General features: G+C 41.9%; 6 protein-coding genes and 1 non-coding gene across 8 annotated transcripts; 3 read left to right on the top strand and 4 right to left on the bottom strand.

The window, feature by feature from the left end:
* The first annotated feature begins 18251 nt into the window (after positions 1-18251).
* Positions 18252-27111, top strand: tbx18 (T-box transcription factor 18). The gene is made up of 8 exons (XM_041063668.1): positions 18252-18696; positions 20203-20365; positions 20772-20873; positions 22003-22174; positions 22646-22813; positions 23797-23861; positions 25223-25317; positions 25847-27111. Exons 1-8 carry the CDS (start codon positions 18462-18464, stop codon positions 26386-26388), a joined length of 1542 nt encoding a protein of 513 aa, XP_040919602.1. The 5' UTR covers positions 18252-18461; the 3' UTR covers positions 26389-27111.
* Positions 27112-39458: 12347 nt separating this feature from the next.
* trnay-gua lies at positions 39459-39548 on the bottom strand. The gene is given in 2 exon segments: positions 39459-39494; positions 39512-39548. It is a non-coding gene; the product is annotated as a tRNA-Tyr (tRNA).
* A 42320-nt stretch (positions 39549-81868) lies between these two features.
* irak1bp1 (interleukin-1 receptor-associated kinase 1 binding protein 1) lies at positions 81869-83599 on the top strand. The gene is made up of 4 exons (XM_041063720.1): positions 81869-82143; positions 82689-82770; positions 82848-82978; positions 83115-83599. The coding sequence occupies exons 1-4, from the start codon at positions 81869-81871 to the stop codon at positions 83374-83376; spliced, it is 750 nt and encodes a 249-aa protein (XP_040919654.1). The 3' UTR covers positions 83377-83599.
* Positions 83600-83612: 13 nt separating this feature from the next.
* On the bottom strand, positions 83613-86292 carry si:dkey-261l7.2. Its single transcript, XM_041063721.1, has 7 exons — positions 85997-86292; positions 85553-85694; positions 85189-85278; positions 84925-85019; positions 84332-84492; positions 84088-84204; positions 83613-83999 (listed from the first exon to the last, which is right to left on the bottom strand). Exons 2-7 carry the CDS (start codon positions 85675-85677, stop codon positions 83889-83891), a joined length of 699 nt encoding a protein of 232 aa, XP_040919655.1. The 5' UTR covers positions 85678-85694; positions 85997-86292; the 3' UTR covers positions 83613-83888.
* A 2664-nt stretch (positions 86293-88956) lies between these two features.
* Positions 88957-119485, bottom strand: LOC121199413 (pleckstrin homology domain interacting protein). The gene is made up of 40 exons (XM_041064063.1): positions 119366-119485; positions 119194-119252; positions 119079-119108; positions 118868-118927; positions 115683-115833; positions 115346-115444; positions 114847-115007; positions 111388-111609; positions 110305-110405; positions 109833-109903; positions 109345-109445; positions 108739-108779; positions 108066-108164; positions 106854-107010; positions 106053-106187; positions 104189-104317; positions 103771-103996; positions 102844-102990; positions 101562-101745; positions 101332-101434; positions 100938-101078; positions 100614-100711; positions 100313-100520; positions 99794-99904; positions 99367-99474; positions 98078-98202; positions 97573-97655; positions 97312-97423; positions 95893-95984; positions 95643-95798; positions 94681-94801; positions 94442-94567; positions 94141-94216; positions 93421-93480; positions 93065-93217; positions 92335-92487; positions 91961-92172; positions 91627-91868; positions 91343-91489; positions 88957-91204 (listed from the first exon to the last, which is right to left on the bottom strand). Exons 1-40 carry the CDS (start codon positions 119403-119405, stop codon positions 90495-90497), a joined length of 5550 nt encoding a protein of 1849 aa, XP_040919997.1. The 5' UTR covers positions 119406-119485; the 3' UTR covers positions 88957-90494.
* A 4094-nt stretch (positions 119486-123579) lies between these two features.
* On the bottom strand, positions 123580-131285 carry hmgn3 (high mobility group nucleosomal binding domain 3). 2 transcript variants are annotated; one of them, XM_041063774.1, is made up of 6 exons: positions 131127-131285; positions 129280-129330; positions 128940-128969; positions 127215-127265; positions 126565-126663; positions 123580-124451 (listed from the first exon to the last, which is right to left on the bottom strand). In XM_041063774.1, the coding sequence occupies exons 1-6, from the start codon at positions 131139-131141 to the stop codon at positions 124410-124412; spliced, it is 288 nt and encodes a 95-aa protein (XP_040919708.1). In that variant the 5' UTR covers positions 131142-131285; the 3' UTR covers positions 123580-124409. The 2 variants fall into 2 exon arrangements, with proteins under 2 accessions (XP_040919708.1, XP_040919709.1); XM_041063775.1 differs by lacking the exon at positions 128940-128969.
* Positions 131286-135255: 3970 nt separating this feature from the next.
* enpp5 (ectonucleotide pyrophosphatase/phosphodiesterase 5) lies at positions 135256-142044 on the top strand. The gene is made up of 4 exons (XM_041064772.1): positions 135256-135524; positions 136615-137517; positions 138234-138410; positions 139736-142044. Exons 2-4 carry the CDS (start codon positions 136638-136640, stop codon positions 140137-140139), a joined length of 1461 nt encoding a protein of 486 aa, XP_040920706.1. The 5' UTR covers positions 135256-135524; positions 136615-136637; the 3' UTR covers positions 140140-142044.
* The last annotated feature ends 2135 nt before the right edge of the window (positions 142045-144179 follow it).

Here is a 144179-nt window from a genome sequence, read left to right as displayed (position 1 = left end):
GGTAGTAATGGGAGTTCTGCTAGTGCTGGTGGAGCAGTGAGGGGTCCTGGGATTGAAACGGAAACCAGATGGATGCTTGGATGGCACCGAGTTCCTTCACCTCGGCCAACAGGAAATGGAATTGTGGGCGATTATTCACAGTGCTTCAAATCTCAGTTTATATGTCTATGATATCTTTGTTTTGACTTGTGACTTGTGTACATGTGTTTCTGTGTGTGTCTGTGTGAATGTGATTAGGTATGTGGGGTGTTGGCTGTTAAAGAGAGCTAATAAAGTCTGTTCCCTTTCATTAGTGTGTGTTAAAATTGCCTGGCAATGTGAGTTTGTGTGTGTTTAGGTGTAGGTGAGTTTGACTGTGTCTGTGTTAACTAGGTAATAGTTTGTGCGTTGAGACAGCATACACTTGAGTGCCTGTGTGTGTTTGTGTGTATTCATTAAGCATGTGTTATGTTGTTAACAGCACACCTCGTTGGCCAGGCAAAATTGGGTCGTTAAACTGGTGTACAACTGTGCTTGTGTACTCTGACTTAACAAAGACAGGCCTATATTTGTGAGTGTTGGGGTAGTGAGTGTGTTTGTGTGCGAGTATTGCTTCACGTCCTCACAGCTGTGTTAGCATGTGAAAAGACAGTATGATAAGCTGACAGCTCTTTGAAAGTGATGTTAAACCAGACCAACCAGTCCATCCCAATGATTATAGTAACCATGGTTACAGATTCTGGTCATTGCAGCGAAGACTTGGTGGTTGATCTTTATTATGGGCTAGTTTCAAATGAATCCACAGGTAAAGAATGTATTTTCATGACTATTGATATTCTACATAGTTGGAAACTAATCTGCTTTCAATAAAAAAAAAAAACCTGCTATAACTTTTTTTTTTTTTTGCCTGTTGGGGGCAGCGCAGCACGCTGTAAACACAACAAACACTGGCATGCTATCTCCTAATAAAGCTGATAAAAAAAAATCACCTTTTTACAAATCCAGCAGACGCAGATCAGCATTAGCATAGTATGTTTCACTCTCTTTTTAGCTCTGTTTTAGTTTAATATTTGGTTCTTTAGCTGATAAATTCTGCCCGATGGTTACTGGTAGTTTCTGCTGTTGCTGGTGATGGTAGGTAGCTTTCAGTGAACTAATAGAGCTCTGCGGACAGAACAGCTGCTTTCTGCATCTGGAAAAGACACTGAGAGCAGTGAGAGTGAACCAAAACATTAAAGTTGGGGGGCTGTAAAAACCAAAACACTCTGCTGAAAGATGCTAAAATGCTCTGAAGAACTGAGCATAGCAGAGTTAGGTGATAATTCTGTCACTACAACCAACACCTTTCACATTACACACTGTCATCTGATTCACTGTCAATATTAAAGTTTTGATTAGAACAGCTATAACTGATATGGGGCCTGCAGTAGCAGGTATGTCAAGGGTGGGACTGGTTTCTCCAATGCTGCCCCATCACCAGAAGCACAGATGACGATGTGTTCACACAGCTGCAATCTCAGATGTGGCTGTTTTAGCAGCTCCTAACTCCACACCTCGCTACAGGATACATTTTATTACAACACGCACACATGCATGTGCACATACAGCACCCCTCCCAGCCATGCCTGGGAACTTTGTAGTTTCTTACAGCTCAGGTTTTAAATCATAAAACCTGAAGCCAGAGAAAAATCTAACCTGGACACCTGTGACATGCTTCAATCCCTCTCCACCCTCTGAACTGAGAAAGAATTAATAAGACCTAAACATGGAAACAGCAACAGTAGAATGAGTGCACACAAACACAGAACGGTGCTACTTTAAGACCAACACAAGTCTAAGATCAGCATGACAGTTTGAGAGAGAGAAGTTCGAGATGAGAGATCAGTGTTTCAAAAGTCTGTACTTTTCTGTCTTCAGTTCATCTTCACATTACTGAGTTTTGTGTCATCCAGGAGGTTCATTACAAACTGTTTAACTTGAAATTATTTGTAGTGTTTACTGAACTCACAGTACCTTCAAAAAATCCTGGAAACTAAGGTCATACTGTTAAAAACTATATTGAAGAACATACAACTAATAAAGGCTGTATTAGATGAGGCTTGCAAGGCATCTTCAGTAGTTTCCTCCACGGGCACACCTTTGTATGCATCTCATTCAACTGACAGCACAGCAGCTGACATAAACGTGAATGAACTTTTCACATTCTCTGTGGAATTACAGCTGAAATCACGGCCCAGATGATGTCTTTCACTTATGTGTGTAGTGATTTTGTCAGATGACACAGCAAACTGAAACCAGCTGACACTACGCAGAACCCAAATACAACGCGATGATGTCATTAGTGTGCTTATTAGCATATTGTGTCTCCAAGCAACGTGTGGCGGCTCTTTGAGCAGGATGTAGCTGCTTCCCACTGAAAATAGTTGTTTACAGTGGTTCCACAAAAGTTTTCAACTACGTCCTCAATTTCACATATCGACCATACAAAGTCCAGTCATATACAACATTTTGACCCTTCGAATATTATCGTCTTCTAATATTAATGTGTACCACCAAACCCAGTGTACCTTGTTTATACTGGGGTGCTGGCTGAAGTCTCAGTGGTGGATATCTCAAAACTTTGCCAGATCTAAACAAAACCAGCAAGATAGTGGTAAAATTGTTTCTTCCACAATGCATTTGCCAACGCAAACTAGTTGTACAAACAGTTTGGTAACTGTGCAACAGTTGCCAAGTCAAAGAATACATTTCCAAAAATTGAGTAGACTAACCTCATCTTACTCCATTAAAACAAAGACGATCTTTTTAGATGTGTGCTGCATTAAGATTCTTGTGTACGAAGTATAAAAGCTGCAATCATGAGTCAAACTTTTACCATCTGTTAACAAAGGCGGATGGAGTTTGCCTTTAATTTAGTGCAACTTTTATGTTTGCCTTTAATGAGTCGTACACCATGTGCGCCAATGTCATATGTTAGCCTGGGTCTTTCCCGTGGTGCCTGCCTGCCCGTCTTCCAGTGCTAATGTGCTAATCTGCTGTTTAGTCCAACCAGATGCGTTTCTCCCCCCACACTGGGGGGCGATGGGGGAGAGGAGAGAGGGGGGAGGAGAGGAAGTTACCTGCAGAGATCTCCCCTCATTAAAAATCCCTCTGCCTAAATTACACACCCCAAACTCAGACCCTCCCTTCCTTTTCTCTACTTCTTCCATCCCCCCTTCCCAGGATCCCCAGGATAACAGAGCCGACTTTTATTAAGCAATGACAGGCTCAGACACCCAAGCTATCCTCGAGTTTCGCTCCCTTCCACACTCTCTCCGAGCAGCGTTTTACTTCTTTTCACTTATTCGCTTAAATCTGTCTAGAGCTAACGTCTGACAGCTAGGCTGAACAGAGTCGTCATACTTTGGCTTCCACATCACAGGCCTGTTGGCATATGAACTGACTTCACATAAAACTAACACATTCCTTGCTGTAGATGGGAATAAAGAGAGCTAGAGATGAAAGTGAGTAAGATCTGAGAGCTAGATTTATATATAAATACAGTATATATATGAGTGCAGAAACACAATATGTTAAAGAAAGAGGTGAAAAACACACATGAAACCCAATCAAGGGAGACCACACATACTCTGTCCATCATTCACACACATGCATACATGCACATGCTAACAGCTCTCTTGCCGATGCCCTCTGAACGTCTATCAAGTTCAGGCCATCATGCATGAGCGCACTCAACAAGCAAAGGGAGGTGTAGAGCCGAGGGCAGGAGGAAAGAGGAATGGAGGGGAGAAGGGGAGAGGGGGGAAAGATGGAGGGTGGCGTTAAAACCTTCCTTGGAGGGCAAATAAGAGAAGACTGTTTAAAAGCCTGATTAAAATTCTTATCCTTTATTACTCTGCTCTTTAAGTGGGCTGTTGACATAAAAAAAGACAAAAAAAAAGGGGGGAGAGGAAGAAGGCAAAGAAGTGCAAAGCTATGAGCCATGAGGCTGATTCTGAACAGACTGTTTAACAACGGAAACTCTGCTTAAAGAAAACTCCACCACGTTTGTTGAGAAATCCCCTCATATCACGACAGAAAAAGACGAAGGGAGAAAAGAACTGCTGAAAACCTTCATGTCAAATTTAAACCCACGGACGAGCACGTGACCAAGGTTAACAGTGGCCATCTCGTGCGCATACAAGCAGGCTCCATCTTTCATCGCAAGACAATGATCTCTTTTCCTGGACTGTCCACACACTCACACAGGCAAAACCCAAACCGCTGGACTAAAAATGGGTCCCTGTCATAGTCTATTAGGAGTAAATTTGCTGTGTCCACAGAGTTGTTTCTCTCTCTCCCATTTCAGCCCGTTTCAGCCGTGTTTTGATTGCGCGCTGGATTTCATCCTCTCACCGCCTCATAGTATTTAGGAGGATTCAGCTGCTGCCATCGGCCACATGGCAGTCTGACCAGCAGATAACACCAGACCTGTTTTCCAAAGGAGCAAGTGAGTGTACTCCAACAATGCATCTTCTCTTGTCTGTCAGGATATGTACACCTATATTTCTCATGTATGGGGTATGGTTAAGGTGAGGCAACGAAAACACTTGGTTAAGGTATTTCTTGATATTTTGTTAAATATGAATTATTGGTATTCCATCAAAAATAAAAACGAACGATTTTCTCCCTCATCAGTTCAACAGTGGTTGTGTTGCAGACTGACCCATAGAAGAAAATATTCTGACTGGTCTCTGTTGCTAAGTTTTGGAGTCGAGTGTTTCATAAAGTCAAGGTTTCCAAAACATTTTCAAATCAGGACCCATATAAAGAAAAAAAAAAGTGTTTCGTGCCGCTCAGCCAAGGCTGATGAAAACACATTAAAACTCACCAGAAAAGAAGCACAACCCATTTAAGGTTGTAAACTACAGATTAGAATCCAAGCTGTAAATCATAGGTCTCTGGCTATGGCCCCAGCTTCAAAAGAAAGTTCAATATAATGTATTACATCAACACAAAAAAATGATGTATGAGCTCTGCCTATCTGTCTGTCTATCTATGCACTGATCTGTTCAAACAGGCTGGTTTTTTGACCCAAAGGCCTGTGGACAGCCACAGAAGACTACCGCTCTGCAGAAGTTACAGGACTCCTCTTAACACTCGATTTATTAAATAATTACAGTATCGGTTTCTCCGCTGCACATTTTTCCACACAGTTTGAAACATAGACAACAACCTGTTAAGAGACCAAAGATAAAAAAATGAAGCTGACCCTGGAGAAAAGTAAGCAATGAAATAGATACACATACATGGAGGTAAATGAGTACAGACAGAGAGACAGACAGTATAATGACTAAGGACAGAATATCATTAGGGTGTAAGCGGTTGTGCCTGGCGTGTTTGTCACTAATATTCCAGATATTTTGAGGCTCCGACTCTCAAATTTGTGCTTTTTCCCAGGCTGGTAAACACACATTCATCGCTGCACAGCCCGAGAGGCTGCCTGTTGTAATTATGTGCTCTCCTCAGAGCCCATTATGAAAGGGAAACAAACTGTCACATACACCATTAACTGTTCCTATGACCCCCAGTAATACAGGGGTGTTTTTAATAAACCTATAAATGTTGTTTACATAGCCACAGAGTCAAAGGACGTGGACACTGATACTCCCTGACAGTAATGCCTGCTGCTAATCTGTGCATGTCTAACCAAAGGACTTTTTCTTGGCTCAGTGGCTCTATAGGAACCTCTGAAACTGGGCTTTCAGCACCACACAGTCAGGACAGATTAGAGCGAAGAGCGTGTGGTTCTCAGCCTTAATGCTGTGGCTTTATGTAATGATTCATTTGTAAAAGAAGCAGTGTGTGTGTGTGTGTACGTGTTTGTACTTGTCACACTGGTACTGATCCTTAATCGATTTGTGTATAATAATATACGGATGGTACAGAAGACCAGGACAGACTGGAGCTATCACGCATCCAGGATCATTAAGACCTATGTCGACTGGACTGGAATTCCATAGTATTTACAGGATATAATATACTGCCATAGTGTAGAATACATTTCATATCTATTTGGTATGTATTTTGGAATTTACTGCAAAATTGCAATTCATTGTTAAGCATACAAATGCTAACATATGAGTAAACACTTGCTTATTTACATGTACAGCTGGTATAGAGCAACATTAAGACTCGTTTAAAGTTGTGCTTCTGGCCACCTGACAAATGTATGTCCAACATTCGTTCTCCATTTAGCTCACTGTTGGTGTCAGTAAGATATCTGGCTCACCAGCTTGTCGCTAACTTTGTCTGCCTGCTGGTGCTGGTTTATCAGAGCTCAGTTGCTTAAAACAAAAAACATACGGCAGCTGGAAATGGGGCTGATGAGATTGCTGGCAGGAAAACCAAAACAATGACACTGAAAGACTCCACAGAGCTGAAGAGAACTGTGTGAAGAGTTGGATGATTATTCTCTCTGAGTACATTTTTACTTGTGACCTCAAGTTTATATAAAAATGAAAGAGGTCACCGTCATTTGTCCCTTTGTCTATATAAAAATATTGATTTGTGTAGCTTTAAGCTACTTTATGCTTATGTTTTCATAAATATACATTTCTCTATTTTTGACATGACTTTTGACGTTTGATTCATGATTTTTGTGTTTCTGTAATAAGTATTTTTCATCTAAATGATCACTACACATAGGCTCTCATTTTATTTGCCTTTTTCCACAGAGAGGTCAAAGGTCAAATCAGGTCAGTGCTCTCAGAGCTGGAAGGGGTTAAGAGTATTCAGGGAGGGGTTCTCAGACTCAACAATGATCTCCTTATTAACTAGCCACACTGCTGCCATGTGGTAAATATAATCTTCCCAACTGTTATCTCATTTCTACTAAATTAGACAACATGTAAACAAACAAGCATCACCTTGGTGTGGAGGCGTGATGTCAGCAGGTGGGGTCAGTGCTGTCCAGCTGCATCCTCCTCCGTGGGGTGTGAGCAACATCCCCGCTGCCTCATTAACAAATCATAAAATCCTCACATGGACATGTGTTGTGTGTGTGTGTGTGTGTGTGTGTGTATAACTGTACTCACCATCAGCTGGCCAAGTCTTCCAGGCTTTCATCTCTCACATGAACTGACCATCTGAACATTGTCTCACACCCACCCACACACACACACAAACACACACACACACCCACACACACTCTAACAACTTAACTGAGTCAGAATGTGTATTTTCTTGAGTAATTAGAGGGTTTGAGTGAAGGGTTGCCAGTGTCTCAGCTGGTGTGCCGTTAGAATAAAGTCAACAACTCTTAATTTTCTAAAATATATGAATGATGAATGGATGATGGATGCACAGATGGGCTTGTAAATAGTTGAATGATGAAGGGGTGGATCGATAAATGATGGAGGGATGGATGGAAAAAAGCCAAAACTAGTGCTTAGTCCTTTACTCTGCTCAATTGTATAATACTGCACTAGTATAGAACAGACTATAAATTTAATAATAATATTCCACTCTATAAACATCAGTCCAAGCCATTTTCCTAGTAAATTCTTCAGCTTTAATATCATTTTTCTGTCCATATATGTGAACTATTTATTTGCCGCCTTCTCCATCCAGAATCCGTTAGAGGCAGTCAACATCTTTGGAGTTTATTTGGAGCCACAATGACACGTGGCAGTTTTGTAGGGATGAAAAATATCCCCCAGCCCATAATATAGGGTGAAACCCTATAGTTGTGAATTCAGAAACTGTATAAAATGTATATACACACTTACTTGTGTGCGACGAGGCTATAATATGTTTGGACAGAGCAGGATGCCAGGCAGTGCCCGTTAAAGGCTCTAATGTGGCAGTGGTTGCATGGTGGTTGGCACAGATCAGCAGGAAGAGGGCAAAGAGAGGGATATAAAAAAAAAAAAAGCGGGAGTGATGGGGAAAGAGGGAGGGAGGGAGGTCTGGAAGAGGGAGGGAAAGAGCAAGAGCAAGCTAAAGAAAGAGGGCTATAGTTACAGAGGTACACCACAGGCATCAAACAGTGGTAGATATATGAATTCTCTCTCTCTCTCTCTCTCTCTCTCTCTGTGTCCTCACTTCATCCCTCTCTTTTTCCACCCGTCTCTCTCTCTGGGTGAACGGCCCATTCACAGTATGGTCCTGGTGTGATCAGAGTGGACCCTGCCCTCTCTCGCTGCACTTTCATTCTCTCCCGGTCTTTCATCCAGTCTTTACTTTTTTTTTTTTTTTGCAGTGGAGAGTGGGGGGGAATCAAAACAGTCATACTTCCCCTAAACTCATCTTTTATTAATCAGACCTCAGCGGTGTGTCAGGGGGAAGAGTGACGCACACGGCTTTGTGAGTTTAAAATGTGCCTAGTGAACCCACACACACACGACTAAAGAGCAAGAACATGCAACTGACCGCTGACAAATGCCTTAGGGTGTTTCATATTTCCTACGCTGCAAAACAGGCCATCGCAAAAAACACCAGTGTTCGGTTTGTGTCTGAGTATGTGTCAAAGAGAAAGAGAGAGAGACAGAGAAAAAGAAATTAGTGAGACAGATGACTTGACTGCACCACACGACCTCCTTCACTCTGTCATTCATAAAGCCTCTCTCACTCTCTCCTCTTTCTTCTATCTCCCTTACACACTTGCACACACACACACTTGCACACACACACACACACAAGCTCCCAGGCAGAGCGGAGCGGATATTCTGGGTGGTGTTATTCCAGGTGTGGAGTCGTTGAGGTCTCCATGCTGTGACCCTGTTATCCTGGGAAGAAGGAGAGTATTAGAGGCATGCCGGGAGAGGAAGAGACTCTATATCAAAAACACATTTTGTCCCGAGGCAGTATCACTGCAGCTATATGGCTACAAACACAGGCATGTGCGCGCGCACACACACACACACACCCCTATAGATATATACACAAGCACACACAGACGTTTGCACTTAGGTGCAGACATGCACTTGTGCATAAATATGAATGCTATTGTGTGTGTGTCTGTGTGTATACAAAGACTTCATCAGTCATTATCAGGGAAACGCTGACCGTATGATTTAAAAACTCTTTTGTTGTTGTCAAGTGCAGAACAGTTTATAAAAAACACTGAGGTAAAAGATAAAAGTGAAATTTACTTGCAAACTTAAGGTAATAAGCCATTAAACAAATGACTTGTAACTTTAAAAAGCTATTAAATTTGAAATAGCTCTCTTTTGTTTGTTAGAGTAGATCCTAGATGACTACAGTACAGAATCAGAGGTGAAATTAAAACCACATCACTTGTCATGATGATTAACATTATCTGAATCTGATGTAGGATTCAGAATAAGGTCTCTCTTGTTTACTGTTTGCATTAACTGGATGTTACAATCACTCTTCTTCTTATGTGCATTTTTCAGCAGAGCAAACAACAAGAACAAAACTGGCAATGATGCTTTTTGCAATCACTTTCCATGCATCTATAGTGTACAGTCTGAACTGTCTTAACTTGTACTAACAAATTCTCCTTTTTATATGTTTTCTCTGATTATCCTTGACTAACAACATTCCATAACTAACGATATTCCATTTTGGTTTTCTTTGTGTTTCTATTTCAGTCAATTTCAATTTATACATGTGTCAGATGTAAGTGAAAATAGTTTTACCTTGACTGTCCTGACTCAGAGGCTACTGCATTAACATCTTATTGTCATGTTGGGGCATTTTTGCTTATATACAGATATGGGTAACAGTGCTCAGCAAACCTTTTTCACCTAACACAGGTAACTCACAGAAATAGTTGCAAACTTACATCGGACCACTGACTGATGGCCTAAGGTGTTTCATATTGTGCATATATGGCTGTGAGAGACATTTCTGAGTGTGTGTTATTGCGAATCAATGTGCATAACACTTCCTAAGAGCTTTGATGTCCTGAGTCTCATTCAGAGTTTGTTCTTTCTCTCCATAGTTGAAACTGTGTCATTACAACCAATTGGATTCTCAGAAAGGCTTAAAAATAGCAACTGGCACTGGAGAGAAAACACAGAACTGAACTGAAACACTTTTTTTTGTAACAAGGTAATAAAATTTCATATATACATATATATGTTTTGTGCATGCTTTAACGCAGACATTCCTTTAAATACAGTAATAAAACAGCATTCCTTAAATCTGCGCTAAATGCTAGTTAGCGCTGGGCTGGACGTTGAATGCAGGCAGGGAGGAGAGACAGGCTTACCGGACGCCTTCACCGCCAAATTCTAACGACTTAGTTCTTTGATTAAAAAACGCCTAAACGGTTCCAGTTGAGCCAGAGAAAGAGAAAAGAAATAAAACTCCAACATCTAAGAGATGAAAATAACCGTTGTTCTCCAGTTTTAAGAGGCACGTGTGCTGGGGTTGGCCTGAGACTTCAGTTACGAGCTGCAGATGTTTGTATGGTTTTTTATGATTGTTGTTATTTTCAAATTGCGGCGTTTCCGTGATGAGCTTTGCACTCGTTAGGAGAGTGTGTGTGTTTGCATGTGTGTACGTGTGTGTGCGTGTGTGTGTGTTTACACGTGCGTGTTGGTCAATGAGAGAGAAACATCCGAAGAAAAAGTCCGGGGTACTTCGAGCTTAATTAACCATAGTTCTAATCTGTGTGATTTTTAGCAGCTCATCACGCAGTCTAATCACAGGAAACTATAGAGGTTATTACATGCAATGATAGAAAACCCACACATGCACACGCAGACACATGAATGTATGCACACACCTATGAAATGAAAAATTCCCTGGCAGTGAACAATAGGGGGTAATCAAAACCTCTGCGTGTACACAATCCTCTGTTCTAATGACCTCATGCACACACGTACAAACACACACACACCGCTCAGATCAACTCTTCATGTGGTTTCCAAGGGTTATGAGAGGAGAAAATGTTTTCACCTCCTCTTTGCTAGATGGAGAAAGCCATAAAAACAGCACCTGCTTGCTCATTCTCTCCCTATCACAGCTGCCCCTCCTCCCTGTCAGTCTTTGAAGGGAGAAAAAAGAGGCAGTGAGGTAATGAGATTAGTTGTTTTGTTGCTGTGAAACAGCACAAAACACATTGCACTCGCGTTTTAGCCAGTTCTCATCCGAACCGTGTTAAAATGATTGGACAGGTAGGGGTTTGGCGCCTTGCTCAAGGGCACGGGCTGGGGATCAATCCTGCCAAGCTCGAGCAGCTTCAACCAGTAGGCCACCCTGCCACTAACCACTCCACATGCACAAATCATCCAGGTGTAGACTATGAGGTGATGAAATAAGCAGGTTATCTTGGCAGCGATGTAGACTGAGAGCAGAAAATCTTTTGGACACACAGGACCTGCTTTACACCGTGTTCAGTGCCAGCAAATTAATAGTTTACTTCCGCAAATTATGACTCAGCTTTGTAATTAAAAGAGCTTAGATCAGCCTGAGAATTAGCTATAAGTGTGTCTCCTGCTGTCTGGGGTAAATATGACTGGAGCCAGTCCTGCCGAGTGTTTGACCTGTGTTGACCTGATTTAAGTTCAAAGTCAGTTATTTACAGCTCTGCTAAATAAAGCATTCTACAGATTGTCAGGGTTTCTTGCAGCGTTATACGCCTTCTTTTACATATACAACAGCCAAATTTTTGAAACCATGACATCCCCAGTTATTTTCCATTCACAAATCTTGCTGCACCCATGGGGAGTCATTTTGGAAAGCCCCACCCCACATCAATATTCATAAATGCTATACATTGATTAGCAGGACTGGGTGTCACAGTCCCTGACATTTCTACACTGCAACTGACTTGAGTGTGGTTGATCTTGGAGACGATCACTAAATGACGTTGCTCCTGTTATGACACTACCTCCACGTCATTGGGTGTTTTGAGCTTTTATTACAACACACTCTCAGGTGAGGCGGGCTCTCTTTTTTTCAGAGTTGGACCAGAGGACCAGATCCTGTCGGAGGCTGGTTGTTTCAAGTTTCAGATGGGAACCAAAATAATCCCTATTGGTAAATAACATACAAGCAGTTTCTGGCTACACTTATTCAGCCCAGCCCTGAAAATATATTTCTCACTGTCTTAATAACTCCACAGCAAATCAGACCAGAAAATGTAAAATATAGAAGCTTTAAAATTACGTGTAATGAACTGACAAACAAGCTTTTCAGCTGGACCTCCTGATTAGCCTGTCCTCAGACACTACTGTACAGAAATGTTCTCATTTCAACTGCAGAGAACAACTGCCAGCTAAAAAGAAAGAACTGATCGCGTTAAAAACGCATCAGTACTTCTGAGGATCTTCAATATGCCAGTGTTTCCAGACTTCAAACACGTCATGATGAAATATTTTGGCTAATACTATCGCTCCTTATTAACACTCAGTCAAATTCGAACGCTTGAGCTCCAGACCGTGTCAGTGCAGCAGGTTATCAGATAAAAAGTCAGGATGTGTGAAAGGCTCCGACTGCCGCCCAAAACATATGTGCCTCTCACCAAAGTTTAATTTCGTGTTATGGTAATGACTCACCTCCTCTTTTTCACTTAAATTTCATCACTTCTCAGTACCTCTCACTGTCTCCTACACACTCTATTACCCTTCATGTTGTCTCTGCCATTCAGAAAGCTCCTCATGCATACTGTATCACTAACCACACAGCAAACAGCGATTACACCCTCCTGCTTCTCCCTTCTCAACCCTTAACTCTCATGTCTCCTCTAAATAAATTACTCTTAACATCAGTTAATAATGAGAATAAATACTGGGCTCACAACATATATCAAGTGGAAAGAGGAACAAGAATTTCATTCTCTTGTGTTTGTTTTTCTCCAAAATGAAAAACAATATGTTGCACAGGCTGTTACAGTGGCTGCTGTATAAAGAGATCCCTTTAGCACATACATATCTGATTTCAAAGGGTTAATGCACTGCGCATTTTCATATAAATGACTTAAGTAATTCATTAGTTTCTTTTACAGCCACCAATCGTTCCTGTTTTGACTTCCAGCTCCCTCTTCCACCTAGAACTTCTAAACATTCATTTTTGATTAAGGGATAAGACGTTTTGTTAAAACCATACCTTTAGCATGATAGGACTTATTTATAGGCAGTGAAATATGAGCATAAACATATTTCAGTTTGATCTCATCAAAATAATAATGTGATAGGCCATGTAGTGACAGACAACAAATGGCTTATCTCAGCATTTTTGGTCTATGAATAAGAGGATGAATCCAGTGCCAGTCCAGCAGTTTCAAGCTGTAACTCAGAGCTTGAGTCATCTGTGTCTCTCTCTTTCTGTCTGTGTGTCTGTGTGCTGTGTGTGTGTCTGCGTGCGCTTGTGTGTATGAGACAAGCTGTTGCAGCCAGAGCAGGAGTTCAACTTGAATAACATCCGAGACACACAGAGGCCTGAATAAACGGCGTCAAGACCAGAACCGGCTCGTAAAAAAATTCAATAAATGTCATAGATCCATCAATTTCTATCAAGCGCGTCAGTAAATACCACGTTTTCAATGGAAGGTTAACTTTATGAAAGGGAGCAGGGGTCACTTCACTTGGATGATGAGTGACTCTCGGCCAGCATAAGCAGGATATGCTTGCAGGGGCCCCCGGTCGTTCGCTTCGCAGCGCTGGCACAACTGCAGATAGGCATGGAGTTCAAGTTATGGCTTTCCCAGTGGAGCTGTACGGGGGTGGGAGGGGGGGGGGCTCCGGCAGTTCTCATCTGAGATTCTGCCTCCCAGGACGGGTCGCAGGGGTGACGAGGGACACCTGAACCTGCAGGGAGGCAGAGGGCTGAAGCTGGATACTGCTTGTCCCTCTGTATATATCCCTGTGTCTGTCTTCAGTTTGACTACACATTTTTGTCAGGTCAGCTGTAGCACTAAACCAGCCTGTCCTCAGGAAAGATCAAAATGACACATTACAAAACTGTGGAAAGGTGTCACTCCTGAAACCTTTAACAAGCACTATATAACCACTGTATTCTATGTAGGTCTCTCTCTTTTCTTTTTCACTCTCTCTCTCACACACTTACACAGAGGGAGAGAGAAACACACACACAGAAACCCACACACCTTTATGCCACTTCCGCCATAAAAGCCCTGGCAGTGATCCACGTGCCCATTAGCACGCGCTAAATAACTGTTAACAATGTATTACCCAGACTCCCCTGCTCCGCCACTTCTACCCTACCCCGGGTCCCCTTCAAAGCTCACAGGTAATTATGTCAAAGGTTTTTAATAAACAGCCTATTCAGTGCGCAGTGGGTAACGCCTACCTTCAGAGCTCCAAAATGGGTTTTTGAAACGACACTTGTATAAATGGGCTGGCCTCTGATTGGCTGACTGACGCCCAAAGCCGTGAAAAATCACCAGGTGAACGCGCACGTGCACGTGGCTGCATTATTTAGGTTCATTTCGCCACGTATTGCTCGTCAACTTTTTTAAAATGGTGCCCTTGCAGGATAACCTATAAAATGTTGTTTATAAGCCTATCATTATTATTATTTACCTCAATAAATATCATTTAAAAGTCTATTTGTTACGTTTAAATTAAAATAAATTCGTTAATTGTCCATACTTAATTGTTCAATATTGCACAAAATGGTGGTTTAAGTCTAAGCTACACGTTAACATAATAAATCAACGCAGCAGCCCGAGCCAATTACAGTGGTGCAGCAGCACAGGTTCAGTTTCATGAATGGAAAAGGAAGCTGAAGGCGGGCAAACTATTTACACGTTTAAAAAGAAAAATAGCCTCTCTTAAATTTTCCATACACGGATAAATGCTGTAGGCTAATGCTCAGTTTATATAAGGTTTTTAAAAGTTTTTCAAATAGTTTATCCAGTCAACTTCAGGTGCTGACGAATTGAGCCACTACACAGAAATGACACTGCAGTATAACCTATGGAAGAAGGTCTTACTCACACAATCTGAAAGAAATATTAGAGAAATTAAAGAACTAAAACACATTAATAGCCCAAGATTTTTTTTTTCCAGTTACAAATGTGAAAAACGCAGCTACGTTCATTACAAAAGACATGAAGAGCTGCCAGAGCAGCAAAGCCATATTGGACAGAATAGAAAGGGCCGGCGACACAGAGCTTCCCACTATTTTTAGAGCCAGTGCATCTGCAGAGGAAGACTGTGAATCATGGCCTGGCCACAAAGAAAGAAAATTGGCCTCTGTATTTTAAAGATAAGCTTATTCCACAGTCCCGTTCCTTAAAACGCTCTGCGGTCATCTTGGTCATGAGCCCATTCAAGTTTCTTTGTTTCAAGATGTTAAACCACCTATGAGGATGTCGAAAATTACACGTGGTGTCCAATGTGGTAAACAAGAGAGGTTTTCAAAGTTTTTAGCAAGTCGATTTTTTTCTTTATTCTCTGACAGTTATACTGCGCCGTGTTACATTTTAATCATTCTAAAATCAAGGTAAATTATTATAAAGACACTAAAGAGTCGTGCACCAACAGCAGATGGCACAGTGATCTCTAAGATGTTCGGACCAGTGCACCTGTTAACGAAAAACTACAGAATTAAAAACAATTTTTAAAAACACGTATTTTACAAAGATAATGTGATTTTATTAGAAATTCTTATTTGCAACTGTAAAGTTATACCAGTCGCAAGGAAAATGTTTTTCTAGGTGAAGACTGATTGAAGCCATCGGCTCGTATTATTATAATGAGACCGCGCCAATTAACAGCTATGTGACTGAAGTGGTATTGGTCTAATAATTAGACTCTAATTACACCCAGAGTCCTGAGTATTCTGCTTTATCCAAACCATTTAAAGGCAACAACAGCTTAATGTTTATGAAATATTAAATAATTACTGCATTCCATCTAATAGTAATAATCAACGCTGGGATATCAGTAGAATTATTATTATTATTATTATTGTCGTTATTATTAATATTATTATTATTATTATTATTATTAGAGAAGATCTTCGCCCCATCTAAAAGTACCACCAAGTTGGATATGATTTTGATATGACTTGATATGAAAAATGTTATTCATTCTACCTTTATTTTAACGATGGTCAATATATTAAACGCCTGTTCTGAAACTAAAAATTAACGGAACACCAGTTTAAAATTCTGCTCAACTTTTGTCGCCTTTCATTAAATGTTAAAATAAATAAAAGCTAATTGACAAAAACATTATTAAAAGTATGTTAAGTTCTTTTGGTTTATGCATACGCTGAAATTCTATAAAGGCCAGACATAGATCGTTAACATTGTGCGATAACCGAATCTGTCTTTTGATTATCTACATTTTTAATTGTCTCCATAGGCCTGCACATCAAAGAGCAAACATTTTAGTTCTAAAAGTTTAAAGTCTATTTCTGCCATGATTAGTCGTGTGAATATAAGCTCATAATGAGTCGAAAACAAACTCTATTTCAAACAAAGCGTAAACTCTTTTATTCTCGCGGAGTTATAAGGGAATGTGGCGTTTTTAAATGCCGAGGCGAAGTGAAACACAAGGCTTTTGATCTGATAACCCGCACGGATATGGGCACGGACCTTCCGCTTGACGTCCAATCATACACACTGAATTTATGCCAATAACCGATGGCGACGTGTTGTTTATTTAACCAGCAAACCACGAGAGGCCTTGGGCTTCACACAGTGATTTTAGCAGAGGAAACATCACTGAAGCACCAAGGAACCTTAAAAAAAAAAAAAAAATTAAAAGGTTAAAAAAAAGTGAAATTCTGATGTGAACAACAGAGGTTGCTAAGTGACAAATCAGCAGGTTAACCAAGGCACTGATTGTTCCATTAAAGGTGCAAAGTGCTGCATTTTCATGTTGCACGCACACACACACACACACGGCCACGCTGACTTGTTTATTTATAGCCAGCCCCCCACCCCCAATATGTTACAGCCACCACACCGACACGCATTCCCCGCGTGACCACACGGTCATTTACGCGGCCTTGAAAGTGCGGAAGATTATTTCCAAACGTGCACGGAGAGAGAATCCAACTCGTCTCTCAGTTCACTTCAGCTGGTTGTATTTTAAATCACTTCCATGTCTTAATCATGACTAACGCCCATAGTTTATTTTATTGACTCAAGCAGAAATTGGAATATGGTTGATATACTTACACACACAGTCTATATCACTTATATTTGCACACCAAAATAATACACAAAAGCAATGTAGGCCTATGATAATAATTTATTGTCATTAAATTGACATATAATGTATTTACATAGACTGCGTTTATATTTATTAGGCTATTTAAACATTTGCTTCATCCTATATGCGGTTATAATTAACAACTGTAAGTTCCCTTAGCCTACAGATTTATTTTAGTGAAAATGCAACTTCTCATGGTACTTTATCTTTTTTTTTTTGCAGTATATTTGTGTTCCAGTGAAAGGACTGGATTTTTATTTTTATTTTTTTTATTATTTTTTTTTTTTTTTTGAGCACTTAAGTCAAAGTTGTCGTTACCAATACTGTCGCTACACTGATGTCAAACTACACAATGTTTTCTTTTCTTTTTTTCTTGGTTTTATTTTTAATTATTATGTTGACATTATAACAGCTTGTCATAATGTCATGAAGCAGAGCTTTTGTTGCGTGCGAATGCCTCTGCTGTTTGAAACAGTAGGGTTGCTCAGTGACACGGGAATGGGAGATGTTGGATGACAGCGTTTGCAGAATGAATAATACATATTGCCTTTCAAAGACTTATTTGAAATATTAGATTTCTTTTAGGATCTGTTGAGTACACAAAAAGAAAAAAAAATACACAAAAAAACTGAACATATATTTCCTTTGTGTACGGCTCGATGAGCATAGGTGTACCAGCAGAATACCCATATTTATTTTGCCCACACACAGTTGTAAAATGATTTACCTATCACGTGCACAAATACATTTTACGGCAATTCTCATGTGAAGCACGAGCATGTTGTATGAAACGCTTATGGTCTAGAGGAGGGCCATAAGTGGCCACCATGCAGGAGGTACTAATGGCCAGATATGCAAAGCATGTCGGGCCGGTGTGTGAAAATGCGCGCAATGCCACAGAGAGATGCTCCTCGCGCTCCTTCGCCTGAAGACATGATTCATTCGCCAGCTCTACTTTTACCACATAAGGCGGCACGAGCGGCCCCCTTAGCAGGCGGGACCAGGGAAAAGTTCCGGGGGGTTGTGACTACTCGTGATTGGCTGCTCTGTGCTGTGACTGACAGGTCCCGTTCTCCGGCTCTCCTCTAAGCTCCGGTTGTTGACACTCTGCAAAAGTCCGCACGGCTCTCACGGATAGCGGAGACCTTATCACAGCTCCTCCAGGTTCCCTCTGCAGCCCGGCGGGAGGACGGAGAAACCGTCCCACTGTGAAAGCGCTGCACTGTCACCGCGGATTCTCTTATTTTGACACTGCCTGTGTTTTGAACTTTTCTTGCTCCCTGCAAGCTCGTGACGCCGTCTCCTTCCTCTCGTTCCTCTGTCCCGAGACCGAGAGAAATGGCAGAGAAGCGGCGGTCCCCGTGCGCCCTGAGCGTCAAGGCTCATGCATTCTCGGTGGAAGCGCTGATAGGAGCGGAGAAAAGACGCAGGACAGCCGGGGAAGATGCTGTGTCCCCCGGCTACGAGGACGGAATTGATGTCTCTGATATAACCGGGAGCCCGGGGCCGCGACCAGACAGAGCGTGCACCAGCGACCGAGGCAGCGAGGCAGAATGTGCGAGTGACGGATCCCGTAAGTAAATGACAATCATAAATAAAGACAATAATAATAACAACAACAATAATATTAATGATAACAATAATGACTAAATTACCTGCCTAAAATAGCTCCTTGAAATATCGTTACCAAATTAGTAGTACCCACTAAAAAGGTTAAATAAATCTTAAATAATACCAATGTTAGATTAAACCATATACTCTCTCACTGAAGGCTTTATTTTTTTCAAAGCTTTATACTGCATAATGCGAATTATTTAATCTTTCAACCATAGGCCTTGCACATTTATTATCCTATTACTATATTTTAAGGGGAAGGAATAAACATGCTCCTAGCCACTGACTGACATTTCTTTCACAACAAGAAGCAGCACACTTCTTTGCATCAGAATTAGTTTTGCTTTCCTCTGTTTATTACCAAGGAAACTTAAGTAATCAGGCGCAAAAGATGTAGATTATGAAGCAAAACAATGATAGGCCACTGTCAGAGCTACACAGTGGAAATGTGATATCATATCACGGCTCTGGTCTTGTAAATATGAGTGGTGTGAGTGTGACTAATGTGAGACGCTTTATGAGTTGTGTTGCAATCATAAACACGCCAATTAGCAGCGTATAAAGGCAGGGAAACTGCCACGGTAAGGATGCTAAGAGGTCTGCAGAAAGCATAAACCGGCTGGCCCTGACAAATTACGATTTAAATCTGCTGCAAGTTTAAAATGCCCTTGGCTGAGGATTTGTCTTTGTGTTCAGTTTGGCTTGTTAGGCCCATGTCTAATGTGCATAAATTTCCACCACTTGGCGAGGCCTGTGTTGAATAGCACAAATAACAACAGCGGTGAGACACATAAACACTACTAGGGTGTCCTCAAAACGTAATCTCTATATCAAAACACATTTAAACCCAAGCACTCCATAATGAAAATCACTATACTGTTTCTACTGCGACTTTAAATTGTGTTCAGTAATTAGTTTGTAGTAAAGCTACTATTTCCAATGCAGGATCATAATATACGACGGAGAGTAATACATGCAGAGTGACCTTAGTTTAAAGACTCATATATTACTATAATATTACTATAATATTCCTACAGATTCCGAGCTTTCAGTGCAGCAGTATTCACTCTGAACATAATCACAGGGCTACTTAAAAGCATTTTACCTTCTTGAAATAATAGCTATAAAATAGCTTGTGTAGTGTGGAGTAAAACTGGGGACATTTTTGTAGGCTGCTGAAAATTGTCAAAGAACGGCTGCAGTAATGCACTTAATAATGAGTCGTATTCATGTAAGCTATATGTGAAATGATGGTGTGTAAAACTAGTTTTACACTGTATAGCCTTTGTCAGCGTCATGCCAGGACGTTATTCCTGCCATAATGCTTATGTTCCTCTGTATTCAAAATGGGTTTTCTTTCCCCATGAGTCACCGGACAAATTGTCTTGCATAGTAACACCTTGTAAATGAATGGATGGGTATGTTATTTTGTCAAACGTGTGAATCTCGGCTCTTTCCGGTGCAGCGGAGAGCGAGGAGGCGCTGCTGGAGAGCCCGCAGCCCGCAGCTCTGTTCACGGCGCCGGTAACCGGCACCGGAGAGGAGGCCCGCGTGGACCTGCAGGGATCAGACCTGTGGAAACGGTTCCACGAGATTGGAACGGAAATGATTATCACCAAGGCTGGACGGTAAGGCCGAGTTCATATTGGGATGGGTAGCCTGATGTTCGGGTTACTGAAGCTCAGACATAAACTTTGCGAAAGAAATAATTATATTACAGCCTACATCATACTGGAATATGGAAAATGAAAACATGTCTACAATAAAAACAGGCATATAATATTACATTTAAAAGATTAAACAATAAGATAAGAGTCATATATAAGGCAAAGATATAACATCTCTGACTAAGATAACAGCCTAAACAGCATTTTCTTTTATATTTTTTCGAAAACTATTATTATTAAAAGAATAATTATCATTATTATTATCACTATTAAAGTGTAAAATAAAAATGCCTGTGTGTTGTAAAACTGCAGACCGTAGTTTAGTTCAAATCTCCAATACTGATGATTTATTTGGTTTCCCTGTCAGGCGGATGTTCCCCGCTATGCGTGTGAAGATCACGGGCTTGGACCCACACCAGCAGTATTACATTGCCATGGATATAATCCCCGTGGACAACAAACGATATAGGTAAGACGCACAAAGTGCGCACGCGCGCACACACGCACGCACACTCACACCGCGCACTGCATGCCAATGCTAAAAAGAGGCGACAGAAACAAAGCGATCCTTTAAGGAATTTGAAATTGACATTAGACCAAATAAACTAAAAAAAACTCGTGATGGGAATATCGAAGGGACACCGGAGCTGCATGTAAATATCCTCAAACGCTTTTCTATCAGCGGCCTATAGCCTCACACGCATGTCCTATAGAAACGGGAATGTTGCAGTAATTTTCGTCTTAATTTAGACTCCATATACACTGTTCCTGAGACGACCCAAGATTTTTCAATTGTGCAACCCCAGCTCTTTCTCCACAAATGGCGCCTGGCACCGGTGTTTTGTCACGGCGGTTTTGCCGTCCCTTTTGGAAGAGGCCTTTTGGATGCCTAACCTCTCCACCCTGGAAGGTCAAACCAACAAATGTCGTTATAATGCAGAACAAAACAGCGTGTTATTGCAACGGCGTCAGCGCAGCCAAGTCTTTGCATGCTACACAGTGCAGGTCTATCATTTCAGACTTTCAAAAACCCGTTTATATGTGAACACGTTTTTAGCGGCGCGGTGGGGGGATGAGTGATATCGTAGAGAACACGTTATTCTGTCACTCAGACAAGGTATTGCATGTGATGTGCACGACAGCGCGGCATGCAGGAAGCAGAGTCTGCAGGTTTTTATCCAAACCAAACGTTTACCAGCAGGTGATGAACACACCTTCAGCCAGATGAGGAACTAATTAGATTTTGCGTTTGTAGTTGAAGGTCATTAAACCTGCAGCCTGCGCTGTAGCCTGCGTTTTTAAATTATGACATATTTAATTGCACAATCTGAGTTATTAATCACAACTTTGATTAATTATTTAAAGCAGATTCCCGTGACTGATGCTCAGTTCAGCCTGTCTCCGGTTTTTTTTAAAGCCCCCATGTCGATTAATTGTGATTACTGCTGATCTTTAAAGACAAAATCACCAAAGCTATTTTTTCCTGCCATGTCTCGTCTTTGTGAAAGGTGAAATGAGCCTGTATGGGCCTATAGTAGAAACTAAATACAAACTCGGCCTGTTGCTCATTTACCTCTCCGTGTGTGTGATCTATGAAGGTACGTGTACCACAGCTCCAAGTGGATGGTAGCGGGGAATGCTGACTCCCCTGTGCCGCCCAGAGTGTACATCCACCCGGACTCCCCGGCCTCAGGAGAGACGTGGATGCGTCAGGTCGTCAGCTTCGACAAACTTAAACTGACCAACAACGAGCTTGATGACCAGGGACACGTAAGTGCCACAACGAAAACCGTACAGATCATTTCTATATTATTATATGTTTGTAATACTCATAGGTATATTTGCCTTATTGTAGCCTCTTTATTGTTCTTTCATCTCCATTATAATAATTTCATATTTATATTTTTTTGGTGTGATAATTCTGTTAACATTGTTGTAAACATTATCATTAAAAATCAAAATTTTCGAGACAATAAAAGCCTGTAACTGTATTTTTGTGCTGAATTTTCTTAGTAACTACAAAAGTATAATATTTAAATAAATAAATAAAAGTCTAAAGTCTCTGATATAACTCATGGTTCATGCTGTTTTATTTGTGTGTGCAGGTGCATGTATCTATACACCTCTGCACACCCATGTGTGTATGTTCATTATCCAACAGTCATGTTGTATAACTGCGAATAACCTGAAATTGCTGTCACTGTAATTTAAAACTAGAGTCATGTTTCCCTCCCTGTTCAGATTATTCTGCACTCCATGCACAAGTACCAGCCACGGGTCCATGTAATTCGTAAAGAGTGTGGAGAGGAGCTGTCCCCAGTGAGAGCCATCCCAGCTGGGGAAGGCACTCGCACTTTCTCCTTCCCTGAAACTGTGTTCACCACCGTCACAGCGTATCAGAATCAACAGGTAGAACAGCTGACCTCCATACAACTGCATTTCCCCTTAAAACCAACACCACTGGGTCAACCAAATACATCGACTGCCCTGGCCTGTTTGTGGTTACTCACTAGCGATGACTGATAAAGGTTTAAAATACACTTCTGCGGGTCACACTGGTGTGTTTTCTTCATCTATTAATTTCTGCCAGATCGAGACTATAAGATACAAGAAAAAAAAAGTAGATTTGGAAACAATTTTAATTTCTGCATGATTTATGGCTTTCACCTTGGCCTGGTCTGCATTTTAAGAACAGATTCTTCTTTGAGCGTGGGTCCATGTGCTTGTCTATGAGTGTGTGTGTTGCAAAACACAGAGAGAAAGAGAGAGAGAGAAAGGTCCTGCAGTTTTCCTAGAGAGTATTCAACCAGTTCTCCAGATTGTTATGATGGTGCTATGCATTTAGGTAGATTTTTTTTAAAAAGTATTTTAAATTGCCACATTGCTTGAGTGTCTCATATTTTCTGGATTTTCCCCACCAAGTTTCAAAGCCAGTGTCTTCAGCGAGGGGAAGCTGCCCGTTTTTATGGATTTTTGCACTGGACCAGTCAGTGTGAGCTTTGAAGTAGGATGTTAGCTGGGATTGGCTGGCCCACAGTGCATGATGGCTGAAGTCAGAACATGGTGGCAATGTCTATAAAAGTCCCTTTTTGGATGTGGGTCACAGAGCTGGGTCTTAAACACCACCCACAGCCCGGGCAGCCCCAGAGACATTAACCAACATGTATACACACACACACTTGCACCAATTCACTCGGGCACATGCAAACTACTGGTACAACTGATAGCTAACTATGCACATGAATGTATTTATTTATAGAGCTGACTAAAAGATTACAGAGAAAGAATATTACTTTGGCTGGAAAAAAAATCTTCCCTTATGCATATGTTATCGTGGACTTTGTACTAACTAAATTTTTTGGAAATAATTAGAGTCTTATTTTGACTTTCAGATTACAAGACTGAAAATTGACAGGAACCCATTTGCCAAAGGCTTCAGAGACTCTGGCAGAAACCGGTGAGTTCATTTCAACCACAGAGATTTTCACATTATCTAGTGCATTAGGGGTAATGTGGGATGCATGACTGCATTATATTCTGGCTTGGTTGTGGTTTTTGTCACGGCTATTTCAGTGTGATTTTATGGGGAGCAAAGCTATGTATTTATTTATTTAATATCTAATGGAAAATGTGCAACAGCCTCCCATTAAATCTGTCCTAAATGGCAGAAAAGAAATTGACTAAACTGAACAGACGTGGCACATATTATTACAGTTCCATCATATTAATCGGTGATGCATTTTCATTTAAATGTGCTAACTTTAAAGGCACATTAATTCCTACAGTCGCACAGTTACAGGCACAGGCTCTGAGAGGGAAAAATCTAACCTCAGCTGCAAACCTAAATGGAGCGTCAAGATTCCAGCCAGCTTCGGGAACATAAACATCAACAGCAAAATAATAAAAGTCAAGAGTGTCCTGAAGAAAATCTGTATAAACACATTTCTAAACATATATAAACACAGCATTAAAACAACACAGCAGTAAAACTCCGACAGTCTCCAAACAGCCACTCCCCTGAGGCCTCATAGAAATCATTAGAGAGGAGGGGAGAGAGCAGGAGAAATGCGAGGAGAGGGAACGTGTGAGACAGAAAATGTGAGAGGGAGGAAGGTAAAGAACGGCAAACTGGATAACCGAGGGACCCTGACAGCTGACCCAATAAAAGTTAAACTCAGGAAGGCCAAAAAAAAAAGCCTCCCCTTAAATATTACAGGAAGAGTTAAGCAGTTTGCTAAATAAACTTCTGCTCTGATAGGCTGCTTTGGTGCACACAGAGCCGCTCCGGGCAGCTTGTCTAAATTATCACAGTGGCTACAACCCTGCGGGGGGGAGGACTTTTATCCTCACGCTAACGAGGGGTAACAGAGCACTTGCATTACCCCGCCACAGCCACCCTCTGCCCCACCTAGAGGAGGAGGGAGACGCAGATCTGGGGGGGAAGGGGAGTCCCACCTCATAAATCCTTGCTGCGGCTTCCTGCTCCTTCGTCCTGATTCGCCCGTAAAAGCCGTGTGAAAGCAATTACCTCAGAGCACCCGGCTGGCAGCAGCCAATCGCAACACAGCGTTTATGTCCCTCATTACCTGCAATCTCTATGGAGACGGCGAGTGAGGCCCCACGGGCGACTAAGATGGCCGCCAGGTGGTTAGCGTAATGTACGATCCAGTGAGGCATGCTGGGAGAGAGCGGCTGCAGCTGCATCAATGACTACAGAAAGTGCGAGACTAGGAAGTTCTGCTCCAAATGATTTTGTGGTGATTTGTCCGTCGCATTGATGTATGTGTGTTAACTTGTGCGTTTGTGTGTCTTCTACAGGATGGGTCTGGAGGCTTTGGTTGAGTCTTATGCATTCTGGCGTCCATCTCTGCGCACGCTCACGTTTGAAGACATCCCTGGCATGGCCAAGCAAGGTAGAGTTAACTAAGAAGTTCTGGATACTGAGAATAACTCAGGTCCTCCAACCTAACCTGCTGAACTGGCAATCCCGATTTACACAGTGACACTGCTTGTCAGTGCCTTCCAAAACATACATGGCAATTCCAAAAAAATGTTTTTTAAAATTATCATAAAAATGATTTATTGTTTGTCACTATGGTTCAGGTGTGGTTAGGTTTAGGCACACAAAGTGCTTGGTAAAGGGAAAGATCACGGTTATGGTTACAAGAAACAAAGGATGACTGTTGGCAGCAAGTGTTATGCAAAAGGTGGTTTCCCTTAGGAAAAAATTACTTACTTAAATTTGTACGCCCAGCTGTCTAACCCTAACCTTCTACCAAAGAAGTTTTGCTAAACTGTCAAAATACTTCCTTTACTTAGCTCTTGAGAGACAACATGTCATTTTCCCAGTCACAAGAGGTCCTTACTGGAGTATTTGAACCAATGACCAACACTGACATTTAAGTGTTTTCTGTTTCGGTTTCTCTGTCTCTGTCTCTGTAGGAGTCCCAGGAGCTCATGGAGGGGTCGGCTCATCATCTCACCTGCTCTCCACATCCCCATGCTCCTCACCTTTCCAAGTATGCCCTCTCAGCCCGCCTGATTACACCTGCAGTCGACCTACGCACCCCCTCCATCGTTACAGCAACGCCCCAGAGCCCTTCCCCCCTCCCAGGGGTCCAGCAGCGTATGAAGGCGAAGGATTCTGTTCTCTGCCTCTCCCTGCTTCTCAACTTGGCTATCTATCCAACCCCACCTCGCAGGCATACGCCGGTCTTCGCCTCCACACACCACCCTACAGCCTGTACGGTTACACATTCCCTCCCTCACCACGCCTCGCTGCCAGCCCTGATAAAATGGCCGCCGCTGCCACTGCCAATCATCAGAGTCCCTTCCTTGGCTCGTCTCCTAGTGGGACTCTAACGGACAGTCTGGGTGTGCTCAGTGGAGGACAGCAGGGCTTCTTGTTTGACTCTCGGACTTTAGGACTGGCGGGTACCCCTTCGGGAGGTGGGGCCTCACAGGTCACTGCCCACATGGGCTGAATTTGATTCTGGACATCTAGGGCTGTCACGAAAACAAAATGACACCCTGGAATGGGTGTAAGTTGCTTTTGGTTCAGTGAGTTCTACAAATTAATCATCCATGTGCTGAACAAGCACTGAGCTGAACTGTGGACAGACAGAGAAGAGTGACAGGCCAAGCCACTGCTTCTGTGAGCTTGTCAAATCTCCTTTAACTGAAGGGAATATTTCTAATCTTTCAAGCGTGTTTTCTATGACATGCATGTGCAGCTGCAGTGGTCACTAAAGGAAAAAAAAAAAAAAAGAAAGTCCTGCGGCTTTGATTAAGGAGTTCGAGCGATGCAACCCAGTGACTGAACTGGAACTGAACACGGATTGGGCAGACACAGGGCTGGCCCAGGCACTCAAAGCAAGCACTTCAACCCCTGGCAGGAGGCCCTGATGCAGTAACTATTATACTCACACAGCATTCTGCATGGCCTCTGTGATCTTGCCAACTTCGAATGGAGTTACTGAACACTACTTTTAAACTTTCTTTTTAAGGGATATATTGACTAAATTCCTTTTGTCAATTAAACTGTTTCTCATTACGTGCCTGCCGGTGTTCTCGATCAAGTCTTTGGATTAGCAAACATGCAGCTAATGTCCACCTAGTAATATGCACTACAGGCAGGGCCTTGTCACCACTCAGACTGAAAAAAACAGACCAAAAAAAAAAAAAGGAAAAAAGAAAAACATTTACACCAGGAGCCTGTCGCATATTAACATGATAACATCATGGCCATAAGAAACCAAGGGAGATATCCCGCTGACATTTATGGACTTGACGAGGTTAAAGCTGTGGGAAGGTGACGAATGACAGACTGATCTACACATTCTACGTCTGGTTTGACAGATGTTTACTTGATGCAGCTGTTTGGATGTCAGGCTGACGAACGTCTTTCCTTGTGTGACACAGATGTAACTGCACATGATGGCTCTGTATATAGCAGGGGATGAGGGAGGGGGGAGGCAGGCGGGAGGAGAGATGTGTATATAAAGGGCTGTGTGACCCTTCGCACTTAAAAACCCCAACGCACCTGCTTCTGCTCTTTAGACTGGGTCAGGTACGCAACAGCCAACCCTGAACTTGACCGAAAAGCTTTTCTTTGCGAACATGCGCTATATCAGCACGCCCTTTGGCCGAGGACATTAACATGTTCTTTGACCTTTTTGAGCCAAAAAATATATCTATTCACAACACAATGTTTATATGTAGCCTAATCAATATCTTACTAATTTAACTGATTTCAGATGGTGTAGCAATGAAATTATGAGTGTGTGTGAGTTTTCTTTACATGCTTTTTTACTAAAGGAATCACATTATATTTCCTTGTGAAAAGAAAAAAAATGTATGCTTATGTATTTGCAGTCATGTATATGTCTTACTGTGAATGTTGCATTTGTGTGTGTGTGTGTGTGTGTGTGTGTGTGTGTGTGTGTGTGTGTGTGATAAAGCACTCAAAGAGGCTTTAGATGCCAGAGAAATGAAAAATACCACAAGAGACAGGGAGAAAGAAAAACTCTCAGGCACACATGCACACACACACACACGCACGCATGCACGCACAAACAAAAAACACATTTCATCATCTTCACTGTGTAATGTCCATGCAAATGAATCTAATACCTACACGTCTGCTGAATTAACTAGTCACATGAGACAGGGTGTGTGGAGAATGTGGATGTGAGTGTGAGGGTGCGGATATATGTGTGAGTGTGCACCTGTGTATGTGTGTGTGTGTTGCAACAGGTGGTTGAGTTGTCAGCGAGTGTGCGACCTCACAGTCTCAAAGTTCATGTAGATCCCTGAGAATTGACCCCCCACCCCTTCCCCAAAGTCATACTACTCTGCTGAAAGCATAAGCCAAGATTTTTCATAAAGCTGTTTGCTGTCACTCAAGCTTTGTAATCTTAACCTATTTTACCACCTGAACAAGCACACAAACCAAAGTCTCCGAGAAACCCAGGCAAAACACAGAGAAACCTCTGGATTAGTCAGACCCATTTCTTCTGTATCTTGTACCCAAATTGAATTTGGAAAACGACACAACACACTACAGCTCTTATAACACTTGGTAGCTAAAGGGGCTTTGTCAGTTGTAAAGCTACAAAAACAAGAATGAAATACAGCAGAAGACAACTGAAACTTTAGCAGCTGCACGAAAATATGAAACTTGGATCCCGCTCCACGCTTCCTTATACCATGACTGTGCAGTAAAATACTTTTCACAAATACAACTGGAACAGACTCCAAACACAGAAAGGAAAGTACAAACAGTTAATCACTTTCCTTGTTCACACTGACTGCACTCTCACGTAGGCCATTTTATATTTAAACACTGAGTAGTAAACTATCTTAAAGACTGATATGTACTGTGTGTATCAACCTACTAGGGCCAATAATTCATTTCAAAAGAGCTCTGAACAAATCACGAAAGCAGTCTTGGGTCCAAGAATCACAGCAGTTAGTTCCCTTAGTTAGTTTAGTACTATCATTACAGAAATAGGCCAGATTCTGGTAGCTAGCTGTCATGATCCAAATATCTGAGGGTACCTAAAAGTATGAAACTGAACCTCCTGAGATGCAAGTCATTTTTTTCTGTGGGCAACGCGTAATTAAAATTCTCACAGTTGCATGACATGAATCACTACAACATGGTAGAGCTGCACTTGCTCTTAAATTTCCCCTCCACTGGAAAGTAGATCTGCTGATCTCGTTCTGCAGCTTCTAACTGATTACTCGCAACCTGATTTTTCACCTTCCCCAAATATTCATCTCAAAGTTTGCTGACTCGCTCCTGCTGTCACCCATTTCCTCCTCAGCTCCTCTGCCCCCCCCCCACCCACCGTCCCACACCCCCTCAGTTGTCTCCTGTCACTCTGAAGGTGAGAGGTGCTAAGGAGAGGAACACATGTGAGGAGGGGAAAGAGGGCGGAAGGAGGGAGGAGGGGGGCGGAGGGAGAGCTTATTTTAGAACCCAGGAATGATTGGCTTGTTATTTCTGAGTGACAGGGGACGGGACCCCTGCCTGGTGCATCCGTACCACACACACAGAAACACACACACACGGCAAATGCGGACAGACACATGCACATTTATACACAACGCTAGCTCAGTCCCTCTCTCCCTGTTGCTTCCTTTAAAAACTTAGCTTTGCTATAGGAGTTCTGACTTGGGCAGGAAAGATAAAATGAGTTTAAAGCTGCAGAACATCTCTGGCACACACACTGATATATTCACACAGACACACTCCTGCATGGTGCCAGTGATCCAGTGATTCTCGGCTGAGGTGGGGATATTAACACTTGTGTACGACCAGGTGCCGACGTGACAGAACTGTCACGCTATCCGCCTGGACGGGGAGGACAGAAGGGGAGGACAGGAGGGGAGGATTGGTGGGGGGGGGGCAGGAGGAGGGAAGGGCAGGCAGCAGAGAGCAGCAGCAGCGTGTGTGCAAGTTTGTTCTCTTTATCAGTGGCTCAGGACATTTCCAGGAAATTCAAATATGAAGAAACTTTAATCAGAAATAAAACATGCACATCTACATAATCTTCCATTAAGGATAACGTCAGGGTTTTTGAACCTGGACCTTATTTTCCCATGTTTCTGGGTGTATATGATTGATAGGGACAAAAATGTTAGGAATCAGTGACGTATTGAGCAAGAACGGTAAACCCAGCAACCAAGTAAACAAACTAACCAATCGAAGCAGCAGTTAACCCGCAACGCCTGTGTTCTGCAAGGTAAAATTACTGATTTTGTCAATGGAGTCTGGTAGTAAACGGCTGTTTTCTGTTTAAACAAAAAGGATCTTTAACTAAAAGCTCCATCTCTGTAGGAGTCCTATCTATAATATTGTCAGACACTTATAATAACAATCTGAGCCTGTCAGTTGGCAAAGACAAGCACTTTGGTGGACATACTTTGATGCGGACAGCTGCCCCATTGTTTAAGTTGCAGCAGCTGTGACACCCAAAATCAGTGGAAAATAAGGCCCAGGTTCAAAATTTCAAAAAATATCCTGAAAGATTAACTTCTAATCCAAACTGGCAATAACAAATGTATTTCAGTTCTATGGGTGATATTTTAAGGAATTCCATCGCAATCTGCTCAATAGATTTGAAATTTATTTACACATAGAAACTCTGGCGTGAAGGTGGTGAAAGAGAAAAGGTCAGTAGGCCACCAGTCAGTTCACCCTCTGGGGACAGGGAAGATTCTCAACACATTTCATGCCAACTCTACAATGACAAGTATATCTCTTGTTTTCAAAATAGTCGATTTTGCCCGAAGGTGACATTAGCAGGAAATCAATACATTAAAGGAGAGATAAAAAAACCCAAAATCAATAATCATCCTCTGGTGAACATGAATATGCCAGTGTACCATTCATGGTCTAGCTTGGGACCAAAGTGGTGGACAGACATCCACACCTACTACCAACACTCTAACGCACCAAAAAACAAAAAAAACCCCACAAAAAACTGACACACATCTGACACATCAGGTGCCATCAGTGCCATGTTCATTTACTACTTTTCAGCAAAAGAAAAAAAAATGGCTGAAATGCACAGTAATACAAAACACTGTTTACTGTATCATCTTTACTTATTACAACTATTATTATCTAAAGTCGACTACTCTGATTTACTGTTAACATTAGCTGCAAATAAATACACACTTAGCGATGCTGCCAAAGCATCTCATCATGACACTGAATATTCCCAAAACTCTGAGGCATCAAATCAAAGCTGACAGATATCAGGCATAATCTTACTATGGCAGCTCAGGAATAGTAATATAGACTGACACTATAAGAGTGACACACAAAAGAGAGAGAGTAAGCAAAAGAGAATATTGTGGTTCTACCGGCTCTTTCAACTTCTAGATTAGAACTGTACAACACTCGCAACTGCACACATATGCACACACACACGTGCATTGCCTGCATGCATTGCTAAAACATGAAGTCTTCCATTTTTCCACTCGTTGCTTGGTGCTGAATATTACAAGCAGAAGCACTTTTGACCTTTCCAGCCGCAGTGTTTACGCAAACAGTTACAGTATGGAACGTGAACTCAACTAACCAACATCAGCTCCAGTGTCCGTGCTCTTTAGCATGATAATAATGCACAAAGGAGACTTTTTGAGTCAGTGGGGATTAAAAAGTAGTGCAGTCATCAGGAATATCTTTTAAGAAATTGGATTAAACAAATGTGTGCTCCATTAAATATGAGCTCTAAGGAACGAAAACATGAGGAATAATGCTGCTAAGTTGGGAAAACTGCTAATTTGCATTGCCTTAAAATGTTTCCTATGTACAGTATGATCGGTCTGTGACATTCTCAAACAGTGAGTCTTGGTGAAAGTGGAATAAGCCTATTTAACATATCTTTCCTCTACACCCGCTCAGGGTTTGCCAGTTCCCTCGGGGAACTGGCAAACCCTGAGCACTCAGCACAGAAGTTAGCATTTGCATAGAGGCCAGTTATGTGGTTTTAGCGTCCTGTGTGATTGAAGTGAGCATTAACATACGGGCCGACGACGTGACCACGTGGTTGAGTGTGCTCAGACGGGAGTTATGGCCCGCTGTACGTGACCAGGCATAAAAACTGGGGAGTACACAGGTGAGGTCATGCTGGGCAGTGAGAAAGTTCCTTGAAGCACTGAATAAGGTTTGGCAAAGAAACCTGCAACCACCAGTAACAAAAAACTGATCAGCAGCATATTAGAATTACAAATGGCGGTTTAGACAAAACGATCTTGAAATAAGGGAAAAGTCTTAAATTTTTTAAAGAAAAAAGGGACTTCCAAAGGTTTCCCAAACAGAAATTTTATAATGAACTTAAGAAGCCTAATTTTTACTGGGGAAAGAGAAGAGGACTAAGTCTTGGGGCAAAGAGGCTCTTCTGCCCCTGCTACTGTTCCAGGAAGTGCACCTGTGCTCTGAGGGGGCTTCTGCTGGTGGGTGTGCTGATGATGTTGCAGGCTCAGCTCAGCTACGCCTGCGTGACCTGTTAATGGCCTAGCGGGTATTTGATGACAGTTGCAAGAATCTGAGGCTCAGGGTGTCCTTTACAGCCGCTAAATCTTTGTCATCAAATCTGCCCGCACTAAGCTGATTTATGGTCTGCTCCACAGGGCGTGTTTCTCAGTACCCCCCTATTAGACACCCCGTGAACTCTGATCTATGGGGAGGTGGGGGGGGGGAGGGGTGTTGAGAAATAATTATGACACAATATTTTCCTGTAATCTTTCCATGTCAACAAAGAGGACATGAGCACCTCCAGTGACTCTCTCTCCAGTTCTGCAGTTCACAGTCATGTGAATACACATGCAGGCTTCACAGTCAGTATGTAACACTGTGTGCTTATGTCAGATACTGAGAAGGTCTGACAGACCGAGTGTCGAGCCAAAAAGAAAGGAGAGGCTCTACGGTGTCTTGTAAATGTCCATCAGTTCTTTAACCGTGTCCTCTGTGGCTTTGTCCCTTATGAGCCCTCTGGCCAACACATAACCAAACGCAGGACAGTTATTCACAGCTGCCTTAGTCGGACAGTTTTAAGGGCTGAGGACTTTTTGGAAACTTAAACAGCTGACCTAAGCACCTGCTAAGCAGTGGTACCAAAGAAAACATGAAAAAACCACCAAACCAGAATGCACCAATAATATAATACTTTTACAATGCTGTAAAGTTCAGCTTTAGTTTGTGCAATTTAACCACTGTGACCTTAAACTGAACATCAGAGGAACATATTGTCATCAAGAGAAATCCTGAGGCTGCTACTCAACATCTTTGACAAGCAGTTATTACAGCACCAATGGTGATTTTACTGGGAAGAGTACATTTTTATAGGTATATGGAGGTATACGGAGGTGTGGGTGATAGATGGCCATTGATCATTGATGGCCATCTGACTTTCATGCAGGAGGTTCATGCAGATTTTGTGTCCCATCACAGATCTGCATTAAACATTCACCTTTTATATTTACGGTTACAACAATCTTTCCTTTTTTTCCTTTTAGAAAGCAATCATTTAAATAAATGTTGGCATTAGATATTAAAATTCATCATCACTGATAGTATTACAAATCAGAATTCATGTCTAGTGATAGAGTTGGCCCAAGACCTTTGCAGGTGAAATGTCTCCTGTTTACATAAGTCATGACTGAATATAGAAAAAAAGGGACAACCACAAGGTTTAGACCTTTTTTTGGACAGCAGGGATCACAACTAAATAGTTGGAGAGATGATATTTTATGGAAGAAATCAAAAGTTACGATGAGGTATTCCAGTCATGGTGCCTTGAACTTCATAGAAGCATTAGTTTTTTTTGAATGCTAAGAAATTAATTCTTTAACTTTGTTAAAATCATGAGGAGTTCCACAAAAATGTTTGGCTAGAAACAAAGTCCAGCCTTTGGCTCATTATTCCGAACTGGAACTGAAGTTGGTTCAAATAAAATTCATTTGAGTGTAATATTTCAAACAAACAATCTATAAGCCCACAGAGCCTGTCACTAATTCAGTGGACCATCTGTGTAGAAGTGTCACATGACGGTCATCAATTCAAGTCTTGATTTTTTTTTTTTATGGATTTTCTCTTTAAAGCACATTACAAACCTAATGCATACTTTTTAGGACTAAATTCTTTTGCACACATTAAAAAAAAAAAGTTTTTCTTGTTTGTTTAAAATATAAAACAGCAGATATTCTCTACAATTTAAGCTTTAAGCTTTTATTGCTAAAATTTTGTCTTTGATTTCAGTAGAAGATATAAGACATTAGAAGTACTGGTCAGCAGTTTGCCTGATTACTGATCCACAGCAGACGCTGCTGGTGGTGACTGACGGGGTCACGCCTGCGTGTGTGTGGGTGTTTGTATGTGTATATTTTCTGTGTGTGTATGCTTCCATGTAACAAAAATAGTGCCCCTTCCTGGGCCCCAGCTCCCACATTCTGCTGCTAATAGGAAAGGTGCATGTGAGTGTCCGCATGTATATGTGTGTGTGTGTGTGTGTGTGTTTGGGTAGATGTAGCCCTTGCCTGACCGTGGCCCTGTCCAAGTCTTAGCATGCTCATTTATAGCCAAGCAGCCCATCAATCTTAATAGAGGAGAGAAGTGCAAAGAGCCGATGAAACGCCAGACATGATCACTATTCACTCAGTGGGGGCGCGGAGAGAGGGAGGAGCAAAGAGGAGGGAGTCGCAGGGTAAGATGAGAGGAGGGGAGATGGAGGAGGCAGGGTGAAGGAGCACAGAGGGAGTGAAAGTGAGGAGGGAGGGAGTGGGGAAGAAGGATGGGGTGAGAAGAAGAGAGGCAGCAAGTTGTTTATCCCCGTAGGCGATAATAATGATCTGATCCTCTCGCTCTTCTGTCTGTGTCTCGCTGTCTGAGTGACGGCTGGGAGAGCCACATGGAAACTGCTGAACAGGCAGAGGTGAAGGGCACTTTGCGTGTCTCTCTCACACACACAGACACACTTTCATACACACGACAAATCTTTGTTTTATTGTTTGCAATTTTTCTTATAAATGTGGTCCTTACACTTTGGAGCAGTTTGAAAGGTTGTTTGACACACAAGCACACTAGCACATGCTGTATGATTGGTAGTGCTGGATGGGTCACATGTCAGGTGTCGGATCATACTGGGCTCTGTGTACGTGGTGTGGCCATGCTGAAGCCTGGGCTGGAATGGGGTGGCGTGTGTGTGTGTGTGTGTGTGTAAGTGGGGGTAGGAGGTCTGCTGAGAGGTGGGGAATGGCGAGAGGATATTTGGCAATGTGCTGCGAGACTGTGCTGACACAGTAGACTGTGTCTTCATACAACATCAGAGCTGTCACACTCCCGGGCACGAGGTGCAAGAGGGATTCAGTGAGTCAGTGTTTACAGATTGACACTGGCCGTGTTTACCTGCTAACATTATAACACAATTAGGGAAAGAATGCCAGAGAGGTAGAGCTCATAAATACAACAACTGTAGATAGATAGATTAGATAAATAGGCAGAGTTTAGAGACTCCGTGAGGGACACTGTCATGTTACAGCAGACTGGGGATGACAATAGGATTAAAAATAAAAACCACAACAGCATAACAGCAGGCCTGCCGAGGCCCACTGGCCCTGTTCATACCTAGCATTAACATGCAGTGTTGTTTTAAACCCATGAGAGGCAGTAATGCACTTCCTGTGCCTAGCCTGCCTGCAATTAAATGAAGAAGAAGAAGAAATCAAAACAACACAGGATGGGTCTACTCCTTGGTGTGTTCCAGGCAAACCAAATCACTCCAGTTCTTTGACGTACCCATAATCTATACATGATTCTCAAATGTTATGGACAAAGACAGTTTATGCTATTTGAGAACGTGAACATATACATGCTGTCACGTACGGAGAGCACATTAGTTGAGAAGACGGTCCTTCAGTGTGGCCCAGGACACATTTGCGTTCACACTCCTAAAAGAATGTGTCCTTATGCAGCCCAGACCCTCTGAATATGGTCTGAATAATTGGATCTCAAATGCGTCCTCTATGTGTCTTGGGTGCATTCACACCTGTACATAGAGCTGTCTGCTTGTGATCAGATCACCTGAGATCTGTGTTAATGCCAGGTCTGAACAGGGCAAAACACCATGAGGTTGTGAGGTAGAGGCTTCAGAAAGACACTGCTCCCAGCCATGAAATAGTTCCACATTTAACTTCATATAACAGAGCAACAACTGAGAAACTGGCCTGTTTCCAGTCTTTGTGCTAAGCTTATATAAGTGGTTGTAGGTGGTAGATTCATACTGAGCGTACAGACGGATATGAGCGGTATCAGTGCTCTCATCTAACTCTAAACCAATGTCAGACCATTCCTTTAAATGTGAAAATGATTAAATCACTGAATAAAAAAGAACCAAAGGTGTTGATTAAAATCAGAAGCATTAGCGCAGAGAGAGGTACTTAATCTCATTTCAGCCACCTTTATGAAACTGCATTTTATCTAGACAAAGTAATTAAAGACCTATACATTTGTAAACAGCAGAATCATTGGGAGAGAGTATAAATAAACAACTCAGCTGGACTTTTGCCAATCTCACTGTACTGACAAGTACTGCAATACTAAGCATACTACACATGTGCAGAACAATACTGTGATGAAAAGAGATGAAGATAAGCTTTAATTTCGAATTATAAAAGGTTTCGTGAACCCAGCAGACGCCTCACCTGATTTAGCTTATTTTTGCATGAGATGTGTTCACTTGTTGGACTAATCGGTAAGATAAATCAAGCACACATCAAAGCAGTTCAAATATTTGAAACCCTATTCATGTTTTGTATATTTTGCTTGCAGGTCTGAAAGCCAGGACCACAGAGGGCAGTGTGGTGAGGTGAACCTGGGAAGGCCTGCAACAGCTGTGAGAAACCATCAGATCTGCCATTCCTCACACTTCAACAGCCAACAAGAGAGCGATTTATGACGGCCAAAGAGGGAGAGAAAGAGACGGAGAGAAAGAAGGACAGAGAGAGAAAAAAAAAAGGCAGGCAGGGGAGAAGGAGACATAAACAGAGTGAAAAAGGGAGAAAGAATGAAATAAACAGAGAAAGGAATAGACAGAGAAGTTGAAAGGAGATGTGATAAAGCAAGCAAAATGACAGGAAAGAAAGATAAACAGACGAAAGAAAGAAACAGGAGAAAGAGTGATGGAACAAGAGACAGGAAGATGACTGATCTGGAAAGCGAAATAAAGAAGAGAGGTGACAGGAGCTAGAAGACAGGACTACAATTTCAGTGATTTAAAAATGAAAATATGAGAATAATACATATTATACAGGCACACATGCTGGTCTACTACACACCCTGAGGGAGAGCCCACTGAAACAACATGGCGTTCATGAGGGGCGCACACACACAGACTGACACTAAAACATTCATCAGCTCCAAGGTCAGACCTTTAACAGAGAGTGATCGGACAATCAGCTGAGCATAGCTGAGGGAAAAGCAGCCAAAAGGCATGGCAGGCAGCCTAATGACAGACTTAGATCCTTTCATATGTCAGTATCTTTTAATATGCTTTGATTACAAAAAATTAAGTGAATAAGTGAATTACTGTCATATGACAGGGTCAAAGGTCAGGTAAACTAACAAGATGATGCTCTTGGAGTAGGTTAGGATTTAATGTTTCGGGCAAAGGCCCTTCAGCAGCACAGGTGGCGTTGGCCTCATGTCCTCCAGGTGAGGAAAAGTCTCCCTGCCTACTAAACCAACCTGCTGCCCCGAGAAATGAAAGATATATCCTTCTACAGCTCCCCAGTCCCCCCACCTCCACACAGACACACATTTCCTCCTGTCGCGTTCTCGTTTTCTGTCTGCTTGTCTTGTCTGCGGTGGGTTGGTGGTGCGGAAAGCTTCGTTTATTTGGTCTTTTAATACAAGCTGACCCCTGTCCCCTGGTGTGTGTGTGTGTGCCTGCGTGCGTGTGTTTCATGTGTGTGTGTGCGTGCGTGTAGGTCCAGTGAGCACTCTCCCATGACAACCACGTCAACGACCCAGAGACGGTGTCGAAAGAAGACCACACCACACGGGGAGAACACACACATTAACTCAACACACGATCACACACACATGCATACGCACATGCACACAAATAAACTTTAACACATATACACGCATACATCCAACAAAGCAGTACGGCACATAGAAGAATATATGTGTGGGTGTTTATGTGTGTTTTGGTCTTCAGGAAATCTTCAGCATGTGTTCGATGAATCCCCGGGGCTCTCACTCAGCTCTGATTGGCTAGTCAGCTTGTTGTGTTTGTTTCCACAGCGACAGAGCTGTCACTGCCTCCTACCACCCAGATAGAGCTGTCAATCACACTGGCTCTCAGCCAACCACACGCAGGGCTCGGCTGCAACCAATCACAACGCAGACCCTGTACTTAAGGAATTACAGCTCAACCAATAATAGTAGTCTTGATAATAAATCGTAAAGAACAAAGTTAGAATGTAAAGGAAAACTTTTTTAGAGCATCTGCTTTACAATGGTTAAAGACTGTATTTAGGGGGAAAAAAATGAAGGATCATTTTGAAAGACTAAATGTTTCAGTTCTTAAAATTCAGAACAGTTATGGCTCAGTCAGAACTTGGCCTTTGTCTAAAGAACATCTGCCATTTCCAGTTCTTTAATCCCAACCCTCAATTTGATGTTGTTTTATAATACCTTATTGCACTTTTTAATTTATGACAAACACTCGAGGATGTGCTTCCAGACAATCATCATCCATCTTCAAAGGTTGATTTCAGTTCAGTTCCTATGCCTCAATTAGTCTTCACATTTTATCAGCATACTCTTCAAACACTACTCTATGTGACAGTGAAGAACATCATAATTAACAGACCGATATCCGAGAAAGTATTGTTCTGTGAAAGCAAAGTTTCTAACCTATAAACGTCAGTAATATAAACATCAGAATCTTATACTGTTACCATATCTTGATGTGAGACTGAACGGCTTGTTAATAGGAAGCCACACTAACAACCTACGTCTTTATTACTGTGGGTATCTTTTTCTGACAAACACGGGAGCAATTAATGAGAATAATTATGGCTGCATTCAATGAGGTATGACAGAGCAAGGACTCATCTTAGTCCCCTTCACACCGCAGATTTCAAACAAAGGCAATCCTGTCTGAGATGAGAAGGGTCATAAAAACTAAAAATAGCTGAGGTGTTTCCGTAGGTGACGAAAAGTAGATGTAACACAATATATAAGTCAGGGTCTCGGAGCGCAATGTCACAGAAGCAGGACTGTCACATGTTCACAAAAATAGACGAGCATGCACAAGACATTCAGAGAAGCGGGAAGCAGAGCCACAGCCAGTCAGACAGATTCTACTATTACAGCAGCCTTTCCAGGTCTCAAGAACAGTGTTTGTATTTGTTATATTGATATATGTAGAGGTGTATGTGGTGTTGGGCTGTGTTTGTGCAGTGTGGCAGTTATGACCTGAGATTAAATTGCTTGATTTTTGGGAAATCCTCCCTGCTGTTAAAAACAATCACATCCTTCGAGCCGGAGTCGAACCAGCGACCTAAGGATTTCTGTGTATGTTCCCTCTACAGTCCTCCGCTCTACCAGCTGAGCTATCGAAGGTGTTCTGCTGTGGCCCCACTGGCCAGAACAGGGGGGCACTGAGAGAGCAGAGTCCGTCCTACTCCTAACCAGATGTTTGTTGCAATACATTATTATTGTAATAATGTTTTATTTGCTGATCCAAATTTTCCTACTGTTTTGGCATTTCAGTGTGGATGGAGATCTCACCTGAATACACTAGTGCGAACGCACACCACTTCCACACACAAACAGCAGTTTCAAAATCAGCCACAGTCTCAGAACCCTCATCAGTCCATTGCCGAAAGTTCCATGTGTCTGTTTTCTGAGCAGTGAATACCAGTGCAATCTTTGTGAATGCGTTTGCTGGTCTGTGTGTGCTTCTAAATGTTAATCCCTGTCCTTGCTCAACAGTCACACACACTGCTGTACATACACAAAGCAGTTTGTCCCCTGTGGGCTACAGTAGCTCCTTCAGTGTGTTTGTGCCTCGGCTCAGTTGAATACAGTAAAGCCTTTTCACTGTAATCACTGATCAATAATAGTGATCAGAGGCCAGTCATCAATACCGCTCCATCTGCTACCATTTGGCCTTAGCAAATAACACACACTGAGTCTTCACAGCAGAAACTTACAGCTGCTGTGTGTTGTGTTTTAACAGCTCTAAATGACTAAAAGCAGATTAACTGCAGAATGAATGTAAAGGAAAGCCTTTAAAATACAGTCATGTATACTAACACGACAGACACGATCTTCTCCCTCCAAACCACACACACGGGTCTACAGTATGAACCCATCATTAATGCATTGAGCCGGATGTTGCTGTGACCTTTCTCTTTTTAGGCCTGACCCCAGCAGATGACCCTGGAGAGGGATTAGTCCCTGATACGCCTAATTAACCCCACAGCACACTGCTCGGACTGGACCAGCAGCTACTCACCCACACTACAACACCCGGTCCCTGCTATATTTATATTTTCTTGCCATCCTTCTTTCATTTGGTTGGAGTTCAGCAGTGGAAGCTTCCTTCGGTTTTCATTTTCCTTCTAAAATAGAAAAGGAGAACAAGATTTTCTGAGCTACAAGGTTTTGGTGCCAAACCTACAAAACCCATCTTCGTATCTAAACCTTAAAATCTGCCTAAATCTTGCTTTTAAACTCTTTTTCCAAAAAGTTTTGCAGACACCCTTCCACCTTGACCCATCCACCAATACTCCCCTGGACCTAGCTAACCCCTGTGTAATCCCCTCGAAGCCTAAACAAGAGTATTTTGACTGTGGGGTTTGCAGAAAGGAAGCAGAGGTTGGATTTCCACAGGAGTTGGAAACCGACAAAAACAACACTGAAATCTGCGGAAATTAGTCCATTAACATAGCACACATGCACATGCAGACACAATACGCTTCCACTGTATACACATGGTTAAACAAATACCCAATAATTTTGTTCTCAAAATGAATCAAATAAGATGTGAATTAAATATTTAATGAGTCACTTAAAGTTCCTAAATAGGGACATCCAAGCTGATAATGATCCATTAAAATAGACTTGATTATGCCTCAACACAGATCCTACACATCACATCTCCCATACTTAACTTGTAGTTTACAACATAAATTATATGGTGTCTGGGAATACCTGCAAATTAAACCCAAGAATCACTTGACCAAACAGCTGACAGCATCTAGGTTAACAAATCACAGCCAACTTTTTGCAGCCACAACATCTTGGCCGTGTGTGTTTGCTGGCACACGCTGTTAGTTTTTGTCGTCTAATTTGGTTCAGAAAGATTCACTGAGCCTGCTAACGTGCTGAGTAAAGTTTCAGATGTCCTCATTTGAAATTGTTTGTCAGACTAACACACACACACACACCCATATGTAAAGATACACACAGCTGTTTATAATCACAGCCGCACGCACACACATATAGTACAGTATGTAAAGTATCCTGGAGCTGGGTTCGGACAACGCAACACGACACCCAACTACGAAACAGTTGCACAGAACCAGACACTTTATTTAGGAGCTTTCCAAGCAACGTCACTCCACGCTTTGATTTTTAATAGGCTGTAGTAAATAGCACCAATATTCTGACTTTTTATTTAGTTGGCTTAAGTTACCGCGTTTATCTATAGATTTATGTGACATATTCAAACTCCCATCCGGTTCACACCTTTTTTGCTTGTGTGTGTGTGTGTGTGTGTGTGTGTATGTGTTTTATTGGTGTTTGCATAAGCACAACTTGTATCTTTTATCAGTGCTGATCAGGTTTTAGGTGCAGCTGAATTAGGAATAGTGTAATATATAATGCAACATAAAGAGCAGTTATCCACCAAAGAGCACACACACACACACATGTATACACAAACGTACATGCACACACATGCACACACTAAAGCCGACTTTTGAAGGACAAGGTTGGTTTCCTGTGTGTTGCTGTGGAGGGTTGCTCGCTTTGAAATGTTGCAAGTTTGTGAGTGTGTGTGAGTGTGTGTGTGTGTATGTTCTTTATCTCCTCACAGAGACTCTGGGGTACCTCCCTACAGCTGCAACCTTTCCCAGCTGTATCGTTTTGATAACTGCGTGGCTGCGAATGCGTGTCTTTGTCTCCAGTAAAGTATGGAGAGCATATGTAGTGTGTATCTATGTGTTTGTGAAAAGCATCTACTGAGGCCAGTGTCTGCCATGCAGGTGTGAAGGTGTGAAGGAAATGAAATGAACCACCTCCTTGTGTGCATGTGAAAGTGTGTGTGAAAAATCATAATGTATAATGTCTATGTAATATTAGCTACACCCATTATAGTTTGATGTCGCAGTGTTTCACACATTAAGGTCACTTCTTCGAAAATTTCTGCTGATGAGGTTTGAGTTTCTGTGGGTGGACTACTCTTCTTTGGTGATGTGAGGACAGGGGAGAGGGTCTGATGTGGGGGAGGGCAGAGGGGGGTGGTAACTAGTTATTACAAGCATCCAGAGAGCAGGACAGATGGTTAGACACTAGTCAGGGTTATACAGCAAAAGGCTGTAAAACAGATATGGGAAAACCATGTGTGGGTCACGTAGGAACGCACAGATGCACACATACAGTATCTACACATTTACACTAACACATTCCAGCACACATTTGCCTTGTGTGGTGAGAGAAAAGAGTTTGAAGCACAAGGAGGAAAAGACATTCAGAGAAAGGAAGGGGCAGTTTGGCGATTGTTTACACAGGACTATTTCATATCAGCATATTAGCCTATTCCAGACACTGTGATATTTCAGTTAAACCTGTAAACCCGTCATGTTAATGCCTTTCTTCATTGTCTGTGACGTCAAATCATCACATTTTCACACACTCAAAAAAACAGTGGGCATCCTGATCACAGTTCAGATACAAAGTTTGTCAGTTGAAGAGTCAATCACACTGGATGATAAGACGGTTGCATGCTGTTTAAAAAAATGGTTTAGCTGATTTTGCTAACATTCAGCAGCAGAGCTGAGAACATCAGGTCAGAGCAGGGAACAGAAACAAGTTGTGCAGCTCTGAGTCCTCTATTTCCATCGCTCGCTGTCTCTGTCACAGCAAGTCATTTGGAGAGAAGACAAGGTTTGAAGTGTTATCATAACCATCAGAAACCATGGCAAGAGTCACACAAACAAAATGCAACTCATGTTGTAATAAACCATACCCTTACATTAAATGTTACCTCTAAGCTTTGAGTCTGATTTTCAAGTTCCTCATTTAAGTTGCATCACACTTTGTGAAATGGCATCGTGAGTGGGAGATATTCACATTAAAGGTCCTGTTTAATGATTTATACACAATTTTTCCCATAATTCAGTATGAATACATTTTTTATCTTTGGGTGGTACGTTGCCAAGCCAAAACTTGTCTGAGATGTTATGATGTAACAAAAAACTCAAATCAATTAACACTGACAATATCCACTCTAAGTTTAAAACTATAAACTAGCTACTTAAAGAAGACTATGGCTACACTTTGTCTATCTATTCCTGTGAGGACAAAACACAGACAAAGCTTCCCAGATCATAAAAAGAGCAAAATAACTCCAAGTAGCATCAACAACTTCTTTTCCCCAGCTTTGCTGTCAGCACCCTCAGGATGTGGGTGACACATCAGTTCTCTGGAACCACAGACAGGCGCCAAGGGCAAGTCTAATCTGCCCACACATCTCTCTCTCTTTCTCTGCTCTGGTCGGTTCAGCTCTATGGGTCTCTCTCTCTCTCTCTCTCAGCCTCCCTCTGGCTTCTCCTCAGTCACACCCGAGCTTACACTTACACCTGCAGTGAGGCGAGACTATCCCAGTCGGGATCTTCACGGAGGCAGGGGGGACAGATGAGACCGGCAGGGAGAGGAAGGTTCATCTGTTTCATCTGTAACCACTGGTCACTGTTGGTTTCTGGTTGGGCTCTGCTCAGACACGTATGCGGCCTCTGTTTGTGTTTGTTTACAGTTGTGGCTGTTTGTGTGATGCCAGTTGTGTTACCATCAGGGAATATTAAACTGCTGCTGACAAACACTTACCTCTGTGATATTATACGGGTGGTATGTGCAATCTGGGTAGCAAAGGTAACTGTCAGGTCAGGATAACAGCTTTACACAATTATACTATGTGAAATGTATATTTTAGTAAGCTAAAACTGAGACTGAAATATGCACTATACTGAGATAAGACTGGACTTGACTAAAAGTTGAGGAATTTAAAAACAACCTACATCCGTCTGTTGGTTTACAAAACAGTAACACTTTGGTGGACTGAATCCTTAACTTAGTGGCTTCTGGTAATGATTTCGTTTTTATCAATAATATAATACAAATTGATTCAAACTCAAGGTTTTGCAGAATCCACCAATATCGTTCTTGTCTGGTGATAAGACTGATGTTAAGATCAATTCATAGGTGATAAAAAAAACAGCTCATAATTCTTTTCTCTTTCAACTGGCAATGAAGAGGACAACATGAGATGGGACAAAAGGAGAGAAAAGAAATAAAGAATGGAGTCAAGAGCGCCTCGACAGGCACCACTGAATTAAGTCTCCTGTCAACGCCTGCCTGTCGGCTTCCTCGTATGAACATGCTCCGTTCCCACGACCAACCCACTACGGGAGACGCTGCTGGGAAGGACACGGCATTCGGACGCTAATGTACCATGAGCTCCTCTCCCAGTAAGACCATACTACTGATGGTTGCACATGCATGTGTGTGTGTGTATACTCCTGATATCGTCTCCCAGTGCTGCTGTTACCCACACCTTGCCATCCGGTTTAGACCCATGACCAAATAAACACCATTCACACTCCATCTCAGTCCACACACAGACACACATATATGTGCAGAGATACTAGGGCTTCGAGTCTGTAATTGAAATAAAATGGAGTGTGAGCAGAGGTTATGACCTGGTGGTTCTGGTGATGCGTTATTAACCCTGCTCACCCAAAAGAGTTACAGTCTCTCTAACTCTCTCTTTCTCTCTCACATTCCCACCAACGTTCATACATATTTTCATGCATGACTTCACATCTCGGACTTGCCTTCAGTGTATATTTAACATCTAACAAAAATATGTATCTTTCTGTGTTCGAGCTGTTGCTGGATTTCTAATGAACCCTAAAATTCACTCCTTTGCACTTGCAGCATTGGTGGGTGAAAATAACAGAAATGTAAAAAGAAAGGCTTTCATCAGTCTGGCTGGTGCACAGATTTATTTTACTTGTTATGATTTTAGTTGATGACTTTTTCAAACATGAACATGATTTTTGATTTTAAACTATTTTTTGCTTCAAAGATGCAAAAAGACACCTGTACTTTTAAGGCCCTCATGGGCAAAGCAGCTTAAAAGAAAATAACAAAAGACTTTCACCACTTGCAAGGCTGGTATTACAGCTAAGTTCAGCACATACAGCAATTTCCGTACAGTCATGCCAGAGGTCTCACAATCCAAACAGACATATGGAAAACATACTCAAACTTTACATGCAGAAATTAGATTTACAAAAAATAAATAGTAGACCAGAGCTGAGAGAGTCCTGAGTACAGTCAGACCCTAACACAGGGCACACATACACTGGCAGAACCATGATGCACCACCAATTAACAAGCAGTAACAAGCAGTTTAAACTCTCCATCTAACCTCAACACATTTTTTCAGATGGATCCAAGACAACACAGGTCCCTGTCAGACCTGATTATACAGAATATAACTTGGACCCAAGCAGATTCAAGTCTCAGATTGGGTCTCGGATGCTAGGTGGCTTCAGAGCGGAGACAGACTTAACACAGTAGAATCTGCTGTTCATTCCACTGCCTTCACCGCTCATAACCTGAAATACTATCTCAATAAACACAAACTGTCCACTTCTCAGTGACCAGGAACTGAGGGTGAAGCGGCTTGTTGAAGGGCTCGTAGACGGTAGTCTCTACAGAGCTGATATTTCTTAGGTCACCTTACACTCCCCCATCCCTCCTCCCTCCTTCTCCTCTCATTTGTTTTCTCTCAGCGCTAATCTAAATTCCTCGTGAACACCTTCCATCACACGCCTGATGATCCGTGCAGAGCGCCCTCCCTGACGAGACTGTTTCATCACTCCTCCAATACACACAGATACTCACACACAATACACACTGTATTGTGGTCCCAGCCTTGACCTCTGACCTAATATCCCATAACTCCACTGTGTTTGGATCCCACACACACTGGCCTCGGAGTGCTAACAGATAAATTCAGTGGACTTTCACCAACACAAACATGAGAAGTACACACATACACACACAAACTGTTTGTGTCCATGTGAATGAGCGTACTTATGTCTTTCTGCTCGGCTATCCATCCCTCACTGCATACGTGTGTGTGTGTGTTTGCCTACAGTATATTCTCTTTACAGCACATGTGTATGTCTTGATGATAGAAGCGTTGTTAGTGCGCTGTCAGCGTGTGTGTGGCCATGAGTGTTCTCCACTCTGAGAGTTGTATTTAATTTAGGAGCACGGCTACGACTCCCCTGACTGCCGTAGACGTCACGCTCTGTAACGCCACAGGGGCCCACAGAGCAAGGAGAGGAAAGGAGAGTGAGAAGAAGCTGGTATTGCTTGAAGATGGTAACTTAGGAAATGTTATAGGAAACACAGCAGCAGCGGTGGCAGCCATAGCTTTCAGGTGAGCGGTGTGGACTGTGCCAGGTGAGTGTGGCAGCAAACCCAAGTTGGGCTGCCTGTATTAGTTTGCAGGCTTCGCTTCAATTACTCACATCATTACTCACGTCAATTACTGGTGATTCAGATTCAGTGAAATGCTATACTTACACTTCCTGTCTAATCCCTTTTGTCTTCTCCTTAAGTGAACTGAGGGAGGAGAGGGAACAAGCCGAATAAACTACTTTTCAAACTGATGATACAGCAACTTGTAAAGATCCAATTATGCTCCTCGTACTGCGGCAACACACATTATTCAGTGTTGTGGAGAATGATGGTCTTTAAGTTATATGGTCAGAAATCTAAAATTACGCTCCAATTTATTCTGAAATGTCAGCGTCCAGCCACAGATACGCTTATGTCTGTGTTAACTTCCTCATATTGCAGTCTGAGGACATGTACTGTCTTACCTCAAATCCAATTACAACAACAGAGAGGGGCAGTTAGTGTATGTTGCGTGCATGTGGGCTGCATGCATGGATACATACAGTACAAAAAAGTGTGTATATCGGTGTATGTGTTTGCATCTGTTGTCTCTCTGCCTATATGAGCACAGCATGTCTAAACGAGGCCGTGTTTCAGCCTTGTAAACACTAAACATAGTGGGCTGTGACCAGCATGCTGCCATGCTGCTTGTGATTAGCAGGTTACAGCAGAGTGATCAGAGAGAGCCAGGCGAGCGGAAACCAGAGAATGTGTTTTATGTGGACCTTATTTTAGCATATATTTCCCAGAATTAGCTCCACCGTGGCAGGGCTAATTTCAGACATAGGGATGTAAACGCTAAATATAACATAGCAAACATCCAACAGATGCAAAGACAGAAACTAATAAAATGCAAATGCTTCTTTGCCAAGTTAGCACATAAGCATGCATTGCTGTGCCACACGTACATATCCACCCAAAAGGCACACGCGCACACACACACACACGGAGCAGATGTGGGCAACATAGCTGTGCTATATGCGCTGCCTGTAAACTCTTCCTTGAAAAGAAACTTCTAAAAAGATTAACATCATAAACAGAAACAAGCTCCTTGAAATGCAAGCACATGTAGAAAATACAGACACATCTATTTGTGTCTGTGTAACGGCGAGGGCTAAAATTACATTTTGACCAGAGGTCTAAGGTGTCTCATTATCAAGTTCAGAGAACAGATCTCTTTGTGCACAACACTTCCTAATTGAGGTGGCATGGGGGGATCAAAAGAGGTCTAGTCCAAGCAGCCCATTACCGCACACTCACACACACATGAGATTTCAAGTCCCCCAGGCCAGCCCTCTTTGTGTTCTTATTGCCCTGTTGTCCATGTCTGTCAGCAACTTCCACCACTCGCTCACACTCACACACACACACACAGCACCACTGGCACAGGGGCACATAAGCAGTCAAAATAAATTTATCTAGAGGTAAACATCCCCACAAGTAGCGTTATCGCAAAGGCAGAGAGTGAGGGAGGAGGGGGATGAAAGAGAGGGAAAAGACGGAGTGAGGCAGTGGGAAGTGTTATCTGTGGTCATCAGCAGGAGAGAGAAGGTGTTGAAAGGAGAAAGCCCCAAATCCTAGACAATCTGCACCTGAAACAGCAGGAAATGCACATTGACACAACTGAAAGCCAACACCCTCTAACCTACACACCACCATCAAGCACATTAGGGCTCGAAACTCCCCAGTCAATCACAAGTTGGGGCAGATGCAGTCTGTGTGTGTGTGTGTGTGTGTTGGGGCAGCAGCCAGTGAGGCCCAGAGGTGACGCTGTCCAATCTGGATCACTGATCTAAACACACAAACACATAAGCACACTGTCATGCGCTTTCAAGACAATCAGATATAACAGACTTCTTACTAGGGAATATGAGTGTGCATGTGAGTGTGTGTGTGTGTGAGTCAGACAAGGCTGCAACTGTTTTGTATAAAGCTATCAGAGGTTGTGGCAGGAAAGGCCAAATCACTTACTTATTTTAAAAGACAGCAAGGGAAAGAAGAAAAAAGAGGAAATGAGTGGAAGGGTCTAACAAGAGCTGTGCGTCGGTCCTTTAGTGTGCTGGTGGGAGGGGGGGGGGGGGGGTGACAGCATGTTGGCAACACCTCCAGAATTAACACCTTATTATTCACACATACATCATTGTCTGTGTGTGTGTTTGTGTGTCTATGAACGTGTGCATATGTGTCTGCTTCACAGACAGGGTTATGAGGCCGACAGAGCAGCGAGTGTGGATGTATCTGAGGCATTCTGGGTAAAACATGGGTCATTAGCAAATCTAAAAACATTCTTTTCACCCATCACAACTTTTGTGCCAACATCTAACCTGAATATGAAAAGTCTTCATTTTATTGATGATTAAAGCAACAAGGACCATGGAATTTATCAATGAGACAGTTGCTACATAATCAAGCGATTTAAAGGCTGGTTCTTACATTACAGTGATGGGGCTATTTTAAAAGCTGAGATATTGTAGGACTAGCTTGACTGACTACGGTAGACTACAGATTTTTTCTTGCAAACAATTGTGTTTACATGCAGTGTCCCTGAGATCTAACATATGTGTTAAATGTATTCCCTTCCTCATTGCCACAGACATGGCCAGTCTTTGGGGAAAATGCCAGCTGCTTTTATCTTCTTCTTCACATTTTTTAATTTGCATACACCACACACTTGTATTAGAGTTTGCAGTCTGTGGAAATGTATGCTGCCTCACACATGTTTGTGAGGCTGTTACGCTGGAAGAGCATAAGACACAAACACAGTACTCATCAGAGTATTCCTTGAAAGGGACACTAGTCAAAAACTTAACATGATGCCTTTAATATTAACAGCCCAAAATAATGAATGCAACTTTCAGATGAAAAATCTTGTAATACTGATTTCGCTGATGGTAGATGGTAAACTGGTGGAACAACCATGAGACCAGCAGTATGTTGCAGTCATCCAAACAACACATGAGCAAGGTTCAACTGTATGCAATGCTTTGTTTGCTTCATATCATCCATCTTAAACGTGCATAACATTCCACATGGTGTTTGACCATTTACAGCCAGGTTTATGATGCATGACATTCAAAAACAGAGGAATCACACGTAATTTAATAAAACCTTTCCTTCGTGGCATGTGGGGGCACATGAGAAGGGCTAATGCATTCTTGATGGGGCACAGCGACTCTGCATGGTTACTGACCAGACCAGGAAACTGGAAGTGGGCCATGGGCTCACGGTCCACCCAAATACTTCCTCTGTGAGTAGACTTCATCATCATCATCATCATCATCACACACACATATACAGTATATACACACACACACACACACGCTTTTCTCAGTGTTGTGTGCAGCGTTAGCTGGCTGGTAATACGAGCAGGCCCAATGAGAGTCTGTTCTGGTAAACAGACATTAAAACATTTCTAACCGTGGACAAATCTGCTGCTGACCAGAGGTCTCTGAGGTGGATGGGCTGAAAGTTACAGGAACAATTATTTTACCTGAATTGTTTAATTTTCTGCCAACAAAACTTAAATATATTACGATCAAATTACAAATTCTGGACAAAGGAAAAGCCTAAAAAACAAAGAAATAACTAAGAGAGCAGTGAAAACTGAAAAAAATAAAGTGAACTCTGGTGTGGCCATTTGAAAAGCTCCAAAAAATGAACAAGGTACTTACAAATTACACCAAGTTTTTTTCTGCTGGATATGCAAACAACCAAATTCATTATTTCATTAATTATCACAGTGACAGATCTCAGAAGAGTCTAAAATCAGTCTGCAAGTTGGGATCATAGGTTATGATGCTGACCTCCTGCCACTTCCTCTCACCCTGAAAGTCATTCATTACAACAACTCAACAGTCCCCTCTCTCTGAATCCTCTCCTCCCCCTCATCTCCCAGACTCCCCTCTTCCGAACCTCCCTCCTTCTATCTATGTCTTCCCCTCCACCTCCCTATCACTCCTCTGTGCCTCTCCTGATTCTACCAGACTTGTGTGTATCACTTCAACCTTCATACGCATACGTGAGATAGGTGATAAGTGTTCCGTGTGTGTGCTTGGGTGTGTAATTAATGAGCTTGCGGGGGTGAGGACATTCCGTCAGACGGCTGTCTCCATGGGCAATCAGTCGTTACCTTAGAAACACAGAAACTAAACAGATTTTCATTAAAACAACACACACACAAGCTTGGACAGAGGAAGACAAGCTGCCACCCTCCTTGTTGCAACACGTATCCTATCTCTGACCTTTTAATTACACACAATTACAGAGACAAATACACACATTTATCTTCTTCATGGCTTTCCTCTCTCTGATATCACAAAGTGTATCCTGAGTCTTTGCTATCCACAGTTATTACCCCTAACTTCTGGGATTGCTGTTTCTCTTTGTAGTCAGTTGGCTCAGTCCGGTCGCTGTCCGGTCGGCGAGGCCGTGGTTATTTATCACCCGACGGTAAAGCGGAGGGGGCTTGCCAGGCGCCCGGGCCTTATTAGTGAGATTTACAGTGTGCAGGAAAGGCACTCGATGGGGAAACTCTGCTATAAGCACCATCAGCTGTTCATCAGATAACACCCACATGGCTGGACCAGTACGTGGTCACTACATGTGCTCACACACACGCACGCGCACACACACAAAGGTAGAGCAGAAACATGCCAATTTCCCACTGGGTTCAAAACATGGACCGGAGTGACCTTACACTGTCTGGAGTTGTGTTTGTTGAGAGTATGATTTAGATTTTTTTGACCTTTTCCTCCCATAAACTCTCCAATAACAATGAAAGAATTAAATCTGAAGCACAAATATTTCATTGTAAGATTTTAGTAGTAGTTCATTCAATTTCCACCTTATTATACAGTTCAAACCAACAGAGATTTAAAGACTGTTCATCGTGTTTATGAGCTCAAAACCATGACCTAAAAAAAATTTCCTTTGTACATGTCTTATAATACTGGTCAAATTGACTGAGGCAACCATATGGCCTGCAGAAACACTAAAATCATATATGTATCCATTACAAGGGCAGAAACTGCTGTAAAATTCAGAAGAAAATTTCCTGAGAAATACACACATTCAAAACTTCCTTATCAAAATGACAAACTTCCAATATTTATTTTAAAATCACCAAGAATTATATCAAGACATTACTGTTGTGTCATTCACATGCGAAGGCAGTTGGCCAGGCTCAATCAAAGAAAGATTCATATAGGCATCTGCTCAAAAGTAAGAAGATTTTTGAGAGAAGGAAACGTTATATGAAATGTTGATTTAAAAAAAAAAGAAGAAAAAACACTCTCTCTCTCTCACACACACACACACACGTTACAAACTTGTTTCCAAAGTGCATCTACCCTCACTCCCAGACACACAAATAGCCTTTACACTTTCACACTAATGTGCTGGCGTGAGCGACGTTTGACACTGTCACACCTGATGCAGTAGCTCTAACCAACCTTACACAGCGTGAGTGTTAAAGTCAAATGCGTGCTTGTCGAACAGCATGCGGCTAAGCGGTGGGCCTGTGTGCTTTTATCGAACTCTAAGTGCTGGAGAGGGTGAGAAAAGATGAACAGCGTCTGTGTCATGTATCTTTGTCACGGCCTCAGGCTTCAAGACCTGGTCTGATAGCAGCCAACAGTATCATTACTGCACTTACTGCATGCGTAAGAGTTGTCTGACACACTGATACTATAGATACAGTCACACCTTTATGCCCCAGTGTTCACAGTTTGCACACACACACACACACACACAAAATGTTGCTGCCACTGCCATTTCCTCCAGCATCACAAGTGGCTCCAAAACACTGTAAAGATCTCACCTGTGCAAATCATGAAACTACATATTTTTCACCCAAACTATCATAACTGTATAGTTATGATCACCACAGTAATTTTCAAGAACTGGACCAACTAAAGAAGCAAATACACACACACACACACACATATATATTTGCTTGGCAAAATTAGTCTCATTGAAATATTGCTGCAGCAGTGATTGCGGTTTCACTGGCATCAGACTGACGAGACACGAGGCCCTTAGCCAGGACCTCAGTTTTTGACATCCGTTCAGTTCTTTAGCTGTGATGTTAAATGTATGAGCCCACTAAACAGATCTTGTGGAGCACTTCCACTATTACATATGCAGAAGCTTCTTCCTTCCTCCCAGGCAGCGGTGGTTGTGGACTGGACGCTCCTGGTGTACACCCTTCCTCAGAAGCCAAAGAGATTGGAGCGATTTCTTAAGTTGGTTTCTTGGCCAGGTACAACAAAAGTGTTTTTATGTGAGTCAGTGTGTCTTTCTATTGTGTGAGTGCGTTTATGTGTGTGTGTGTGTGTGTGTGTGAATATGATAACCATGATGAGGTTATTTTAGATTCAGTTCCTCTGCTCCTCTGAGGCTGTCAAAGAGACAGAGAGGCAGGATGAAAGACCACAGAGAGAAAACCGCAGAGGAAGAGTGTGTGAGAAAACAAGCGGGCCGCATTTACATGGCAAAAGTTCATTTCTGCTCTTTGAAGCGGGGAGTATCAGTGTCTTAGGAAAACACACTGAGGAAAGGGCAGCTGACTGTGTGTGTTTGTTGGTGTGAGGGAGAGAAAAAGAGTAAAACCGAGCAAGAGACAAAACCATTAATACCGTCTTTATCACTGAGATCCCTCTCTGCCTTCATCTCCATCTCGCCCTCCCTCTCATCCTTCTTCTGCCTCTCTCAATCTCTCCGTCAGCATTTCTTTCACTACTTGTCTCATAGCAGCAGAGTGATGGGGCTTGGTGACTCCAGCCCTCATAAATTTGATAATGAGTCTCTTCATTAATGTGATACTGACTCCTCCCATCTCCTTGTGCATGTGTGTGAGTCTTTCCCCTGTCCTCACTCTTATCTCCTACAGAGATGAAAAGGGCAAGGCTCCTCCGAAAGGGAAAAGATTACATACACAGAAAACAGTTGGAGGGGGGAAAAAAGAGCAGAAGATAAATGAGAGGATGATTAAACACAAATAGATGATAGCTGGACATTGAAAATGAGACAAGACAGTATCAGAGATATGCTTCCTGTTATTCAAGAAAAAGCTGGATTTTACAGAGCTGGGCAGGAGTGCTACATGTTGACTTTTCTCTTGTATTTTCTCTGTTACATGCTGTATTTTACATTTCTAGCAGCCTTGACAGTAGAGGCTTCACCTTTTTATTACTGCATGGTACAGTATTATTTTTACCACTGTGTAAGTACTGCTCTGAATGTTTTTTGTAGTTTTTGTAATGTTCATATCCAAGCACCTTGGGCCAGATGAATGAAAATCTTTAGAAAATGTAGTAACAAATCAACCCCACTGTCATCTGTCTTTAGCCATAAATTTACCAAGTTCAGCAGAAAACCTGCTTTGCTTTGAGGTTCTTTATAAGTATGAGCTTTTCCTTTTCTTTGAAACTGTAATTTGCAATATCTGCAAATTCCTGTTACAATCACCAATACTCAACCGTCCATCCCATCGAAGACCCCTCACCCTTTACCCCGTGACTTTCACGTCATCCAAAAAGATTGCTAATAAAATTTTTTGACAGGCAAAATGTGAGCCCTCAGATGCTGTTACCATAAGATCACATTTTCTTGCCTTTGTCCATTAATAGACACAAAGACACACGCCTGTACAACTACACACAACATGTGCGCACAGGCTTCACTAACTTTAAGATGTCTCGTAATATTTTTTATTGAAAGTGAAAGGGGAACAGAGACAGACTGTGAGATAGAGTCAGAGGGACACAGACAGATGGAGACAGAGAAGTGGGGAGCTCGCTCCATCCCTACCATGTCCAAAGGAGCTGGTATCTCTAGATAAAATAATCTGGTTATTCTCAGCAACACCGGGAGGAGACATGCCTCTTACATGGCATGGCTGTGTGAGTCTGTGATTGTGTGTGTGTTAATTGCATCCACAGGGGAAAGATACTGTATGACACATTAACATTACTATTTACTTACTTAGATAGAGAAATGATTTCAAAAGCTTTTACTTCTGATTTAACAGGAGTGTACAGTTTCTTAATATACCCTGGAACAGTATCGTGTGGTGAACTAACACTTGCACTTTCTTGGATTGTTGGTTTAAACCCACCAGAAGGGGTTTTAAATACAAGCACCACATGATTTATGATATTATCAAATACAATATGCTTGATGCCCTCTAATTTCCTCTCTATGGCATAATCCTGAAACAAAACCTCTCTGATTCATATTCTTTTTTGTTTGTGGGCCAAAAGCTGGTTGACTTCCCGTGGACCTGTGCAAGGATCACTGTCCGTCAAATGTTTATGAAGAAAAACAGGACTCCCTGGAAAGTACTGACACTGAGGTGATTATCATGGTTAATTGAAGCAAACTGAACTGTCTTCTGTATTTTTTTTATGACAGCCATGTATTTCTGTGGGATCTGAAAACCCACATTTTGTGCAATTTTCCTCAAACCACAAAGGACTACAGCGCCCTTCGGTTTAAGTATAAACATGAACGTGATCATAGTTGAAGTTAGGTTTTCACTCATTATGCACAGACTTTCCCCCAAAACTACATTTTCATTCCTTGTACTTAAAAGTAGCCTATATGATCTTTATAAGCCATAATGTTGTAGGAACTAGAGGTGTTCAGGACATGTACAAACAAGTCGTTTACAGCAAATCTTTAAACTGAACAGACCAAAATGAATCGCCACTAGTCACTGACCAAATCCTCACTGGTGACTGAGAACACTGTTGTCAGCTCAGCTGTGAAAAACAGTGCGTTGCTTTCACATTAAAAGCTTATTAAAAGACTGTGACAGTCACAGAAACTCTCATAACCCGATAACTCAGTCACATACAACAGGCTGCTGAACTATTAGCCATATGTTCAGTCCTTGTGTGGGCCAGTTTTGTACTGAACTGAACATGATTTTTCAAACTTGAACTGTGAATAGACTGAAGATACTACTGAACTGAATCTGTGGCCGATTGAATAGTGATGCTTTCACCTACTGTTGTACAAACCTTACAGTATCTTAGAGGGGAAAAGAAAAAAGAACGAACTACACAGTCAATGACCATAAATCTTTGAACTGAATTAAGTGATTCAATCAGCAATCAGCTCTTACATACTCTGTTTATGGATTATTTATTGATTGCTCTTCCTTAGGTTTTTCCTCATTAAAGGCTTTTTTGTGGTTTCCTATTGAGCGTCTACAGATAGAGAGTGTTGGATCATAGCAAATTTTTTTCAAATTATGGGCTACCTAAATAAAACTTAATAAATAGACTTGATCTGCTAAAACATTATCTCCATCAGGTTTGGACAGCTCTCCCTCCCACACAGTGCATGGATGACTGATTAATGAATTCACATATTTAGTATGAATCCAGCATCATTTTACATGATGCAACTTGTATAAAATTGGGAACAATCCCAGTAATTGTTAAGTTTGCCAGTGTGGACCAGAAAGTATTTTGAAATCAAGAACATTATATGAAGAAGTCACTGAATCATTGGTATTGATCAAATCATTAATCACAACCTTCACCTGATGATTTGGAGTATTGAAAATCTTCCTTACTGCCCTTTTAAAGGCAAAAAGAAAGCTGTAACTGAGCTGTGTCATTAAATATCTACTGTATGCTAAGCTCTAACTCTGTTATACCTTAAAAATGTCCTGGGTTATAATGATAACAGCTTAGATCGCACCGTACATATCAATTTTCTTAGCGTCTCAGCTGAAAAGAACATTTAAATACTAGCTTGCTCACACACACATGCGGAGAGAGGACCTGTGGTGTGTCAACGCTGGCTGATACTTTTACCAACAGTGAACGCATGGGGGTCATCTGGCCTCCCTTACACTTATGATGTGACATTCCTTTCACTTCTGCTCAAATATCCTACCACTCACACATTTTCAGGACTGTATTTAATGACATTCAGATGATATAAAGACTCCATTTCAAGGTTTCTCTCTGCTCAGGACCCAAATGAGACCTTGGCTGCGACTGTCACATGGAGACCAACCAGCAAAAAAGAAGAAAAAAAAATGGCCTGTGACTTATTTTGGGTGCTGAGCCATAGCTTAAGTAACCACTATCATTGACAGCGTTCAATAGGTCTATTTCCAACTGTTTTAGTGGCTCAATTTTCACTGCCCCATTGCAAACAGATTGTGGGGTTAAGGCCAGGAAAATAGTCATAGGTTGAAGTTGCATCCAACCGTTTTAGTGTGCAGAACTTTTGATGAAGAGGGTCAAACTCTTTAATGTGCTACTTCTGTTGACATAAATTCGAAATTCAAAGGGTTCTGTTACTATTTCAGTAAAAATGGCTGCACCAAGGAAGTGAAAATGGATGAGTGTTATGAATCATTATAAACTTTTCTATGCTATTACACAGGCTGCTTGTCTTTATCTTTGTTTCACACGTGTCATTTAAGTGTGAAGGTAGACACAAGCACATTTATGTCATCCCAAATCAAAATAAAATGAGTTGCTGAAAATGTTCTCATGTAAGCCTGGCTGAGAAATAAGGCAAGGCAAAAAAAAAAAAGAGAGAAAGAAAAGGGCAGACAGTGTATGGGCAAAACAGAGATAAACATTCAGGGGTTTTTGCTTATTTTTTTGGGAACCAGTGAGATTAGCCCCATAAGGCCCAGACGCTGTAAGACTGTGGGAGGTATGTGGGTTTTTCGCTTTCTCTCCATTTGTCTGTATGTGAGAAAGTGTGAGTGTGTGTGGGTGAATGTAGGACTGGTTTTATCATCAGATTTCTCATAATGCTCCTCTCGTACTGTGATGTCGTCATAGCCTAACCCTAACCAACCCATCTGCTTCTGGCCAATCACAACTTACCATTAGCCATCACCATCATCATCATCATAATCATTATCATCTAATGTCATCAGTATCGTCTTGGACCCTGGATTGACTGGGGTAACGCAGCTTTGCTGAGACCAAGTCTGAGGTTACAGGGGTAAGGATGAATTACTGATGAAGCCTACAGCTTTAGATGTACAGACACGAAAAACTAAGAAACTGAGCAAACCGCTGCCTGTGGTGCTGAAACATTTTCAACTGCACCTTAGGGAGTAAAAGTGTTTTTAAACCCCAGTGTTGTTGAGGTCAGGGTATCAGTCAGTTGAAACACAGCAGAGGCATATTTTCACGGAGCAGGGCTGTTTAGTAACTAGATAACCGAACATTATCATTAAATACCTTTGAAAGCCATGTCACGACTTGGGTAGCACACTAGTGGTCCTGAGCCTTTTCTATCAAACTGATAGGTAGCACTGACCACTATAACAGACATCCATCAAGTGTCCTCAAGCAAGACAGTAAACCAATACACGCCTGTTCACTCCTTAAAAGTCACCGCTGATAAGATCTTGCGCCAAATTCTTAAGCTGTAATTTGACGGATGATGCCAAACATCAGTAATTAAAAAGGAATGGTCAGTACTGCACAGAGTTTCAGAATTAAGAAGAGAAAGGAGGAAAAGGTATAGGATGGAAGGAATGAAGATCAGGAATCATCATCAGCCATACTGTCCACTGTTATATCTGCTGAGATGTATCAGAACATAACAATATATGGAGAACTCCTTTACATTCTTTCCATTAGAGACTGTTACGGCATGTCATGACCCTGCAAACTATGTAAGGGTTAAGTGCTCTTGCATGGCTATTAAACTGTAACAAGTACATCTGCCAGGTGAGTGCATGCGTGTGTGTGTGTGTGTGTGTGTGTGTCTGCGCCAAACTAAAATGTACAGATACCTTATGAGTACTCTGACCAGAATCATGGCACATTAAACGCACATAAAACTGAAGGTGAATATTCGTTTTTCCTGACCTCCTGAGTTTGTCCTGGTTTTTCCATTACAAAGCTGATCAGAAGTGGCATTCACAAATACAACACTCACTTTCTCTTGTTCTCTCTCATACACATGCACACAAACCACAAGCCCTCACAAACCAATAGCTGAGCTTCCTTAAGCACTAAAAACACACACAGGTCCCCGGGATGGACAGAGGGCGGAGAAACAACACATCAGTCAGCTTAATTCCAAAAGGTGACACAATGTGGAACAGGAAGCCCGACAGATTTTAAGACTGCGCAATCAAATCTTTCTCTAATCATTTATTATTGTAGTCATTTTAACCACAATAACAACCACTAACATGACATCCTGCAAGCTCTCTCCCTCCCAGCAGCCTTCTCTCAGCATTAGAGTTCTTCTTTGATGGATATCTAAAAAGATTTCTCAGGTTTTCACACAGTAAACAGCCCATTAAAGAGCATAATGTAGGTAACTGTGCTAATTTCTGTTAATTGTTACTTTGTTAAAATTAAACTGCTAGCATGGCATGACAGATGGTGAAGTAAACACTCATCAACATTTCTAAATCGTAAACAAAATACAAAAATAGTCAATATTGCTTTTCTGTTTCTGTACAGGTTAAATAAACATGTTAGTTACTGAGCTTCAGAAGAGTTATTGCTCTTTTTTCCCTTTAGATATAGCTATGCTCCATCCTCCAGTCTGAGCGCTGAGGCAGGCTAACTACAGACTCTACTTCCATACTTAATACACACGCATACAAGTGACATTAACCTTTGCATCTAACACTTCAGTCCAAGGTGATGATGCATGCAGAGATTTTGTTTAATTCTTGGGAAACAAAGTCCACAAAATAAACAGATCTGAAGTCGACAAAACTACAAAGTGGAAATCATCACATTGGCCGAGCCACATGAAACAATAACTATTAAGTCATTCTCCTGCCCTCTTAAAATCCATAATATGTAGAGTCTGTTAATCGTTTCCTCACTGGGCAGGGACGTGCTGAAATGTGCTGACAATCAAAATAGCTTTTGGTTTATTTTCTCTCCTCATGGTTACCCTGCATACATGAACATAAAACATGAAATGCAACTTATGGCACTGGCCTCAGTACCCTGCCAAGCAATGACTGTGTGTGTGTGTTCCTTTACCCTTTTGGGTTTCAGATTTATCTTGATTGTTTCCTTCCACGTCTCTTCAAAAAGTTTTCATGTTTCTCGAGGGTGAAACTTTATGTCGACTGTGGTCTCGGGGTTTGGTTATTTTTGAAAGCAAATGCGGAGGAAATATCCCAAACATTTTAACGGCCTTTCTTCAAAGGAAGTTGACTCTCTGTTGAATTTAATTAACAGACAGAATTGAGATTGGCCTTAAATAGCTCGGCTTTTTACTGTGCTTTTTCGTAACTAAAACATAAAACCACATTTAGCAGTCATCAAGTCTACGAATCACCACCCTGGTTTATTTAAGTACAAAATTAGGCAAAAATGGGAGAAATCTTCATAAACATAGCAGGTCATTTCTGGGACAAGCCTGACTTGACTGTGGGCATTCACACCCAAGATGCTGTCTCTAGTTTTTAAAACAGCTTACATTACAAAGATAAATATGAAAATTATACAATTACGTATAACACTGCTCTAATGTAATACTCTTTTGAGCAAAATCTAAACCACTTTTTAAAGTGTTTTTGGCCATTTCAGGCTGTATTAGACGGACAGAGCAGGGTGAGAGAAATGGAGATGACATGCAGCAAGGGTCCCCTACAGCATTTGAATCTGGGACACTGCGATTACACCATCAGTGGCTTAAACCCCTAGGCCACCAGTGCTCCCCATATAAGAAACGTTTAAGCACACACTAGCCAATAAAATGAGTAGTTTGATGTAAAAACAAACTATTGCAACTTATTTTCATCGAAAAACAAACTATCACATTGTTTTCATCCTGTGAAAACCGCGTATCTCCAAAATGTCAACTTTTATGAGCTGCAAAAAAACAACAGTTTTCAGCTTTGAGTCAATGCATTTTTTAGACACCCAATGGGTTTTTTAATGGTTTATTTAATTTGAGATTTTTCTAAACCATACGAGCAACTGAATCCTACCTGAAAAATTCAAAACAACATTTTTTAAAAATCTTTCTATAATTATATTCTCCGTAGTATTATAACAGACCACATAGTAAACAAAAATAAGGCAGAGACTGTGCAGCTGCTCTACCTCCCATCTGATCAAAATGAGAAAGAGCTCCCCCCTGAGGTCAGTCCCAGTACTGCAAAGCACTTCCCCTGAGACAAAAGAGGAAACCTCTGCTGTTAGAAAGGAAAGATGAAAGGAAGAAAGGAAGCGAGGAGTAATCCAGATTTGTAAGAGCAGAATGGACGGGGTGTAAGGGCAGGTAAAGTGACAGCACTTGTCCAAGTGCGTGATGTCTTCATTGGTCCACTGCAGCAAAGACCAAGCAGTTGTGCGCGTGTGATGTCTTCATGCTGGTCCCAGTGGGCTGTAGGTTTTAACAGAGCATGGATCACAATTACTGTTCCTCAGAGGGAGAACAGGGATCTAAAAGCTCTCTCTCTCTCTCTCTCTCTCAAACACACACACACACACACACACAAACCTCATACATCTGCTTTGTTCCTTTGGTCCAGCAGCTGAAATTCCCATCAGAACTTTTACATCGTAAAGCCCCATCATCATCATCATCATCATCATTGCTGCTCTTTGGTTTTCGCCTTTGTTCTTCTGTCTTTCACTCCATTCCTTCATCCATAGGTCACACACTATTCTCTTACAATATGTATAAAACAGAACAAAACAGTGTTTAGTTTACATTTTTAAAACAAAAAACTGTGGAGCCAACTCTCCGCTGCAAGTATAAGTTCGTGACAATAGAAAGTTTTCAGCAGATGTATGTGTGTATGTGTGTTAGCAGGCTTCAGCAGTGAAACTAGTTTGAAGTTTGTCCCCCTCGGGGCTCCATACAAGAACAAAGATGATAAAAGTTTTATTCTTCAACACACAAAACTCAGTAAAAAAGACTATGACTAATCTATGCAACTGCAAAAGTGTGTGAGTGTATGTTATGGAAAATATAAACATTACAACACACACAATTTTTTCAAAGCCTCAGCAGGAGTTTTCCACATGGGTGTTCAGGTTTGTCACAGAGGTGACAGCACTGATGACTAAAGCAGAAGTCACATCAGTTGCTGACACAAGGACACACACATACGAAATAAGCCACCTCTGAGGCAACATCTTGCCCACTCGTTACAGTCACTTGGACACTGGCCTTTAACACACAGTACCACCTAGAGAGCAGTACAGCCCTCCCACAATGCAACATCACCTCACATACACCAGATAACCAGCGTCTTGTTAGTTTCCAAATCCAACAAACCCAAAAGGGTGAAAAGAGACAAGACAAAAGCAAATTGTAGCTCAGCGTTCCTCCAAACATGTGACTAAAAGCACATTAATGTGCATGACCACACCATTTTACATGGTTTCCATCAAAAGATTTTTTTTTTAGGTATCAAGTCAGCTGATATCATGGGTTAAATGCATTTACAATGTCTCTAATTCATCTCACGGTTACACACATCTTCTAAATATAGTTAAAAGTGAGGACAGGCTCGCAGCAGGTTGAGCTGTTAATGGCTTTGTTCCTTTTGAAACTCAAACTGTTTATTACCTCCAACTAAAATAAGATGAAGCTATCGCCATTTGAAGGCCTCGTGTATAACACGGTTAACCCTATAACATGCCACTGTCCTGAGTGAAAGGTCAAAGGTCAGAGGTCAGGGTTAGGACCCACTGACATGCTGCTGACTGCTCCTTCAGCCAATCATCAATCAGTTTTTATCGTCAGGCCGCGTAACTGCAGCCATCAGCTCTGTCAGCAGAGCAGCAAGAGGCAAAAGGGAGCACTGTGTGTGTGTCGGTGTGTCTGTGTGTGTATCTGCACATTCCAACTCCTGAAGTGGCATGAGGGTCAGAGGTGAGCTGTATGTAGCCCCTCATCAGCTCTCCTTGGGGGGCTGGTATCACAGACACACACACACATACAGGTAGACACACACTTGTTGACCACTTACTCTATTTCAGTGACACAAGTGAGAGCACAGTGATGGTAACAGGCAAAGAATCCACACAGAAACAAGCACATCCCCTGCAGTCTGACAGCCTGTGGTGACAGCACTCACCATTTTTACATTACTATTTCTTTTTTTTTTCTTTCAACTTCATTTTGATTTTCATTCATACATTCAGCTCATCACAAGCTCTGAGGACAAGGCTTCACTAACAGGAATTATGAATTATAGAAGTAATTAACTACATCTACCTAATGAGAACAGAGCTTTTACAAAAAACTGTTATTTTCATTCTATAATTTTATCAGTTATGCAAATTCCATGTTATTCATGTTATTTTTCCTAGTTATATAAAACACTGAGAGGACACTAAACTACAATATGTAAAACAATTAATTATTTTACAAAATATCCATTGTAACATGGACCTGTGTTCTGAATATATAGGTACCTGGTAATTATCTTATCATTTTGCTTTATATGATCAAAAGTAGATATCATTTATCAATTCATGTTCATCTAACTGCTCTACATGTATTTTTTCATTAAAAAAAACAATATTTCTAATCACCAAGAAGTCTGAAGTTTAGAGTTTCTAGCCTCTATGTTTCTATTTAACTTAGGGTGTATGAGTGTGTGTGTGCCAGTGTGTGCTTTCATTAAAAACACTATTTCCATGTAGGTGCCCTGGAGTGAAATGTCCACCTGCATCCTTTTGCACTCTCTCCGCTCTCTCATTCAACTGACTTTTGCTCACTTTTCCTCCTTTCATCCCATATTTGGCTGAATACACACACACACACACACACACACACACACACACACACACACACACACACACACACACACAGAACACGCCCACATATAGGCTCCTGGCTCCCCTCCGCTCTGCTTTAAAGCGTTGCCTATCCAAACAGGAAAGTGGCCTCTGCCCCGGCAGCAGTTGAGGGCACAGCAGTGGAGATTTCATTAGTCACAGCTAACAGGCTAATTATCCGCTTCAGCGCACCTGTAAAACTTTACTGTGTGTCAATCTCACACAATCACAGACACTGCATATAGGTGTGTGTGTGTGGGTGGGTTTGTGGACATGTGGGTCTGTGGGTGGGTGTGAACTGGTGGGTGTGCAACAAACCCGTCTGTTTCTGTGTTAATATGTGAACTGTGTGTCAATCAGGCCTCTGTGGGCATGTGAGCATTTTATGTGTAACAGCATGACTGGCTATCAAAAGCCAAAGGCTATTTATTTCATAGGTACAGGAAACAAAAAATGAAGTGAATTTGTAACTTAACAGTCATTAATTGTGTCAGCGGTCTTGCCATCAGCTCCTAGAAATGTCATCAATTGCTGTTAACTGCTGCCATGATGTTTTCTGACTTAAATTCTGTCATCTTTATTTTACAGCATGAAACTTGGTTTTGAAACAGGTGGGCAGTGTTCCATTACACCAAGAAAAAGCCCTAAAGAGGGAAGACTGCTCTCAAATGGGTGGAGAAGACGAGTAAGTGCTTTCTTGTTTCTTGTTGTTTGTTGTTAGGTTAAACTCAGCAAAACTGCTCTCTGAGGTTAGATTACAAAGAGCTAATCTGGCTCAGAGGCGCAGTTAGGATGTGAGACTCCTGGTTTACCTTTACGCTGTGTCGTGTTTCCATACTGTCATAGCAACTTTGTCGCCCTCATCTTATTTGCATCTAATCAAAACGACCAAACCATCCCGACCAAACCAAATCATGTTTCTTTTACATTACCAAGCAAACTAATATAACTAAAGACAAATTCTTATGGTATCAGTAGATGCCCATTAACACGCTTTTGCTTGGAAAAGAGGAAGAGAAGGAAAAGAAAAGCAGATTGTAATAATCAAATGCCCTTTTCCCCTGTTTGAGGGTTTAGGGTTTCTGTGTTTAAAATAGCCTAAAAAAGAGAGATGAAGGAAAACAGGGGCCACTGATGTCTACAAGAGTCTTTGAGGTTGAGGGAATTTCTCACCATTTTACTGCAAGCGCCAAAAACCCGCATCCTGCCCCATGAATAGAGCAGGAGACCCACACACATATACACACACACACAAAATCACACACAGAACTCACACACTCAGACACCAGTGCCCCCTGCCTGGCAGCTTCTTTGTAGCCATGTTGTGATTGTATCAGATGTGGAGCGATAGAGGTTAGGGGTATGGGGGTGTCGGTAGGGGGATGTGTGAATTTGTAATGTGCTTATGCTGGAACCGCAAAGACAGGAGATAGGGGCTCCAAAGTTGTGTTACACTCCCACACACTCAGTCAAAGACGCACACACTCACACGCCATAGGGAGTGGAACTCTAGCTCCCTGAACTCCTTTCATCCTACTGAAGGTGGAAGTGAGTGCAGGGTTTCCTGGAGTCACAGCGCGATTCAGCACTCTCTATATCCTCTGCAAAACTACTGCCTGCTGCCAATGTATGTGTGTGTGTGTCTCCACGTGGTTCAAAGGCTCAGAGTGCACAGTGTTGAGGTCAGAAATCCGTGTGTGATCTCTGAGGCTATATGTATGACATATCGCAGTTTGAATTATTATATTAGCTCATATAGCACCTTTATTAAGGTGAGTCTGAAGAGGCGAGGGCGGAGAACAAGCAGGCGTTTTTAAGATTTACTCTGCTATACTGTACATGTGTGGCAGATTTTTCATCAAGATTTTAGTTATTGTGGATGTTGTTGTTCCTCTGGAGTACGACACTACAGATGCAGGGTCTTTAAAGTTTACATCGTTGAGCCTCCCTGTGTGGTTGTGGCTGAGGTCCTGGAAGGTCACCAGAAGCTAAAGAGCTAAGGAGCAGCAAATAGTGTCACTTCCCTTAATGCCAGGTTAGAGGTCAAAGGGGACTGCTGGACTGCTACCATGACAGCATACCTACAGCACACTACACTGGTAGTCAAGTCAAGTCACTTTTATTTATATAGCACCGACTCATAACAGAGGTTATCTCAAAGCTTTTTCCATACGCATGTACATGCCACGGTAGTTTGTCACACTCATTTCATTTTATACTCATTTACAAAAGATTTTTTTTCCCCCCACTACTGTTTTCAGATTCCTCTTCACAAATCTTTTGGTCATTTTATAAGGAAATAACTCTGGGTGCGACATTTATGGATTGAAATTATCTCATTATCTATTCATTCGATTTAAAATAGATAAGAGTTTCATGTCTAATTACAGTCATGTTCAATCAAGAGACTAACATGTTTTCTTAGACTGGTAATCATATAATAAGTGTCCATGTTGAGCTCAACTGATGGTATGTAAGAATTTAGGACTAAATATCAAATGATGCTCAGTCAGGTCAGGTGGATAATTTCTTCTGCCACTGAATTTCCTCAAAGTCATTTACCGGCATCCTGTTGTTCATACTGTTCCCTCACCTTTAGTTTTTTCTCTTCAGGCTGGTAAAGAAAGTCTACGAGCAAAAAACATTTCAAAAGAAACTTTTTTGTCTCTCCCTTACCAAAAACTTTCTTTTATCCCTTAAACCCACTCGGTCTGAAGCTTGACAGGCAGACTTGTTGACTGTGGTGATTTTGTGTGTGCAGTGGACCATGACACACCCTTAGCCATGAATACTATACACACTTAACATATGGGTGTGCCTCTAAAGCTGGGGGCACGCTACACGACTGATCTCTTCACTGCTTAAATTTTAACTAAATTCATTGCTGTTGTTTACGGGAAGTTTTTAAACTTATGATGTGGCACAAACAAGGTCACACACTACATACATTACATCTCACAAAAAGAAAACTTGGCATTGTTTTTCACGTAACTGTGCTCTGCGGGGCCCGAGAAGCACGAGTGTGCACAAAAAAAAAAAAAAAAACATATATAAAATAAAATATGGAAAGCAGATGCAGGCACGGAGCATTTGGGCTGCAAATGACTCAGTAACACATGATCTGACTAAAGTCTGATTTAGGCAGTTATGATGTTATTACAAAGCAATTCATGCTAACTATAGTTTATGTCCTCTCTAAAAGAGCAAGATATTCTGAAGATTCTGGGTGCTGGGTTGCTTTAAGGCATCTGTGCATCGGCTTTACTTAAAGCATTGATTTTAAGCATTTAAAGCATTCAAAAAAAAAAAAAAAAAAAACTACAACTAAAAATGTTTGCAGTGCTATAGATTACATAATACAGTACAGCAACACCTTCTTCTTTTACCTGGAATCTCTGCTACTTAAAAACATTGTTCTGGCCTCTCTGTTTATTCACATAACATTTAACCTACTGCTGTCCTAGACTTGTGGGAAACGGTGTTCATTAAAATGCCTATAAAACTACCTGAGAGACCATAAGCCAGCCTTTAATATCTGTGATTACACAAATTACTAATGAGATTCTGAATTATGTTTTCTTCTATCCACAACAAAATTCTGAAGTCAGAGTTTCACTGCACCTCTCCATTACTATTGCACTACTGCCACCAAGTCCAGGAGTGGTGCACACAATGGTCACATGGTATGCTGACAGGCAGGCGCACACGTACACACACACACCAAGATCAGAGGACTTCCTGCTTCTCAGTGTGGTCGTGGCCATGTGAGGGTACCTCCTGGCACAGTGCCTTCACTGGACAGCTCGGCAGGGAACAGGAGAGTGTTTACACACTTGTACCACCACCACCACTACCGCACACACACTCACACACACACACCACTGCCAGGTCTGGCTCCTGTCCCCCTCTGCTTCTCCATATAATATATCAAAGCATCTTTGGGTGTCTATGGGTCTCAGAAAATCCGCCCTCACTTCCTCAACCGACATACTCTCTTTATCTCTCTCTCTCTCTCTCACACATACACACACACACACACACACACACACACACACAATCCACACACACCATGTGTGGTGATGAAGGATGTTACCTCTCCTCTCTCCGGTCTCCAGCTGATGTACATACACCATTCCTGACAAAACACCTGGAATAACACCACAAACACATATACACACACTGGCACACAAGCACAGACAGTGGCTGGAGTCACTGCACTGCTGCTGTGCCAAGATAACCAAGAAGCAAAAAAAAAATAAAAAATCACACAACTGAACTGTTGTGTTAAACGTGACTGTGGTATCATTAAGTTAAAAAATGAAAAACTATACCTGCGCTATAGTGTAGCACTCTGTTTACTGTACCACATTTCAACCAAAGCTCTCCTCATCAGGCAATCACCAAATAAACTCCCATCATACCGTAGCTGTGGTTTTGTAGATTTTCGACCAGCATACCACGTCAGCAACTTTACTGTCACGGAAAATTCTATCTTAATTGTTTTTACGAGCTTACATTATTCATTTGACCTTAGTTTAACTTGCTCCTTAACATAACGGTTCTCTCTGCCAAATGGCAGACACAATGCTTCAGAGGGCAAGACGGAGCTGGAGGACACAGTGGAACAAATGGCCTGAACCAGGCCAGCAAAAGAAAAAGAGAGAAGGCGAGAGACATGGAGAAATAAACAGCATGTGGGCGTTTTAGATTGTGCAGAAGAGGGTCTCAGGCGAGGTGTAGAAAAAGCGCATCTCCATCCAAATGTTTGCTCTCTGTGCACATGTAAGCAGGAGTGAGTAAAGACGCCTATCTATGATGATAGAATCTATCTCAGTTCACTTCCTGGTCAGGAGGAGGAGGAGAAAGAGGAGCTGCAGGAATAAAAAAGATAAGGGAAAAACAGTAGAACCATTCATAGAGCATGCTCCTCGGGGAATATGGTGCTTTGTACAGAAAGGAACAGTGTGTGCGTCTGTGTTTGAGAAAGAGAGGGAACGAAAGGAACTTCAGGATCAACCAAAAACCATAGAAGAGATACAAGAATCAAATATATCAAAAAACACAAGCCTATTTGATCTATATGTAGATACATATACAGTATACGGTGTGCCATGCGTGTGGTCTCGTCTTCTCATCCTGTTTAGGAAGGAGAGGGACCCCCTGTTTCCTTTGGCTCTGAACACTCTGTTGTGACTACATTACAGCCCCTCCATCTCCACTCCCGACTACATATGTCTCCCACACTAACGCAAGACGACTTGGTGCGTCCAGGCCCCGACATCAGAGTCCATATGAGCAGGGTTAAGTTTTCGCTTTTAATTAAATACACTAAGCATTTGGGAAATGTATGTTGAGAAAAGATATGGTTAATTAGTAATGTTTAGAAATGTTGGTAGGCATGTTTTCCAACTTTAACAGAGCCATGCAAGCTGTTTCCCCCTGCCACAAATCTTTATGCTGAGAAAAGCTGATCAACTCTAGCTCTGTATTTTACACACAGACATGAGTAGTATCGACCTAACTATTTGCACAAAGGGGGGAAAAAAGGCTTTTTTAACACACAATAACATCTTTGACTGACACGATCATGTCAAACTAATACGATGTAAATACAGCATAAAGAGAAAAAGAGAAAACCTGGAGTGAATTTCTTCATGTTTACTCAAAATATACAGAGCCCAGTTCCCTCCATCCCAGCTGAGCACTGACAAATCCGCCAACCGCTTATCAAATTAAACCCCCATTAGCTGCATAAACACACAGCCTCACACACTTGCCCAAACAACCTATTACCAGCACAAATATGCTAGTGCCTCACACATGTTTAGCTACACTTCCTGCTAAGAGTCTGCTGCAGGCTCTTCAGATAAGCCTGCACACAAAACTAGACACGACTCCGCAGCCAGGTGAACGGGGCTGTATGTCGCGAACAGCCCCATACAGCGTGTGCTCCTGACCTGCGCCGTCAACTGTCAGCGCCTGTCACCCTACGTGTCTGGAAGCATGCGCAGATTTAGCCCCATAACATCACACCCAGCATGGAGTCCACAGTCTAATTCTTTCCATGCGCGCTTGTTAACATGTAGGATTTTCTTTGCAGCCACCATAAAGCAGCGTGTGCAGGTAACACAGCCTCATGGAACTTCGCTCTGTCTGGCAGCTGCAAGAGGGATTTACCTCAAAATGTAGTAATGTAAACCCTAAAAGTAAGACATCGCCGTAAAAAGGACAATTTCATCTGTCTTCCTTCCTCTTCCTGTGAGTCCCCCCAGGGGACGCCTGGCCGGTAGTGGAGGGTTAGAGATTCTGGGAAATGGAACACTTAATATGCACTCCATCAGCATAAACCAATCATCAGATGATTTTCAGGTAGACAGCGGTGTTTGGATGAACACGGCGAGGTGTGTTTATGGGCCATGTCCTAGGAATGGATGACGGAGGAAAACCCAGGAGTGAGACAAGAGTCAAGACCCGAACTCGGGACATATTAAATGGAATAGAGAAGGGGCAGAAATAATCTGGTGTCTGCTCCAGTAAAGACAGTTTACACATCATTAACCAATGCCTCTGATGCTCCCACAACACACGTCACACAACCTGCATGTGTCTCTCAGCCACATAATTTAGCTCAATTACACAGGGATGAAATGATTCACTCAATCAAACGTAACAGAAAGCACATCAGGAATTTCTTTTCCACACTTCCCTTCTTATTAAAACTGATAGAAGCAAGGAGGGCCATGTCTCCAGGTCTTTGTAAACGTATTACCAGTTTGCCAGAACTTCTTTCACACATCATCGGGACTATGAGTTATTCTGGAGGCCTGTGGAAACAGAGGTAACTGCTTCACTCTTTTACTCAGCATTTGGTCTTGTTTGTAAAAAAGTTTATGGTCGTTTGCTGAAACATGCTGAAGAGCCATTTTGCTGCTGGCGAAATGATTTCTGAAAGCAGACCTGCCTTTGGATTACATTCAGTATTCTAAGTGAAATTACATTACTTAACATGGCTTTTATAGTCTGGAGAATTTCCATGCTTACCACTGTAAAAAGCATCCAATCACCTCTATTTAAATATGCTTGCTCATAAAAACTGGATCAAGAAGCTATTTTCATTGTTTATTTGTGTGCTTCACAGAGATGCAGTCTATGGCTCTTAAACATTTGCCCTGAAATTAACCCAAACAGAAACCCTATAGTTCTGCCTCTTTCTTTCCTTCCTCCACCTCCTCCTCTTCTTCTTCTTCCTCCTCTCTGGAATTCTACTCTCTCTCTATTCTAATAAATCTGAAGGGGCCTTTTCCACTTTTACAGGAACAGCAACTCATTAAATGGTTGATTTCAGATGGCAGAGTGTGAATGTTTTGAGTTAACTTTATTGATCTGTGAGTGGGTCTGCGGGCCAGAGAGAAACGGACGTCCCCTTCAGCACATGGGCAGTAGATTTACACCTCCGCCATTTAAAGACACCTCTAAACCCAGATGGCCACCGGCCCACTCTCTCCTGTGCTGCCCTGGCACAGACACCGTGGCTGTCTCTCCTGCACACATGTTCACATAAACTCAGCAAAAATGCCTCAGAAAAGAATATTTTATTCACTTACCTGGATGAACACAGCTCTCCCCTCCGAGGACTGTAGTGATCCGTAACTGCCTGTTAGTTTATGCCTGGTTGACTTCAGACTCCTTGGAGCTTCAACTCTGGCTGTCTGTAGCACATAAAGAGGTTGTGTGACGGTCATGCAGAACAAATTCAAATAAATAAATGATTCAATTTTTAAATGATTATTTTCTGGGCTTTTCTGTTTTATTAGACACTATATATTAAGAAAGAGGGAGAAATTGCAAAGTCCAGGGTGGCTGCAGGGCAGGGAGCGTTGATAAACTCCACAGGCCAAATTTTAGCCCCATGACACAGAATTAATGGAAAGCAACTTAGTTCAGTGAACCACAAGAATGAAGCCAAATGAATTTTTTTTCTTCTGTGACATGTTTTTGAAATATGGCAGTGCCTTCTCTGAGTCCTTTGAGCATGAGCTAACAGTGAGAACTCAGGGAAACACGAAGGGCCTGAAAGAAGTCACAGTTCAGCTTAGTTAAGGAGTCTGGGGTGTTTTAGATCCTGCAACTCATTTTTGCCCTCCCATCACCGTATCAGCCAGGGAGAGCTTGGTCTGTCTCCTACATAATGACATCACACCCAGTGTATGAGCCATTTCCCATAAACCTCTATGGTCCCCAGGGTTTCCCACCCATGAGATCAGGGAAAAGGCAGGGGTGATTATGATGAAGCTAGATTGCTTTTCATCAGCAGTAAGTTCATTTTTATCTCGTGTATGTCTCTTTAACCAACAAACAGGGTCCTCTGAGAATCAAACATGGAGGACGGCATTCATTTCATCACTGTTTTATGCTCATTTATTCATTCAAACCTCATTTCTGTGTGTCCTATTAATCTGTTTAGACTGTCTCGCCCCTCTCTCTATCTCTCTGTATTTGTCTCCCTCTTCCCCTCAGGGCTGAAAGCTACGAGGCTGTAAGGTCCCTCTCTTCCCACAACTGCTCTCAATCGCCCCTGTGACTGCTCGGCTGTCAATCACTTCAACATCAGCCCCACACTGAGAAGATCAAGCCTGTTGGCATACAAACGTGCACACATATGCGAACACTCGCGTACACACACACACAAAAAAGCAGGGTTTGTAGGGGGAGTAGAGAGATGAAGGGGGTCCTGTCAGCACCTGCTGGGCCTCACCGGAGAATCTGTGGAGACACAGATACACCCCCACACAGAGACACACCACAGGGCACTGGTTGTGAAGGTACCACTTTAATTTTCATCGTATTTACTCAGCCTCCCTCTATGTTGCCTCCAACCATGCTGTCCCGCAGTGTCAGTGTGAGCTTCTCTACCCTTTAGCAGAGGGAAGCACTGGGCAGCTGAGAACCATGTCCCAAAACATGCATGTACAGAAATTACAAAAAAAAAAAAAACACACAGGACTGTGCATGTACAACGGGTAAAGGGAAGTCTGAGGTCATACAGTTTGTCAAACACACATGTACAGACAGACTAACATTTCAACACACGCCTAAAGTCAGGTATTTTCTACAAGCAACGAAAATCTCACAGAAATACACAGACTCAATTGTGGAGGTTCCTTCTTATGAACGCAAAGCCTCTCAATTAATTTCATCTGTTTCTGTCCAAAACCACATTCTCTCTCTCTCACTCACACACACACACAGATGTAACACATGCAGACACAACGCATGCACACAAACATACACACACAGAGTCCATTAGGCTCATGTGTTGGGCCCAAACCACGGCCCAGAGTGCTCTTTCATGGCTCCATCATTACATCAATAAGTCTTCACATTAATCTCAGCACAGCAGAGCACACAGGCTATTACCAGACCAGCCCTGCACCACAGAGGCTCACTCCGAAGCAGACGTGGGTAAAATAGTAGTCAAATATATTCTGGATACTTGAAAAACACACAAGGCGAGCTCGGTTTGTCTCGTTTTGCAGGGGATGTGTCCAGTTTTGAGGCCGGTTAAACGGCGGAGGATAAATTACGTATACCTCGAGTAGTTCAAATGCATGAAAGCCTATCTAGATATATTTGGCCACGTGTGCTCTGAAAAGCCCTCAAAAAGAGTTTTTTTTTCTGCTGTGTAGACTGCTGATTTAATACAGAGCACAAAATTATTTTTGAGGAGCTGGTTTCAATAGTGACTAACAAGAATCTTTCGCCAAAGCCTTTTCAAATCTGTGTAACATAAGATCATGCCCTTTTAATGAAGCTCTTGAGAGTACTCTGAAAAAACATGGTAACTTTTCAGAGATTAGCTTACTCCTTCGCATTATTAAATCAGCCTTTGGTCTGCAGTTAAGAGCTCCTGTGAGAAAAGAGGCTTCTTGGTTAATAATCACTGGGATGAGCTAAGGCAAGTAAGCTGAGGCTGCCATTACAAACACAGCATCAATCACATTCAAAACACACAAAAAAACTACATTTTTGTGCAGTGCATTGAATATCAAGCAAGAAAGCGGGAGAAAGAGAAACGAGGAAGAAAGAAATGGAGTGGAAGTGAGAGGACGGGTGTTTAGCCCTCGTCTGTCTGGACAGGAAATGGGGTTCTTTAACCCTTGACCCATGTCCACCGTGTGACTGAGAGTGTGTATGTGTGTTTATCCTTGTGCATATGCCTTAGAACAGGTTCTTTCAGACACTGGTTTGATGGACAGATGGTCCTTGTTGTCATGGCAGTATGTGCAGGTGCGTATGTATGGGGTTTCCTGCCCCAAGGTGCAGGAGGGTGGCGGGGCGGGGTGTTTATTATCGGCAGTGCCAACGGGCAGCAGACTCCTGCCGCTCCCAAGAGGTAAAAGGAATGATGGAGGGGAAGCTAAGGAGGGGGAGACTGAGGGACAGTAGGATGAATGGAGAAAGGGAAGGAGTGAGAGTGGTAAGCTGTAAAAGTTTGGAGGAGCAACCACTTTTATCGCCCTGGATCTGCTCTTGGATGAAAAAAGCTGTGAAGTATGTTTTTCACTCGTCTCTGATTCTCTGCCATAATAAAAGAATAAAAGAATATTGCCTCAGAAACCTCCGCTGTTCCCGGAATGGCAGCCTCAGCTCAGATGACCTCAGATATTGTTCCGTTGTATTCTTTTATTCTCCTTTCAACATTTCGGACCGCAAACGCGAGACGGGAGAAGGAATTGGGGAGGGGGGAGGGAGTGTTGCAGCGTGGAGGGAGCTGAGCGGTGGGGCCAAGGGTCACTGCTGGAGATTCTCCCCTGAAGGCAAGTCCACTGCAAACGGGGTAATAATAAACGTTTGGCGTTTTGAGTTTCTGAACCCCATCAACCCGCTCCTCTGTCCATCGGCTGCAGCTTCTGTACCAAACACACACTTACACCCATCACAATTAGTAACAAAATCTTAACATTGCTGTGAACTGTAAAATGCTTAACTAGACCTGCCTTGTCTGCATTTTAAACACAATAATAATAAACATGTATGGTTTTTGTAGTATTCTTTTTATTGAGCAGTGCAGTACAAAGAATTAATAACTGGGAGTTTTTTTTTTGTTTTGTTTTTTTTTTTTAAATTGACTGGATCACTATGATGTAGATTTGTTACCCCCCCCTTAGCTCTTGCAGAAAGGGCCAGCATTGTTATTGCCTTCACTGTTTGCAAAGATCAGTTCAAACGCACTTCTGAGAAAATGTCTTACGTGGGGTCATTTGCAAATATATGGCTAAAGTCTGTGGAATCTAGTCCACTTTATTTTTGCAGCTTCAAACCAAATAATCGTAACTTTAAATTGGTTAAGGATATACTGAAAACAAAACTGATGTCAGTAAATTTTACAACAAACTTGATTTGCAATCTGCAGCATCCAGCATCTGTTTTAAAAAAGATTCTGAATGTCATTATACTTATATATATAAAAAAAAACACATTTACCCATTAAAACTAGGACTGAAATTAAATCAAAGGTAAAAATAAAAATCTGAAAATAAAAAAAAATACAAATTACAAAACAACAATTATAGCTAAGCCCCAACTTAAAAAAAGAAAAGGAAAGAAAAGAAAATCAAACCTAAGAATAAAACAAATAACCCTGATCCACACACACACACAGATGTGTCCCTGCACACACTCACACACAGTTTGGCATAGGGGAAATATGTCTGTACCAGCGGACTAATCTCAGGCCTCGCTGTCTGGGTTGTTTGTTTTTGTGTTTACTCTGGAATGTCAGACATCCGAGGACACGGCGGAGAGGAAGGTCAAAACCAGCCGAGCTCCAAAGACTCAACAAACATTATTAAATTCTAATTTGTTATAAAAGGTTTGTGGAAAGTAGTGTTGTGAAACCATTAATGATTTCTCTGGTTATTTTCTTGTCCGTAAAGGTCTTTATGCACTGTGGGAGCATGTCCACTTTAAATCTTAAGTACACATCCCCTTGACAACTATGACAGGCACACAAAAACACTAGGTCTGCACATCATGGCAGACAGCATATCTTGCTAAGAAATTTGATTACAGGAAGTGATACAGCGCCCTTAAAAGTGGAGCCTGAAACCAAGACGTAACTGAGGAAGTGAGGGCTTAAAGGTATAAAAGAGTTTTAGTGAGACAGCGACAGGGAGACAAAGTGTGACCAGACCCAACAGAAGAAAAACATGTCTTATGAACACATAAGCTGATAATGACAGAGTCTGAACCCTTACAACAACAGAAGATGACTTTATGGAGATTAATCAGAGCTTAGCTTTTTGATCCTTTACATTCTTCAATAAAATGTATTTGTCAAAGGCTGCATAAACTGAAACAGAGTATTTTTCTAATGTATTCATGACACACCCTGAGAGCTCTGGCTATTTGAGAGATCGAATTTTACAGAGACGCAGATATCTTTGAAAATCCCACTTTGCAGTTCATCTGTAAGGAAAACAGCCTGATCTATTGTTTGGTGGAGAGGAGAGGGAGAAGTGAAAAGGGGGTACAAACAGGGACAGGGTGCTGAGAGGGTTGTTAAACCTGTGATAGATCTCTGGCACTCAAAAAGACACGATTCCTGCACTAACAACGGACTTTGTTAGGAATATCGCTGTAGCCTCCATGAGGAGAACATGTGTTGTTGTAAGTGTGTGTGTATATGTATTTTTTCTGTGTGTGTGTGTGGTGTGTGTATGCTGTGCACTCATTAGTGAAAAGCCTCAGTGCAGACTAGCTCCAGTTACAGTAGTAAACGCTGCCTTTGAACTTTTAATAGAGCCCTGAAACTCAACCAGGCCTTAAAAAACACAGATCCGCAGGAAAAGACAAAATGGAGAGAAAGGAGGTGGAAATGGTCAAGATTAAAACGCACAAAATGTAAACGTATGAGCTGAAAAGGTAAAATTAAGAGCCGCATTAAGAACTCAGTCATTTTGGTCGTTTACGCATGAGCCACAAACCTGCAACTGTAATACTCGGTCACAAAATGTTATGATTTACCCGAGTCAACACCGAGGCCAATAATGCTAATGATGCACAACTAATATAAACACACACCTGCTGACCTGCTGGCTGACAGACAAGTACAGTAGCTTTCGGAAATGGGCAGAAACATGCCAAAGAATTACTGGCATATCATATACCACAAAATGCTCTGTTTCTGTAATGCACAAACACACCTCATTATACATTTAGGGCACTGCTTAGCGCCGGCACCTGTGTGTATGCCTGGACACTAATTAAAACATGCCGACTTTTGTGTGTGTGTGTGTGTGTGTTAAAGAGGGTGGGTATTTATCTGGGTGGGTGTCTGTGTTGCAGAATCCTCTGGCATGCATTGCAATAAACAGATGTTGAGTCTTTATGAGGTCTTTACAACAGGTTCAGCCCCGAGTGTTTCTGTATACTCTGTGTGTGTGTGTGTGTGTGTGTGTGTGTGTGTGTGTGTGTCTAAGCATATATAGGCCTAACACGGAAACCTCTCATCAGTGAACCATAAAAGAGACCAGAAATGGAAATAAACAGGAAAGGTGCGGCATTCATACAAGATGTTAAGAGAAATTTAATCATTTCAATAATGCTGTCATTACGCTGCAAGTTGCCATAGTTACAAACAACTAACTTGAACTATTAAACTATTCACAGGAAATGCCAGTGCAGCCATGTTAGGTGTAACATCTATATTTCCACTCATCAAAGCCAATCAGTACATTTTTTTTTCATAGGAAACATGTTTGTCATTGCAGGAAAAGTACAGGTGTCACAAATAACATTATTGTTTGCTGTGTTTCCTTCAACAGTCCTAGGAAGTCGTGCCACTGAGCCAGCATGCACAGTTCCACTAATACTGAGCAAGTACACAAGTACACAAGTACACATTTGGTCACAGCAGTGACCAAATGTGCAAATATCAGCTGATACAAACTATTCACCGATGGGAGACTGTGGGGGGGGGGGGGGGTTGTTGGGGACAGGACTGTTTATTTGACTACGAGCTGTTTACAGAGATGGACGCTGTGGAGCTGAGTGACAGCATGAGAAAATACCTCTGGTAACATACTGACATGCAGAGAACTCAGCAGGGAACTCGCCTTCATGCCCGTCTCTCAGGACCTATGAGCATCACTCCCTAGCTGATGAGCGCGACTGTAATATTTCTGTTTCCAATTTCACTTGTTCGTAAAGTAAAATTTTATAGTCGATTTTATGGACATACAACGTTTAGATAATTGTCAAATCACCTATTTATTTTTAGTAATTACTTAAAAATGACACCCTGCCATGTGACATTATGATTTTAGACCAGTTATGTTCTGTTGAACAAAAAAAATAAAGACTATGAAACAGCACTTGGAAATACTGTATAACAGAGTATAATTTAGTAGTAGGTAGCTGAATAAATAAAATATGAAAAATCCAAGTTACTTCAAAATGTCAGAGACCTTTTTGGCTTCTGGTCAGAATTGTCTGAGAAGGTGGTCTCAAAACCCCAGAATTTCTAAAACCCTGACTACGGCCAGGACCACAGGTGAAATAGAAGTCATGTGTCATGCTCAGCGGTACCTGGACAGGTTTACTGATTCACATTCCCTTCCTGCCCATACAGGGGCAAACAAATACTGTGGACACCAGCATATTTTGTGCAATTTGTGCTTTTTTTATACCAGAGAGAAGAAATGTCATGACCCTTTTCTCACTCATACTATTGTCCAACTCCCAGCTTCCCTTCAAAGTATGAAAACAAATAAGTAAAACATCAACACAAGAAGATGACAATGTGCAAGATAAACACAAGAGAATGAGAGAAATTATCCATCTAACCATTGATGAAGAAGTTCCCGCTCAAGTTGAGAGCTGACTATAACCTCATACGTTCAGAATACCTCCTGCTGATGAAACAATGATCACCACCTGAACCTATTGTTAAACAGAGCCGAATACTGTTGGTTTTATAACCAATAAAACCGTTCATCGGAAGAGTCTGGAGACGTAAACAATGAAAATCTCCATTTATTGTGTTTTCTCATTCTATCAGCATCTGTTTTTAACAGGGAGGGAGATTTGTGCAGGGAAATAAAAAATGAAACTTTACTTTTTTTCCCCCCTTTCACAATAAAGTCCTAGACAGATGACAGCTGTGGACACACAGAGTGCATGCTGCATGTTTTATCGCCTTCACCCATAAATAAAAAACGCAGAGTGGAAGAAATACAGTCAAAATATACGATTTATGGCAACGGGCACAAGAGGGAGTCTGGAGATTTCTTGGACAATATGAAAATAAAACTGCAATAAAACTGCACGGGCCTTGATTGTGGTCTATGGAGAGACATGGAGGGCCTCCAACCCAGCTAACTTTATTACTTCATCTGAGAGAGCAAGAGAGAGGGAGAGACACATCAACAGATTCAGAGACCATTACAGTCAAATCTTTTTCCCTAAGTGGCCACAGTCTCCATCTAAGGACCCCCAGACCCTTTTTACCCAACATCCAGGGACACAGTGGAGGGCAAAAACTTCCTCAAATCAGTTTACCCAGCTTTTTATTTACACAACCAGCCATTTTTTGGTTTACATAAATCTTTACAACATTATTTCATGGCAGGCATCACAGTAAGTACTATTAAACCGATGGTAGTTATATAAAGCTTTTAAGAGTAAAATGGATTCTTGTTTATGTAAGTGGTCGGTAACCTTATGATGATCACCAACTGAACAAATAATTTACCGCCACTTTCATTTACCACATCACAGCGCCCAAGTATGTTGCTCTAAGCATTTAAAATCATTTTGAGTGAGCTGTCTTTCTGCACAGAGAGGTGGAGGGGGAGAAATGGGAGACAGCAGAGTGAGGAGAGATACATTTTGAAGTGAGCGACAGATCACTGGAAGATGGGTGAAAATGGCCTGATGATTTGTAGGTCACTGAAGGAAAATGCTCTGGACTTCCATGGAGATTTGACAGTAAATGCCTCTTTATCTTCCTCATTCTCTCCCATATGAAAACAGTCTATTGTAGGGTGCTGCATCTTTCTTGGCCGGAGCAGCGCATCAGATCTAGGGTTTCACAGAGCATACCGGGGGACCGGCGAAACCGGAGACAATAACAACAAATATGGCCTTGTATTTTTAGGTTGTGATTATAAAGCCCGTTTCACAGTTTAATACTCCAGGGAGACCAAACAAACTTTGCTGTTTAAAGAAACCAGCGTCCAGAATTGGATCAAATCTCTGCAGTTCCCAAATGTCCTTAAAAAAAAAAAAAAAAAAAAAAAAAAAAAGAAAGAAAGAATAGTTCTACAGTACATGAAGACTGCAGCTTAGAAACTACCATGACAGATTCACAAGATACAACAGGTACAACAGCTCCCAGTAATATTTCCTTTGTCCTTCACCATACAGAAAACAAAAAACCCATTAATGATATATTAAATTTAAATTATAGGTACAGTACGCTACTTTTGTATCATAACCACTGCAAGTTCATTACTATTAGACTATTACTTTGCTGGTTTTACTATTATTCTATTGCACAGGATCTAAAAAAAAGCCTGTACTCTACTAATGAAATAATGATCATTAGAGTTATTCTCAAAATGATAGAAATTGTATTTTTGGACTGAAGACTCTAGATCTAAAACTGTATTTACCCAGTCGCTTCTTATGAGCTGACATAGTTTCACTACTTTGTTACTGTTATACTTTGCTGCCATCTGCTGACAAAACAGAGACACTGACTGACCTCAATGATCCTTGTAATATATTGTGCACCCACTGCCCTAAGCTTTGGGTGCACAATAAAACAGATGTTTAAATAAATGTTTATAAAAAGTGCTGCTGTATAAGAAACAAAATGATGTTCGCTAGTGATACAACTAGAGGTAAAATTTCTATATATATATATATATAGAAATTGGAACAGACCCCAAAAATGGGCTTAATTAAACTAAAGGATTTCCTCCATACATCTTCTAAATAGTCACCAAATTGAAAGAAAGAAAGAAAGAAAGAAAGCTCTTATTTACAATGAAATGCAGCCACGCATTTTCTTATGGTAAAAAACTACTGCATGGAGTTTTGTTCTTCATACAGAAACTAATGAACAGAGTGCAGAGCCACTATCTAACATAATAAATTGGTCACATTGAAGACCAAACCACACAAACGATACACACATTTTATATGACGATGATCTTGGTAAGACAGTTCAAAATTGACGCAGGCCTTTTCAAAACACAACATTTAGGGAGTAAATTTTATAAAACAATGACTGAAATAAACACAAAACTGTACGGACAGATACAGACTTCTGTCGCATCACACATTCTGAGTTTCAGAGCAGTTATTAATAACCGAGGGCTCCTTTAAAATTAAATTATTTAACAGCCAGAACTTACCAGAACATTCATGTTCATGGTGGTGGTTCATGTTCATGGTGGAGAGCACATGTTACAGCAATGTCGGATCGATGTTAAGGTAGAAAAGCAGGCCAAAGCCATAGCAGGTGATCTGTGTTTGGCGCGTGCGCGTTGACTCGCGTAATTAGCACGACACAGGTGTGGTGATGAAGGGAGCCCAAATCACGTTATCGCGAGCTGCAAATCTGACTTCTACATAAAGTTACATCCAGACACTTAAAACATATTTTATGAAATTATTCAGAACACCAAATAGGAAGGCTACAACATATGCAGTATAAAGAAATTAACAATTGTCTTCCAAAAACATACACAATATGTACATATTCCAGAAAAAGGAAATTTGAATAAAATAATGCATCTCATGGATTTTTTAAATAGTAATACGCTTAGAAATTCATGATAAAGTGGAATGAATAAGAGTTGGTTGGTCATGTACTAAATTGAATTCATGCCACCTGAAAGACAAACAAAATGAAAGGTTTATATCAGTCATGAGATGCATTTAAATCAAATGGTTCCACTGTTTTTAGAGCAACCATTTAGTATGTTTCCCTGAACTGATTAATCTGCTTTATGTGCAGCAAACTCCAGTTTTAAAGCTCCGTGAATCTGGCCCAGGAGGTCCACAAGACCACTTCCACATAAATACAACATAGGTGACATAACTGTCATACAGTAAACCAACTGGTTGATTTTAAAATGTTGTGTCATTGCATCCTCTTCCTGTACAGTTTTGATGTCCTGTGCCATCAATAATAATAAAGAACTCCACTGTTATAGGATAATGAAGTAAAACGTCTGCTTTATCGTATAATGTTTTTGTTTTGTTTTTTCTTTGCCCAAACCTGTGTTCACATTATTCTGCAAACCTCTGTAGTTCTTTGGAGGAAGTAGCCTACAAGTCCCGACGAGCATTTCGTCAGTTGCCATAACAGCGGGAAGTTGGTTTTGTTCTGGCTCTATCATGGCCAACCCGAGTCGAGTGTTTGCTGCGGTACTACCTGCTGCAGGTCGCGGGTTCGCCGGTAACGAAAAGGAACAAGTCCTGGAGGTACACACGGTTAACCGACAGAGTCCCGGCGACCGTGTGAGGGAGGTTCAGGTGACGGGAACAGCGGAAGTTTGTTTCCCGGCGGACCGAGTTTCTGTTTGTGTCAGCTTGGGTAACAGTAAGGAGTCAGTCGCCGAGGTCCTCAGCAGCGTTTCACGGAGACTCGAGTACATTTTACAGACCCTCAGGTGAAAACTCACTCAGCGGTTTCAACCCTTGTACGAGCAGAGTGAAAGTTTGTGCAGGAACAGTAATATTACCCTAACGTTAGCTAGCTGCTACATCCACAGAGGCAACGGTGCTGACCTCTGAAGCTGTGGTAGTGTGTTAGTTGTGGTATCAGCAGTCACAAGAAGGACCAATAGCCCCAGTTATAAAGTTAACTTAAACTTAACTTGCTCTTTACTACTATTATTATTATTGTTGTTGTTATTATTATTATTATTATTCTGTCCATTGACCAAGCAATAAACAATTGCTCTCACATCAAAAGTTGTATATTCAGCATAAGTAACATGCAATCCATCTTTCATTCCTAATTTTAGTTAAATAATCCAGTCCAGTTAGTGTTTCTAATACTGTGTATGTCCACTTCTTATTTTAGGGGATATAAATATTTTTTTTTACATTTTGAGTTGCAGTAGCTCATTTCACCTTGTTGTTTAAGACTTAAAGTACACATTTGTTACTATCAGTTTATGATAATATTATTACATTCATTCATTCTGCTTAGACAACATGGCGTCAGTGACAAAGACACCGTAGTGAGGAGGTATCTTCACCGAGCGGCAGACCTATATCACATGGATGCAGAGGTGGAGTACTCGGACACTAATGATTCAAGTGAGTTATGATGCTGTTAATCCTTTATTGACCCTAAATGTTCCCATAGGTCGTGGCCACTTTTTCAGATTTTGAGAAGATGGAACAAGTATGTAGTGTCCTGCTGGAAAAGCTGGACAAGAGTGTCTGCGTGGGAACGCCACAGTTTTACCACAGTGCAGGATGCTTGAGTCAACTGAGGTAGGCATAGACAAAAGAACACCTCTCTTCAGTACTGTAGAGTCATTGCTAGACAGACCTCTCCTAATATTTCTTGAATGCATTACATTAGCTTGTTGCAGCACTTGTAACTAGTGTGCATTTGTCTGCGTTTCAGGAGGCAAGTGTGTGTGTCAGCAGTTGAAAATGCACAGCAGAAGGCCAGTGAAGTCAGCCAGCTCCTGGGACAAAGTCTGGGACCCCCCCTGGTGGTCAGAGAGGAGGAGACAAAGGAGTGGAGGAATGAGGACGGGGAGTTTGGAAGCAGAGGGCAGGGTGCTGCACTCCTTTCTCACCTTCCCCATAGACCTACAATCACTGCCTCCTCACGGGTGTCCGTCTCCTTCAGCCTCAGAGACAAAAGCAGGAAACAGCTCTAAAGACATTTGTCACTGGCTCATAAAACCAGAGCGATGTATGTCACAGTTTAAAACATTTTCTTGCTTAATTATGGCTGATTAAAAGTGCACGTCAGTCAACACAATCATGTCAGTTGAAAAAAATATGGATTTTCAAAGAAATGAAATCTCCCTTAAACATGCCAAACATTCAAGACTGTCTTTTAAAAAGATGTGACACAGATTTATTTGTTTTTTAAACATTAAATTAAAATACTGTAGATTTGTACATCTCAGAGAAATAAAGGTTGGACAACTAATAGCTGAAAGTCTTCATTAGGCTTAATCACAACATTTCATTCATATGTCCCAGTATTAACATTCTCCAAATCTCTAAAAGACATCCTCACATTGACACCCAGCAAGGAGGGGTTTGATGATTATCCTTGATCCGCAAGGCTACCAGGTGACTACCAGGTCAGTAGCTGACCACAGGACACCGCAGAGGGAGGAAAATGAAATCAACAGTTGGGTGGATCTTTCAGACCGAGCAGTCAGGCATTCTCCACGTCATCCTCAGGGAAGAGCTCTCTGAGCCAGGGCTGCATGACGAAGCGCTCCCCATCAAAATGTGTGAAGTAATTCTCCAAGGTGGGAATGTCCGGCTAGAGACATCCAACAGTGAATCCAAGACATACTGAGCGTGTGTGTGATTCAGTGTGTGTGCGCGTGCTGTGACTTTCCAGTGCTTACCCTCATCCCAGTGATGCGCTCCAGTTGTGTCTGAGGCAAATATGCAACCAACAGAGAGGAGGGTCCAGGCCCGCTGAACAGTACCTTGTAATGAGGCGTCTTCTCTGCTGTGATGTCCTACATGAACACACACACGCACAGAACTCAGGGAACTGGCAAATTTTTTAAAGTTCCCAACAGAAAAAACACTGAGTTGGTGAAACAAAATGTTTGTGAAGAGGGGAAAAAGGTTGTGGCTGCTAACCTCAGGGCTGGAATACATCTTGTTAACCCACTCTAAAGGGGCTCGCAGTTCAGGGTCCCAGCTCACAACCACCCCAACCATATGGCCCTTCCTCTCCAACACCACTTCTCCGACTCGTAGGAACACATACGGAGGACGAGGGCTGCGCACTGTCTTTGACGCTGGGGGAATGAAGGAAAAAGAACAGTTTTCAGTGAAACTGCTGGTTATTTACTGTCTTACAGATGTGAAAACTTTTAACTTGCACACGGAAGCAGAAAAAACACTTATTTAACACTAATTAGTGACAAAAAAAAAAAAATCCAAGCATGGAAATGGCAAAAAAGGGAACTGGGATATATGGGGCCCAATGCTGAATTAGAGATTGAAAAACAACAACAAAAAACCCTTAAAATTAATTTTTGTCAGTCTGAAAAAAACTCAGTATCAGAGGTGACATTTCAGTTTATCCAGAGAAAGCATCTGTGTGTGTGTGGGCTACAAGAAAAAAAGGCTTAGAGTGATTAGTCTGAGATTCTCTCTGAATATGATTCCTGACCAAAACTTTCCAAATATATATACATATATATACATATATATATATGGACACAAACCTCCAAAGTAGCCCTGGTCGTTGTCATAAAGCATGGTCTCTATGGGAGGCAACTCGTGTACCACTTGGTCTCCCTGTCCCAGGCCAACCAGAGACCTTTGGAAATCAGAGATATTGTCAGTCTTGACCTAAAGATGAGTTGTTTCCCTCTTCTTTATTCTACAGGAACTTGAAACACTCTGATTATGCAAATGAACACAGAGCCTCGGAGTATCGAGTCTCAATCACACTTGTTACTGGGACTCCAAACACTCCTCACACTCACTTGACATGGGACATCTGCTGGTTTGCCCAGTCCATCCATGCAGTGCCATTTAGGTATGATGTTCTCCACTCTTTCCAAATTCTAAGCAACCTGAAACAGCAGGGTTCCTCATTAAATTAAGACCAACAAAAACACTGCATAATTACTTATCACCGTAATAGTTTTGTAGTGACTCAAAAGTGCAGCGTTGGTCACCAGGTACAGAGTCTAAAACATATGGATGACTTTTTCATGTCGTCCATAAGTTTTCAAAAATATTTCCCCCAAATTCAGACACGTTTTCTTTCTCATTCTAAGTGATCGCACCCCAGACAGACCCATATATGATAAAGAAATTACAGTTTTATGCACGGATCCCACCTACCGTGTAGTCGCGTGGTACCGCTGCACCGCCGTGGAGCCGCTCCACCGGGAGATGAAGTACTGCGCGGGCACAGCGGAGAGCAGCAGCACGAGCTGCAGCGCGGCGGTGGCAGTGAGCTGAGGCATGACTGCGCAGCTGTCACCTGAGGACGGAAACGCGCGTCAGGTGGATGTGGCAGGTGCGGGGACCCGAAGGGCAATCAGTTCAAAAGTCGATGCGTAAGCCATGGCTTTAAAAAGCAATCACAGCAACGAACGAGCCTTTACGTTTTCTTACAGAGCTCCTTCCAATGTGACCTGACACTGGTGGAAAATACGGCTTCTGTGTCAGTTGATCAACTTCACTTTACAGGAAGTTAAACCTTGATAAACGACATTCCGCTGCAGAAACGTGGAGGAAATGCAAGTGAAACGACTCGTTGCTTTTAGCAATTATGTGTCTTACCTCGTATTAAAATCCAAAGTCTTTTTCTCCAACTATCTGCCAAACATTGCGCCTCGGGGACACTGTTTGCGTCTTAGAGACCAGAGCAAACTGAGGCGGTTTCACTTCTGTTGTATTTACATAAACCACACGCTCGCCCCATGCCGCCAACACCTGTGTATTTACATTTTTGTCAAAATTGTCAAACTGGTAGTCTGCCCAATCGCCGCAGCCCACGGATGAACCGGGGGGACCTTTAGCGGCCCGCCACGTCAGGAAAGAGCCGAGCCCGCGCGCTCCGTACGGGGAAGTGGTTCTGACGCAGTTACGCTTTAGCGACACAAGGTGGGACAGTTGTTCATTCATGCAACGCTGCTGTAATGTGAGGACAACCTGTCCTAAACTTCCTCTGTTCTCTTATTGTTAATATGCCTTATTATGGTACTAGTGTATTTTATTTTATTTTATTTTATTTTATTTTATTTTATTTACTTTAGCGAGCACAAACAAATCAGCCGGGAAAAAACACGTGCTTTTATTGTTTCCTCAAAAATACCCCAACTCAAACCTTTATTTAAAAAACAAACAAACAAACATTAAACCCTAATTGGTTGAATAATATGAATTTAGGTCTAAAAAAAAAAACTGAACAAGTTACTGTTTTTCAAATGACCCCCCCCCCAAAAAATAAACAGGAAGTAAAAGTGGATATGGAAACACAACTGTTTATTTACTTAAAATATTGGTATTAACTAACAGGACAGCAGTACTCCCCTACACATACATTCTAGCTTTATGCTTCTTTTTTGCATTAATTCCTTTATATATAAAAAGTATCCAAACTAACAAAGACATCCTCTTCAATCAGTTCACGTGAAACAGACCCCCATCCCTTTCCCGTTCTGTTCTTTCCCGTCCCGCGTCCCATTAAAACATAAAAATGTCCCAGAATGCTTTCCAGTGGCTCACATGCAGCCACTTCACACACACATTATGAACTTTAAACCTCTGACCCAGCACAGTGATGCCTGGTCAGAGGCCACGAACAGCACAACTCTGCCACATGTTAGCACAGGCCCGTGGTAAATGAATGCACGTGTACATGAGCATCAAAATGCAGTACGGGGTCTGATAAAGTAAGAGGGCTGATTTAAAGTGCTGAGTCAAGGTGGAAAGCACTGATACCAAAACCTAATGAGGTCCACTCTGTGAAGCACTACAGTCTGGGCAGTCAGGACACATGTAACTGATGTGTATTTGAAGAGATGAGAATAAATGAATATACCAATTCTGGCTAATAACCAGTAACTTCCTTTTAAGGCCCCTTAGAAATGATTAGAGGTTGTTTGTTATCACTAACATGGTTTAGGTAACCTGACCAGCAAAACTTAATCAGCGCTTTTACTTTGACAGATTTAAAAACACAGGTAATGTGGGTGATCTGATTAAGAGGAGGTGGCAGCAGACTAAACAAGTTCAATGTCAGCTTTCATACAATGAATGAATTTCCAAATTCCAAATTAGAGGGTACATAATGCACATCCCTTCCCATCCCATTCTTAAAATGGGTACACAGTGGCTCCTACACAGCAGGCCAAGGATGCTGTTAGCCAAAAATCATAGCTAAATGGCTAGATCCTGGTCAATACTCTGCAAACATTTGGGATTCTCAAGTACTGTGTTTCTTTAGCTGGCTCATGTAAACATTATGTTTAAAAGCGATCTCATATTTCAGGTTTGAGACACCTGGGTGTAAAATGTTGTTGCCAAACTCTATTCATCGCAATAGAGTGCATATATATGATTATGATTATCTGTGATTGAGACAGAAAAACATCTGAAACATTTATGTGCCTATGAAGAGTTTACTAGATCGATTTTATCAGTGAATGTCATTAACAAACACTTAAAACCAACTGAATCGCTATAATATAAATATTTTTATGGGCAAAAAAACCCAATAATGACATTTACTTTGATGTCAACAGTCGCTTGTGGATGATGGTGTGAGTATTTTAGGCCATCTCAGTTTGGAATAAAACTCTTCATATACACAGTATATACAAAGCATTCGTGAAACTGACTGGGGGGAAAAAGAAATTGTAAACTGTGTCCTCAGATAAGTGCGGCAGAGTGTAAATCACCACTCCAACACTGTGACTCCACAGATCTAGCCACTGAAACACTGTCCTATATGGCGGGGACACAGACAGAAATCATTTGACACATTAAGTAAAATCATTCAACATACTCACTGCGGAGACAGCAAAACTTAACTAAAATAAACACATTCAAAAGCCATGTTCTAAAACTCAGTGCCCAAAGACAGAATTTGGCATTGACTTATCCATAACAAACAAAAAAATGATAAACAGATGAGATATATGCTGAATAATATGTGACAAGGAAGACCTATGCAATGAATCAGGTGTATATAGATGCTACCATCCAGTTCTCCCCAGTCAAACCCAGTGTCAGATTTTGGCATTGACTTTCTCTGCTGGGGTAAAATCAGAAATATGTCAAAAATGGAGGCCGCCATCTTTATAAACTCAGTCCATTAGGTGTGTGTACAGAGAGAGAGTGACATATGTTTGTCTCCTGCTAGACTGTTAATCTTTCTGTCTTTTCTCTCTTTCCAAATCCTTCCATACGAGCCTGTCAAGTCCAGTCCAGTCCCCAAGAGTCCAGTTCTCTGAACCCAGCGACGAGCAGAACCAGGAAGTCCAAAAGAAAGAACCAAGAAAACAAACCAAAAAAAAAAAAGGCCCCAAAAGGAGAAACCGTGGATATTTATGCCAGAGTAGCAAAGGCACACAATCAGAAAGATGAATGTAAGACTTGTCTCTCTCTCTCTCCTCTTTCCGTCCAAATTCATACCGAAACCAGTTTGATCTGGCTCCATCCTGTTTGCTTCAGGCATGAGAAAGTGCTAGAACATGCGAGACAGAATTGTGTGTGTATGTGTGCGCATGTGTGTGGTCACCATAGAAACATATCAACATTTAAAAAGTTTTTTTTTTTTATATGTTAACAATTTTTAAAATACACAGGGTTACTCCCTACGACTGCATTGATAACCGGTCTGTGGTAAGTGCATCTCAAAGCTAGTCACCCAAAGCTCCACTCGCTGTACCTTAGGTATAAACTGACGATAGGTTGGTTATAGGATAATATATTGACATGAATAATGGTATGCTTACAACAACAGTAAAGTCTTTTTTTTTTCAACTGCTATAAATACATTTCTTTGAGAGGTTTCACAACGATCAAACTGTATGCCACTGTTTGTACGCTGAAAGTGAATGACACACTCAACTGTGTTATAAAACACACGCGCTCTTTCAATTACACACACTCGCATAGTCACAACTTAAGTTCGTACACATTCAGGCACATGTACTTTGCAGGGCAGAGGTCAAGCACGCTTAAACACACATGCACGCACGCACACACACACACACACACACATGCGCACACACACACACACCAAAGACATAAAGGCACAAGGTATTGCTAATGTTGAGGACGCATTTGAAACATGATCTGTCTAAACATGGAACTGACCCCTGTCACCCATGCATCCTTTTTCTCCTCCTCACAGTAAAAACAGCTTCTAGGGAAAAAAAGAGATGCTTCCTCTTTCTAAATAACATGCAAAACCGAAAAAAACACACACCCACACACACACACACACCAATAGTAAACAAAACCTACAGATCTACAGTACCTACAAAGGTACACCATTTGGTATTTTAGCGCAGACAGACACGCTCAGGTCAGCCAATGTGTAAGACTTCCAAAACAGAGAGCTGATCATTACGTACAAATCTTAGAAAAAGCCAAGAGGGGGCTGTATAAAAAAAGAACGGGAACAATGAAGACGAGAGGGGGGGAGGGGGCGAAAGATGTTGTCAGGCCAGCGGTCTGTAGTCCATCACAGACCTATGAATGTCCATGACCGACCCGGCAGAGACACTTGAAAAGTTCTCAGAAATAGTAAGAGCAAGGTGAGATACATCCAGCTCTCCTCGTGACTTTTTCAAGTACTAAAACTCTGCTCAGCGACTGTCTGGCCCAGTCTGACACCAACAGTGTTTAAGGTCAGACAGAGGTGAAGAGTGGTTCACTGGACAGGAGCGCATCACACGACCACCAACACAGGAGTCAGCAAGCGTCTATCGGATCCAACATGGACCAATAATGTGAGAGGCCTTGGAACAAATGAACACGCGCGGTCTGAAAGCCACCGGTTGCCGTAGTGATGTGCTTACTGGGCAGACAGGAAGGAGGATTGGACAGGTAACTGCACTGCTGTGTCTCTCCAAAGCCACAGCTTCAAATAGCAGCAGATGAACCAGCAGCTACCCAGACGTACACACACATACGCGCACACAAATGCATACAACACCAAGCATGACTTCCTCAGCTCAGCCCCCTACTCCTCCAACGCATAAATTACGAAATCTCAGTATCCGAAGATTTCTCTTCTGTCCTCACATCCTGTGTGTCTGCTCTGTTACCAGCCTATAAGGTTGGCTTTGGCCTTTTCTGTCAGCTTGCGGACACGTCCTTTAGAGGAGGTGCCAAAGGTGATTGACGAGTCCTCGAACAGCAGCTGCCTCTGCTCCTCCTCAGAGTCCTCCTCCATGTACCAGGCCGACCGTCGCCCCTGGTTACGTGTGCGCATGGACCCCCCTGCCCCCTCTCCGGCCTCCTCCTTTGGAGACTCCTTGCGATTGGATCGTTGAGGAGCAGTCTGCGCTGGAGGGGTCACCTCCTCGTTGGCTCTCCTGCTGCTCCTCCTCAGCGGCGAGGGCTCAGGTGACTCAGTAGGGGGAGTGGATTCATCAGTTCTTACTACTCGGGGCCGGCCGCGCCGTCTAGGCGTCGACGCCATGCCAGAGTCCGACAGCACAGATGTTTCCTGTGCGGAAGACGTACCGCCTTCATCGCCTGTGGATTGGTCGAGCTCATCGTCAGGGGTGGAGCTCCTGCGGTTACCGCTCCTTCTCATCTCCTCCAGCTCCTGCTTGCTCTTCCTGCCTCTCTTCTTGCCAGGGGGGCGACCTCGAGGTCTGGAAGGGCTCGCCGGAGTTGTGACTTCTGGAGGACTCAACGGGGGGTCCATTCTGGATTTCCGGCCCCTCCTCCCCACGCCCAGGGTCATATGACTACTGTGGCCGTTCAGGTGAACTGTGCTCTGAGATGAAGGGCTGGCAGGAGAGCCTGAGAGGGGAGGACATTTATTCACAAGACAACAGAAATAACATATACATCAACAGCAGGCAAGTGATATTAAATACTTCATTTCTAACATTAATCAAAAACCTAAGCATCACACCTAAAAGTGACACCATCTCTTACCAGGTGTGTGTCGTACAGGAGTCCTGAGTTTCCTCCGGGTGCTTCCTCCGCTGCTGCTTTCTGCAGCTGGAGAGGGTGACACCTTTTCGGCAGCTGGTGGCGTTGAAGCTGACACAGAGTTATGAGCCCTCAGCGAACGAGTGGACTCTGAAGATGGCAAAGAGAAATACAATAACTGAAGTAAACTGTGTAACGTGTAACATTTCCCAACATGTCGAACTATCCCTTTAAAACCAAAAATTGGTTTAGTATTGCTTTATGTGAGAATTTACACGTGGTCTCACCTGCAGTGCTCGGTGTGTTGGTCGTGGCATTATTTGAGGAGGATGAGGCAAGTGGAGAGTGCGTAGAATGGCGTGCTGCACTTCGTGTTCGCCCCGCAGCCGGTGTATCCGCCTTCCCGTTGACCAGCTGGGGTGGCTGTTTCAGGGGGATGCTCTGTCTCAGGGAGGAAGGTCGTGTGGGAGCTGGTGATGGCTCCCTTTTTGCAGTTACCCTGGATGATACACGTCTCTTCCTCTCTGGGCTGGACGCAGCGTGAGAGGAAAGAAAGCAAAAGATCAAACCTAGTGCACCACAAGAACTACAAAATCCAAAATAAAATGTCCTTCCTTCTACCTGGACGCGGTGCTGCTTGTGGGAGACTCGCTCCTCCTCCTCCTCCTCTTCATGGCGTGCCGTGTCTGTCTGTCCGTAGTGTGTCGCGTCTGTCTGTCTGTGCCCTGTCTGGTCAGTTTATCTGTCAGGCCGTGGATAGCCTTGTAGTCGGCCAGGATGGAGCTGACATGCTCTTCAAACAGTGCAGAAAGCCTCAGACTCATACTGTAGATCTGGAGACACAATACAGGACACACTGAAGCAGCTGTCATACTGCACTAAATTGAGGATTTACAGACTCACCAAAGTATGAATACAGGATAAAATATAAGGAATATTAAACTGTATGTATTTTGGTTTCAGTGAGAGTGTGTGTTTGTGCATGCGTGTCTCACCCGAGACTTCTTACTGGGCGTGTAAGCTTTGGAATTGCTGAAAATGAGCCGGACATCTTTGCAGAGCTCAATGGGAGACTGGTACTTTCCTTCTGTTAGCGTGTTGAGAACGGTGCCAAAGTCCATCGGAGAGTCAACTATTTGCAGGTAGTCCTGGGGGGAGCAGTGGGACATCAGGACATTTCAATTACAGGTTCCAAAAGATGTGAACAGAATAAGGAGCAGACGATAGGAAGGCAGAGTAAGAGAGGGCAGAGAAGTAGGAGCTTTGGGGGATTTCAGGTTTCATTCTGAGTGGACTGGGAAAAAAAAAAAACCTGAACCGCAAAAGAATTCCTCCATTTTTCTGTTAACAAGGGAGCTCTGGCCGACTAAAGTTCACATTGTTTCTCCCTCACAACTTATGCATCCATCCGACTGGCTCTTCATTTCAGATGCTGGATGGAGAAGCCTGTTCTTCAGAACAAACAATTCCTTCACCTCAAAAACCACTCCTTGTGTAATTGAATTGTAGCCACTCATGCCCCAGACAGACTGTGCAGAAAGACTCAAGAACCAAAAAAAAAAACAAAAACATGATGACTGAAAATGTAAATCAGTGTGAGCCTAGTGGAAATTCACAATGAGCTAGACTCAAATCACATGCACAAGGTTTGTTTCTGAGGAGGTGAGGTTCACATGTGTGCACCATACTTAATAAAAGAAAGTAAGACGCTTGTTGAATGTGTACCGGGTACTCCTGCAGGTCCACGGGTTCTCTGAAGGGCTCTGAGTCTTCACACTGAAAGATCAGGTCCAGCAGCTCCTTACAGCGTCCCCTCCATGCATGAGGGTCGTATGAAGGAGGCCGGGTTCGCAGTTGGCGCTGCATAGGTCGACGCCCCTGCGCAAAAACATGACAATGCACTGAAATAAATGTACTACCTGATACAAAACAACCTGCTCTTCCTGTGAGGCTGGATTATGTGACTAACTTCTCATGTGACAAGTGAAAGGTTAGAGTTTAATATGGTTTGTTTTCAGTCATGTGGACAGCATGATGGGAACATGTGTGGGAACACAGGGCTGTTGTAAGATATATGCTACCTTATGGTTTCGTGTGGACGTTCCAGGAGTATTCGTATCCTCGTCCTCGTCCTCCTCATCCTGCATAGGAAAAGGAAAAAAATGATAAAGGCAATGCATATTCAACCAAGCTCATATATTATAGGCTGCTCTGGAGAAGAATACAGTATTTCATTATTTCAGCAACCCGCTGCTTTCAATGTATAACTTAAGGTTTCAGGCATAATGGAGTCTTTGAGCTGCCAAACTACATCTACTGAAAGTACAAATCAGATCATTGTGAGCACTGTCCTGCCCTACAAAGCCTAATGGCACTAAATACATATTTGAACAAAACTGAGTTAAGACCAGAGTGTGACTTTACCATATTAACATTTTTATGCCTTAGACCTGTACAATTCCAGCACTTCACAGTTATAAACAACAGCTCTGCCACTAAAAGACAGCAAACTAGGCTAAAAAAGACAAGAGAGCTAATACTCGTGAAATCGTGAAACATAGTGCACAGTTACATGGTTGAAAACCTTTTTTTCCTCAGTTTGTTTTTGTAGTCACTGCTGTTTGCCATCATGGGGCAGCATTTTAAGATATAATTACTAGTGGTAATTAAAACTTTTGTGACAGTTTTTTATGCATTGTTATCAAATTAGCAGCATTTTGAGGGAGGAATGAAGAAACTTGTATTGAAAAGTAAAATTTTATGACAAATTGCCATGTAAAGATGTATATAAGCAAACAAACCTCATCTTCAGAGTCAGTGAAGGTTGCCTTCTTCATAGTTTTGTAGAGCGGCATGAGGTCGGTCAGACTTTGGTCCCTGAGGAGAAAAAAAAGGAGAAGGCAAGAAAGCAGAAATTAATTCATATTTGACAAACGTTGTGAGATGTTTGAGATGGACACATGGAAGTGGTCTTAACTGTTAACAAGAAATGTACAATGTCAGATAGAAATAAGAATTTGTCTAAGTCATCAGGGCTCCAGCTCCCCTGTGATCCTAAAAGATCAAGCCGTATAGAAAATGTATGGATGATAACACACTCACTTAATAAACTGCAGCATGAGGTCAGAGACAAACTTGGCGGTAGTGACGATGAATGATCCTGGCTCATTGAACGTTTGGGCGTTGTGTTCAATGTAACGAACCTCCCACATCAGAGAGGACAGTCGTCTGAAAGAAAAACACCCAGGTGTGGAGTTACGTTTCGAATTCTCTCTCTTACATATGCACACTCTGTGTCCTCTGCCACCTCTTTCGCTCGGACACAACCTGATGTGAGTTACCTGTAGAAGTGGTTCACCAGCCTTTGGCGTATAGTGCTGAGGTCAGTGACGTAGGCCACTACCGTACAATACGTGGGGTAGGCCTGTAGGTCCACCGGAAAGGCAAACGGCGCTGCCACATCTGAGGGCGGCAAGTTTGGCGAGCGGATAAAAGACAGGTGAAGAGAGGATTATTACTGACAAACTATTGGTACTACTCAGAAACAAACAGTTTCCAGGTAACAGAGGAGGAGGAGGCAGGAGGTGTTGTCATTTGTGATAAGGGTCAACAACAACAATGGGATGGTGTATGTTTAATCATGTAAGTAAGCTTACATGATCGAGTGCAGTAAGGTTGCAGGTAACATAAAGGAGGTGAGGGTATTTAACAATGGTGGCAATCTCTGTTCTCCTTAAAAGAACCTGTGTATATCAGATTTCACAATAGCAATATTAACTCACATGTTTTGCTGCAGATTTTCCTACCTATTCTAAATATTCTTACCTAAACTTAGGTGTTGAATATGCACCTAAAAGAGTTCATATAAATCCTGTTCTGTGAGCCATTTGCAGCATAAGGCGTAGGAGTAATGGGGAGAGATCTAGAAGGATTAAGTGTGCCGGTTGTTGGTACCTGTGTGTGTTATTTTCTGCAAACTGTCACTAGAGGGAGCCCTCAGACCGGCTTTCTTCCACTGAGAAGATTGCAGTAATACAAAGTCTAGTATAATATGACATTACATCACTTAACAGGAATTCAAGCAAGCACCTCAATATCTGGCTCAACGTGTTAGCAGCTTATTCCTTTTAACATATGATCCGTGGCCCTGCTGGGCTCATGCTGATGAGCTCAGAGCTGTGACTCATGTTGTGTAGAATCACGCTGCAGCCCCTTTACAAGAAACCTCGTGGCTTAACTTCCCATCCCTGCTTGCATGACATAAGTGGACTGTTATTTTGACAGGGTCTTGATGGCGTCATACCGAGTGTGCAGAGCTGGTCGATGGCTTTGATGATGCGTTCGCACTCGTCTGCACGCATGCAGCAGCCCCATTCCCCGTCCAGAGGGACATACAGCAGCTCCTTCTGCTCGTCTTCTGTCAGCGGGACACTCATGCCCAACTCATCAGGGAACGTGGCTACGGAAAGAAGATTTTACAATTCAGAAACTGTAAAAAAAAACTAAATTTTACTAGTTTTTATAGTTACGTAAGAGTGTGTGTGTGTGTGTACCGTGGTGTGGGTGTATTTCAGATAACCCACCATCATCCGGGATGGGCTCCATATCCCAAGGACTCATCTTCTCCGTGTCTCCGTTATCCCAGCTAAATGGGAAACAGTGTTGATATGAATCATCAACATTCATCACATTGTAGTGTCTGTGTTTGTCATTTGTTTTCTGTTTTACATAGGTGACACGCGGTATTGCAAGCGCTGTCATTTCTCTCCTGCAGCCTAAAGTGGATGTCACTCTCTAACAAGGTTTTTCAAATAAACTGTGACCCTGAAGGGCTCAGCGTTGAGAAGAAAAAAAAATAACTCAAACAGACAATAGGCTTATTAAGGTGTGTCACTGACTGTGAAAGTCGCGCAATACAAAACAAAGGGCACTGTTGGTTTGTGTAATTGTAAATACCAAATTCAAACTGTCATCCAGGATAGTTCTATCAAGTTTCTTGAATGATTCAAGCCATGAGGTGTTTATGCAGTTAATGAGTGTTGTGAGAGGAGGCGTCGACGGCGTAATCACAAGCAGCTATTTGTCTGTGTTTGCCTGGATTGGTCCAAGCAGACGAATTCCTGTAACATGTTAACCATTTTAATGAAACTGTTTGAGGTTTCTTTTTCTGTTAGTGTTCTGTGGAAACTCGGGGCTTGAAATCATTAAATAAAGGCCTGGTTTACTAAGGATTTACTAAGACCCTGTTTGTACTGAGTGACCAGCGGCACAGTAGACAAAGTGGGAACTGAGACAGAGTTTTCACACGTTTTTCCGGATATTGCAGCTATTGATTCCTAAAGTCAATCTCTACATTTCAAGAGAAATTTTACAAGCCTGTAATAATCACATTTTAGGTAAAAATTTTTCTTTATAAATTAAGCAAATTAGTGCTGCACAATTTTGTGCATAAACAAGACTAATGATTTTCTCGCTAGGAGATTACAAATCAAATTTCTCCCTGCACCTATGAGCATATTTACAGCTTTGTCGTATTGCATTTTATTGTGTAGTTTCCAGGGGTTGAAAACATTTCTCACTTTAACTCGCAGTGCTACAACTATTGCAATATCTCACATGTATATAATAAGGTATATAAATTTGTCACTTTCACCTTTGAAACTGAAAACAACGTGACAGTTAACTCCAATTCAATCTACTTCCTTTTTCTCACCACCACCAGCAGCAAGGTTTCTTTGATTCAGCTTCTATTTCTAACTCTGTCTGCCCGAGCACAGTTAGTCGTGTGGGCTACTGCAGCTTTACATACATGCTTTGCAGGCATTTACACAGCATGCTTTGATGCTATAGATCGCCTCATTAATGCAAATATAACAGATTTACTGTGTGAAAACAAGACAAGCAGTTTATAACTGCAGTTTATAACTGCAGTTTTAACTGCGACCCTACTGCAAACAGAGATGTGTTCATACCAGACATTGTAGCACTGGAACAGGCTGTCAGGATACTGGGGCTGGTAGGGCTCCTGGCTCTCAATGGTCCCAAACCACCAGGCATCATCAATCACTGACCGAAATCTGTCACCTAACACAGACATGACAGGACTATTTAGATCTCTACAAAAAATTAAGCTGGCTTCATATATTGAGCAAGAAAATGTGTGTGACATATATTTTATGTTTGCTTTGAAGTTAGTCAGGCCAAGTCAGACAGCAAAGACAAAACTGTCTGACCTATACTCCACTGCCTTTTTCTGGCGTTGTCAAACTGCTGCCGCAACACCAGGAAGTCGATTACATCAGGCATGTCGTGGTACCTACAACAAGAGAAACGCTTACAGATGATTCTCTTTTTGTACTAGCACAGTTCACTATTCTCAAACATTCTTTATTTCATCATGTCAAGATTACTGATTAAACTTTTCCTGTCTATTATTGAGTGAGAAAATTCATTTAGGAAAAAAAAAAGTTATATTTAAACTTAGCAGAATAGATTTCTGAGGAACACAGTTTCACACTCTGCACTGAAAAATCTGCATAGTGTTGGAAGAAAGTGGAAATGAATGTGAGAAATGGAAAGTTCCTAAACCCTTAGAACAGGATATGTAAGAGATAACACGTGTCAACACTTCATCTAAAAAGTTGAGATGTTTGACGTGTTTGATATGCGGTGCAATCTTTAAGCAGCTGTGCTAACTGAAGCTCTTGCATGGAGACAAAAAAAAAGAGGGATGCTTACTTCATAGAGAAGGATCCTCCGGTCAGTTTGCCCGTGTCAGGGTCCAGGAAGGAAAGCTTCAGACAGCACAGCGTGGGCAAGCCGACCTCGTACTTGATGCCAACTATCTTCATCAACTCCTGCTCCTGAACGCAACAAGTAAAATAAACAAATAACACAAGGGAACACGACTCATTCCTTCCCAGAAAGGATCTCTCACATACCCTGGAAGCTATCAGGTTAACCACAGTTCAGCGCACTACTTTTCACTTTCTATTGATAGATTTTCTTTTCAGTGTTTATGTAGGTTGAGGGAGCGTTAGCAGTGCCAAAGTAAGTTTTTCCAGCTGAGGAAAAGTGAGACTGGAGACAGATGCTTTAACATTGCCATGCCTGGTTGTTCAAATTACAAAAAAAAAAAAAAAAAAAAAAAAAAAAACAGATATAGAAGAGCGCGCTGCATTTCACACACTATAGGCAGCACAATCACAAAGATGCACACTGTGAGTGCAATGCATTATGGTCTGCCATCTGCACAAAAATTTCTATTTCTGCCTCCACAAATGGAAAAGAAATGAAAAATACACCAAGTAAAAATACAATCCCTTAAGCTGTTGCTTTTAAGAAAAGTGTCTGATGGTGTCCTTTTTCTTTTTCTTTCAGAGACGGTTTCATACACACGAGTGAAACTCTGTACTCAGAAGACATTTCTCTTTCAGAGGAGGGACGTTTTTAGGACAGAAAAAAAAGGATTAAAGTCCACCTGAGAGTGAAACTAGACTAGTGTCTGTGATGAAGAAGAAATACCGGTAAGAGCTTTGCTAGCGACTGTGACAGTAGATGTGCGTGTGTGCTGAATCGTTGATAACAATCAAACAACAATGCTAACATCACTGTAGGTTGCAGCTATGTATTCCTAGTAGGTTTTAAAAAAAGAAATGTCACTGAAAATATTACACAATCAAAATGTCATGTCATCTTAGATCGCACAAAAGGACTGGACATTATATGTTTGCTGCGTATTTATTAGAGAAGTTGAGAAAAATTGCTTGGGCAGTTTTAAGTTTTTCCTTTATGCTCTTATTGAATTTCATTATCATTAACCTAACTTCCCACATAGAGTTCCTCTGTGTGACGCCTGTATTGATTTTTGTTGCATGATCCTACTGTGATTTTTATTATGGGCTTCTCCTCAGTGGTTGTGGGCACACAAATAAAGAGACAGTATAAATCTCCACATACAGGGGATGTAAAGAGCGATGTCTCTCTTCAGAGAGTCTTAAATCCATCTTTGTCAAACTCTTCCTTACCCGCAGCTCCATCTTGTGCCAGGGTTGCTTCTTAGGATTGATGCTGTAAATCTTTTTCTGTTTGGCCATCTCCACATAGGCTTCGTGGCCCTGTCTGAAGTAGTATACCTGCACGCGCACACACACACACACACACACACATATATTGTATATTGTATATCTTTCTGGTATATTTCGTGACTGCAGGGCATGTAACTCTACTCAAAAATATAAAACCCATGGAAACATCAGGTAGTGTGCCCTTTGTTTTCTAATACTTCATGAGTACTACAGCCCCATGGGGCCGCTGACTTTGCTGCAGACTTCTAATCTTGTTGCTATGTAAAAAAAATAAATAAAAATAAGCCTGTGTTTTTTGGTGTGAGAAGTCGTGAGGTGCACGTGTGGTGAGAGCACTGTAACAGAAACAGAAACAGGCCGCGTGTACCTCGTCTCCCATCTGGGGTATGTAAGGACATCTCCGCGGGACCGTGTCTGTGATCCAGGCAGAGGGAAGCCACTCCTCCAGAGTTAGCCCTTGCTCCTGAAACTCTGTCCTCTGAATGACACACAAACACAATAAATACTTCATTAAATGCTCAATAGAAAATCTTTCAAAATTTGGGGTTTTGCATTTATAACATTTTTCTTTTATTTTCCAAATGTATTATTTATATAAGGGCCTACACTCATTTGTTAGTTAGTTAGTTAGATGATCCTCATCTAGTGTGTCTGTCATTGATTACTGTTATCTATTATTATTCCTGGTAAAGCCTGATATTAATGTAACCTGCCCCTTTTATTTCAACAAATTATTAAATCTCTTTAAAATAACTTTTCATTTGAACACTTATTTTTACAAACAGTTGATGGGTAATAACTCTGAATCATACAGTTACTTGATTTGTCATAGTTCCTGCTGCTACATGGAGGAAGATAAAATTTTTGGTCATTAATGATGACAAACCTTCCTCTTCTCCTTTGGCTTCTTCTTCTTTGGTAATGTGCCGTCTTTGTCTGGTTTGTCTTTCTTTCTTTCTCTCTTGCCGTCCCTCTTCTTCTCTCCGTCCTCCTCGGAGCCGCTGCTCTTCTTTTTCACTTTAACGCTCTTCTTGGGCGGTTCAAGGTTGATCCCTGCATCTGCTGTCCAGTCAGAGTAATCGCTGGAGTAGTCGCTGCAAATACATCGTAGGACAAAGATAAACGTCACGGACTAACTACACAAAGATGAAATGATAAATGCGTGTGATATTCTGTATGTATCTTACCTTGAACTGCTGTGGTCGTCTGGCCAGGGCTCTTTTCCTTCCTCGTCCTTCTCCTCCTCTGAAGAATGTCCGTTGATTTGCCGTACCTCCACCTCTCCCTGAAACAAAAAGAAAAACACAAAATCAATTAAAAAGAATGAAAATAATGGAAATAAAACTTTAAAATCTCTTAATTAAAAAAAAAACCACAAATCCAATTTTAATGACAGTCATCTGTTTTTTGGTTAGTTCGCTGTTGGATTTTAAGAAACGTTTGCCACATAGTTCCCACATAGAGTATAAAACTAAATCCAAAACATGCCAGAGTAACAGTCGTGTATCTACCTCTGAGGTGCTGTCATCGTCGTCTGCAGCCTCGGCGCTCTGGCGACTCGTCTCCTCCATGGCAGCACGAGTGTGATAACCATGGTTCCCCTGGCTCCTCCTCCCCTCGTCTACTACTACGCTCTCTGATGTGGGATGAACCTGCAACAACAGAGCGCTTAATATGAAGGACAGAAACAAGAATAACTCAGGTGATATCACAGCTGATGGCAGAAGGATAATTAGGTACAGGAGGACAGATAATTAAAAATGAGGAAACAATAAAGCTTGATTATAAACGCACAAGCTAAGAGATGTGAAGTCCTCAATAAAATGTTTAAATGAGAAAAATAATCACATTTCTGTGAAGTGTTGTAAAACAATAATGTCTGTGAGTGTGTGTTAACTCACTTACCCTGCTCTCCTTGGGGAGAGAGTGGATGGTGCGTCTCCTCCTCTCTGACTGATAAATATTGATTTCCTCCTCCCCTTTAGCCTCGCGCCAGTTCACCTGTCTCCTGCACAATAACACACACACACACAGATCATGATGTGCATTAAGGCTACCACTTCATAAACAGGGAAATCACATGATGTCTGATTTTATGTGTGGTAGTACTGTATGCATTGGTGTGTGTATTTTACCTGACAGAAGCGTCCTCCAGCTCTGGGACCAGCACCCTGCGGCTCCAGGCCACCAGGTCTCCCTCTGTGGCCATTTGGCTACGTGGGGCGTTGCTGTGCATCTGGCGGACGCCCTCGATCTGGCCGCTGCGACGCAGACCCACGTTGGGTGGGGAGTGCACCTCTGTGGGCGAACCCACCGATCCTGAGGAGGAGAGAGAAATCTGTAAAACTGTGGACATGGGTCAGTGTTAAAAGAAGACCCCTACTTCCTGGGACATTTTTCCATTGCTTAACGTACTTGACAAAAGACTTGAATGTTTTTTAAAAAAGGTGCTGCATATGATAGCACACTGTCCTTATAGGGAATGGAAGAGGACCGACATCATCACCAAAGTTAGTTTATAAATGGGAATTTTTAGCTCTAAAATTATTGGGAAGTGGTCTAGGACTGCAACTGACGATTATTCTTTTTTGTCTAAAAAAAATTGTGAAAATATCCATCACAATGTCCTAAAGCCAAAGGTGATCTCTTCAGATTGAAACCCATACTCGGGTTACTACCACTTAAGACAAAAGCAGCAAATCCTTACATTTGAGAAGCTGGAACCAGAAAATATTTTCTGTTTTTTTGCAGGAAAAAAGACTAAAACCATTAATCATTTCACAACATTTTGATCAGTTGTATGTTTTCATCACTAAATGGATTAGCTGACCCAAGAAGCATATTTCCCAAACACAGTTCTCTGTGTTCACCAACTCTTTTACACACAGATCAAACATGTTTTTAATGAACTTCTTAGGTTTCCTGTGTAAATCTCACTGAGATGCCCAAAGTGCTAGTTTTACATAAGTGACATTATGTATGTTGCATATTTCATAAGAAAAATCTTTTCATTTTCACATTATACTGATTCTAAGCAACAGGTTGGAAAGTAATTATTATGACTATGATAAATAAGTAATTATTATATATGTAACGTGTTGTGTAATGTTCACAAATTTAACGGTACAAATTAATCATATTAATTAATATAGTATCTGTAAATAATTCTCAGCCTGTTTTAACTTGCAGAAAAAATAAATGGAGTTTGCAACATACCAGTGACACAATGTTAATGCAGTTTAAGTATCTTTAACTCAATTTAAACACTGACTTGTCTTAAAGCAGACGAAGACAAACACTAACGCTAATTTGCATAGCAGGTGAACCACACCGATCCACAAACATGAAAACACATAACACCATTTAAAGCCGCCCACACTACAACAGCATGACCTTCCTGTGGTGACGTGGTCCTACCTCTACTGGCCCTGGTGTTTGCAGCAGCAGAAGCAAAGACATCATTTGTTCCCAGTCTTTGGTCTTGTTCCTGCTGCAGCCTCTGAATCATCGTGTCCAGAGGACTGGGACCGTCCACCGCCTGCTCGCTCACCACTTGGTTCAGCCCTGACACAGACAGGAACGGAGCAAGAGAGAGAGAGAGAGAGAGAGAGACTTAAAAAGTGAACGAGAAAAATTCTGGGTAAGGTTCTGGGAAAATTAAATAAGTTTGAAATCCAACAGGCATTACAGTCATTAAGATCGCCACTGCCAGCTACTTCTATTCAGCTGAAGCCAGCTAAAAATTCCTTCACCGCGCACGTCACAGTACGCTAACATCCACCTCAGAGAAGAAAAAAGCAGTGGGGTTTTCCCAAAATCCTGCAGAGTCACCTCAATACCCAGACTGCTTTTTTAAAAGCTGAGAGCAGGGCAAGGTTAGGGGAAACGATTTTATATACTATGAGGCAAAAACTTCAGAGAGCTTGTAGATTCCTGTGCCACCCCACCCCCCTACCCCGCTATCTTCATGTGTCTCCACTGTGCAATACCAATGTTGATTACCTACTGACTTCTTCTTCTTCTTCTGTTTATATCCATGCCACAATTTTAAACTGCCTTATTAATTCTGGCTTTAATTGCCAATGCTGGTGCAGTTTTAGTAAAACCCTCTCATTAAGCACATTTGAGCACAGATAACATTCTTGTCAAGTAATGAGCTACAAGAGCAGCACGATGAGCTTGACAAAAGCGTCTTTGATCAGCTGACAGACGGGCTCCGATGAGACCTCCAGGTAAAGATCCAATCTAAAGCGTACAAGCAGACAGGGGCTGAGTTCAGCTGACATCGTGACCCCAAAACGTGAAGAAGCGATACTCCTGAGGGTCTGATTTCAGTCTTTGTACCTGAGGAAGTGACCCCCATCTGTGGGATAAGCTGCTCATCCCTGCAGCCCTCTCTGCCAGGCACCAGCCGCTGGTATCTAGGAGGGTGGGGGTTTCCGTCCACATCCACCAGGAAGGGAGGGGGCATTAGGTGCGGCGCCTGCTGAGTCTGCTCATCCAGCACGTAATTGTTGGCGTCCCGGATCAGTGGCCGATAGTCGGTATGGAAGAACATCTGGTCCGCTATCTGCAGAAGAGGTGGAGAGTGACAGGTACATTCAGGCAGCACATTTTAAAGCTAATACGTCTATATGTACCATCTGATCTGAGGACATGACACAGGCCTTTGTTACTACTGATAACATCAGTTACTCGAGTTGTTGTTAACTGTCAGGTTTAGGTGTGTTTGTAAATATGAAAGATGATCCTGTCGCTTTACCTTGTCATACTTGCTGCTAGAGCCAAAACCAAAGATGAGCAGATGTCCATGGGAGTCTGTGGCAGCAAAATGCTGCCCATCTGGACTACATTTGCAGTCAAACAACGCCCCATGCCCTTGGCCCTCAATCTATCCACAGAAACAGAAAGAGAGAGAGAGAGAGAGAGAGAGAGAAAGGGAAGGAGGGAGAGAAAAAGACAGGGAAATAGTGATCAATAGTAAATCATAGTATTGCACTACCTGGGGGAATTCCAACTGCAGTTGTATGGCATGAATACAGTCAAATGAAAATGTCACAAGATCACATGCACTATTGAACAAGCCACACGAATGGCACGCATAAGTGTTAGCCTGCAAGATTTTCCTTAAATAACACATCAGAATCATACATTTATGACATATAGCCAGTTTATGAAAACATGAGCATCTCACATTTCAAGCAACAATAGTGAAATAAACAGAATTTGAGGAGTGGCATCCACTCTTAGAAAACAGAACCAGTAGACCACCTGTAGAAACTGAAACTAACTGGTCTGACAATCAATTGCCTGTTGCTTTTAGCTGTTCTGTGGGTTTTCCTTCACTTTCACAATAGCTCCATTCAAACACAAGATGAAAACATTTCTTACGTTTTTGCCTCTTTGTCCCTGATTCATCAAAAAGACTCTGCAACTGCCAAACCTGAAGTACTGAACTTTCAATCGTCTTCTGCTTAAGCACATTCAGGAAGGGCACAGCTGAGCAACGGCAGCATGGATGAAACAGTGTTTGAATGAATAAGCAGTGTATACTGCGTTAGCTTAAACCGACTCCGTTAGTGCTGAAGGTATGATGAATGTATGACACAGAGACCAGATTAGCAGCGCTCAACTCAAGTTGTGTGCCAGAGGAAGTGGGGCTTACCAGCACTTCTGAAGCTCACTACCCAAAAACATTGTCACATTGGCACATAGCCCTGATAAAAAAAAAAAAAAGTATTCTTTTGTCATTTTCACTGCTTCGAAGCGCTGTTACATTCATGCTAACTGTGTCCCCACTGCTTCCAGTCTTAATGCTAAGCTAACTGGCTGCTGACTGCAGCTTGTCACACTACTCAGTGATATCTATCTTATCATCTAACTCTCAACAAGGAAGTGAATAAACCACTTGCCCAAAATGCTGAACTATTCCTTTAAGTTTGAAATTGAAATCTGGGCTTTTTCTTCACTTTGTGTTATTGAGCAACACTGTTCAATGTCTATGATTAACACCAAGATTTGGCCAACTGACCAGCTCTGTGAGTGACTCACTTGTTTTGAGACTGTGATTAATGCTGTCCTTGGTTACCATAGAGACACAAGCAGGAAATACAACAGTGGCTAAAACGATAAATGCACAAGACGAATATGTACAGCAGCATATGCACGAGTGTGGTGCCATGATTTCATCCTACGCTGGAATCATGCCCGTGGCCACATGTAGTGCATTAAATGACAGAGAAAATGCCTCAATGGAGGTGAGAAAGTAAAGCAGCAAAGAGAGAAAGTGAAAGCACAGAGGGAGGGGAGGAACAGTTAGTGGGCGAGAGGGAAAGAATGTGAGACAAAGGGTGACACTGGGAAAGGAAAGGGAAAGAATGTGCGGTGGGAAAGAAGAAAATACAAAAGCAATCCTTTTAATGAAAACCACATATCCCTGCAATCCAGAAGAGAAAAAAAAATTCTAATCAGTGTATATTCCTCCGAATTCACTGCATAAGAAAACATGACATCTGTGTCACATGTGAGGGGGGGGAACATCTGAATAGGGACACTTTCAGCTTCAGTGCCCAAAGAGAAGTGAGAAAGACAGTGACGGAGAGACACGGGATGGACAAGAGTTTTACCATGTTGAAATAGGAGCGGATCTTGACCCCTCTGGCCAGGTCCCACACAATGCAGTTCCCATCATGCCCCGCTGAGAAAAGGATTCTCGGATCAAAAGGGTGTGGCTCCAGAACGAACACCTCATCCTCGTGACCCTGTCATTAAACAACATGGATGTCTAGATTTAGACACATTTAAGTTATAAATAAAGAGAGATGGAAAAAAATCAATGGCATTTGTTTCTTAAAGAACTGTCCCTGTGATTTAACATGTTTTAACCAATAACAATTAAACATACTTTGTGTCACTTGTCTGTGAGTGTGTTTAAATGCACTCTGACATCCAACATTTCAGAGTTAGCTTCCAAACCACAAGTGTTTCAACACAAGAAACAACCTAATTCATATTCATTCATCTTTTTAACCAATGTCCACATCTGCTTTTTGTTTTTCTCTTGGGTTTATATGCAAAGTTTTCCTTACAACTGTCAAATGTGCTATGCCCTTGAATGCATCACTGGGTTAAAGAAATCAATTTAAGAATCCATAGTATGTTTTGGAAAAAGAAAATAAATAAAGAAATAATACAGCACTGTATATGAAATTTGTATATTTATATTTATATTCTGGGACTAGTAAGAGGAGGACAAACACACTGACACTGAAAACTAGCGAGCACATTTGTGGTTGCGGGTCAAATAAAGGTTAAGTATCACCCAAACTACTCAAAGTTCAACTTGTAAGATTAATAAAGAACCCTTGAAACGCAATTAACGTTAGATTCTTGGTAGTGTTTATCATTCGTGTTTAATCACTACATACCATGAGGACATGGACGAGGTTCCCGGTGATGGAGTTCCACACCTTCAACGTCAGATTGTTGGCTGCTGTGATCACCGTGCTGTCATGACGATCCCACGCTACCATGGTAACCTTCAGCTTGGTAACCTTGTCTTCCAGTGGAGGAGGGTTGTACTTCCTGAGGGGCAGATGTTGATGTCATGGTAACACCAATTAAGATCGGTTTGGTTTACTTGATACACAGAAATTTAATAAGACACAAATAACCACAGATATATTGTAAAATTTGGTATAACTGCACATATATTAAGGGGATCCTGAGAACTATTGATGAAAAGGGATGTACCTGTTCATTTCCTACTAATAAATAATAATAAATAAATCTATTATCTTCAGTCCTTTTTTTTACACCATTAATGAGGAGCCAGACAATCTGACAACTAGACCTTATCTCTCTACAGCTTAAGATAATTATTCACAATCCCAGCTGTTACATATGTAAACTGTGAAAATCAGCATTTCCAAAACATTTCCACATTTTCTTGTGCAGTTGCCTGACTTTCTGTGCTTGTCCACACTTTCCAGATGGTGCAGCAACATTGTTGAGATCCTGTACCAAAGACAGTCATGTGTGTGAGTCTAGTTATATTCTGAAGATTTAAGTCATAACCAGTACTAACCAGGTTATCTACATTTATACTTATTGTTATGTCATATTTGTTGTGTTCACTCAGGCAATAAAGACTTAAATAGCCTGTCAGTATCATTCATTCACTGTCAGTTATGCCTGCAGTAAATCTATATTCTGCCTGGAAGCAATCAGGTAATCAATCACTCTCACACTTTAAGCCACAGGTGTGAAAGAGTTATTGTTTTTTTTTTCTTTAACTCAATTATTTATGCCCCGTACATTATGAGGCACCTCACACAACTGTGAATAAATAAATACAGATGCACATAATAGAAAGAAAAAAAGTTTGCTGATGCAACAAAAGGATTTAATTTTCTTCTGTTGCTAAATAAATGTTTTTACTTTAAAACAGTGCCGCTCTCTTGTCTGTCCATTTTCAGCCACACATACAATAAGTCTGTTTTGTACATAAAATGATTGATTTTTTGTAAAACTTAGTCTGACATTATAACCTGCAGGATCATCCCAGCCCACAGCTCTGAGCTCTAAGCACAACAGCGCTTGTGGAAAAGCCAGACTTTGACAGCCGTACACACACTCACCCGGGTAATTTGGTCTGCATGTCCAGCAGAATGCTTCTCCAGCCCTGAGGCTGTAGCTGCCAGATTCGTGCTGTGCCATCCCGGCTGCCGCTCACAAACCTACAACACACACACACACAGATTTGTGAACACATAATAATGCAGCAAACAAACTGTAAATATAACGCTTAGCTCTGTTTCAGTTTTCTGCAGTACAATGGTTGCTTTCATCTGCACACATCAGTATACACTAATTGTATGTACTCTCCCCTCCCCTTCCCTGTCTCTTCCACCCCTCCCTGTCTCTCCCACCCCTCCCTGTCTCTTCCACCCCTCCCTTTTGCATAGACAGTCTACCTCCCTCACTGCTGAGATTACAGCAGCCCAGGGGAATTACAGCTGTGCTTGTTTTTCTGCAAACTCCACATAGGCACACATAATTTTACACTCAGCGAGTGCATGATGTGTGCAAGCGTGTGCGCGTGTGTCTATGCGCATGTGAGAGGACTTATATTAGAGCATGCATCAGACAGTAAGTAACAGCCGTGTTTCTGCTGACACTATCAAGTTACATTACAACACCCCCAGGTTCCATAAAAACAAACAGCAAAGCACACACAAAAATTAACTACACCAGCTATACAGCTCACCCAAACACACAAACACACACACACACACAAACACGCAAACTCACCTGTCACTGCAATGTGAAAATTGGATGCTGTCAACTTTGTCCTAGGTGAGAAAAATGCAGGAGAAAAGTTAAAAAAAAAATGCAATGGGTAACAAGCATTTCCTCTGCCAGCACACCATGACATTCTCATTGTGTATTACCAATAAATGTCAGTTTTAAAAATCTTAACTCAAGGTCCACTTACAGGTTTTTTCCAGAGCTTTCACACCATCTAACTGTCTTCCTCAGCAGATGGAGTTTTGTTAACTGCTATGGAGAATGATAACAACAATATCCAAATCCAGCTGCTGAGGAAGACCATGAAATACAGCTGAAAGCTTTGGAAGAAAGCATAAGTGGACCTTGATTTTTTTTTGTATATATATATATTTGTATGTTTTGTTGTTTGTATATCATGTATTTCCCCAAACAACCCACTGACCGATTTATCATTTTTGTATAGAAATGATTTAAAACAAAAACAGATCAGTTACCAGACAAACTAAATCTTAAATTAAACCTGTTGATTAACAAGCAATCAATTGTATTTTTAAGCATCTCACAGATTTGAGAGATTTTCTTTAAAGCACACTTTTTGTTAGGAAAAAAAAATCCTTGTTGACTCACTGTATGGGACTCAAGTTCAGAGATCTTCTCGGGTTGGCCTGAACCAAAGTAGTACACCCTGATGATATGATCTGTGCTTCCTGTGGCGAGGAACATACCACCTGGACACACATACAGGATTAGAATGATACTTGTTGGGCTATTTAGATTTAAATAATATAATACCTAACAGTTAATATACACTTTAAGAATAAAACTGTGGTGACTCTCAAACTTGTCTTGTGTTTTCAATTGCAAACTTTGCAAACTTCAAAATCATTTATCAAATGTCCAAGTTCAATAACATCTCAAAACAGCAATATACTCTCAACAACTGTGAAGCACTTATTCCACATTTGGTGACGAGCGGCAGACCCACTTGAGTGTGGTCGTCAGCTGTGCTAGCTCTTCAGTTAATCTGGGCTAACTGTACAATTTTCTTTTTTAAGTTGTGCTTCCCCTTCAGTGGTGTGGAAGCATGCGTGAGGATCAAAGAGAGCGGTGTTCACCTGCGCTGAAGGAGGAGCAGATCATCTGGACGCCAGGTCTGGAACGCTCTGTGAATTTACTGGGCCTCTGACTGGACATTCACACAAGAGCGGATATATTACTTATGTTACTTGGTATTTTCTGTACATATTAACAGAAGAAGTCATGACATGATGCACTTAGGAATCAAATCCACCATAAACAGGAAGTGTTAGAGTTAATGTAACAACTTACCAAATCTATGTGTAGTTTAGATCAGTACTGGCCTAAATAATATACTGCTTAAGGTAGTAATACTAAATCTGTACTGTCAAAATACCACACAGCACAATGAAAACCCCAAAAACTATGATTTTCACCAGGTAACATATTACACACATATTATGACAAGAGAATCACATTTTCAAAAACATGTGACAAATATGTCATTTCAAAAGGTGTGAACGGCGCTCGTGCAGGTGAGACTTTGTGAACTATGTTTGTGTCTCTCACCCAAACTTGAGCGTGCGTGCATCCCACTGCCAGAAGCAGATGGTTCCATCCCCTCCGGTGGAGGACAGGTAGCGCTTGGATCCACTACAGAGAGGAGAAAACTGCACACACAACCAATTAGAGGTTACAGTTGATCACGGTGGACATAACATTCCTACAGCAACACTACAGCGAAAAAAAACTGAACAGACAATTAAGCTATTTACGCTTAAAAAGCATTCATAACAATTTAGGGAAAGGTGAGAGTTACAGAGAGAGAGAGGAAAGAGAGGCCATCCCAAACACTGTGGGTGATCAGACATTTCACGGTACATATTCACAGGATAAGGCCGGGAATTTCTGTTTTCATCTTATTGTGGACAAGTCCCATAACTACTCCTACCAGAGGTAATCCTATGAGAGAGTATTGCCTGTGTAGCCAAAGCCGAAAATTTCTTTTTACTCTGTGTTATAGATCTCCATTGTTGTCAAAAATCTAAGTTACTCACATGCATTATTTTGTGGCAGGAAATAGTCCCTGACAAATATTATTATTTACTCCTGTTACCATAAACTACAGTTCCCAGCTGTTTCAGGAAATAGCATAGCCTTAAAAAAAAAAAAAAAGAACGCTCATTAGTAAACAAAACCAATGCAGTGTTTTGTTTTGGGTTTTTTTGTGGGGAATTTGATAATAAGAAAAACATCATGTCTTCAGCTGCCCATATGTTGGGGGTTTCTTCTTGACCTCATCTTCTTCTGAACATGAGGTGAACTTTCAGTTGGTCATAATCTAAATATAGTGATGCTTTCCATTCTGTGAAGTCAGTATGAAACTAGCCCACATGCAAAATACCCACAAACACATCAGCTAGGCTCCAACCTTAGTCTATAAGACTTAAGACTGAACTGTCCATCCAACCAGTGTAAATGAAGTTCCTTCAATTTACTGCTGCAGACAGAGATGCACACATTCTATGGACAGACCTGTGATTGGCAAGGATTAAAAATATTGAAAGTAGTTTTCAGATCCTTTTTTTGAGCAAACCAAATACACACAGATAAACATACATGCCAAACCACATGCCCTGACAATCCTCCTACCTGCAGTGAGGTGATAGAAGCTGCATGTCCCTCCAGGACGGCCAACGGGGCGCAGGTCTGTAAGCACCACACTCTGATGGTCTTGTCACAGGAACCAGCGGCGATCATGGTGTTCTCGTAGCTGACGGCCATGTCGGAGATCTCAGCAGCGTGGCCACGCAGCGTGGCCAGGAGACGTCCGTCATCTGTTCCCCAGATCTTCACGAGGCAGTCGTCTGAGCCCTGGGAAAGAAAGACAAAAGCATCAACATGGCTGTCAGACGTGAATGAAGACTTGCGTGTCTACATCGGAGACGCACTTCAAATGAGACGAATAAAACATGTCACGTTCAAAAAGACTTTTAAAATGTATCTGAGCACACTGCAGCCCAAGTTTGCCAGCTGACTGGCAAACTTGGAACACAACAGAGGAGACAACGAGAGTCTTCAGATGCAAAAATAGAGGTGATTAATCTCCAGTGTGACAAAAAGCGACAATGAACATTTGAAGGCACCAGATTGTCAATTCATTTACATGCTGCGACTAATTTGATTATTGCAAAGTAAAAGGAATAACACTGCAACTGTCATGTAAACACCTTCACTATATTATCTTAGGTCAAGGACCAAGAAACACTAAGCATTTCCAATTAACAGGCAGATCGTTACCATGCTGTGAGCATATCTTAGACTGTGTTTGTTTCAGTGCGTCCACTTGTAAGGACCCAAAGTTTAGACGCAAAATCAGAGAGCAGCTCGGCTGTCAGTGGTGGAAAATTTAATGAAATACATTAAGTACATAAATGCCAGAACACGAAGTACATACAATGTTAATTTAACCTATTCTGAATGTTTAAACTTCAGTGTATTTGGCACATCTAATAAATAATTACTGAACAAATGATGTAAATTTGGGTTACTGGGGGAAACAGGTTCTTGTATCCATGTAAATGCTTCCTCAAACTATGACCTTCATTTGGTTCTTCAGAACGACAGACTAACAGTGTGCAGGTAAGCATACCGAATGTCTTCCAGCATATCATTTAGATTTTTTTTTTTTTCACACCACTGTGAGACAGACTGGCCTGCACTGTGAACACACCTCGCTCCGGCTGAAATAAAGCACAACTGCGCTGAGGAAGATGGAGCAATCTCAAACTGTAGAGCAACACTAATGTGTATTGGCTGAGGCTTCAGTAAGACCTCACAAGATGTCTCATTTTGACAAGAGCAGTTGTGGGTTTTGAGCAAAAATGAGTGTTGAATCAAGAACAGCAATACGAGAAAAGGATGGAGAACAAAAAGCAATATATCAAAAAAAACCCACCAAGGACAGTTATTAAATTATAATACATAAAGTTAAGCCTAAAAAAAATGTTTGCACTAAATTCCCAAGTCAGCTACTTAAACGTTCTTTAATCTAGATTGAAAATCCTTTATCGAGACCCTAAATCAAGACATTAAAACAACATACGGGCTCTCGAAGAATTTCTGGCTGTGATCCAGCTTGCCAGGGGTTAAACTGTTTGTGATTCAACACGGTGCCAGAACCATCGGTGCCTTGATTAATATCTCAAAATAATTTCTCAAACCAACAGGTAACCACTATCAAGGTGCTATAACTCAGTGTGATGTGATTGAATGCTTTTATTCCACGAAACAGTCTGGTCTTTGCAGCCAGAAATAGAGGAGACGCTTAAGAATGCAATGTTAAAAGAATTCAGACATGAAGACTGATGGCCAGCTTTCAATCAAAATCAATCACTTCTGACAGACAACCAGACCAGGCTCTAATGATAACATCAGATTAGATTACAGTCAGCTGGTTATAGAACATGTCAAAACATTCGGCCTTTTATATATCCGCAAAATATTTTAAAAGACAGGTCACGCTATCAGTGTCCGCAAAGATTTTAGAGGAAGTGTGAGATGAAAACACCAAGCACCTTTCTTTGAATAAATCATAATCACTCACTCCATCACCAGTAGAACGACTAGAGTCTGACTCGAGCTGTTATTCCTGTGCACTGATCAAAACACCAAAAGGTCCCATATCGATTTAGAAAAAGCCCAAGGACAAATTAAAGCTGTGCCAAGATGGACAAAAAAAACTGATCTGCCTTAACAAGAGCCAGGCTTGAAAGGTGTAAGCTTTGGAAAAAGCCAGAGACTTGACACAAACTTTCCTTGTTGCTATAGATATGAAGTTATATTAGCTACTGTCACAGGGACAAACAATCCATAGCAGTGAGTCTAATCTGGCCATGACAATGAGCTTGCAGCCATTTAAAGCTGTATTATTCAAATCAATGTGGCTGTTTGCCAATCAATTCCTTAACCAAACCTATATGAACGTGTGTATTGATCACACATGATCACAGTGAATGTTTAGGCTAAATAGTTTAATCAGTTATCAATCAATCTGCCTGCCACTGCAGCAAAGCCTGAGCAAAAAGACTGAAGGGATCCAAAAATAAGAAAATATATAAATAAAAGTGATCTTGTGATGAAAGGAGACAGCGAGAGAGAGAGAGAGAGAGAGAGAGAGAGAGAGAGAGAGAGAGGAAAAAAACGAGCTGAGAGAAAAAAGGGAGAAGGAGAAAGTGAGGGAGACTAAGAATGAATTTTAATTCTGGCACTTAGCCAGCGCCTCAGAGGAAACATTTTCTCCAGTTATGATGAGAAATAGCAAGAAGAAGGGGGGGAGGAGAGGAGAGAGGGAGGGAGAGAAGGGAACAAAGGAGGGGCAGTGCAGGATAAGGGAAGGGGGAGAGGAGAAAGAAAGAGAGAGACAGAGAGATAACAGGAAAAGAGGGACAGAGAGTCAATCGAACCCACACACACACACACACACACCTCCCCTCCACCCCCCACCCTCTCAGCAGACAGCCATTTTTAGAGATTTAAGAAGTGAAAGCTGAAAATGGTGTGTAGCAGCAGGCAGTGTTTGACTCAAGGATCCAAAACAGAAGGATGGCAACATTAAATCAACATTATCTCATTGTTCACTCAATATTTAACACATTGCCTGCGCTGTATCTCCAACAAAACCACACGGAAAAGGAACCTAACACGGCATAATACACACAAAAGGCATCCAGAGGGTAAAGGTCAGCTTCCTCTTTTTGAGAACATGGGAATCCCTCTTTGAAACATGATCATTACCATAAAGTTGTATGAATGTTTTCTCCTGCAGGCTGAATTGGGCTATAGCTGTGAGTCACTGAGTAAAAGCATCCCACCCCAGAAGAGTAAACAGTAATTACCTCCTACCAGAACTGTTACAACAGGGAATACAGATGCTTGGTCATCTTGGTAAGCAAAAGGCAGCTTGTAACAATCAGGCACATACACAACATACAAGAGGTGACTCTAAACAAACACAAAGCCAACACTGTCGCACAACTCTGTCAGCGAAGTCACTCTGAACAGGCTCCTTCAGCAGCAGTACACACACACACACACACACACACGCCTTACCGTGAAGATGCGTCGCCCCGTCCTGTCGAAGGTGACGCAGTACACGGACGACAGGTGTCCCAGGATCCTCTTGTGCATCTTCATGTGCTGGTACACAGCAGTGGGCACCAGCTGCCGGAGCCGGTATGAACCGTTCAGCCGACGGCCATAACTTGTCTCCACTGGGTGTCAAAAAAAAAGGTACACATCAGTACGGACAACATGATACGCTTAGAAGACAATATCCAGTTAATAAAAACTCACTTATTTAACGGAAGAAAATGAAAATAGGCAACAGCTCTGTTTATTCCCCGCACAAAAAAACACACTGTGATTTTGAAGGAAATCAATAGTAACACTACTGTAAAATGCTACAGGCTGAGGAGACCTTGGCAAGCAAAGATACAACATAGTATGTAAGATCTGACTCATAAACTGGAGATCAAAAGAACAAACAAATAATAATAATGGCTGAATGTTTTTTTTTCCTTCTGTAAAATTTAAAGTTTTCCTTCCATACCAATATTAGGTGGGCTCCCGTAAATAATTGGCGGCTCTGGTGGTCGTCCACAGTGAAGTGCAGCCAGTGCTGAGCCCTTCCACACAACATGTTTGCAACCTGGAGAAAGAAAAACACACAACAGAAAAGCATTAACATATTAAACACACACGTTACATGTATTCTAAAATGATTTGGCCTATGTGAACTTTTCTGTGGGAAGCTAAACTTATCTTCACCTCAGCACATGAAATAATGTCTGTGCATGAGATCTGACATAACAACAGCCCGAGATGGTATATTTGCATGCGTGCACATTAAAGTGGCCCATGTGCTCAGGGGCTGTATATCCACTCACTCTTGGCAGTGCGGAGGAGATTCTGCCTGCCGGCCCCCAGCAGGCTGGTGAGTCCAGGCACGCTGGCAGGGACCTCCCTCTCCAGCAGCGGACAAACTCTGGAGCAGACCTGCAGCAGGTGGTCTGGACTGATGTGCCGGTAGAGCTTCACCTGAGCACAAACACACACATATCTCAGTTTGTCATCCAAGTGATAACTGACAAAAAAACAAAAAAAAAACATCGGTGGTAAGAGGAGCACTGTGGTAAAAAGGGAAACTTCAAGCTTTTGCCAAATGCTGATACACCAGGACATGAAACATGAAACACCTACTCCTTTAGTTGCTCAGCTTGCAGTGACCCTGTCAAAAGTGGCAAGGGATAGAAAAACTACCTCTAAGAATTAACATGGCACCACATTACTACACCAAACCTGAAAATCTAAATACCTATTTTAGAATTTACAAGTAACTGCAGCCTGTAAACAAACAGATTTTTTTCTGGCTTAAGTGTTTTTAATTCTAAAACACATAAACAATTTATTTAAAAAAATTCCCCAATAGAAGCAATAAAAAAAAAGAAAAAACAAGGTCACTGGACCAAATGCCTCCTGGCTTGCTGAGTGCTTCAGAATTTCAACAGGAAAGTGTCCTTATAATAACTAAATTATTACTGCCTGACCATTTCTTACAGGCTCAACACAAATAAATGCAGTAAGTATATTTTGGAAAAAATTAAAATGATTGCATCCCTTTTAACTGAATGAAAATAATAACATGGCATCTGCCACAAAATGAACTCTGAAATTCAGTTGCACTGTTTGTCTTTTAAATAGATATGGGTACAGTTTACACCAGTGCAGTACGGCAGCAGAGGAGGGGGGCGTGGCGTGCAACATAAGCATGAAGCAGAATGAAAGCCACACTGTTATAAACACAGCGTGTCTCTGATTCCACTGACACATGGGGACACTCCTGCATGGCCTACTTCTGACGAAACACACACACACGCGCCTGAATGACTGGAGCAGCAGCTATACGGCACAGGATGACAGAGATAAACATGCAGTGGTGCATCAGGATGCAGGATTATTTTAAATGTCTTCATTTAAATCGGACATGTGGTAATCAGCTTTGTTTCACATCTGATTTAAATATCCTAACTGGGCCTGAAATTAAACAATTACTCCTCACACACACAGACACACACGCATTTTCGTTCTTTTATCTGAGCAGTGACACTAACACTTATTCTCTCCCTGAAACACACACACACACACACACACACACACAATTAATGACCCCTTAATTGCTTTCAACATCCTTGCTGGTTCAGAGACGTGATCAGTGTTTCTAAGCGCATATCAGCGCACAAGCCTCTCTCAGGTACACACAGACACACACACCGCCGGAGTGATATGTAATAACAATTTGCTCCATTTTACTTGCTTCTGAAGGGTAATGGATAACACTCCCCCAGCCACAACAGCACCACCAGAAAGCACATGGTCCTACACACAACTGCAGGGCACGTTCTCTATAACCATCACCTCACATTCCAATATGCTGTTTAAAACTTATAAATTTCTATCACCAAACATTGCTATTGTTTAAACGTGGATTTATAATGTTAAAAAGCATTACCATGTTGAAATTTCATAAATATCATGAAAAATTCATAAATATCAAAAATATAAAATGAATAAACTAATGTAAACATATTTATGGTGACAGGTTTTCCATTTCATTCAAAAAGAGGCCTATATTATATTGTGTACTGTGTTCCTGATCAGTTTTATATGCAAAAATGAAAATAATCTTACATCTAATTAATCCGCCTTAATTAATTAGCCACAATTAAAACTGTTAATTATTACAATATCACTGAAGTCAGCGTTGATTCCTCGTAGCTGCCCAACCCCCTTCTGTGCCTGCCCAGACATCAAAATACACTGCTGACAAACAACCGTGATCCAACCTCTAAGCACTCTGTTTCTCGCTCTCTCTATATTTTTTTTTTTTAAACATTTGTTCTAATAATTAAAAACCCTCCGCAGTATTTTTTTTTAATAGAGGAAATTATGCACAATAGACAGGAGGCAGGCTGAACGGCTGGGGATGGGAGGAGGAGGAGGAGGAACGGAGAGCCGAGTGAGCCAAGCAGGAAGAGAGAGAGAAAAACACACACACGCATACACACACACACACACACACGGCCAGGCAGAGGGACGCTGTCAATAATTTCTTAAACGTATAGATTTACTTTCCGTTCACGCCACACTTCATGCGATCTCGTCTTCAGTGTTCATCTGTCTGCCTTTGAGGACATACGAGGGGAAAGCCATAAAAATGTAGGTCTCCGTAGATTAAACAGACCATAGGCTGTTATTTTCTTTTAATAGTGTTAAAAATAAAAACTTATAAAAGAGCACAAAAAGGGGGTCGCACGCTTTCTGCAAACCGGCTCGGAAATAAAAATGAAAGCGATGATTAATTCTCCCCACGCCCCCATGCGTAAACGGCGGTTTTCAGACGAGCCCCGTTTGTTTACATGACAATTAGCGCGTCAATTAATAGCGCGATTAGAAGATATCAGCCCAACGTTACCTCGCATCTTCACACGAACTGATCTCCCTCTTCTCTTCCATCCGAGCTTGGACCTCAATCCTCCCCCCTCAACTGCTCTCCAAAAACAAAAATAAAATGACTCCACAACAAGCGGCCGGCTGCCTCCCCTCAAATAGGAGCTGTAACTCCAGCTTTACTGAATATACTGTTTATATTCTCCTCAAAAAGTCCTGTTTTCTAACTCTTGCCCCCTGTGTGTTTTCAACCCATGCACACAAATTATGGTTCTTGCAGGACAAGAGCGCCTCCATCTCTCTCTGGCTTGTGGCGCAGGGAGTCCCTCCTCCGGATCCTGGCGCTCCTACACCACAACACTCATGACGTATCAACATTTCACACACAATTTTCCAACAACTATTAAAACCTTTAGGATGTGCATGGCACCAAACTCGCACACCACGGTGCACATGTGGCTGGGACCCGACCCCTCGGTGCCCCAAATCGGCCCCAACTTGCAGCCAGCTCGCCCTGCAAAGTGCTTTTCAGTTTTTTCTTTACCACCTGATTTAAAAATTGCGGGAAATTCAATTTTTATTTTGCTCTCTAAAAACTTTTTCCTCAGTTATAGAGCTCCCTTACCAAATTTTCGTACGTCCCGGGGTGTTCCTGCCCCGTCCAGTCCAGTCTTTTGGGCAGCAGCTGAGGTGGAAAAATAGTGTCGAGTGTGATCATCCAGTTCATAAATGTGTCGAGTGATGTTTTAAAACAGTAAATGATAAATCAGAGTAAAAGCAACATCACAAAGTACAGTGCAGAGAGAAGCATCTCTCTCGTACTGCTGACTGCTTACCTCCTTCTCCTCCACCTCCCTTATCAGGGTCTGAAAATAGGATAAAAATACAAAATTACACCCCATGACAATTTCGGACATATTATAAATTATCCCAAAATGCAAAAACACCAACCTCGGCTGCTTTTTGACACGGTCCAGCTTCTAGAAATCGGGCTATTAGGAAGTACAGTTCTGGTATGGTTGGAGGGGGAGAGGAGGACGGGAGCTGCGTTAGAAGAGGGCACCGAGGAAATTGGGGGGATATTAAAACAACCATGACATATTTTCCGATCTCCTTTACTCACCAGAAGTCAACTGCGCGATGTGTGTACTGTCTGAAGCCATTTTGGTGTTGTTTGCCAGGGCAGCGCCAGAGCCTGTGTGGTGGGTCTAGGTGGCTGCCCTGTAGCTGTCACTGTTTATCCACCAGGAAGAGGCTGCCTCCATTCAGCTCCGCTCACACAAAGTCCCGGCTGCGTCGAGTATTCATCCGCGAAGCGGCAATTAGTGCGAGCGGTGCGGTTTATCCCTCAAACCGCCGTCTTCCCCTCGCAGAGAACCAACCGCCACGACATTCCCGGGTTAACTAGCCCTCGGGGTGAATTTTTATGGCGGTCGTCCGGTTGTGGAGGCAGGTTTGTTCAAATCCCCCTCCCCCTCAAAGGAAAAAGCGCAAGCCCTCTGCGGAAGAATAAAAGCGATGTGGTTCACGCACGCCACTGTTGAGGGGAGGTAGAAATGGCAGCCTGCTAAAGGAGCGGACACATTGCTGCAGAATGGCTATTACTCCGTAGCTAGATGACATTTATCATGTTTTAATAATTACAATCTTATACTTACATACATTTAGTTTAGTTGCGGATTGATACAACTTAAATTCTGTTGCATTTCCTGTATTTTTTTAGATGCGGATGTAAAACATGGCTCCCCGTGTTTGAGGGGGATTTATAGCCGATCTAACCGTTTCAGCTAGGTTTTTTTTATGAAATAATACAGCCAGCTGCGATAATTCTGTGTGCTCTCGTTGGCCTCGCATGTTATTACTTTCGTTATTGTGTAACATGATGTCTAGTTAACACACCCACTCTCTCTGGGAGCCGTTTGGTGGGGAAGTCGTCCATTTCTCTTCCAAATACTGCCAGGCTGTAAAATGGGGGAAGGGTTGGAGAAGAAGGGGAATGCAGCTTAATGAATGAAACCTCGTGAGTTACAGGAATTTAATGGCAATGAGACATTTATGCAAGATGGACCATCAAGGCAGATTATTCAGGAAATAGTTACATGACAGCATACTTTCACTGTGGTTCACCAGACAGCTGTGATTCTTTAAAAAAAAGGATCAACACTAAGGTGTTTTTTTAACAATTATATCAATAATAATCATATTGTTATTTATATGAGGGAGGTATAATATGAGCTTATTAAACATCAGTTTTATTAAAGCAGTTAACCAATGTAAAACAGGCCTCTAGTCTCCTCTTACTGACCTCGTGAACTGTTTGTCTTATTTGAAGACATCAATGAAAGCATATGTTATTACTCTAATTACTTCTCAGCACAATTTCTTTACATTGTGCTGGAACAGTTTTCAGATTATGACCTGCAGAACAATCCACCTCCTAGGTCAGGCTAATGCTGTGGTTTGTTACAGCAACTTAGGGAACCCACAACCTCAAGTTCAATGTGGGAGATTATTACACACTGATGAGGAACCAGAGAATGTATTTCAAACACCACTGAAAAGGTATACATTCTTTTTTTGTCCCCCATTTTTTCCCCCAGTTATTTCTTCTCATCTCAGTAAAAGACATGTGGATGTGAGCAGGTGCTTACATGGTGTAATATGGTGTAATCAATCCCAATAATGAATTATTCCTAGCATGTTATCTCTGTATATAACATATATTGTACCAAATGATTTTTTCAACCAACAGTGTAATCACAGACATCGGTATAGAAACCACTCTCCTATTTACATAATGCATGTCTGACTTAAATCCCTGGCAGAGACATCAGGGAACAAGCCAGTCGAAGGCTGACAAGATGCTGATGATGTTAAAAAAAAATAAATCCTCAACAGATGACTGACCAATTCTCAGCCCCTGTCATTCATTAACATTTATTTTGAATGAAAATAAAGAAAATATTAGTTGGCTTTAATACAGCTTTATTGTAGCTCTTCACATTACATTTGTTTTTTCCTGTGAAATGAAGACACACATAAGACATTTGTTAACCCACTCTCACCGTTCCTCTCATTTAGACAGGCTTCTTTAATTCAGGTTGTGTAAGTGCTAATAATATATGGATAATCAAATTAATATTGAATATATGTCTTATGCACACGTAGCCATGTCGTGTCCGAGCCGGTATTTGTTTCGCAAAGGTGACGGACAGTTTGGAGTCTATGTATTTTCTCCCAAAATCCTGTTCAGTGCTGTGAGTGACCATACTTTTTGTTGTGATCATTTACATATGCTCTGATTTGCCCAAGATGAATTAATTTTGGTTGTGTCAACCACTAATACTGATACAATATCAGAGAGGCAGAAAAGGATGTGATCATCGCATGGGTGTTATTTTTCAATGTCAAAAGTATTCTGGAAGATAGGTGGGTGTACTCTTTTCTCTGGGAGGAAGCAGAAGGCACACACTGCCTTTTCTCACATCCACTTATGTACTCTGACCCTCCACTGGTAGAGTTTGATACTTAGGTCAGGTTGGCAGTTCTGAATGCGCTCATGTAATGTAAGTCTGAATTTGTCGCTCCCTCCCATGGACTTGGGTTGGGATGTACTCACAAATACAGTTAACCCGACAAGCATTTATCATTACAAAAATGTAACAATGCAAAAAATAATGTGATGCTTAACTGATGACTGTTATTTTTATTTTTGCATGCTGCCCCCTATTGATATTGGAAACTCATAGTGAAAGTTCAACACCTATAGAGCAACCCTGCAGTTGTTATGGAGTTAGTACCACTTTCAGATTTGTGGGACACTTGAGGGATGGTCTTTTAAACCTCAAGACCATCCTGAAATCTATAATACATATTTCACAGGCTTTATGGATTAAAAAAAAAAAAAAAACATTGTGGTGTGGAATAGGCCCAGGTTTAGATATTTTTTTTCTTTCGTTTTACCTTTCATCCAGACCTGTCTAGTTGTTATTGTGCTGACTGATGTGGCCACAAGGAGGCAATCTCACTCTGTGCCACTTAGCTAAGCAGGAGGCTATAGAAGAGTCAAAGGTTATGAGCACCAAGAAGAAATGATCAGTTACACATTTTCTCTTCCATATACAAATCTAATATTAACCACAAAAAACTCCACTGCCATGCTTTGAGCTTACCTTACCCAACATATAATCCACCAGGAGATACCGAACCATCTCTCAGTTTATGATGGACACAAAGGTAACTTCTATAACAGCAGAATCTTCTGTGAATTTGAAACCCTTCAAGCTCAATTGCTATTGAATAAATAAATCCACACCCTTTACCAAACTGCATCCTGTAGCTTTTACCACATCTAGTATATCTTCTTTATCCTTTATAAGGATTAAAAAATGCCACAAGAGCTGAAAAATGTGAATTCAGGAGGCTGATATCTTTGTTTACCTGCTGTGCTGTTAAGTTATAGTTTGCATCAACCTTGCTTGCACTGCCCTTGTAGCTCTTCCAAGAATGTTGATGTATTTGTCACCATTATTCACTGTCATCATCGTCTTGTAGCCACACAAGTCTGCATGCCTGCACAAAGATCTTAATCATCGTTGTACCTGTGGAGCTTTACTTTAGTTTTCAGTGATATATGGGTTAAAAGGTGAGATCATCCTAGCAGAGGATTTTTCACTTAGAAACACCTTTCAAATGAATATTTACTGTATATTCTGTTCTTTCCTACTGCTGTTACATCATGTTAAGCGAGACATGCTTTTGACTGAGGCTCCTGATAATACATTTTAATTGGCCTCTCCAGCATTAGTGGTTTTCAGACATCATCACTCCACACCTCCACATGTTAAAAGGGGGAACTTGTCATTGGTCTGTGACCGTGAGTGACAGCCAGTCCCGCAATGAAGAGGCGGTATGGTCCCACCACTCTGGCAAATGCTGACCTTTCACTTCCTGACACAGCAGTTGTATTTAACACAGCCACGTGCCCCTGGTGACCTCACACACACAAAGATATACACAGACGCACAGCGGTGGCTTTGTGTCTGTTTAAAAACTAACTCCGAACACATTGAAAAGGAGCTCTCGAACTCAAGCAGAACACATGCTACATGCATACACGTGCACAGAGCTTTGCACAGGTCACCTGAGTTTTCTAAACTACAAAAACCAGCATGGGAGAAGGTATATGATCACACTATACTGGTGGTTAGAACAATAACACCCCACTGCTGTCTAACTAGAGAAAATATACATGTAATGCACAACATACATAACTCTACACACACAGATTTATTCACCAATAAGAGACACAGAAAAACAAAACAAAAAAACCCACGTGACATCAACTTTTTCTTTTATTTCAAAATATTTTCCCAACAGGATGAAACTCAGAGAAGCCCAGAGGGTCCAAAGCCAATAGAGCCGTCTAGAACAGAAGCACCACTCATTATTGCTATGTCACTCTGCTGCAGGACAAGGCGTTTTGGAGGGGGGAGGAGGAGGGGTGTGGGGGGGGGGTGGGGGGGCACAAAGTCAAACACAAAGACCCACAAACACATTCACTCCAGCACACACATACAAAAGGAGCTATCTGAAACACCGTGGTGGTAATTCTAAAAAGTAGGATTTTAAAAAAGCTGCAGATGTTCTCCATGGCGACTATGGACATGGTTACTCGTAGCTCTGCATCCACACCGCTGACACATATCCACAAATCCTCAACTTTGCTGTCAGGGGGGAGGGGAACTGAAGCATCTCTTAATTAGTCAGAGTGCCTGATAATAATGATCTTTTGTTGAGAAGAATAACTACAAATATAGGCAGAGCTGGTTTAAAGATCATAACAGTCGTGTTTACGACCCCCCTTCAGGCAAAATGAAGAACATCTGCAGCCGTCTGATAAAACCACTTCATTCTGTCTTTCTGCTTCTGAGAGGCATACTGTATATAGCGATACAGAATGGAGGAGGGAGGAGAATTGAGCAAAAACATACTGTAGGTGGAGGAGCTGAAAGGAGTGTGAACATATGGGGATGGGGCTGCTGGTTGTCCATCTCTACTATCACAAGTCTAAAAAAAATTCAGCATGGTACAAAAATTGTCAGTAAAAAAAGATGCTTTGCTGCCATGGAGTCAGAGGGGACGAGTCCTTGGACACGTCCGTGTCTTTACGCCTTCTCCTCAGTCGCCTCCTCCGCTGCTTCAGTTACCTGGAGGAGGAAAGAGGGGAAAGTAAGGTAGTTAGACACAGGTTAAGTCTCAAGGTGTTACTCCTTATTCTCACCACAGGTAGATTCCACTGAGATTAGCCTCAAAAAGCAAACACACAACCTTCACATGGCTTGGTTTGGTCTGCCAAGGCTCAGCTGGAAAGTCCTCAGTGGGCGTAGACCAGATTCACTCTGCATGTAAATCAGCCTTTAACCAGCTGGAGGATGAAAGCTGACCTCTCACAATAACCTGGACGAATGTGCCACTTACTTGGCTGCACTTGGTTTTAGCTCGATGGGTCTGTTGCTGGAAGCTTCTTTACTGAGTTATCTCAACAACTTTGCATCAGCCTGTGCTCCAGATTTGAAGTGCTTTGGGGTTTTACTTCAGGGCAAAGTCATCAAATAACTTGGTAAGCCTGCTTCTTGGAACAAGCCAGAAGTTTTCAAAATAGAAAAACACAGCAACTGCTCTGTAAGTATTTAAATTTCACTTTAAAGCTTCTCTGATTGCGTTCAAGAAAAGAAACAGATCAGTTGAGTTTCTGAAAAACGCTTAAAGGAATAAATTGGCGTTCTGGGAGTGCAGTTATCCGCTGTCTTGCTGAGAGTTACATGAAAAGATCAACTCTTCTGTCTGTATGATAAATATGAAGTTAGAGCCAGCAGCCTGTTAGCTTAACATAACAACTGAAGAAAGGGTGAAAGAGCTAGCCTGGCTCAGCCCAAAGTTAACGAAATCCACCTTTACGTTAAGCCATAAAGGTGGATTTTCAGATATCCACCTCTGAAAGTTGATAAGGTGTCCCAGTTACAGACTGTGATCTATGAACCACGGTCTCTGGGACTACTTCTTTGGCAGAAAGTAGTTCCATTTATAACAGTCCACGGTGAGGCCTGCGGATTATCAGCAGTGCCTGCAACCTTGTTTCTGGAACAACAAGCTGCCATTGAGTTTTTCAAATGTCATTTTTCCTCCATCTCAAAACCTAATCAAATAAAAACCCAAAGCTGCATGACTGGACATCACTGGAAAATATGTTTGTGATTAGGCTGAATTTACTCTTAAATTTGAGACTGACACCAGCCTCAAGTTTCTGGCTCAAATGCTCCTCAGTGAATTCCTCAGTGATTTTTCATACTAAACTCATGAGTTCGCAAGATTGGCTTGTTTTAGAGATACACACTTGCACATCACATAAGTGCGCCCTCTTGCTTCACTAAATTGCTCTAAAAAGCTACTCGCTAAAAACCATAACTCGTCTGGTATCAGCAGGAATCAACATTATCTCAACAAGGGGCTCAAAATCCAGCTGTGTGTGTGTGTGTGTGTGTTTGCAATCTCACTGGAGTGAACATCGCCTATTTGTTTCCTCTGCCCGGCCACTGGTGGAGCCAGCTGTCTATGAGCACAGTGAACCAATCACCTTCCACGTCACAACTCTGCGAGCAGCATCGAACCTTCCTGCTCGTGTGTAAAAAGTTGTCCTTGGCCCACTTCACTGCACACGACAAGGAAAACGCCAGACATCCTCCTTTCTTCTCTTCTTCACTCTCTCTCACTGTGCTCTCTTTCATTCTCTCTGACTTGCCAATACACACAGCACTGCAAAGCACACTGGGTAAATGTTTGCTCGATAATTGTACAATTTCAGTGTAAGTTATATTGTATGTTAGTGTCCAAAACACACCAAAGAGGGATTAGAAACGCTCGACCATACCCTTAACTCTGACTGTCTCACTCTGTCCTCTCACTGACATCAAGGAGGGAGCCGTGCTTCTGATGGAAGACACACTGACAGATGGACGAGACACATAGATCTGTGTGTGTGTGTGTGAGTGTGTGTGTGTGTGTGTGTGTTTGTATGTGTCAGTGTACGTGTGTGAGTGGAAAAAGATGTGATTATTAGTGATAAGAAACAGATGTGGTTATGCAGTGGGTTATGGAGGGAGTGTAGGTGTGGTTCATGCATATGTGCATTCATGTGTGTACACAAATTGACAAAATAAGGGGACAAAGATAGTTATTTTCTTGTCTTTCTCTGACTGAATGTACATTTTCCTTTTTGAGATGTTTTTCTTTTTTTTTTTTCCTCATTCTCCCTCCACGTACCTCATTGGTCTTGGTCTCTCCGTTCTGGGCGGGGCCGTCTTCCTTCTTTCCCTTAGCGCCGCCTTTCTTTGCCTTCGCCCCCTTATCATCTGCCACTTTCTGCATGGAAAAAAATGAAAATACACTGCATATAAAGGGGTGTACAGTTTCCAAATGATCCTTTTGATGTATGAGGCTTCTTATTAGGACTTTTACTCATTTTTTTTCTGCCTCCTGCTGCAAAATAACAGTGCTACCTCTCATGATCGAAAGGGAAGACAAAATGTTGACTGTGCTTCAACAGTTCTTCAATAAAAATAAATCGAATCATATGATATAAATAAAAGTTTAAAGTAGAGGTCGGTGTTGCTTATTATAGTTTTATAACATTTTATCAACACTGTAATATTCAAAATAAATACCTGTGAATTCCTAAATTGTTTGGAGGGAAAATAACGAGCCCTGGATACTGTAGGTGTAGCTGTGAGGTACATTTGCATGGCATGTGTGTGGAGTTCTGTGTGTGTTTTCCACATCCAGCAGCCTTGGTCATACACATGAACTACCACTGAGAGGCAACTATCTGCCTCAGACTGTTGCAAATTTATGGAGATATAAATAAATTATTGTAGGGATAGTTGGATGTGCATGTCTGTGTGTGTGTGTTTTACCTTCACGATAGCCTTCTTGGGCTTGACCTCAGGCTTGGGTGGAGCAGGTTTCTGCAAATTACACAAAACCCAGTTAGGACTGACCGAGCTGACATTATTAATGAGCGCACAGTATTTGGAGGAATATTAGTTTATCTTTAGTTCCCCCTCCTCTCGAAACTTACAGAGCCATTTCAGAACTGTTAATATAATAATAATATTTCTTTAGCCACTAGAGCTGCTTAGAAAATTCATTAAGATGAACACAGAGGACACAGAGAATTGGAAAGTCTGCCCTGGATCCCACTGTAAATGTTAATAATGATGAAGTATTTGCACTGTGTTTCCCAAGCAATGAGATCTGACAATATTCCTGTGCTAAGTAGTTTTAAATATCTGCCTCTTCTAAAAGCGAACTGACCTCAGACCACTGTGCAATGATTATATCAGATGCGACTTTAAATTCTGGCCAGTCAGTGTGAGCAAGTCTGCTGCAGAGCTTTTTCCAGGCTGCTGAGTGCGGACCACGTTACCCCGAAGCCACGAGCTACAGTAACACTGCTGTGACAAAATTAAATCATGTGACTCCTTCTCAGAATATCTCTGTTTTTCTTTAGAAATCACTGACGCTCTGCACACGAGAGGATGAACGAAAGACATAAACTCCTCTAACACTGGGACAAGTGGTGCTTCATATTTACAGTTACATGTAGGAAATGACCTACATCTTATCAGAATTTGCACAAGAAAGACTTGTACTTTGTGTCATGTTGTCCAGATAGTAGCATTTAAATAACATATCAGTGCTGGTTTACTGCTAAAAAAAAAAAAAAAAAAAAAAAAAAAAAGTCAAAAAATGTATTAAATGAGGCATACAGAGGAAATATGAAATCAAATCAGTGCTTCTCTGAAAAAAGTCACATCAAAAAGCTTAAAGACATAGTTTGACCTTTTGGGTAAATATGCTTATTCTCTTTCTTCTTGTTGCCACTTTCATGTCTGTCTGTTAAAAATAAAGCTAGAGAGAAGAGACAGTTAGCTTAGCATAACAACTGGAAACAAGGGGAAACAGTCTGCTTTTACTCTGTGGCATGTTTTTTTGACCCCAATCTTTGTGCTAAGCTAAGCTAAGCTAAGTGGCTGAAGTGTGGCAGAGTAGAGCATCAGCATACTTCAAGAATGTCAAACTATTCCTTTAAAGAGCACATGCAAATATACAAACACATGCAAAGACTCAATACGGATGAGTTCAACATACAAAGTGGAACACAAAAAAACAAGAGGTCTGTGTGGTAGAGCTGCGTGATCACATTAAAAATGACTGAATGATACATTTGCTACATGACATAATCAAAATGGCTGCTCTCCATAATCATTAGTTTTACCAGTATAAATCTATTTGGATGCGAACTGAACCATTTTTTGAATATTACTTTGCAATATGCACACTTTTTAATCATGCAGCTCTACACATCAACAAGGTGTTGCAACAGACCACACTGAGGATGGACAAAGACAACAGGAAAAAAAAGACATGCATACCAAGCCGGACGCAAGGGGGAGCAAGTTTATGGAATTTGTAAATCGCACTGATCAAATCCATAAACTGGGTGAGGACTTTACTCTGAGCTTTGGTAATATGACACTTATTATCCAACAAGGCTGAGGAGGGTGGAGGGGGAGACAGGGAGAGGAAGGAGAGGACAGTGACAGAGGTGAAGACAGGGAGGGGAGAGCGAAACTCACCGCCGACAATCTCTCTGACCTTCTGGTGGGCTACCGGAACAAGGGATGATCAATGAGAGTGAGAGAGAGAGAGATAGAGAGACAGTGACAGAGAGAGACAGAGAGAGAGATATCAGTTGTACCTTTACGACCTGATCTTGAGCTGATCTGCTTGGTGACTTCTACAAGTGTCCTAATCATTAACCTGTCATGTGTCTATTGTCTCACTCAGTCACACATACACACACGCACACACACACTCTCTCTCAGTACAAAAAAAAAAAAAAAAAAAAAAACACGACACAGCAAACACACACCTGCACGCGTACACACCACGCACAAACACACCCGAAACATTTACCTCTTGTTTTGTGACTTTGGAGGCCTCCTTGCCCTCAGGACCCTCTGGAGACTGTAGTTAATAAAGCAACAAATAGAGAGACTGTTACCACAGCAAGTGTGTGCAGGTGTGCACGCACACACACACAAGACAGCCCCCCAACCCACCCCACACATAGAGCATACCTCTATAGCTAAGAATTGGTGATTCGCAGTTTTTTGTTCTTGTTTTCATCAACCATTAAAAATAATTTTTAATTCTTAGATTATGAAAATTGCATTTGGCTCATTAGGGTTTATTCTGTCCAGATGTGCATATGTAGCTTATCATTTCTGTGAAGTAATAGTGAGCCAGGATGAGTAACAGCGGGCTCTTAACTGCTGGTCCAAAAAAAAAAAAAAAGTACAAAGTATTTATTTGATAATGAAAATGATAATGTTGATCACAGGCCTTTGCACAGTGTTTGTTTTGTGTATCACAAAAGTTAGCTGCAAACTCCTGTGTATATAATAACTACAATATATAACTGCACATCATTAATAGCAAACCACAAGTTTTTCTTCTAGTAGCATCCCAACCCTGATTCACTAATACACTGCCAGGTAACCTCTAAGAATATTTAATTAACATAGTAAGGATTTGAATACAATCATGTACAATTTAAAGAGTTCTCAGAATATTACAGGGCTTAAATTTCAATATTTAAAAATTAATTTTAAATTTCCTGAATTAAATCACAATATTTATCTAAGTTGCATCTAAATTTCATATGAGCCAATTGCAATTTCACATTACCTGATGATGATGATGCTGGAAGCATCATATTAATGGAGGCATCTTGCTTACACGAATTGAGCCCCCCCCCCCCTCCCCCCCCACACACACACACACTCCCCACCAAAAAAAAAATAAGAATGTAATATAAACATGGATTCATTTGGCCGCTGTTATTGACTAATAACACAGAGTGAGAACTGTCAGGCTTCATTTAGATGATCACGTCATGCACATGGTATATTCAGGCTGCAGGCAGGTGAGGACAGTGCACAGGAGAGTCCACCCCCGCCATGAAAAAAACAATGTTGGCTTAGCCTGCAGGTTGGCAATCGCATCATTTGCATGTGGGCGACCTCCGCCCCTAGAGGCCCCCCATTCTCTGTCCTCAAAGGCGAATCTGCGCAGACAATGGCAGTTTTTAGATGGTAGAAAAGCCAGTTTCCATGTATGCACTGATACAATGCACTGGAGCTCGTCGTGCAATGCTGTTTAGACAGTGTCACGGCCTCTTTTTAACACGGCGGCAATTGTCTCTGATCCCCTCTTTCTTTATTCCTTTCTCTTCATCTGGATATGGGTTTGTTCAATCGGCTTGGCGCCTACCATTCATCACTACTGGAGGACTAAAATGAGACAGGGAGGTAGTGATCCTCCCCTCCCGTTAGATTACACATTTATTCAGAATCTATAAGTCTCATATATGCGCGAAACGCTCCCAGAAGAATTATCATCACGCACGTCTCCTACGGGATTTACGCATCCATCCATCCGGCGGGTCCGTCTGACTTTCACCAGTGCGCACAGTGGACAGGGAAGTGACAAATAAAACGACCACAAGAACGGCCATTGAGATGAACACAGAGACATTTACGGTGTAAAAGGATGAAAGGTTGCTGATGAAATATCTCCCACACAGGCAACGACGTGTTAAATACACCTGAAAGGCTGCGGACGAAAAGACGCTTCCTCAAACTTTGGCATCATCTCACCTGCCTCGACGTCGCCACAAAATCGCGCACCGCTATTTTCCCTCAAATGCAAGAGCAGAAAAACTACAGTGAAGTGAGCTGGATGGCACAAACGACACTCACCTTTCTCTTCGGCATTTTACGCGTGAATTATTCTCCACCGAGAGCGGAAAAAATTAAGGTCAAACCCGAAGGTCCAAGAGAGGTGAATCTGAACTACCTCGAAATACAGGATCAATATCTAAGCACCTTCGATAATGTGTTGATTATATGCACTCCCCAAAACTCTATACCTCCCACAGCCATTGGGTAGAGGGGTCAAAATCCTCGCCTGTGCTGACTCCCGATTGGCTCATACCGTCTCTATGTAAATAAGAGGGTGGCGGATATTGGTGGAGATTTATCGGAGGCTCCCCGTGATTGGCTCCGCGCTCTTTGTGCGCAGATCCCACCAGACTGTGATGGCTGAGAGGGAAAGCGGAGACAGGCCAATGAAAGCGGGGCAGACTCTCGGTGGATCTGGGTAATGTAGGATGAGAGAGAGTGAATGTTGTAAATAAAACACAAAGGACCAGAAAAATGGGCACAATGGCACAATGTCGGCCATAGACGAGCTCCAGAAAAGCATTGTGTCTTGTAGAGTTTCCCTGTGTTATAAAGAACTAGAGTAATCATACACCACGGTTTTCCACAGCAAATACCTTATCACAGCAAAGGAACCAGCCTCTGCAGGAACATGGTACTAAGTAAAGCAACACAATGGATGCAATTCACTTTTCACTAATACAAAATAAGACTTGTCAATGCCTGCTGGACACTTTATGGGTAATTTAATTCGTGATTCTTCTGTTTTGTTTTTGTTTGTTTTGTGTTTTGTTTTGTTTTGTTTTGAGAGTAAAATATCAGTGTCAAACAGGTGTATTTGTTATTTACCATCGGGGGGATATTATTGCTATTTACCTATGACACCATTTCTCTTTTTACTCTTTTATGATATTGACAAAATATATTTGATTCAGATAGGTCACATCATGTGAAACGCTTGGAAAGCACTGACACGGATACTGTTCCTGTAGAATCTTTGTTTTTCTTTTTGTTTTTGTTTTTTTTCAAACCAGGATCTGTCTGTGTCCCAATGCTCACACGCTTAAGTTTTCCCCTAAGGTCACAACCCAGCTGACCTTCTAATTAGGCCTAGTGTCCCCTTTTCACAGCCAAAGTGTCCCTGTGTTCAGCCAAAAGGGAAGCAAGTTCCTCTCTGGTAAGCCTGGGCGCCCTATGGTTGGCCACAGCATCCTACAGGTCAGCCAACCGGCCCCTGTGACATGCCCAAGGACAACTCAGATTGGCCCCAGAGTCGCAAAAGTTCATCAGTTTCTCTGCTCTTCATCCCGGTTCACCCTGAGTGCTACTGTCACTTTGTTGTTTTTTTTGTTTCACTCCCTGCCCCACACACGTCTGTGCACACCACTGTTTTATATCTTTTTACAACATTTATTGCTTCAGTGCTACATGACGTCTTTCAGAGGCTACAAAGTCTACGTCTGTTAAAAAACAGACAGAACCACTGTCGAAGTTATTACTGACACAAGAGAGGATAGGATGTCAATAGATGTGTTTTGCTTTTCTCATTTTCTGTAGTTTAAATCAGGAAGGATGAAGGCCATAGGATTGTTTGAAATTACTTTTCACTGTTTTGTTTTGCTGGGATGTTCATGTGAAACTCTGGCTGCCCTCTCAATGCACAAATCCCACAATGTTTACGCGCATACATTACAGCACATATCACACCATTTCAAAACATACAATGACCATAAAACACCCTCTTACAAAGAAATCAAACAAAAGCCACAGCAACATTCTTGTGCAACATCACAAAGGACAGAGAAAGAGAGAGAGCACATCTCTCACAAAAGACAGAGCTTTCCTGCTCCAAACATACAAACAAAAAACAAAACAAAAAAACAAACAAAAAAAACCCCTTCATGTCTACATGGATGTGAATGCACAGCTGTTTTAGAAGTCAGCCCAGAACACACAGGAGCAGGTAGCTTGATGGCTGCTCCACTGTTCCCACATAGATTCACACCGTCAGCTAAATGGAAGGCAAAAGCACAATGAGGAACAAGTACAACACATACCTGCATAAAAGAAAGGTACAAAAGGAACCTGCAGTGAAAAGAAATGATCCCCCAAAAAATCTTTTTAAAACTTTGATTGTTTCAAACAACATTTATGGTGTAAAAAATTTAAAAATGTGTATACATAATTGATGATGGGTGCATCGTCATCGTTCTCTTTGTGCATTTTCACTTGTTTGTAGCTTTTTGTCACATATTGTGTATCAGTGCATCAGTTGTCTTTCTCTTGGTTGTTTTTCTTTTTGTGGCGTATTATTATTCTGATTTTCCATGTAGAGTCTTTAAACCTGGGCACCTACGACACTTATGTTGAACTTAAAGGAGAGAGAGAGGGCACAGATATACCTCCACAGAAACACACCCAATGGATCAATTAAAATCTTACGAACTGTGGCATCTACTTTGATTGACCTCTGATCCAATAATTCACCTTTTAAATCTGTGGTTCACTTTTTATTTTGACAGAAAAGGCACCAAATCACACTTTCGAGTCAATAAGCTGCAGTCCCAATGCCAAAGTATTCCTTTAATTCAACCAGTGTTCTCCTACATCCTCAAAGTATCTGCCAATAGACCTGCTGTGCTCTACATTGTAAATTGACTTCTGCTGTGATGTGATAAGTCAAATTATTGACTTGATGGTGACATCCAGTGAAATTAAACTGAGGGTGAGTTGAATGTCTACATTTTGTGACAACACGTCCTATAGTTGTCAAGACATTTCACTCAACTATTATATAGAAGTGAAAGAGATGACACACATTTCACTTCTAATTGGCCAAATGCCTGGAAAATCACGGCTGACTGAAAATGTCTTCCAGGGAAATAATGAGTCAGATGCTTAGTCTGGGGCCTTAAGTTTCAGGAGGTTTGTTTTCTTCTTGTAATTAATTCTGCAAACCTATTTGTGTCTTTAGTACCAGTCTATTAAACTGCGAGGCCCTTTTGTTTGTCCATCTGAACACCTGCTGCTGTTAAGTGACAGATATTAATACAAAATTTCCCCAAGTCAGTTATAATTCAAACTAGAGAATTTGATCCCAATCCAGCCATCTCACCTAGTCTCTTGAGGGTCTGAATAGATTTTAAGATTGTTATTTTGTTGTGTTCTTCTCAGGCTCATAAAATAATATTATAAAGCACAGTTCCCCCGTTTAATCCCAATGTGGTAAAATGTGCAGCACATAAAGATCTACTTTGTAAATTTGACAGTGGACACACTCCCCAAGAGGTCTTTTTATGAGCTGTTCTGGAGCTTTCAATCATACCACATGATCTTCATCAGCAGGGGTGAGTTACCCAGTTGCAGTGGAAAAGTTGTTCAAATGTTTATTTTTGCAGGTACTTTAAGGACATCCCTCCTATGTTGGCTGAAAAAAAAACTGGAAACAGTTGACAAAGCAGTCTCACCTCAGTGTCCATTCATTAGCTGTTGTGGAGCATTTGATCATAATCGTAAATCAAGGCCATAAAAAGTAATTTAGCTTCCAGAAAAGCGGCGGGACGTTGCGCTAATAGCAAATGAATAGGCTCTAATGGAGAGAATTAAAATGATGCATTTCAAGCAATAAGCTTCAGTAAACTGATCTTTCTGTCCGCAGGGATGGGAGCGCCTGTCTGAGGGTCAGACACAGACTCACTGCAGCGACATTACTGAGATGCCATCTTTCTTTATAACAGAGTGTGAAGAAAGCCAGGCTCTGCTGTGAAGACCTGTAGGCGGGACTTGACTGACACCTTGTGGACAGTTTTTGTCATTATTTGTATTTATTTATTTATTTATTTATTTATTTATGCAGCGTGGCATTTGCATTGCACGTTCAGCTTTATCATAAGTTCAGAAAATGTGGTCGGAATTCGAGCAGCGATGTCTTTGAATTGCACTATTTTTTAGCATAGATTGTCTTGCTGAGTGCAAATTTCACTCGTGTAACTGTGACACCCTCACAGACGTTTCACCGGGGCGTAATAAAGCGTTTATTATTTTATTAAAGGCAAAACATTATTGCAACCTGTCAGATGCCAAGATATCTATTTGTAATACTGGATCCTCCTACAACCCCCATGCCCCCACCCCCCCGTCTACCCCCCCCCCCGTTTCCTTCCTCATCCCACATTACGTCATTGGGACTTGTGCACTTGTCGATCGCAGTGGATTAGGGGGGGTATGCAGCTCTTCATGAGGCGAAGCATGCACTTGCAGGACCGCACCGGACAGCCGTTCGTCTTCCCGTGGTCTGGTCTGGTTTAATATCTTAGTAGGTGAAAACACAGGAGGGTAACAGGCCGGACTTCGTTCGGGCATTATAGACGCGCCCGGCTTGTTTATCTCTGGTGCGCAGCGCGACGAGGAGCCAGCGCAGGAGGATCAGATAACAAGGTGAGCCTGTTGACAGCGCAACATTGTTACGTTATAAATGTGTGCATTTTCTTTTTCCTCTTATAATGTCGCCTTCATATACTGCGCTTATGTAAAATGGACTCGCTGCTGGTGCTATGTGTGTGTGTCTGTCTTATTGTTGCAGGCAGAGCTGCGTGTTTTAGCTGTGAGCACTGCTGCACCAAAGCCTGTTTCCTACCAAATGTGTCTGACTGTGATAAGGAAGGCTGCCGTTATTTCATCTCTACTTAAATGTCTCTTATAGATGCATTCATGTCACTAAATCCTCAATCTGCAAAATTTCCAGTGGCATAATTTCTCTCCTGACCTGTAATGTCTTCAGTGTTAATGTGCCAAACTGGTTTGTTTAGGGAAACGTTAGCTCCAGTCTTAACTGCAGCCTGTGTCATATAGAGCTGGTTGTGTTAAACTAATAAAAGCATCGTGGCATAAAACTGGTTGTTTCCTGGGGTTTGGGGTATCTATTGTGATACAGCCTTTAAATCTGCATTGAATTCATATTACAGTGAATTTTCTGAGCTAAGTTCTTATTTGCTTGGTCATCATGTCCACACACAGGGCTGAAAATGATGATTATATTAATCATTAATCTGCGGATTCTGACTGAATGTTTAATAATTTAACCCAGAAAATGTCAGAGAATAAAGAAGTATGCTCATCACAAGTTCTACAAGCAGTGACAACAGCCATCGGAAACCAAACCATTATAGTTTATAATGTAAAACATAAAATGCAGCATATTTGAGATGCTGGAATCAGCAAGTGTGTTGCATGTGTGCAATGTTCATTTCTCAAAATGAAAAAACAATTCATGGAGGATATACTTGGCTGATTAATCTAAAATCAAAATTATTGTTTGATAAGATGCACTTGGCTTATCTAAAATATCACGGTATGCTGTGGCATTCTGATTTCACTGGAGCTAATAGGCTTAAGGCAAACCATCAAAACAAAAGCACGTAAAAGTTTGTGGGCAGGGTTATCCATATACTTTTGACCAGATTGTTTGTTTTTCCAGATAAAAGGTTAGTTGCTTAGCCTTAGCAGCTTTTTTTGTGTGTGTTTTTAGGTTGTGCCATCACACACAGCACAATGCTGGGCTGCTTGCTGCGAGGAGGCTGCTGTCCTCTGGTCTGCCTGTGGGTCCTGCTGCTGCCTCTGGTCTCCCTTCATCGCTTGAACCAGCACGGGCGCAGGGGCCACGCCGTGAGGGACCGGCCCAAGCTGCTGCTCGTGTCCTTCGACGGCTTCCGCTGGGACTACGTTGACCGGGTCCCCACGCCTAACTTCCACAGCCTCATGGACGAGGGGGTGACAGTGGAGCAGGTGGAGAATGCTTACATCACCAAAACCTTCCCCAACCACTACAGCTTGGTGACGGGTCTGTACGCCGAGACGCACGGCATCGTGGCCAATGAGATGTACGACCCTGTTCTGAACCGTTCCTTCTCCATGGAGACAGACAGTATTTATGATTCACGGTGGTGGGAGGAGGCAGTGCCTCTCTGGGTAACCATCCAGAAATCTGGAGGGCGGAGTGGGGCGGCAATGTGGCCTGGGTCCGATGTGAAGATCCACGGCATGTTGCCCACTCAGTTCCTCCCGTACAATGCCTCAGTCTCCTTTGAATCCAGAGTGGAGCGGATTATTGAGTGGTTCTCTGCACCTAAAGAGGAAGCGGTGGATTTTGGAGTTCTGTACTGGGAGGAGCCTGATGAGAGCGGGCACAGACTGGGACCTCAGAGTTCCCTCATGGATGTGGTCATCGCTGGGATCGATGAGAATCTCGGCTTCCTGATTAACGAGCTGAAGAAGGCTGGGCTGTATGAGAAAGTGAACCTGATAGTGACCAGTGACCACGGGATGACACAGCTTTTCTCTGATAATATCATAGAGCTGGATCAGTATGTTAGCAGAGACCTGTACACCTGGGTGGATAAGAGTCCAGTGGTGGGAATACTGCCCAAAGAAGGTATCACTTTTAAAAACCCAACAGTGACATTTGGGAAATGCTCTTATTTGCCCTCTTGCCAAGAGTTAAATGATTCAGTTCAGTTTAAAACACTTCATTTATACCTGAGAGGCAATTTGCAGGAAACTAAAACAAAAAACCTGTACACATTATGGCACTATGGCACTAGTATAATGCTTATAATAATATAATACATAAAGAAGAAGATTGATACCTCTCTCATGTCTCTGTAATAAATATTAAGCCAGAGCTAGAGGTCAACAGGATTTTGTTACCTGTCCAAAGGTAATAAAATCCACGTACCTGCAGCTCTAAAGCTCAGTAATTAATACATAATATCCCATTTTTTAAATTCATACAAAAAACACAGTGCAAAAATGACAAATTTATGGTTTTATGTGAGGCTTACGTTGGACTCAGTGAGTGCAGTCACTTCCCAGCTGAGCTAACCAGTTGCCAGTGCTGGCTTAATATTTGCCTTACAAACATGAGAGTGCTATCAATCTTTTCACCAGACTTTCAGCACTAAAGTGAAATAAGTGTGTTGAACAGTTCCTTTAATGGGTGCACGATGCATTTTAAGAGGAATGAGTTTGTAATGCAGGATAAAATCAGCACAGAAACGTTAAAGTTTAACCAAATTTGATGATTTAATCTCGTCACACTGTTTTGCTGTTCTCCAACAATCTGTGTGTCAATGTGTGGGTTTATTCCAGGGAAGCTGGAAGAGGTGTACAGTAAGCTGGTGGATGCAAACCCAAACATGGTGGTGTACAAGAAAGAAGAAATTCCCAACCACTTCCATTATCAGCACAACACCAGGATCATGCCCATCATCATAGAGGCCAAGGAGGGCTGGACCGTCATGCAGAACAGGACTGGGCCCTTCATGTGTACGTTTTCCACACCTTTAAAGCTGCTTTGTGGCTGTACACATTAAACTGTTTTTTGTTGTTGTTGTTGTTGTCTCTGATAGCAGCTTCCTTCTGCTCTATTAATAGTTTCACAGGAGATTTTTTTCCCTGTCACTGAACCAAAGCTAGTTCATGTTATACCGGCTGTAATTAACAGAAAAAGCCATATTTATTTTTCCTTAGAAACAGCAGGAATGTGTGCGTGGGTTTAGATGTTCTTCTTGTACTGCCTCCAAGAGCAGTTTTTTCTCCTTAATCCTATTCAATTCATGCAGGTATTTTTCAAATACCCCCTCTTTAGATTAGAGATCTCAAACCGTGTACTCCTGGGGGGGCAGAGTTTTTAATGCAGCCGCTAATTTTACTGCTTAATTCTTCCTCTCTGGTTGAAGGATTGTTAATCAGTAAAATGATCTGGTGGCTGGAGGAAAGAGGAAAAACCTGCCGACTCTCAGTATTCAGTGACAGCATAGCAAGATATGTTTAGTATGATACTAATGATGCACTGAGTGGCGTTTGAGAATGGAGAAATTCACGTTATGCCACCCAAAATCAAACTTCAGCATTGTTCTCACAGTTTCTGATACTTCTAATCAATATTTATTAATTCTGTGTTTGCTTGCTAGCACTATTTTCTCCACTGCCCTTGTTGGTCTGTTTCTAGATTTGTTTGTGTGTTACCTTCACCATGGGCAGGACTGTGTCGTCCCATATGCTTGTGCATTTGCATCCTCATGCCTGCAAACTATACAAACAAAATGATCATAAAAGCTTTCAAGCGTAGCATTGCTATTGGTCAAATACTCCACAGGGTATCTTTAAGGCAAGAGAAGTCTGAGATCTCATACCTGATTGGATGGTTGTTAAGCCCACTGGTGTTGCCATCACAGACAGTATTGATTAACTGTATTGATTTCACTCACAGCACACTAACAGAATCCTGTCAGTTCTTCAGAGGGGTAATAGCACTGATACATTTTAGGAGCCGCAGTTAGTCAGTCTCAGCTTTCATCAGTGGTCTTTGTGCTTTTGTGTTTTGATTTAATTTTCAGTTCTGCTTGTGAATCGCTGTGATTGACTCAGCTGTAACCAGTCAGCCGGGGGGAAGCAGTGATGGTAGTAGATTGTGACAGAAAAACAAAAAACAACAGCAGTACCAGATCCCATAAATCTGTAAATGAAAAGTGCTGTCTGTGATTTATGGGATGTGGAAACTGGAGATCTATAGATTAACCATGCAAGAACAATTTACATTAAAGCTTTGCACCTTCTTATCCAAATATATCTTTTTTTTCCCTCTCCAGTGGGAAACCACGGCTATGACAACACCTTACGTAGCATGCAGCCTGTGTTCGTGGCGCGTGGCCCAGCCTTTCGACAGAACTATGTGAAGACCTCCATGCGCTCTGTCGATCTTTACCCTCTCATGTGCCACATCCTGTCCATCCGCCCTCTGCCCAACAACGGCTCCCTCCAGAACGTTCAGGACCTGTTGTCCCCAGAGGCAGCTCCGCCCGCACCCAGCATCCCTCCTAGGGTCAACAAGTACTCCTACGCCCCAGTCGTGGGCTCTTTCCTCAGCGTGGTGATGGTGCTTGGCTTTCTGGTGTTCTACATCAGACAAGTGACGCTCAAACAGCTGCCCTCACTAAAACACAGAAGCAGGGAGATGTCGCAGCCTCTGCTGCAAGAGGACTTGCACCTGTAGCTGAAGACCCAGAAAGGATGGCAGACATAAAAGAAGAGGAGGTATTGCTCCCCAAGGTAGTCTGTTCTGTCTAGAAGCATCCCCCGAACGCCTCCCTTACGCCAGTAGTTGCCATTGTGCTGCTCTTTTATTTGCTGGAGATCAAGAGAATCTAATCTAACCTCGTAATCACGTATAGAGGTACATCTTGTTTGCTCAAGTGTGAGGGAAATGTTCGGGGTTTGCTTCTGGTGCAGGCTTAATCAAGATAATAAACCTTTACATGGGCTTTATAGTGGCTTTGCTTTGATTGTGAATTCTACCTAAAATCATCTCATCATTTTCATTGTCACTTACAAATATAAAAAAAAAAAATCAAAGTTAAGAGTGGGATTTTAACCTGTGATTGTGGCAAGTATGAGCCTTTGGTGGCTAAAACTGTGACTTGAATAATATTAAGGTGTCAGTATGCTCAAAATGACTTCGTTTCTCTGAAAGCATTTATATCTGTTAGGTACAGCCACACTCCAAGGCAGGGTGAAAAGCTTGCCATCATAGAAAGGATTGGAAGCAATAATCATTCATTTAAAATCCTTGATGGCATTCATAGTGTTGCACTCGTGTGTGTAGGAGAACAAGGAAATGTGTGAAGATAAATATAAAATGAAATAGCTTGAGAGAGAAGTTGAAGTCCTGCCTGCCTTTTGCAATCTTGCCGGTCATTGTGTGGTTATTAGATTGTTGGTTTTGGAAAGTTACAGATATTGTCGGATACAGCACCCCCCCCCCCCTTCCCCACCACCAATTCCGATGTTGGTAAGGTTCAGAGGGAGGCAGCTTCAGATGCTGTTCAATGATCCAAAAACAACTTCTTTTGAAGCATCTTGACACCTTTATTTTCTGACAGTAGCGGTGATGCAGCAGGCAGTAGATTTGGTTTATTCGACATTTTCAAATCTATGCAAAGCACATTTGTGTGTTGCAGAGGAGAGTTGAGGCCTTGTCAGAGTTTTTCCCACCAATCGCTCTACTTGAGGTCTGAGCACTGAAGTAGAAGTTACTTCACAATACAAATTCTGTGATTAAGCTGAAGTATTCAAAACTCTGTTACTTTGAGGAGATTGACTGAGCTTGGTGTTAACTTTTGAATGTGACTTGGAAGCAAATGTCCCACTTAAGACTCACTCCATGTGCCAGGCTACTGCTCATAAGTGTAGGTCATTCCATGAGCCGACCACATCACAGTATTGCTTTTTAGTAGTCAGTTACCATTTGCCTTTTAACTTAACAGAGAACATCTCTCTAAGGTGTGCAATCGTTTGTGTGTAAGTTGGTCAACTTTTTTTTGTAGCGTTTGTTGTCGGGAAGGCATTTCTTCTGTACAGATGACTGTGTACTTGCCCCCTCTTCACATGTTGACCGTCATGACCATGGCCATTTGTTGGTGAAATGTGAAGTGCAATTGCTGTTGGTCAGTATTTCGTCGTAGGGACTTTAAGGGTTTTGTTGTTGCTTGGTTGAGAAGACTTATTTCGGCATGACTTGCAAGAACTGTTCCCCTGATTTGCACTACAGGAGAGAAACGAAACAGAATGAAGGGGCAGTAGTTGGATGCTTTTTTAGGTCATGTATAATTTGCACTTCTTGTTCGTAGTTGCTGTTTGAAATAATAAAAAGGTTAGGTGCCTCTTGCCAAAAAGCTTTTTAATTGGCATAATCATAGGAAGTCGAGTAGAATCCAAATCTGCCAGTAAATTATTCAGAATATTTTTTCAAAATCTCTTTAAGAAAGACTTGGTTCAGTTTTCTTCTTATGCTTTTAGATGCACTGACTAATACCTGTGCCCAAAAAAAAAAAAGACAGACATCACTGTGAGTATTTACTTTTTACAAAATTTAAATTCATAAATTGAAAGAATTTATATGGAAATTGTTAATTTTCTGATAATTGTCTTGTTTTCTGAGAGAGAAGTGTTGTCTGATAATTTTTCCCCTGACTTGTGACAAAGAAATGAAATAGATCCATACTATATTTAAATAACTCAATTGAAATTGTTAGAATAGATATTAGATTTATCTCTTCTTATTATTACCTAGGATTTGAAATATGGATATTTAATATTATTTACAAATTAACTACTTTGCCATGTTGATGCAATTAAAGAGTCTTCTGAAAATAAAGGGACTTATGTGAAACTGACTGCATTGTATTTTTTTGTATTTTCGAAATGTATGTGGATGTATTTGTGGCCTCGTAGGCCAGGGCCTTTATCAATTGTTAGTTAACACCATTTATATCTTCACTTTCCTCACAGAAAAAAAAAGTCATTTTGCTTTATTTGGCATTAACAAGGACTAGGACAGGGGTACTGTATGCAACACGACATGTTTCTCCTCACCTTTTCTAATATTTTCTTTGGACCCTCTCACTGATTTTACAAAAAAACTGCAACACCCTAATTGTTGAGCAAATAACTTCTAAATGAACAGTTATTAATGTAACTCTCCCCAAAAAGTCAGGCTATATAGCCCCTTAAATACGTGATTTATTATTATTATTACATTTAAAGTCAGAATGTAAGTTGTACCAACTCTCTCGCTACAACAAAAGTGACCTAGTCCTAATAACTTAAAATCTTTAGCTGAGATTAATTACAAAGCAGGAAACACACTGGCAGCTCAAAGTGGCTATGACATTAAATATCAAATTTATTCCAACTTGAAGTCAATCAGTGGTGAAAAAAGGCTAGACAAACTCAAAAGAAACAGTACTGTCTCAGTTTGTTACCTTGGCATTTTGAATCTTGTCAACTTCTCTTTCAACAGCTGAAATTAAGAATATATATAAAAGGTAAATATACAGGTTTTAAGTTTGTATCTGCTCTGTGCACTTACAAGGCATCACACTTGAACGAACTCACACCCTTCATGGTCAAATGTCCTTGAAGGCACAGTCCTCAACTTAATCACTTGTTAACTAGCAGGATCAAAGGTCTTTTATGAGTTATCGCTGGAATTTGCCCAGGCGCTCAGTCAGTCAGAGGCAGGCGGACTGTGTGCCACCACTTTGACCACTCCAGCTCCTCTCCTCCACGTTTAAACATCAGGTCTGTCTGAAACAACAACAAAAACAAAACCAGCAATCATGGACAACATCTATGACACAATAGATGAAGGAAATGTGCACGAAGAGCGCCGTGATGGAGCTGACAGCCCCGACCGAGAGCCCAAATATGAGAACTCAGGTGAGGCGAGGGAGCAGCTGTACAGCCAGGTGCAGGTCCACGCCTCTGCGGAGGGGGACCGCAGCTCCCCGGACTATATGGAAATCAGGGACGGAGACAGACGCTCGTCCTCTTCATCCAGCGACGAAGATGAGGTTAAAGCTGAGGAAGCCGAGGAGCAAAAAGTGACGGTGGCGATGGAGCCGGAGCCGGAGCCCGTGGTGGAGGTGGTGCAGGTGAACGGCGAGGCGCACGACGGATCCAGGCGTTCATCGACCTCCTCAGCGTCGTCCGCCTCCCCTGGAGACCCGTGCGACGACCCGCCGATCCAGCCGAGGATCCAGGATGAGGATAACGCCGAGGATGGGATGCTGATGGCGTACACACACCCCAACACTGACACCAAGCCGGAGGAGTCCGTCGACTACAGCCTGAAAACTCTGGAGAACGTCACTCTGGATGAGAGCAGCGCCGCTCCGGCTGACCCCAGCCAGCCCGACATCTCTCTGTACGTCAAGGTAAGACGCAAAAACAGGTCAGCACAAGACAAGAGGAGACAGGAGAGTTTCTGCTTGGCTGACCCTGGGAAACTACAGTTTGCCTCAGCGTCAGCATGAGGCACCATGCAGGCCTCTGCAAGTGAAGTTTTTCACTTCTGATAGAGTTGAACTCAGAAACATAGAACTCACCCGATTTGCCAAAAGGCTCCTTGAAGCCATGCTGCGCATTCTTCTCTGTGATGGGAACTTCTTGATTTTCTAGCACAGCTCTCGTGTCTCTTTGGTGTTAGTGTGGGTTTGTTCTTGATGGAACACCAACACTGCAGGGTATAGGTTT

Source organism: Toxotes jaculatrix, chromosome 19 (assembly GCF_017976425.1).
Source record: "Toxotes jaculatrix isolate fToxJac2 chromosome 19, fToxJac2.pri, whole genome shotgun sequence".
Lineage (NCBI taxonomy): Eukaryota > Metazoa > Chordata > Actinopteri > Toxotidae > Toxotes > Toxotes jaculatrix.
The sequence above is the reverse complement of the archived record's forward strand: the minus strand, read 5'-3'. Positions and strand labels throughout refer to the sequence as shown.

Coding starts and splice junctions, on each gene's coding strand:
- si:dkey-261l7.2 (XM_041063721.1), bottom strand. CDS start 85,677: ATGCCTCAGCTCACTGCCACCGCCGCGCTGCAGCTCGTGCTGCTGCTC. Junction 85,020..85,188: donor CAGCAGATGTCCCATGTCAA/GTGAGTGTGAGG, acceptor TGATTTCCAAAG/GTCTCTGGTTGGCCTGGGAC. Junction 84,493..84,924: donor CGACCAGGGCTACTTTGGAG/GTTTGTGTCCAT, acceptor TCATTCCCCCAG/CGTCAAAGACAGTGCGCAGC.
- hmgn3 (XM_041063774.1), bottom strand. Junction 128,970..129,279: donor CCAAAGTCACAAAACAAGAG/GTAAATGTTTCG, acceptor TTGTTCCGGTAG/CCCACCAGAAGGTCAGAGAG. Junction 126,664..127,214: donor CCAAGAAGGCTATCGTGAAG/GTAAAACACACA, acceptor TTTTCCATGCAG/AAAGTGGCAGATGATAAGGG.
- LOC121199413 (XM_041064063.1), bottom strand. CDS start 119,405: ATGGCTTCAGACAGTACACACATCGCGCAGTTGACTTCTG. Junction 111,610..114,846: donor CGGGGCGACGCATCTTCACG/GTAAGGCGTGTG, acceptor TTTCTTTCCCAG/GGCTCAGACGACTGCCTCGT. Junction 109,904..110,304: donor GCACGCACGCTCAAGTTTGG/GTGAGAGACACA, acceptor GTGAATGTCCAG/TCAGAGGCCCAGTAAATTCA.
- enpp5 (XM_041064772.1), top strand. CDS start 136,638: ATGCTGGGCTGCTTGCTGCGAGGAGGCTGCTGTCCTCTGGTCTGCCTG. Junction 137,518..138,233: donor GGGAATACTGCCCAAAGAAG/GTATCACTTTTA, acceptor GGTTTATTCCAG/GGAAGCTGGAAGAGGTGTAC. Junction 138,411..139,735: donor CAGGACTGGGCCCTTCATGT/GTACGTTTTCCA, acceptor TTCCCTCTCCAG/TGGGAAACCACGGCTATGAC.
- irak1bp1 (XM_041063720.1), top strand. CDS start 81,869: ATGGCCAACCCGAGTCGAGTGTTTGCTGCGGTACTACCTGCTGCAGGT. Junction 82,771..82,847: donor TATATCACATGGATGCAGAG/GTGGAGTACTCG, acceptor ATGTTCCCATAG/GTCGTGGCCACTTTTTCAGA. Junction 82,979..83,114: donor GGATGCTTGAGTCAACTGAG/GTAGGCATAGAC, acceptor TCTGCGTTTCAG/GAGGCAAGTGTGTGTGTCAG.
- tbx18 (XM_041063668.1), top strand. CDS start 18,462: ATGGCAGAGAAGCGGCGGTCCCCGTGCGCCCTGAGCGTCAAGGCTCAT. Junction 20,366..20,771: donor ATTATCACCAAGGCTGGACG/GTAAGGCCGAGT, acceptor TTTCCCTGTCAG/GCGGATGTTCCCCGCTATGC. Junction 22,814..23,796: donor CAGCGTATCAGAATCAACAG/GTAGAACAGCTG, acceptor TTTGACTTTCAG/ATTACAAGACTGAAAATTGA.